The 106,844-nt window shown below is 38.3% G+C and overlaps 9 protein-coding genes and 1 pseudogene across 9 annotated transcripts; 2 read left to right on the top strand and 8 right to left on the bottom strand.

Annotated features, from left to right (window-relative positions):
- Positions 1 to 626: 626 nt before the first annotated feature.
- Positions 627 to 9,243, bottom strand: LOC129098646 (myc-associated zinc finger protein). The gene is made up of 8 exons (XM_054607715.1): positions 8,183 to 9,243; positions 7,078 to 7,228; positions 6,320 to 6,708; positions 5,292 to 5,542; positions 4,369 to 4,432; positions 3,157 to 3,328; positions 1,908 to 2,304; positions 627 to 1,435 (listed from the first exon to the last, which is right to left on the bottom strand). The coding sequence occupies exons 1-7, from the start codon at positions 8,213 to 8,215 to the stop codon at positions 1,997 to 1,999; spliced, it is 1,368 nt and encodes a 455-aa protein (XP_054463690.1). The 5' UTR covers positions 8,216 to 9,243; the 3' UTR covers positions 627 to 1,435; positions 1,908 to 1,996.
- A 1,651-nt stretch (positions 9,244 to 10,894) lies between these two features.
- cdipt (CDP-diacylglycerol--inositol 3-phosphatidyltransferase (phosphatidylinositol synthase)) lies at positions 10,895 to 15,088 on the bottom strand. The gene is made up of 6 exons (XM_054607811.1): positions 14,918 to 15,088; positions 13,994 to 14,128; positions 13,719 to 13,872; positions 12,969 to 13,050; positions 12,811 to 12,892; positions 10,895 to 12,395 (listed from the first exon to the last, which is right to left on the bottom strand). Exons 1-6 carry the CDS (start codon positions 14,958 to 14,960, stop codon positions 12,253 to 12,255), a joined length of 639 nt encoding a protein of 212 aa, XP_054463786.1. The 5' UTR covers positions 14,961 to 15,088; the 3' UTR covers positions 10,895 to 12,252.
- Positions 15,089 to 19,864: 4,776 nt separating this feature from the next.
- On the bottom strand, positions 19,865 to 42,785 carry LOC129098112 (serine/threonine-protein kinase TAO2-like). Its single transcript, XM_054607083.1, is given in 22 exon segments — positions 19,865 to 20,906; positions 20,908 to 21,161; positions 21,163 to 21,831; positions 22,570 to 22,752; positions 23,870 to 24,082; positions 24,995 to 25,234; positions 26,080 to 26,283; positions 26,409 to 26,537; positions 27,045 to 27,281; positions 27,594 to 27,722; positions 27,873 to 28,082; positions 28,614 to 28,784; positions 28,870 to 28,951; positions 30,366 to 30,459; positions 30,563 to 30,654; positions 31,364 to 31,477; positions 32,332 to 32,428; positions 32,526 to 32,571; positions 33,373 to 33,474; positions 33,855 to 33,926; positions 36,837 to 36,977; positions 42,308 to 42,785. Coding segments are annotated over 21 exon segments (3,534 nt in total). The 5' UTR covers positions 36,969 to 36,977; positions 42,308 to 42,785; the 3' UTR covers positions 19,865 to 20,842.
- A 113-nt stretch (positions 42,786 to 42,898) lies between these two features.
- LOC129099116 (heat shock 70 kDa protein 1-like) lies at positions 42,899 to 45,637 on the bottom strand. The gene is given in 3 exon segments (XM_054608283.1): positions 42,899 to 44,123; positions 44,126 to 45,082; positions 45,500 to 45,637. Coding segments are annotated over 2 exon segments (1,917 nt in total). The 5' UTR covers positions 45,060 to 45,082; positions 45,500 to 45,637; the 3' UTR covers positions 42,899 to 43,140.
- Positions 45,638 to 47,413: 1,776 nt separating this feature from the next.
- On the bottom strand, positions 47,414 to 50,248 carry LOC129099117 (heat shock 70 kDa protein 1-like). Its single transcript, XM_054608284.1, has one exon. The coding sequence runs from the start codon at positions 50,223 to 50,225 to the stop codon at positions 48,306 to 48,308; it is 1,920 nt and encodes a 639-aa protein (XP_054464259.1). The 5' UTR covers positions 50,226 to 50,248; the 3' UTR covers positions 47,414 to 48,305.
- A 4,192-nt stretch (positions 50,249 to 54,440) lies between these two features.
- LOC129098298 (trypsin I-P1-like) lies at positions 54,441 to 60,413 on the top strand. The gene is made up of 6 exons (XM_054607289.1): positions 54,441 to 54,489; positions 55,787 to 55,807; positions 55,929 to 56,103; positions 57,049 to 57,317; positions 59,110 to 59,249; positions 60,092 to 60,413. Exons 1-6 carry the CDS (start codon positions 54,441 to 54,443, stop codon positions 60,374 to 60,376), a joined length of 939 nt encoding a protein of 312 aa, XP_054463264.1. The 3' UTR covers positions 60,377 to 60,413.
- A 2,468-nt stretch (positions 60,414 to 62,881) lies between these two features.
- On the top strand, positions 62,882 to 69,361 carry jmjd8 (jumonji domain containing 8). The gene is made up of 9 exons (XM_054607921.1): positions 62,882 to 63,086; positions 64,025 to 64,120; positions 64,522 to 64,570; positions 65,727 to 65,823; positions 65,981 to 66,049; positions 66,851 to 66,970; positions 67,923 to 67,990; positions 68,093 to 68,227; positions 69,017 to 69,361. Exons 1-9 carry the CDS (start codon positions 62,986 to 62,988, stop codon positions 69,095 to 69,097), a joined length of 816 nt encoding a protein of 271 aa, XP_054463896.1. The 5' UTR covers positions 62,882 to 62,985; the 3' UTR covers positions 69,098 to 69,361.
- A 2,368-nt stretch (positions 69,362 to 71,729) lies between these two features.
- Positions 71,730 to 75,752, bottom strand: LOC129098841 (E3 ubiquitin-protein ligase CHIP-like; annotated as a pseudogene).
- A 2,027-nt stretch (positions 75,753 to 77,779) lies between these two features.
- On the bottom strand, positions 77,780 to 95,755 carry LOC129098481 (calpain-15-like). The gene is given in 16 exon segments (XM_054607499.1): positions 77,780 to 79,176; positions 79,912 to 80,090; positions 80,486 to 80,631; positions 81,452 to 81,672; positions 82,489 to 82,650; positions 83,396 to 83,548; positions 84,261 to 84,386; positions 84,464 to 84,687; positions 85,795 to 85,978; positions 86,708 to 86,916; positions 88,277 to 88,817; positions 88,819 to 89,044; positions 89,047 to 89,321; positions 92,118 to 92,317; positions 94,473 to 94,615; positions 95,581 to 95,755. Coding segments are annotated over 14 exon segments (2,988 nt in total). The 5' UTR covers positions 92,282 to 92,317; positions 94,473 to 94,615; positions 95,581 to 95,755; the 3' UTR covers positions 77,780 to 78,998.
- Positions 95,756 to 96,612: 857 nt separating this feature from the next.
- Positions 96,613 to 104,375, bottom strand: amdhd2 (amidohydrolase domain containing 2). Its single transcript, XM_054607545.1, has 12 exons — positions 104,074 to 104,375; positions 102,644 to 102,781; positions 102,038 to 102,174; positions 101,819 to 101,958; positions 101,466 to 101,520; positions 100,940 to 101,152; positions 100,724 to 100,812; positions 99,989 to 100,133; positions 99,801 to 99,908; positions 98,883 to 98,951; positions 98,373 to 98,474; positions 96,613 to 98,285 (listed from the first exon to the last, which is right to left on the bottom strand). Exons 2-12 carry the CDS (start codon positions 102,724 to 102,726, stop codon positions 98,206 to 98,208), a joined length of 1,221 nt encoding a protein of 406 aa, XP_054463520.1. The 5' UTR covers positions 102,727 to 102,781; positions 104,074 to 104,375; the 3' UTR covers positions 96,613 to 98,205.
- Between the last annotated feature and the right edge of the window lie 2,469 nt (positions 104,376 to 106,844).

The raw sequence follows: 106,844 nt of genomic DNA, 5'->3' as shown, positions 1-106,844 counted from the left end.
CGTTCACTGCAGGACTTTACCTGTAACATAGTATTTTTACAGTGTAGTACAAGTACTTTTACTGAAATAACATTTTCAATGCAGGACTTACTGTTAAAAGTTTAAGTCCTGCATTAAAAATGTTATTTCAGTAAAAGTACTTATACTACACTGTCAAAATACTATGTTACAAGTATAAGTCCTGCATTAAAAATGTTACCTTAGTACAATTACAAATACTACACCATAAAAAGTACTTGCGTTAATACTACTGTAAAAATACTCTGATAAAAGTCCTGCATTGACAATGTTATTCTAGTAGAAGTACTAGCGTTAATACTACACTGTAAAAATACTTTTACAAGTTAATGAACTGCATTGAAAATGTTACTTCAGGGCAAATACTATTACCACACTGTAAAACTACTTCAGGTACTGACTATCCTGTAGTATTGCCTGTATTCTTTTGTGTAAAAAAAATCTGAATTTGTAAAGTATTTAAAGCTGTCAGATAAATGTAGAAGTAGAAATACAAAGTAGCATGAAAAGAAGACTCTTTCGTACAGTACCTGAGTAAATGTACTGAGTATCGATCCACCATTTAGATCATTACATCTTAGAATCCACACGTGTATTTCACTGTTTTCTTTAATACAGTAGTAACGAGGCTATGCATCAAAGTACAATCAATATGCACGGCCACAGAAAGTGTGTCACCAAGGGAGCTACAAATTACATGTTTTCAAATATTACAAATCAGCATCCAGAGACAGAGCGAAGACCATATGAAGCAGAGAAGTTATGCACATTCAATGTTCATTTAATGGGGGGGGGGGGGGAGAGATACACAAACATCTAGTAGTTTGCCTTCATCAGCTCTATAAAAAGTGTATTTACATGATGTCCCATCTGAAACAGTCGATCCCGTGTCCCGGTAGGTTTCCCTGCTCTGATAATCTGACAAAAGGCAAACTGGAGACTGTTTAGTAATAAATTAAAGAGATAAGTAAATGTTATCTTTAGATAAACGTCCCCATTATAAACAAACACTGATATCATGGAATATAAATTATCTAAAAACACTTTACAAAATCATGACAGAATGTGCGAGTCAGTCAACGATTAAAACAACGAGATGATGGCAAATAGAAACAGCTAATCGCTAAGCAACATGAATAAAAATACACATAATATCTTCTTAATGAATGAGCAGAGGTTTCATTATTGTCTTGTCCACTGTCTCTTTCCTTGCTTTGTCTCTTCTGGTCTTCAAACACTCTGTACAGTTTTGTAAAGTGTGTCTGAGTGTTGGTGAGAGCTCAGCTGTTTCACACCGCTGACGGAGGTAAAAGTACGAAAAGGCTGCCGTCCTCATGAAACTATGACAACGCTGAGGAGGAGAGAAGATCTTCAGCTTCTCTCAGAGTCCAGTTCTGACAGGCTGTTGAGAAAACATCTGGAAAGTGAAAACAAAATACATGTAAATAAAACACACATTATCTTCATGAGGAGTCGACCAGGCCGAGGCCCAGGCTCAGGCCCAGGGGCCCATAGTGTCAGGGGCCCATCTGGCCTTTACCTGCAAAATGTCAACTCAACGAGATCACTGTAAAGAGACATAAAACAACTACAAAGAGACACAAAATTACTGAAAAAGACATAAACGAACTACAAAAAACCCCACAAAGAGACAAAAAGACTACAAAGAGACTTCACTAGTCAAACGACATCACTAGACTTGAGTGACATCACGTGAGTCAAATGACATTGCTTGAGTCAAACGACATCACTTGACTCAAACGTCATCACTTGAGTCAAATGACATCACTTGACTCAAGTGACGTCAGGACATTTGTCACACAGCTCCATCTGGAGACAGTGAACGCTTCATAAAACAGTGAATGTTTACAGACTAAAGATTCACACACCTGGCTGTAGTTGTCTCTCCTCCTCCATCGCCTCCATCGCCTCCACCCCCACCTCATCCCCGTCCCGCCCCCGTCGCCCTCCCAGCGTGCTAGCTGTGGGGCGGGGGGGCGATGCCGGAGCAGTCAGTTACTAGCAGTCCCACCGCGCTGGCACTGGACACGGTGACGGCCACGCCGGTGGCCCCCGTGGCGTCGGGGACGGGGTCACCCTGGTTGGCGTGGGTGCCCATGTGACCCTGGAGCTGCGTGGCCGTCTTACACTGCACGCCGCACAGCTGGCAGAGCAGCACCCCACCGGCCCCCGTCCCCCGAAGCCCCCTCGCGCCCCCGCTCTCCTTCCACTCCTGACCGTGGTGCTTCTGAGCGTGGACTCTTAGGTAGGTGAGCGTGGTGAAGCCTGGAAAAACAACAACTTCCTGTTTGTTATTTAGTCTCTTCTGCTACAGAGATAACATGAGGAAGTTATTATTCTGTCATAGTTTTCACATGCTGTTATTGTACTTCATGGTGAGAAAGTACATTTACTCAAGTACTTAGAGTGACAGTGAGGAACTTTTAACTGGTTCTAAACCAGTCTCAGCTTAATCCTGATCCTCTATAAGACCTCCGTCAGTAAACGAGACCATCAGAGAGAAGAATGTCTGTTTCTATAAAGTTATTCTTAAAGCTCGTCATCGGAGCCACCTACACTAAACACCTACACTAAACAACACTAAATTAAAGTTCCTCACAGTAACTGTAAATTTTACTATATATATTATATATATACACACACTACTTCTCACTACATTTTCTCACTGATTACTTTATAGATTCATATATTAATGCAAAACATAAACAAATAATGTTATGTTATTGTAGTGTAAATCTGAAATTATGAGTACTTTGAAAGTAGGACTTTTAACATGTAACAGAGTATTTCTATACTGTGGTATTACTACTTTTACTTAAGTAAATGATCTGAGTACTTAGTGTGCTGGTAGGTAAACTTGATCAGAATTACTTTTTTAACACTTTTTTCGATCACTGTCTTTGTTTGAAGTATTTAAAATGTATTCACTGATCAAATAGTGCAGAAGATTTTATCTATATACATGTTGTTTATTGACCAAAAGCACCAAAAAGGAAGCTCTTGTAGCTACTTCACAATAAAAGTATCTTGTTGTTTCCCGAGTTGAAGACTTTTAATGTGAAGCAGCAGTGATTTAGTTAAAAACTAAACTTCCGGTGGCGTTTCCCGGTGACTTACTGCGGTTGCAGAGGTGACAGGCGTGGTGCTGCGACTGGTTGTGGACCCTCATGTGGTCGGTGATGTAGGCGGCGGACAGCAGCTTCCCACAGATGTGACACGGAACCTTCTCCTCATGGCGGATCAGGTGAGCGCGGAGACGATCCCGCGTGGCGAACGCCGACGTGCACGTCTGATGGGGAAAAAGTGCAGGGATACGTGAAGAAAGAACAAATAAAATCTAACATTGTGTAACATTCAATTGTATTTATTGTCAATTATAGATCAAATAAGCAGAAAATGAGGTCTGTTTTTGATAAAAACCACAAATATTAGAGGATCAATTCTTCAATTTATAGAATAAATAAATATCAGTATATAAATATATCTCACAGTACAGATCGTTATATGACCAAACCAAAAAGTTAAGTTTTGTAAACACAAAAAAGTTTCTGTCAAAAAGCGGCAAGAAGAACAATTACAAATCAATGTATACCATGTTAGGAATGTTATAGGTAAAAAATAAATAGATTACAGAGCTGATGAAGAAGGGTAATATTCAGAGAAAATAATCAGGATTTTAAATTTAATTCTGAGATTAAACACAGCAATATGTCTTCACTGTCTGGATGCTGATGATAAAATGGTGATTCTGGGCTAAAACCACCAGCATGTCTTTGTTCATAAACAGATTGAAAAATATATATTGATGAGGTCATCCACTGCAGACATAATAAACTGCGTGTGAAGTGATGTGATGAGGTTGATCCAACTTTACAAAGTGAAGACATATGGTTGATTGACCAAAACTAAAAACACAATTTCCGAGTTTGAACTCGTAAATTTGTGATTTTATAATATCAGAGAATATTGAGTTTTTTCTCGTAAATTTAAAGCTTGTATTCCAGTTATACATTTCCATTTCCATGGCGTCCAAGGAGATAATTCTTATATACATCAAACAAACAATTTAAAATATGTTTGTCTTAATTTCCACTTAAACACTTCAATCCGTTGTATTTTACTTTTATTTGTTACCCACAGGACTTTCTTTTGTTTACATCAACGCAGCTTCACATCAATGTGTATTATGTGAAGCATTGAAGTTTCAAGTTATATTTTCATCAAATCACCACTATCATCATCATCATCATCATCCAGTGTTTCGTGCTCTATATGATTCACAAACCCATATTGGTTGAACTCCAGTAAACAGACAGATGAAGACGTTACCGTGCACTTGAACGGTCTCTCTGTAGAGTGCACCTGTCGGACGTGGCTGTTGAGGTGGTCCGGTCTGAAAACAACAAACAAACACCCGTCATTAAAAGAAAAACACGATGTGTTTTACCTCCAAACCAGAATAAAGACTCTGTGTCTGAATGTAGAAAGTGTCTTTGACTAATAGACACTATTTAGTTTAATAGATGGAGAACAAAAACAATGTTAAACTGTTCAACTGAACTGTTTCAGTGTCAAGATTTTCACAATAAAAGCACCCTGGAACAAGCTCGAATTAGCGACATGAAGGTCCATTCATTCATTCATGTGCAATATCAGTATAATATCAGTGTACGTATGAGCAATATAAACACTTTATATTTCCTACAGTATATGTACAATAATGTGTATCCAACCTCTCAATCTAATTATATTGTATTTACAGCTTTTGTTGTTTTATACACCTTATTTAATATACCTTTACTGTTTGATTATATGTTGTACTTGTTTTGTTTTCAACTGATGTCTCTTGTTGCACTTTCCTGCAAATTTCCCCGTTGAGGGTCTAATAAGGGATTATCTTATTTTATCTTAACAGGCAACGTGTTCTCTTCTGTCAAGCTCTTCTTTAAACTTCACAATAGAAATAGAAGGTTAGTCTAGGATTAAACTGTCTAATCACAGTTTAAACATCTTCAATCAATATTTAGAACTCAAAAATTACTATTTCAACATCAAGTTCAACAGGATTCTCATAAAAAAAACTATTTCACATGTAAATAAAACATCTGGTGTCTGAATCAAACTGTTTTTATCTGTTTGAATAGTTATTATTTAAGGAAAAACATCAACGTTTTAGCTTAAAGCCACTATGTGTAGTGTGGACAAGACCTGTCCTACGTTATAAAAAGGTCCCTAAAGGTGTCATCTTGTACCGGGAGAAGGCCTTGGCGCAGTGCGGACAGACGTAGGGTTTCTCCACGCCACCCTGGTGCGAGCGGACGTGGTAGCTCATGCGGTCTTTCCTCTTGAAGCGCTGCTGGCAGATGGGGCAGGAGTACGGCTTCTCGTCCGAGTGGGACAGACGGTGGCGGTTCAGGTGGTAAACGTCTCTGAAGGCCTTCCCACAGGCCTCGCACGCGTGGTTCTTCCTCACCTGGTTGGTGTTTGGGTGGGGGTTCGGATTCTGTGGAAAGTGGAAGCAGAGACGTTAAGAAGCTCCATCACTATTTATAAAAAATGTACAGGATGTCTGGCAGATAGCAGAGCAACGGATCATAAAACTAACAGATCAGATCCGCACAAAAGAAATAAGTTAGTAAATATAACTTTTAGAAATCTCTTAGCATGTTTTTTTTGCCGCTGATACTAATTATTGATCATTGATGATCCATATTGTCAGATACAGATCCCTTTGTTATTTGATTATAGCAGCTGGTCTAGAAGGATCCATAATATTTATTTATATTTGTTATCGTCCCAAAACGTTGAAGTCCGCAAACCGTTCTGAAGTCCGTGAACCATCAAAAATACTAAATGTTATACTTTTACTTTGTTATAGTAATTTATAGTGGGTTTTTTTCTTCATAAAAACATACAATTCAAATGATTAGGAAATAAAAGATTGTGTTTTTATTGATTAAAACTAGTCTTTAGTAGTTTTAATGATGTATTATAATCTGTTTAGAGCGAGTGTTAGGAAATCAAGGGAAAGCTTCCCTCCATCTCAACTTTAAAACTGAGAGTCAATGCTATTTTAATGTTGTTGTTTTTTAAATTCTGGTAACTTGTTCTGAATGTTTATGATTTAGATGCTGCTTATTCTCAAGGATGAAAAGTCACATGATATATACACACACACACACACATATGATTTCTAGTAAGAAAAATAAAAGATGAATAAAACCCTGAATGGTCCTTTAATCCCTCTCTAACATATAAAAAGGTCTCCAGGAGAACCCACCTGCTCCATGGAGCCCACCACCACAACAGCTGCCTGGATTGGTTGAGGCAGTGCGGCCATGGTTACAGTTGCCGGGGCGATGGACACAGAGACCTGCTGGCTCTCCTGGTTGGCGTGCTGCTGACCGTGCTGGGGGAGGGTCTCCTGTGTGGGGGGAGGAGGTGGAGGAGGAGGAGGAGGCATAGCGAGGTGGAGGAGCGACAGAGGCACCGTCTGCTTCTCCACCCGTCCACCTTTACCTCCGTCCTCCTTCTCCCGGGCCGCCCGGTCCTTCATCTTGATGCCCGTGTGCACCGACTGGTGGCGCCGCAGGTTGTAGCTGTTCTTGAACTCCTTGTTGCAGGTGGCACAGATGTGGGCCGGCCGGCCGGGTTTGGTGAGCGGTTTGACTGAAGGACAGAGAAGACGGTCCGAACGTCAGAACCAGAGTCTCACTCTAACTTCTACACCAGTTTAGAGATTTAATGTTATGAGACCTCATGCAGCATTAAATACCGGAGAAAACACACTTTTATATTATTTTTTTACATAGTTGTGTACATAATAGTCCTTTTTTCTTTGAGAAAAAAATCATTTTATGTGTTCACAAACTGCAGTTCAGATTCTGAGGTTTAAATTAATAACCAATAATCATCTTCATTGTTTTTTTAAGTTTCTAAAACGTCATCATCACCAGGTTGATCTAGTTGTATCATGTGATCAGCATCTCTCTCTCTCTCTGTTTCCTGTCTGGACCTAATCAATAATCCCCCCCTCACCAGGAAGTGGCTCCTCGCTGAGGGCGGCAGTGTCAACGGTGGACGGCGGTGTGCCGATCTGCTCGGCTGGAGGACTCTGAGCCGATCCGCTGAGCTCCGGGAGCAGATCGGACTGAAGAGGCGTCTCAGTCTGACTCTGAGCCGACGGAGTCTGGAGGTCAAACAGGAAATACACAAATACATCGTTTTTAATACACATTAAAAGGTACACGCCATGTTTTTATGTCTGCTGATCAACTTATTGATCCATCAGGATTATTAGAAACACTGTTAGTTAATTATTACAAATGAGCTCCAGCTGAACTACAAAAGTCAAATCCTGCTTTATCATTAATACATGAGTAGTGACAGAGTATTTTTATACTGTGTTATTAGAACCTTTACTGTACCAGAGTATTTCTATAGTGTGGCATTAGTACTTTTACTGTACCAGAGTATTTCTATAGTGTGGCATTAGTACTTTTACTCTACCAGAGTATTTCTATAGTGTGGCATTAGTACTTTTACTGTACCAGAGTATTTCTAGTGTGGCATTAGTACTTTTACTGTACCAGAGTATTTCTATAGTGTGGCATTAGTACTTTTACTCTACCAGAGTATTTCTATAGTGTGGCATTAGTACTTTTACTGTACCAGAGTATGTCTATAGTGTGGCATCAGTACTTTTACTGTACCAGAGTATTTTTATACTGTGTTATTAGAACCTTTACTGTACCAGAGTATTTCTATAGTGTGGCATTAGTACTTTTACTGTACCAGAGTATTTCTATAGTGTGGCATCAGTACTTTTACTGTGACAGAGTATTTTTATACTGTGTTATTAGAACCTTTACTGTACCAGAGTATTTCTATAGTGTGGCGTTAGTACTTTTACTGTACCAGAGTATTTTAACAGTTTAGTACTTTCAGATGGGGAACATGTGGAGGGGAGGAGGTGACACCAGTTCCATCCTGACCCCTCTGTGACCCCCCCTCCCTCTTAAGCCCCATGCAGAAATGTCAAACACCCCCACCCTCCTCTCCTCTTCCTCCTCCTCTTTTCTCCTCCCAAATAAAAAAAACCTCCCCAAACAACAAAGCAGCTAGAGCATCAATTAAGACTCACCTGAAAGAGGAAATTACTCCAGGAGGTGTCCATCTTGAACCCTCTGACAGCCGAGGACCAGCAGCAGCTAGCGGCCCGAAGAGGGGAGGGAGGAGGGGGACGGAGCCGAGGAGGGACCGCTATGAAAACAAAACCTGAGGCCTGTGTCTCCTCTTCACCTGTCCGGGTTTGATGACACCGGACGACAGCTAGCTCTCACGGCTAATGAGTGCTGCGGCTGCTATCAGTGATGAAATCATACCCCGTTGGCGGTAAACATTTTGTAAACGCGCCAAAAAATGGTTGATATCATGCTTGCTTTAATGGTGTTTTATATATATAAGTTGCTTATGTCTACATTAGTTAAAATGTGGTGAATTGCATGCAAAAAAAAATAGAGATTATTTGTAGCTCCTGCAAGAAAAAAAAAAAAAAAAAAAGGCCGCAGCGTTGGAGTCCCAAAGCCTCGGTGTTGCGTACAGCTCGTCCCCAGACTAGAGGGCTCCCGGTCGGCCGCGGTCCATGACTCCGCCTCGGTGTTTCGATCGACGGGAGGACATCTTTCTCTTTTTTTAAAAAAAAAAAAAGCCTCTCTCTCCCTCTCCCTCTCTCGCCCTCCCTCCCTCTCTGTCTTTCTTCCTTTTCTTTTTTTATGTCTCTCCTTCACCCCCTCTGTCCCTCTCCGCTTTAAAGGGAAAGTATTTAATGCACGCGCCCACCCTCCTCGCGGACCCCGTCTCGTCTCGTCTCGTGCAGTCCCTCCCGCCGCCGCCGCTGCTTCACGGTCGGCCGACAAAAAATGAAATCCGACATTTCAGAAGAATCCGCTCGAGACGTTAATGTCCTCTTCCTCGGGTCTTAATTAAAAAACAAACGGTGCTCGTTAAACTTAATGAAGCACGCGGCCGGTCCGCGTGGCCTCTGCTGGAGGAGACGGTGTTAAAACAACGCGTTACCGACACAGCATCTTAAAGGTAACGAGGCACGCAAACGCAACATCTGGATTCTGTCCCTTCTTTGAGATGCTCAACACTTCATTCAAAAAATGACAAATTGAACGTATTCTAGCCTCAAAATCATTAAAATAACCACAACAAGCAAGGTCAATGTTTGTCTTCCATTTAATAAGAAGCACTCTTTAATTTGGCATGCTTAAAATAAACCAAAAAGTATTGTATTGATGAAAAATTATAACTTTTAAACTTTTTTTTCTCACTTTAGTAGGGAAAAATAGTGGGGAATACAGCATTTGCACACTTTGCAAATGCTGTGTTCTTCCTTCTCGAGTGGGTTAAACCATATATATATTGAAAGTGTACTTTTTTTCTCACAAAAGTACACTTTCAAACTGCTGTAGTCTAACCTGATGTCCCTTCTCCAGTGGATAATACCAAACTGTTTAAAAAAAAAAATCAAGAATGTCATGCATGCTTGCTTTAAATTCATTATAATAACCATAATAAGAAAGGCCAATTATTTTCTTCCATTCAATAAGAAGCACTCTTTAATTCGGCATGCTTAAAATAAACCTAAAAGTATTGTATTAATGAAATATTATAACTTTTGAACTTTTTCCCCCCACTTTAGTAGGGAAAAATAGTGGGGAATACAGCATTTGCACACTTTGCAAATTCAGTAAGATGCATTGGTGAATTCAGAATGCCTTAAATACACCAAGCAGTATTGTGTTAGTAAAATTGTTCATTTTTTAAACATTTTTTCTCACAAAAGTACACTTTCAAACTGCTGTAGTCTAACCTGATGTCCCTTCTCCAGTGGATAATACCAAACTGTTTAAAAAAAAAAAAAAATCAAGAATGTCATGCATGCTTGCTTTAAATTCATTATAATAACCATAATAAGAAAGGCCAATTATTTTCTTCCATTCAATAAGAAGCACTCTTTAATTCGGCATGCTTAAAATAAACCTAAAAGTATTGTATTAATGAAATATTATAACTTTTGAACTTTTTTTTCCCCACTAAAGAACACTTTGCAAACGCTGTATTCTTCCTTCTCGAGTGGGTTAAACCAGACTCCATAATATTTTTTCTTGCTTTAAATTTATTATAATAACCATATAAGCAAGGCCAATGATTTTTGTCTATTCAGTAAGATGCATTGGTGAATTCAGAATGCCTTAAATACACCAAGCAGTATTGTTTGTAAAATTGTTCATTTTTTAAATATTTTTTCTCACAAAAGTACACTTTCAAACTGCTGTAGTCTAACCTGATGTCCCTTCTCCAGTGGATAATACCAAACTCTGTTTAAAAAAAAAATAAAATCAAGAATGTCACACATGCTTGTTTTAAATTCATTATAATAACCATAATAAGCATGGTTAATTGTTTTCTTCCATTCAATAAGAAGCACTCATTAATTCGGCATGCCTCCATTACAAACAAATGTAAACTTTTGACAAGTTTTTCCTCAAAAAATACAGTGTGCAACTGCTGTATTCTAACCCAAAGTCCCTTCTCAAGTGGGTTACACCAAACTCAATTATAAGAAAGCACAAATTGCATGTAGGCTTGCTTTAAATGCATTATAACAATCATAATAAGCCGACAAAATATATGTTTTTCCATTCAGGAAGGGGCACTCATAAATTCTGCATGCCTTAAATACACCAAAAAGTGTTGTATTACTTTACTCCACTTGACTGGCATTCAAGGCTTTCATTTTGGAAAATAGAATGAAGCTTCATCTACATATGAATGATGAAAATGAAAAATAAGTCAGGTATTCATGGTCTTTATTTTCACAGTAAAACTCAAACCACCTGCACTCCAAACCAGATAACCATCATTATCTTAATAACCTCACTTGATATCTTTTAAATCTTGTAATATAATAATAAACTTGGCTTTGCTGCACTCGCTTGATATACATTTCTATTTTTACTATATTATTATAATACATTCTGGGAAATGAGTTCCATCGAAAAACACATTTATATTCCAAATCTTTTAAACACGTTCTGCATTAAAACACACACACGGTCAGTGACGTGAAAATGTACAAAGCGTAATACTTGGTGCTCTTTTCTGATTCTAAGTCAAAAGGAAACACGTCTCTTCTACCACATTAAAATAACTAACATTATAAATGTCAAATAAGCACAAACGTCTCTCTAGTGCGACCATCACCGATTAATCCACAGCAATAAATTATCAAGAATCTCCAGAAATTAATACGGGTTTGTTTTAAAAGTTTCCTCTTTAACAACAACTGGACGTTGTCTGGATCAAGTGAACGAAACCTTCAGTTTGGTCTGTTTTACATTTCAGGGACATCATTTCATCCTCATAAATACATTAAAAAAAAACAGTAATAAAAACAAAATAAATGAAGAATTAAGGTTAATTTTACAGCTGCCATTTTCTTCTTCTTTATTAAATGTTTAACCGTCAAACTAGTGGCCTTAAAGCCTTTTTTTGATGAATCGTTTAATCATTTAGTCCATAAAACCTCAGAAAATAATAAAAGATAAATGTTTTTTTTTAAAGTAGTTTCTGTCATACTGGTTGTTCAGGTTTTAAATATTCCAAATAATCATTAATAGTTTGATCTCACGATTTGTTTAATTTAACAAACTTAAATACATTTGATAGTCGTGTTAGTCTGATTGTCTCTTTCCTGACCGTCACTGTGGATTGAGTTCATATTAAACAACTTCTTGGTTTTTAGAATTTAAAAAGGATGAAAATGCAAAATGCTAACAGATCTGCTGAGGCGTTCAAAGACATCATGGAAACAACAGGTTTGTATCATCAAGTTGTTTAAGAGTTGTTATGTTTATTAAAGGTGAAGATGTAAGTTCATATCTTGATATATAAATCTCCGTGTTTGACACTTTTGATTGTGTTTGGTTTGTAAAGTATAATAATAATATTAATCCACTAGATGTTTCTTCTGATGTTGAGATATTTGGTCATAAAACTCTGAAGTCGTTTTGTTTCTTGTCCTGTTTAAGTTCACAAGTCGACCCTTCAGACAACGAAAAATAAATTAAAACATGGTGGGTTTTCTGCTGAAGCTTTCATTCACTCCTCCATCTCTCACCCCCCCCCCCCCCCATCTCTCTCTCACTGCGTCTTGGTGTTCTTCTCTCTCTCGGCGGCGTCCATGGCGGCCATGTTCTTGGAGGCGGTGACCAGGTGAACCAGACTGATGGCCGTCTTTAGCAGACAGATCGTCCCACAGAGTCCCTGCAGCCAGTAGAGCCAAGCTGCAGTACACAGAGAACAAGACAGAGTACACACAGAGTACACACAGAGTACACAGCAGGTCAACACAGGGGAGTGGAGGAGGTATCCAGGTCCTTCACTGCAGTAAAAGAGTATAAATACTCTGGTACAATAAAAGCACTAATACCATACTGTACAAATAATTTGACAAAGTAAAGTACAAATACCACACAGTATAAATACTCTTGTCACAGTAAAAGTACTAATACCACACTGTAAAAATATTCCATTACAAGTAAAAAATACTCTGGAACAGTAAAAGTACTATTACCAAACTGTAAAAAGTTGTCAGATAAATGTAGTGGAGTAGTGGTATAAATACTACAGTACTGACAGTCACTCAGAGTACAGCTCTGGGTGTCACATGACTCATGAGACGTTGGAGGAACTTCCTACCTGCAGGTTCTTGGATGTGATGGAGGATGAAGAGGAGGCAGAAGAAGAGCTCGTTACCGGCACACATCACGAACAGCACCGGCTGCCGAACACAAACACACAGTCAACAACTGAGACACAGTACAGTGTGTGTGTGTGTGTGTGTGTGTACTCCTCACCTTGGAAGTGTAGTAGATTCGGAGGACAGGGTTACCGGAGAGGTCGATGCTCTTGTGGCTGGCAGATCCAGTCATTGTTGAGCTGAGAAAACAAGAAATAAATAAATATTATCTTATAGATTTAACTATGATGTGTGTTTGACCAGGCGTCAATGTTTCATGTGTTATAGCTGCATTCTCTCTAATGTCCATCAGGGGGCGACTCTTCTGGTTGTATAGAAGTCAATGAGAAAATGACTACTTCTCTCTTGATTTATTCCCTCAGTAAACATGTCAAGATGGCGACGGACAAAATGCTGAACTTAAAGCTTCAAAACGTCCCCAGACCAATGAGAGTCGTCATGACATCTACGTCCACTTCTTATAAACAGTCTGCAGCTCTACTGAATAGTTGGACGCTTCATTCATAACATTAACATTTGAATTCGATAGCAACATTCAGAATAAAGACAGTTAAGATCAGGCTACACTAATGTCATTAGTATTATAATATTAGTAGAATTGGAATCTTTAGTATTGTTTCTGATTCAGGGCATTGAATCAACATCTATTGTTTAAAATTTCACAAAATATTTTTATCTAACAAAGTATTTCGCTTCAATCCATATTTGAAGTGTTTCATCCTGATTCATTTCATCTGTTACTCCGGTTCTTCGTCTTCGGAGCAGAAAGTAAAACTGCGTCGCTCCCAACGAGACGTTTAAAGACATGCAGAGAAACAGGTTTTCTCTCTGTGATGTCATGACGTACCTGTGCAGGTGCAGCCAGTGGCTGGCAATGTCCACACACATGCTGAGCTGGAACAGGAAGGTGTATGACGGGTAGAGCAGAGACAGGTTGACCAGCAGACACATGGTGGCACAGCGGTCCGTCAGCATGTCCATCATCGCCCCGAACTTAGTGGCTGAAAAAAAAAAAATATATAAAATATTAAATACAGAAAGTTAGAAGAATATCGTTTATTATCAGCAGTGATTAGTGGGGAATGAGAAACACTTTAATTACATCTTTATATATATTCTTACACTGATTGAGCGCCCGAGCAGCGTGGCCGTCGAAGGCGTCCAGCAGACCGCTGAGCAGGTAGCAGAAGACGGCGGTCCATGGACAGCAGGGCATCAGAGCGAAGGAGAGGAGGGCCAACAGGATACGGGCGTAACCTGAGGGTACAAGTACACGGTACTACATCAAGATATACTATATACTTCATACTACTACCACCACACTACATCTCAGAGGTAAATATTGTACTTTTTACTGTACTACATCTCAGAGGTAGATATTGTACTTTTAACTGTACTACATCTCAGAGGTAGATATTGTACTTTTTACTGTACTACATCTCAGAGGTAGATATTGTACTTTTAACTGTACTACATCTCAGAGGTAGATATTGTACTTTTTACTACATCTCAAAGGTAGATATTGTACTTTTTACTACATCTCAAAGGTAGATATTGTACTTTTTACTGTACTACATCTCAGAGGTAGATATTGTACTTTTTACTGTACTACATCTCAGAGGTAGATATTGTACTTTTAACTGTACTACATCTCAGAGGTAGATATTGTACTTTTTACTACATCTCAAAGGTAGATATTGTACTTTTTACTACATCTCAAAGGTAGATATTGTACTTTTTACTGTACTACATCTCAGAGGTAGATATTGTACTTTTTACTACATCTCAAAGGTAGATATTGTACTTTTTACTGTACTACATCTCAAAGGTAAATATTGTACTTTTTACTGTACTACATCTCAGAGGTAGATATTGTACTTTTTACTAAACTATCACCAGGTATCCACTTTAGCATTTTTTCTAAAACAGGTACTTTTTCGTCTGGAGTTTGGTGTGACTCTGCTCCCAACAGAATCCACTGTGTGGAGGCTAATGCTAATGCTAAGCTAGCTACGCTGCGTGCCTGTTAGAGGCGATGAAGCTCACCGATCAGATTGGGAACGAAGTAGAAGATGTTGTCCTCCGCCATGTTGAGGGTAGCTTTGTGTTGTAACGCGTGTTTGAAAGACAAACTGAACCAAAGCGACAGATGTTTGTTGAGAGATGACTTCCTCACAGAAAGACAAATGTCAAGTTTACGTTTCCGGACAACGAGAACACAACATCCGCTGCGTTTTCAAAATAAAGGCGGCGTATTGACGAATTTATTGTTACAGAATTTAGACCTCAAATAAAATGATTTGTGCTCTAATAAAGACAATTAAAAGTGTTTTAAATGGTTTTGTATTCCATTTTGACATTAATAAACATTAATAATGATCGATTAGTAGATGAGTTTAACCTATTTTATTCAATTATAATTTGAGTAACTTCTGAAGCCTGTGTGACAAGCTTATAAAATATGTTGGTTTGTTGTTTGTTGTTTTGTTTTCTGTGTTGTTGTTTGTTCATTGTTAATACAGAAAAGAAATAGTGACTGCAAACATAAACTTCCTTCACTGCTGTTTTCATTCATTCATTCATTCATTCATTCATTCATTCTCGTTGTCCTTTTACTTTGAACGACAGAATCTCTATTTCCGGTTCCAGTAACCACCTCGCGTCACCGGTTGGTTGGGTGTGACGTAGCCAACGGCGTGCAGAGTGCAGCGCGCGCCTCCCCTTTAATAACATCCTCCTGAAACAAACAGTCTGAAAAGCTATTTTTAGGTTTTCCTCCAGGAAGAAAAAATAAAAGACGAAAATAACTTATTTTATTTTATTATGAACAATAGGTGATCTGAATATTAAAGTAACAATCTCAGATTTTATTTGTATATATATATATATATGAATTAATTGTATATATAATGAATTTCCATTTATCCATGAATGTTTAAATCATGTATCATTTTAAAATCATAAAATGTATCCACATACATACATTCATATACACACTATGTAATATATATAATTTATTTTTGATTTGATTTAGTTAGAAACATAACATTATTATCCTCGCAGGGTCCTCCATGTTTGTAAAATACATTTAATTAATTTATTCAAATGATTTGATGTTATAAGAAAAGTGAAAACATTATCTACAATATCATTTAATGATGATAAACTGTTACTAACCGTGGGGCTACTTTCTTTTTGCCAATTTAGGAAAAATGTATATATGTCATGTTCATGGATAAATGGAAATACATTTAAAATAAGTGGTGGTATTATTTTTTTCCCCTCATTTGTACAAATTTTTTATCCTTTAAACTTGGATTCAGACTCAACGTGTGTTTTTCTCAAACTTATTTCAGCCCCCGTTAATAAAAGCCGACATGAAAACAATAAAAACAAACACTTCTGTTTTTGTTCATTTATTTCTCCAAAAATTATTACGTTTCTGTACAACTCGTCTCTCATCTCTCCTGCAAACATTTAGAACCTGAACGTTTTAAACTCGACCTTCTGTAAAAACTGATTTAATCCATCCATCACACATCTACACAACCTCTCATCATCATCATCACTATCATCATCATCATCATCATCCTCTTCTTCATCCTTTATGTCAGTATCAACCTGCTGGCCACAAACAAATACAACGGTACAGTCGGGTGTATCTTTGTTATGCAGGGAGGAAAGTGTTTCCTGCTTTAAACATTTCAAACTGCACCAAGAAACATTTTGGACCAAGAAACTCTCCATCAAAGCAATGCATTTTGGGAAATTTCCTAATTTTGCCATCTAGTCATCAACTAAAACAGTTTTTTTGTTCGATTGTTGTTTTTCTTCCGAATGACATTTGCTTTAATGCTTCAGCTTTCTAATGTCAAACTGCCCCTAAATGCACCACAGAGGACAGTTTACGCTCCTAACAGCGACACCAAATCAAAACGGCAACTAAATCAGAGCGGAAATATTTAGCTCATCATAACTTAAATCAACTGACAAGTTAACCATCAATTAAAAAATTGAAATACAATTTCAGAAGTTCTCACATGTGAGAAGCTCAAACCCGTTTTTTTGGGAAATAAATGATAAATCAATAATTTAATTATTTCAGCTCTTACACAAAAGTATGAGAAAATAATCTGCACATCAATGAAAACAAACATAAGATGCTGCTTTGATCTGATAAACGTCTGACGAAGAACAAGAAAATTTCCCAAAACGTTCCCTAAATGTTGAAGACATGAAAACAGAAATCCTGATGTCAGTGAACTGCTCACAATAAAAAATAAGAGCAGCTTTAATTGGCAAAACAACGACGCCTCCGGAATGATCTGCACTGAAACTCTTTACAAATGAATACATTTACAAAAAAAAATAAAGTTGGCAAAATGAAATCTCACAAATGTGTTTTTTTGTGTTTTTGAGGGAGAAGTTGATCGACCAGCAGAACGATCGTCTCCGTCCTCACAGAGACGTTTGTCTTTAGTGTCCTTGAGGGATTAAACGTCCAGCAGGACATTTAAAGAAACATTTTCCAGCTTCCACTCAGTTTTCTGTCTCGTTCTGATTCTTAAAACATCGGCACAAATACACGGGAAACAAACAGAAGTGTTCAAGCTAAATCAGAACTCTGCATAAAAGACATTTGTATTTTTTAAATCCACCTAAACATTCTTTTACTTCTTATCAGTGCAAACGAGGTAGAAGACGAGACGACGGCGGGCAGCTTCAGATCTGAGATCAGCCTCCTGCAGGAAGTTGTCTACCTTTTTCACACTGTGCAAAAACAAATGTTTGTTTATAGGAAAAGTTCTGCTCATAAAGATCCACAAAGTGTTCAGTATCATAAATAATCAGACAAGTAGCCACGAAAATTAATATTAAAATAAAAATACCTTAATAATGCGTTACCTTAACTCATTATCCTGAAATAGTATTTTCATAATAAAAATTTGTATTTATACATTTTTTTATCTGAATAAAATAAAAACATGAATAAAAAAAAGATGTTTTTAAGTAAAGTGGAATTAAATACAAATCGTAAAATACTTTGAAGGGCAAAATATATCTTATTGTAATGATGAAATAACCATTATAATGAAGTGAGTTTTAGAAAGAAAATATAAATTGCTGGTTATTTTTATAGTTTACATTCATTTAAATATTTATATCCTAAAGTCAAATAATGAAATGATTATCGGAACAATATTCAGATAAAGAAATGTGCAGAGTTAAAGCAATTTTCTGTACAAATTGTTGGTTCAATTATAGGTTTTACACAACTAATATCCGTCTAAGTATAAGTCTATTTAAATGTTTTAATAGTGAACACTTTGTGGCTCCATATTTTGCAGGTTAGAGTTTTTTTTCCCACATGGCGACTGAAGAAATAAAAAACAGGAAAAAAAACATGGCACCAAACTGTGACAGAATCTGGAAAATATTATAATTAATATTCAGCTCGACTGTGTGGACGCTCCACATAATACTGGCTCAATTTTTTTAAAATAAAATAAAGTCAATGGCAGGCCCAGAACTAGTAGCCCTCCAGAGGAATGCTGGGAAATGTAGTCCTCCTCATAAACAAACATGTTTGTCTTATTTTTTTATAGCTCTATCACAGTAACATTGCTCTTATTCCCCCACCTAGTGGTCAAAAATGGCAATTACATTTAAAAAAAAAAAAAAAAAAAATCGGCATACGACATAAATATTCCAGCTGCAGTAGAGGTAATAATAATGACAGCAACTATGCTTCTAGAATCATTATTATTATTATTAATATTTCTCTAACACAGTCTCCGTTAGTGCTCTATGTACACCGGTAAGTACAACGCAAGTCAAAGTGTTTGGACAGCGAACAATCGTCAGAATTTACAGGTTTCTCACATTTATATAAATAGATAGTGTGCATGTTATTCATACAAATGTCTGTACACAAACGTCCATGCAGCGCTGCTCGTCTGTGAACGCAACATGTACATCGTATCTACAGATGAAGACTGTGAGGAAGAGGAACAACAACAGGCGGAGGTGAGCCGACGCACACACACACACACGTACGTATACATACACACACACACACGTACGTATACATACACACACACACATATGTACGTATACATACATACACACACAAACTTTCAGCATAGGTCACACAGATTTAGCGCTCAGCTCTTAAATTCTCTCCCTTTAAAAAGGAGCAGTCCGACATTTTGAGACGTTTTCTTATTTGCAGTTTAAAGTCGAGTCAGACGAGATCTAAGGAATTAAAACCTTCAACGATTAGTCGACTAATCGATTAGTGTATCGACAGAAAAATAATCAGCATCTATTTTAATAATGGATTCATTGTTTAACATGTTATTTCTTTATTTCCTGTTTTCTCCGTTTTCTATCACATCAAAGTGAAAGTCTTTAAAGATTCAATTTTAAGAAAACAGACATTTATTACAATTTTTTGACAATTAATAAATGATTGATTTGGAGAATAATCGGTTTCTGTTTTCTAAGATATCAAAGTAAAAGTCTTCTGGTTTTGGACATCTAAAGTTTCAACTTGGACTTTGAAAAACTGGGACGAAAAATTACTATTTTCTCACGTTTTATCGACCAAATGTTGAATTTGGAGAATAATCGGTTTATTTTCTCTGAGTTCAGAACAGAAATGTGGAAGTAGAAGGAAAAGAAAACTTAAAAGATTCAGTCTGAAATGTTTTTTATATATCGTTTGTACCACAATGTGTATTAGAGAATGAGTACATGTACACAAAAGATGTACTTCTGTGGTTCTAAGAAGAGATTGTGGAGAAACTCTCTCTCTAAAGATTAAAAAACATCCATATGAGACCAAACAAACTGTGATAAAACGGCTCAATTCAACTATTTCAGATTGAATGAAAAAACTTTTAAAATATAAAAAATATTACATTTTATACTATAGAAGTTGTTTAATAAAACATCTTTTTCGGTTTTTTTCTAATAAAAACGTGTAAAAAATACCCCAAAAAACAAACAAAAAAAATAATAATTTGGAAAGTTTAGGAACCAATGATGTGCATAAAAAAGCTGGACTTTTATTATTCATTTTCTGTTTTATGCTTTTGTGTCTTAAATGTGATTTATAAACAAACATTCCTTGTCTTGTTATTTTAACCATTAACTGTTTGTATTTCTCAGAAAATGTCAATATCAGAATACAAAAACTATACTTTAGGAGGATTTTAGCGCTCAAACTTTTCAAACTGATTTTTATGGGGACGACAGGACAGTATTTTTTATTCTCAGCACACATTGGAGTGAAGCTTTAATGTCTATATTAGTTGTTTTTAAGAGAACTCGTCACCTTCATCCTCTAATTAAAGCAGCACAACGAGCTCAGATGTGAATAAATGTCGGACTGTCCCTTTAAGAGGACTTTAAAGGGGTGGTGGAGTCAATCGGGTCAAAAGAGGTGGCAGTGTTTGTTCAGTTGTCATTTACAGAATCGTGTTTATCACTACAAAAGAAAAAGAAATGAACGTATTAAACAGTTACAGATAAAAAAAAAAAGAACTGGGTTTACAGCTGACTGTTATTTACATAGTTTACAGTGGGTCTTTGAAAGCACCGCGCGCCGAGTGGAAGTTAAACCCTCGACTTTCTGCAGCAGATCAATGATGTTTGTTTCTGTGTTCGTCAGATCTGATGTTTTGTTTCCTCACTGTTCCTGTGATCTTAATACTAGTGTGTTTTTTTCTTTTGTGACTTAATAATAATAATAATAATAATAATAAAAAAAATGGCTTCCACTCTTTCTTTTGGAGCGCCAGGAACATTTTAGAGTCCCTGAACACTTGGAGAAGACGCTCAAATCTACATTTAAAATGTTTTTTGTTTTTTTTTACTTTTCCTCTTAAAAACAAACTAAGAACTTTAATTATCTCTCTGACGGGCTTCGTCCTGCTTCTCCACAAGAAACAGATCTCAGGTCAGATCTCAAGAGTAAGAGAGGTGCGATCCATTGGAGATGTGTGAGGTGACCGACGTGCTCCGGCTCAGCCCCCGTCGCTCCCCCCGCCTCCCCCGGCCCTCCGGAGGCCGTCCTCCTCAGAGGCTGGGGGCTGTTCCTGAGGGCCATGAGGCCGGGGCCCCTGATGCTCAGACCGCCGCCGCCGTAGCCTCCCTGAGACGAGGAGGAGGAGGAGGAGGAGGGCGGCGAGGAGGAGGAGAGGGAGATGGGGGGAGGCGGGGGCGGGGGAGGCAGGAGAGCCAGGGACTGGGAGGAGGCATGCGTGGCGAGGTGGTGGTGGTGGTGATGGAGCTGGGAGTGGTGGGGGTAGTGGCCTCCCCCTCCTCCCCCCACCCACCCACTCCCTGGAGCGGTCGCGGTCCCGGCTGTCGTGGCTCTCGCGGTACAGCTGTGGAGTGCTCTGGTGATGCTGGTAGTGCTGGGGGAGGTAGTGCTGCTGCTGCTGCTGCTGCTGATGCTGCTGCTGCTGCTGCTGCTGATGCTGCTGCTGCTGGTGCTGGTGGTGGTGATGGTGGTGATGGTGGGAGGAGGAGTGGGAGGAGGAGGACGGGTGGCCCCTGCTGCTCTTGTGCAGCTCGCTGTCCCTGCCGAGGCCGTGGGAGGAGGTGATGGACTCGGCTCGGATGAAGCTTCCTCCTCCTCCACCTCCTCCACCTCCTCCGTGGTTCTGGCTGCGCCACGACGGCGTGGTCACCGAGTTCTGCACGCTGTGGCTCCAGTGGCTGCCGGAGCGTGGGACGGGCCTCGAGGGCCATCCGGCAGATCCCGAGGACGGGCTGGGGGTTGGGTATCCCTGGTTGAAGGCCTCGGCCGGGATGCCGCTCAGAGCCATGTTGCTGAAGCCCAGACGCATGCTCTCCGAGTCGAAGGCCTCGATCTCGTGGGCCTGGCGCTCCAGGAGAGTCCGGATCCGCTCCGAACGCTCGTTCTGCAGGGACAGCATCTCCTCCTCGATCTGACCACGATGACAACAACACCGGTACTGAGTTAGTGACGCCGTCAAGAACAACAACAAAAACCCAACTACAGAAATATCAGTCTGAGGATTTTCTTCTCTATTAATAATAACAATGATAACCAAAAGATCTACTAACTACAACAAGAAACATCTCCAACTAGAACCATTAGTCTGATGATTATCTTATCTGATAACAACAACAAACATATTCAGAAATATCAGTCTGAAGATTTTCTTATCTAATAATAACGATAACATCCAACAACAACAACAACAACAACAACAACAACAACAAACATCTCCAACTAGAACCATTAGTCTGATGATTATCTTATCTGATAACAACAACAAACATATTCAGAAATATCAGTCTGAAGATTTTCTTATCTAATAATAACGATAACATCCAACAACAACAACAACAACAACAACAAACATCTACAGCTGGAACCATCAGTCTGATGATTATCTAATCTGATAACAACAAAAACATCTACAGAAATATGAGTCTGATGATCTGATAATAAACTGAATAATAAATTTTGTTTGTTTTTAACTGTTTTACTGATAAATCAAAGTATTTTCACTATTTTCCCCATTTTAGAGAGAAACTAATCAGCAGATTATTTGATAAAGACAATAATCGTTGGTCACAGACGGAGATGCACCGATCAGAATTTAATCAATAACTATGAACTTTGCTCTCTACAGAAGTCCCGTGTCTGTGTTTCTCACCCGTTGCTCCAGCAGCGCCCGGCGGATGGACACCCTCTGCTCCAGGTCCTTCACCTCCCTCTCGTGCTGTGTGTCCGTGTGGATCTTGATCTTGCTCTGATAAGCGTTCAGCAGCTCCAGCTCCTGCTGCAGCTGCATCCTCAGAACCTGGTACTCCGCCTCCTGGGTCTCATCCAGACGCAGCTGTGGGAACCAACGAAGAAGAAGAGCATCAGGATCAGAGGAAGCACAGTGATGAAGATGAAGATGATGATGATGATGATGGCAAGAAAATATGTTCATGTAGGCTTATTAATCGGATTTTCTAATTTTTCTTCAATAAATAGAAAGATTATTTATTTGATCTATGAAGTGTTTTAAATGTAATCCTGTAAAATGTAGTGTTGGTGATAAACTTGAATAAATCCAGTAGTTTGAAGGAGATGTTTTCACATTAATATAAAATAGATATTAGAGCTGAATTATGAATTAACTTCCTAACACTAGCTATAATACATCATTAAAACTAACAATGACTACATTTGTTTTAATCCATAAAAATACAATCTTTTATTTCCTTATCATTTGAATTGTGTGTTTTTATGAAGAAAAAAAAACAAACACCATGAATTACTATAACAAAGTAAAAGTATAATATTTATTATTTTTGAGGGTTTACTGATTTCAGAGCGTTGAAATAATTTTGGGGACGTTGACAATAAATAAATATTCTGGATCCTTGTAGATCAGCTGCATTTATCAAACAACAATATGGATCACTAATGATGAATAATTAGTATGGGGGGGGGGGGGGGGAAATTGCTCCCTTTTTGATTTTTTATAAATTAACAATTAATCATTATGTCTAGATTAATATCAGAAAAATAGCAAATTACCTAAAGTTCAACTTGACGTCTTTAAATGTCCGACAGACGGTCCAAAAAGGACCAAAGATGTTCCGTTTAGGATTATAGAAATCAGAGAAAAGCAGCGAAATGCACTCAAATGTAGGAAGTTGGAACTAGAAAATATGTGGATTTTTTTTTACTTGACGAATGATTTAAAACAATAAAAGAATCAAAATGGCTGTCATTTACTTATCTGTGGATAGATTAATCAGTATCTAAGTATCTAATAAATCATTTTTTTATGATTTTGTACAGCAGTTACAGCACAAAGTAGGAAACCATGAATGAATAAGTTAACTGAAGCTGGTTATTGTTTCTGTTTTATGACATAAAGCTGGTTATTGTCTCTTAATGACATAAATGGGTTTGTGTCGAGGTGCAGAAGGTGCGCGGGGTTTCCTTGCCTTACTCACAGCCTGTGTGGACAGCATGTCGTTGATGGAGTGGTCGTACTGCTCAGCCAGGATGGCCAGCTTACGCGTCTGCTCCTCCTTGAGGCGTTTGAGGACGGCCTTGTGGTCGGATTTGGGAGTGCTCTCCAGCAGGTGGTTCCTCAGGGCTTTGTACTGACGGGTCTGGATCTTACAGGTCTCCTGGAACTGACGCTTGATCTGCAGCTCTTTGGACTGAGACGAGGTTTTAAATCACAATCAGTGAGGGATTTTTATATATTTGATTTATTGATTTGATCTAAATTAAATCAACATACTGAAGTTTTAAAAAGGATAAATTTACAATCTGAGAGCTGAAGTTAATAATTAACCCTCTGAACCCCAAAATCCCACCGACGGGATTAAAAAGTATGTTTTCTTCAAACTATCGGCAAAACTACAACGTTCATCACAGACAGAAGCAGAAGAAATGTCATTATTGTTAGATTTTCAACTTTCCGACTGTCCTTGAACACATCATGCGTGACGAAAACTTAAATTGTGATATTTTAACAAAAACATTTTATTCTACATGTGTCATTTAAGCCAGGGGCCCTCAAATCTAAAAATCCCCCAAATAAACCATTTCCTTTAAACAGATTCTGTAAAAAACATTAAATTCTGAGCTCCTCAGAGAAACTATGAAGCCATGATTGATTCATCTGAGACCAACAGTCATGTGACAAAAAATCTGTGAAACTTTGACTGAACTTCAGCTGCTGAAGAGAGAGAGGAGAGGCTGTAAAATGTAAATAGATCATTTTATAAAACACATAGAGCCTCTATGTTTTCCCAACTTTGGTAACAAGTTGGATATATAGATCATATTGTTTTCCATTTTTTGTAAAAAATAAAGCATCAAAGAAATATAACTTTTTTTTATGACTGATGTCATAATAACTGTGTTATTCTGCTCTAAAGGCATGTTTGATTTCTCTCTACTTCTAGTCATGATTGTTCTGTTTCCGAAGAGGAGCAGGACTTTTATTTTGAAATAATAATCAAGAGTAAAATGAGAGAATAAAACGCCCTTAAATGCCCTTTGGGACTCAGAGGGTTAAATCACCAAACAGTCCAGCACCCTTTTCCTCAGGTCCTCCTGCTCACCTTGAGGCTCTTGGGCTGCTGCCGGACCTCTATGGTGTGTTTCTGCCTCAGTTCCTGCTCGCGGCGCTTGTTGTACTCCATCTGGTTGGTGAGCTCGGTCTGGTGCTGCGTTCGGATCAGGTCTGCCCGGGTCCGCTGCACCGAGCCCAGCTGCCTGAACTCCAGCTCCTGGGTGGACTCGTGGTGCCGCAGCAGCATGGCGCACTCCAGGTCCTTCTGGGTCTGCTTCTTGTTCAGGTCCTGGTGGGAGGACCAGCAGAAACACGGGAGGGAGGAGAGAAGAAGAAGTGTTAGAAGAACAGAGAAAACATCCAATTTAAAGAATTTGAAGTCTATTTAACAAGATGTAAACGTACCAAGCAATCACAAGTTGCTCGTTTCTAGATGAATAAAATCTGATTAAATAAGCGTGTTGTTGACGTCCACTCAGATTTATTCTCAAGTCAAATTAAAGTAAATTTCCTTGTTTTTCTATAGAATAATTTAGCCAGTTAGGGTCTGATTTTAGGGCGATAATTCAATGTGAAATGTATTATCTTTCAAAGGAAACATATTGTGATGAAATCATACATTTGATATTGTAGTACACAATTATGTCGTCCTAATTGATAATATCAAGCACATTACATACAATTTCTCAAACAATCTTGATTATTTTGCAATAAAGTTCTTAATTAAATGAGAAAAATACTCTTCATACTTAAGCTTAAAATTGTGATATTTCATCAAAAACATTTAATTCTACATGTCTCATTTAAAATCCAGATTCTGTAGAAAACACAAAATTCTGAGCTACTCAGATCAATACATAAAGCAGGTGGAGCTTCCATTTTTTTTCAAACTACATGCTGGATATAAAGATTAAATTGTTTTTCATTTTTGTAAAATAAATTATCAAAGAAAATAAACTTACAATTTTTTCTTTTAATGATTTATGTCATTATAACTGTTTTATTCTGCACTAAAGACATGTTTGAGTTCTCTACTTCTAGTCATGTATGTTCGGTTGTCCATTGAGGAGCAGGACTTTTATTTTGAAGTGAAAAACAAGAACACAGAGAGAAAAATGGAAGCGATAAATGTACCTCCCTCAGCAGGTCCTGCTCCAGGTTGTGTCGAGCCAGCAGCATCTTCCTCTTGTACTGGCGACACTGCAGCTCGTAGTACTGCCTCTGCCTCCGCAGCAGGCTGGCCTCCTCCTCCGCCTGCATCTGCTGCAGACACTCCTTCTGACGGATCAACCACTCCTGCTTCTCCCGCTTTGGAGTTGACTGGTTTTCGCTCAGCTCCTGTTCAGAGGAAAGATTGTTCTTATTCTATGGTTTCTGGGTTCTGCATTTGTTCTGGTCCAGAAGAAGCAGTGAGTTCTAGACCTGTGAGTATTTAATCATGTGACTGTGTGTGTCGCTCTGACCTCTTTCAGCTGGTCTTTGCGTTGGCGGTACTGGCGTTTCTGTGACTCCAGTAAACTGGTCAGCTCTTTCTTCTGCTGGCCCAGTATGTGCTGCTGGAACTTCTTCTCTTCTGCCAGAGCTGCTTTCACCTGCAGGACAAAAACAAGAGGCTGAGGTCAGGTCTTTCTACATGAAAGTGATGATTTGATTATGATGCGTTCAGGCTCTGTTCAGTGAAAATGAGTATTGGGTGAAGGTAAATCATAATGTTATCATGATGTGTTCTATGTAATCTGGTAAAATGTAGTGTTGGTGATAAAGTTGAATAAATCAAGTAGTCTGAAGGAGATGTTTTCACTTTAATATAAAATAGATATTAGAGATGAATTATGAGCTGTTTAACTTCCTAGCACTAAGCAGATTATAATACATTTTGTTTTAATTTTATTTCCTCATCGTTTGAATTGTGTTCCTTTATGATAATAACTATTGATGACTATAACAAAGTAAAAGGAAATAGTTAATGATGATAATAAATATTTTTATTCATTAGCTTTAGGTGTATTAGAAATATTTTGGTAAATAATCATGATTTTTCCCATCCTGATATCAAAAACCCCAAATCGTCTCCGGCTACACGGCGCCCCTGACGTCACCTCTTTCTCCAGGATGGCCTGGTGCTTCTTGGACAGCTTGTCGGCCTCGGTGGAGAAGCTGTTCCTCTGGTTCTCCAGCTCTTTGTCCAGCTTCAGCTGGTGCTCGTCCATCTCCGCCTTCAGCTTGTTCTCCAGCCCCATCAGCTGCTTCTGGTGCTGCCGCCGCATCCGTTTGTAGCCGGACATCTGCTCTCGCAGCGCCGAGCCCTGCTCGTGTTCCTGGATCTGACGGGTTACCTGGAGGAGGAGACGAGGAGGAGATGAAGGGGTTAAACACGGATGTTTGAGGCTTCATCTAACAGATTTTTAAAAAGGTCTGGTTGTCCAAATGACCAGACGAACCCACTGAACCATTCATAGTTGTATTTGATGAGAATCTTCTTCATTCATTTGACTTCTTCCATAAAACAAAAGAATCTAATCCTTCGTTAAAAACACAACAAAGCCAAAAATTGGGTTCTCTGGGTCGACTGCACACAACACTACTACGCCTCAATGAGGAGGAGGAGGAGGAGGAGGAGGAGGAGGAGGAGGAGGAGGAAGACTTACCAAGGAGGCGGTTCTGATGGTGGCAAAGTGGTCTCGGTTGCGGTAATAAGCTCGACGGCGTCCAGCTGAGGGAGCCTGAGGTTGGTCCATCTCTGGCTGGTAGGGGTCATCATAGATGTTATCCTGACCCTGAGGAGGAGGAGGAGGTAGTAGAGTTCTTAAAATTCACTGGAACCAAACGTCATATTATTCTACAAATGATGAGGAGCACGAAGCAGAAGGACAGATATCAGGTTCTTAAGGTTATGTAGAGACGTATTAGTTTTAGTTTTTTCTTACCATGGGTCGGTGGATGATGGAGCTGTTGGAGGTGACGGTGTGCTCGCCCTCCTGCATCATGGCCATCTCGTTGCTGCTGTCGTCGGAGGCATCGGCCAGACTGTTGACCGAGCTGCTGTGGGAACTGGCCGAGATGGACATACTGGGAACCGACTGGGAGCTCTCCATGCTGTTGACTGTTCCTGTCCTCAGCAGGTACTGCTCCACCTCCTGACACAGACAGACAGAGAGACAGACGTTTCTTTAAGTAAAAGTTTTTCTTTTTGTCTGCATGCATACATTGTTTTATTAGTGTGTGGTTTAATTTTCAGAGTAAAATCATCCTCTATTGTACAAGCTGAAAATGCAAAAACGTGTTTTAGCCGTTTGATGTTCAGATATAAAATAAAATGGAAAAGCTGCATTGTATTTCACTTCTTTCTCCTGTTGAACTCCAACATTAGGGACGGGTACCATAAGGATTTTATTAATATATGTACTCTTATCGATTTTGCTCATCAGTTTCAGTTAAATATCAATACTCTTATCTGTTCTTTCTGATTCTTTTGTGAGAAAAAATAATTAAGAAAAGTAAATGTAAACAAAAGCACTTTCTTGAGCAACACAATAAGTTCCAAACTCATGCGTCTTTATTTTATACTTCCTCTCTTTGTGCTCTTTCCTTCTTATTCCTCCCCCCTCCCTTCCGCCATCCTCCCTTCCTCCCATACACTAGGACTTCCTCTAACCCATCTTCCTCACCTCCTCGTCGTCCCCTCCCTCGGACACAGGGCCGTTCTGCTGGGTCTCCTGGAAGAGGATCTTCTTCATCTTGCGGTACTGCAGGTTGTCGAGCTCCCTCACTGCGTCTTTAGTCCGAGCGATCAGGTCCATGACCACCGTCAGCGGACGCTCGCGGCACAGGAAGCGATGCTGCAGAGGGAAGGATGGAGACGAGACAATGAGTGATGAAGAGGAGGGTCTATGTTTGGGGAGATGAAGATGGACCTGTTCTCACATTCAGCAGCACATCAGAGGTAGGCCGGTCCTGGGGAATCTTCTGCAGGCAGGAGTCCACAAAGTTGCGGAAGGAATCAGACCTGCAGAGATTTGTCATTAGTCATTTATTAATAATTACTTGCTGGAGAAGAGGAGAACATTCGAGTAAAGAATGAATATACTGCAAACTATATTCAAGTGTCATTAATTGTCATTATGCAACACAGGGATGCACAAAGACATGCATTAGTAGCTCATTTAATACACAAGAAAAACATGAAAAAAAATTTGAATCAGGAGGAATGTAAACCGCAGCAACAAAACAATTCTCCGAGCAGATAATATGGGCAACATCTTAACATTATAAATTCTACAGAGAAACACTGCCAATCAACTATGACTTTGATCCATCAGTATCAGCAAAATGAAATATTGACCAGTAATGAATGCTTCCTCCGACAAGAAGACGTGTGTGAACACGAGACTGAGCTGCAAAAACAAATTTGTCTGTAGTGTGGAGGGTTTTAAGATAATGAGCCAGATATCATTCCTTCAGCAGTACAAATTGAATAAACCGTCTGAGAGAGTTAAGAAAAAACAGCTTCTCCTCCAGTTTTTTGATGTGTGGCATGTTTTTACATGTAACCGTAATTGAAGCAGTTTTTTTATTTTGCCTGGTGAATGTGAACATTTTGAAAAGCATTTTATTTGATATGTCTGCATCTGCCAGTGGTCATAATAAAATGTATTAGGGCTACAATGAACCAAAATTTTCATGATCGATCTATCTACAGATTATTTTCTAGATTAAACAGTTTGGTCTATAAAATGTCAGAAAATAGTGCTAAATGGTACTTAGACTTGTATTTATACAGCAGAACAAAATAAGAATTGATAAGAAAGGAAAGGCGTTCGGTTTGTGTACATCGGTCTCCTCAAACATGCAAACGTACGCTCCGTAGGTTTGATAACGCCGCTGAACACGCCGCTCGCTAATCACGCCGCTCGCTAATCACTCCAAAAACCTCTGCATGTTGTTAGTAGTAGAATTATAAAATGCTGAATATAACTGAACAACATCTGCTAGTAAAGACAACAAAGTCAGCAATGCCTGTAATCAGTTATCAATGTTGACTCAACCTGGTAGTCGATCGATTATCAGGGCTGATGTTTGTTTTCTTCTGGTGGCAAAACGAATCAGAGAAGGAAACGTCATGACTGATGAGACACAATCCAGTAGAGAACGTTTGTGTCTACGTCATTGTTTTTAAAGATCTATATTTGTCCACACTACGAGGTAACCCCAGGGTTTTCAAACTAAAACGTCTTCAGCATCGTTTTCAAATGTTTCTGTTTCGGGGCTCTAAAAACTCCGGAGTAGTTTGAACGCTAGATGTAAACGCAGCAAAAGATATTAGTTTTAAAACAAATAGTTATCAGTGTGGATGAAGCCTGAGACTTAATCTTGAGTTAAAGATCAGGCTGATATCAGAGGAGACAGAGAAACGGTCTCACCAGTGGTTGGATGTAAGGATGGGGCTTTCATTCTGAGCGATGTGATATAAGGCACTCATAGCGTTCATGTTGAACAGAGGAGGCTTCCTCTCCGCTGTGGAAAAAACAAAAACAGCACAAAGTCAAGATAAATAACTTCACATCTGGATTCATCTGCTCGTCTTTCGGACTAAAAGGAGTCGTCCTGCAGGTTTTACCTAGCTCTATGGAGGTGATGCCCAGCGACCAGACGTCCACCTTTCCGTCATACTGACCCTCGTCCATCGCCAAGATCACCTCTGGAGCCATCCTGAAGAAAAAAACACAACAAACAGCTAAGAATCTGATGGTGAAGAGGAGATTCATCTGCTCTCTTTACTTTGACCTGATCTGCAGAAAAAAACTCTTCAAAAACAGATCAGTTTCTCTTTGTTCGATAGGAATTAGTGTCAAAATGTTGAAACATGACAGCTGCACATCTGTCAAGAACATCACTAGGGATTTTGTGAATATTCAAACTTTACATGGAAATCAACTATAAAACATTTATGACAGCCAGAAGCTGTAAGAAACGGCATTATCCTCAGATGTTCATCTTCAGAGGGTCCTTGAACACATCATGTGTGAGGAAGGCTTTTGTCAGAAAACACAACAGAAACTTAGCTTAAATAGTCATGACATTGTGAATACAGCTGAGCAAATAGCCCTTTTATTTACATTTTATTCCTGTTAAATTCCTGGACGAGTTCTTCATGAGTCACTTAGACACAAAAACATGGATGAATAGGGTCCATGTTGAAAAAAACACAATGTGAACCCTTAACTTTGACCGTTTACATCCCTAGAAATGACACCTGATTTGTTTAGGAAACTTAAGAAATTATCCTTTTAAGAAGTTAGGATTTAAAGACTAACTGGATAACACATCTTCACATTTGAACATGGTGTTTTTTCTGTTTTTTTCCATCTTACTGAGTAAATGTAGTTTAAGTTTTTAAGTAGAAGAAGACCACTCTCACCAGTAAGGAGTCCCCACGAAGGAGTTGGCCGGAGCAACAATGGAAGCAGAACCGAAGTCCCCCAGTTTGACCTGACCCGGCTCCGTCAGCAGGATGTTTCCTGCTTTCACGTCCCTGCAGACCAGAATCTCACGTTAGCGTCAACAGATTCTACATGTAGCATCTTTAAATAATAAATATACAGATATTAAAATTAACCGGGAATGCTAGTGGTTCCGTATAATAATATAGTGAAACATCATTATACATCAGAGTGTATTGAAGAGGCTGTTAATCAGTTTGTTAGTAGTCATTAACACTAGGGTTTCAAAATAAGAGCCTCAACTACACCTACATTGTTTGGTTTATAACCTGACGTGAATTTTGTCCTTTGCTCAGTCTGATTAAGACTCTCAGTACAAAAATACCTGGTTTTTCCAGAAACATTCTTTGATTAATATTTTTCACTGTAAAGCCCACTCGAGTTAGATACATTTTTTTTTTCTTTTACTAACCAGGGACAGCGCACATAAATCAACAATTTAGCCTCCCCCTCAATGTAAATGTGCCAGAGTTAGCTAGAGAGCTAATTTTCGTCTGTAGTCCCTAGGCAGGATATTACAAAATGTAATGTATTACTGTAGTTATTAACTGGATACATTCTTTGATGTTGTATATAATATTTAGTTTGATTGATTGCAGCTGAACTTGTCTTTGTATTTACTAATGATTTCTATATCATTTATTTATTTGTTGAGGAGTTTGAAGATTTCTCTGTGTTCAAAAGTTACATTTTTTTTATTAGAAATGATTGAATTATGTTTGTTTTTTATCAGAAAAGAATCAGTAGATGGTAAAACTTAACATGTGACACTTTTTACCCAATAAACAGTTTAACGGGACGTGTGGCAGCACATTGTAGTAAAAACTAAATCAATAAGTAATATTCCAGCATGTGAGGAGCAAACAGTGAAAAAAAGCTCTGTTACCTGTGAATCATGTTGTGAGAGTGAAGATAGGCTAATCCCTGCAGTGCACCATGGGTAATAGCAGCTATTTCTATTTCCTGGAGCGGCTTTTTGTGAACTGGGAGGAAGAGAGGACACAAAGAGTCACAAAAACAAAAAACACAAGAGAGAAATAAATAATTATGTTTTAAAATCTGATGAAGAGTCAAACTGACCTTCCAGGAGGTCTGAGGCCGAGCCGAGGCAGTACTCCATCACCAGCTGAAACAAAAACATTATTTATATTTACATCACTGCAGGAAACAATAAACAACACAGACGTAAACACTGAAGGTAGAAGTACTCAGATCTTTTAAAGGATCCCGTTACAGGTAAGTAATTAAGACCTGAATTCAAAATCCTACATATCACAAGATACTTAAAGTACCAAAGTACAAGTATGCAGAATAATATATATTATATGATAATTATTGATGCATCAATGAGTTTATCACTTTGAGTTGCAGCTGATAAAGGTGGGGCTCATTTTAATGATTTTACATACTGCTGGCAGTTTAATCTATAATTATCTGAACCCCAATACCAGCCGGAAGGATTGAAAATAATGTTTTCTTTAAACAATTGCCAAAACTACACCGTTTATCACAGCCAGAAGCCCTAAAAATGCATCATTATCGTCAGATTTTTATCTTTCTGATTGGTCCCTGAACACATCATGTGAGAGGAACACTAAAAAAAGCAGCCGAAACGAAGCTTAACACTTTGATATTTTATCCAAAACATCGCCACAAAAAAACAAACGTTTGCTTTAACCAGATTCTGTAAAAAAACATTAAATTCTGAGCTCCTCAGTGAAACTTTTTTTTTTTTTTTTTTTTAAAATCAGTGAAAGTTTACTAAAATTCAGGAGCAAAAAGCCCCCCGAAACTGATTGGGATTCAGAGGGTTGAACCGCACGTGTGAAGGAGAGTTTTGAAGTTTGTTCCAGATCTTTTTGCATCTAAAAATGAACCTCATTAAAAAAGTAAATGTAGGCTCATTAAACATTAAAGGTGTACTTACCCATGCCGTGTGCTCCTTCAGGTAACAGCCCCGGTACTCGATGGTGTTCGGGTGGCGAAGTTTCTGCAGGAACTTCACCTCTTTGATGATGTCCTGCCATTTCTGCACATTAACAATAAACACATGGAAAATTATAATTAACAAAGAAATGTTTTAACTCAAACATCTTTCTTTGTGAAAAAACTGCATCAAGAAGGAAATGATTTGTGTTGACAGAGAAAAGGATGATGTTACATAGAACAATATCACATTATGAACTCATATTTATCCACAATTCAGGGTTAATAATTGTAGAATAAAATAACAATATGGCGGTAGACATTTTTTTGTTTACTAAAAGATTTCATTAGTAGATTTTCAACATTTCATTGTCTAACTGAGAAAATTCAAATGAATTTAAGTGAGTAAAGAAAGAGCATGAAGAGGGACTTTAAAATCTAAAAGTAAATAACGCATTTCTATATTTCTTTCCGGTGTTTTACCTCGTTTGTCTGCTTGCCGCTATACGACATTTTCTTGATGGCCACCACCTCATTGTTGCGAACATCTCGGGCCTGTCGGACAACAGAAACACAGTTCATCAAAACGTCAAACACTCAAGTTACTCAGAGGAAACCGGTTTCACAGGTTAATAGATGACGTGTTTTAACTTGTATTTATTAAGGTAAACACACTCAAATAATTCTACACAACAGTCTGACCTGCTGGAGTTACGTTTAAAACGCATATAGTTTAAAACGCATAAAACGTGCTCAATGCACCTCCATTGAGCACATTACATAAAGAAACTTCTACATCTACTAAGTGCGAGTTTTAATGAGAATTGTGTTTCTACATGTAATGATCTGCTCTGATCCAACGATGTCATTGTGTTTCATTTATTTTTTTGTCAACAGTAGTACCCTCATTAAGCAACTGATAGAAAATCTTTCATTTGTTTAATTTTGTATGATTACTGCTGTGGATAAACTACTCTGTGTGAAAGCATTAAGCATTTATTTGACCAGAGTAAAGAGTGCAGATTAATTTAAAGCCCATTTGGTAGTGCCAAAAGATGGCTCTGACATGTTCTGAGAGCAGAGAACAAAAGATGCACTGCCTCGTCCATTTATCAACATTTATTTATTTCCGGGTGAGATACTCGTATTTCCTCAGATCTATTCTTAGAGCTTAATACTCCAAAATGGGCTAAATCCCCAGTGAAGATGCTGCCGTCAGACACCAGACGACGTCACGCTGACCTGAGGTGACACCTACAACATGACGTCGTACTGTAAACAAACAAAGGATGCCGGTCATTTAAGGTCAGCTTTCCACTCTGACACAAAACGAGTGTTCACACAGTCTGAGCTCTGAGGAAATACAGTGTGATATATATATATATATATATATATATATATATATATATATATATATATATATATATAAATAAACACAAACACAGTATAAAGTAGAGATGCTCCCTGAATCCTGGATCTAAATGAGTAAAACCTGGAGTACTGATGCGGACACACACTGACTTCGGCTCAGTACAGTGAGACACATGTCAGAGAGAACACAAAGATCCAACGTGAGGCTATATTTTCCTCCAGTAGACGCTGAGAACTCTCGTTGTCTCAAACTCAATAAAACCCTCACAAGTTAAGGGAGGAAACAGCAGCAGTTTATCACAACATCTGGACAACAAGCACAACATCAATCTGCACAAATGATCAGTTTTCTACTGTTCGGAGATCAGCCGTCCATCCTCGTCCACAGCAGGTAACGTTAGTTTGATCAGAACAACAGGATCATCAATGAAAGATAATCACTGAGATAATTGATTAGCTGAGAATGTGTTTTAAAGATTTTAGAACTTCTTGTGTTGCTGCTCAAGAAAAACTAAATGTTTATATACAAGAATAATAAAGTAATGTTGATTATTTTTTTAATTCATTGTCTGTTTTTCTTATGAAATAATCAGAAAGAACTGAAAAGAGTATCAATAAGAGTACTAGTATCAATAAAATCCATCACTAGTATAAAGCAGAACCACTTTGTTAAATAGATGCACATCTCATCTCTAGTGGTAGACATTCAGAGAGAACACTGTGGAGGTGTGAGTCTACCTCACAGCCTGCAGAGGACATTTTACAGGTACAATGACACACACACACGCACGCACGCGGTTAGGGCATTTTTAGATTCAGTTTCCTTATTAATGATTAAAAGCAGATTAGGCAGAATTTCTGTCTTTTTTAGAAACTGCTCAGTCTGCATTTCTTATAAAGGAAACGCTTGAAAATTTAGATGGAGATCTAAACAACGTTTTAGTAAAATAAATAACCACTATAGACGACTAAAAGGAAATCATTTAGCGTTTTTCATCTTTCCGACGGTCCTTGAACACATCATACGTGACGAAAAAAGCATCCAAAATGAATCAGGTTTAATTCTACCGGCCTTATTTATAATTTATAATTCATCTGAGACCAACAGTCATGCGACAAAAAATCTGTGAAACTTTGAACTTTAGGCTGCTGAACACAGAGCAGAGAGGAGAGGAGAGGCTGTAAATAGAGGATGTAAAAATGTAAATAGATCAATACATAAAGCACGTAGTCCACTGATCAGTTCCATCATCTTCTCTTCTTCACATTGGATCAGAGAGATTATGCAAGCGAAGGTAAGATATTCTATTCAATCTATTCTTAGATTCTGTGCACTTTGGCTGCCTTTTCTTGACATTTATTGAGAAAATGCACCCACTTCACACAGCGACCAGCCAGCTGAGAAAGTGAGCACAACACTAATGAATGTCTGAAAATGTCCTCTGTCCTCTCTGTTAGTGTGGCTGCTCACAACAGCTATAAATACTTTTAGAAACACAATGTCAGTGAGGAAACGGTCCACCGTGTCCAATTGTCAGTGAAGAGGCTGTAAAGAGACCATAGACTGTATCAAAGAAGTGGACGTAGTCATGGTAATGTCTCTCATTGGTTTGTGGACTGATGTTATGAAGCCTCGAGTTCGGCAATTTCACTGTAGCCATCTTGTTTTTTGGTAGCCGATAAACAGAAGTGACCATATTAGGACTGAGGAGGAGTGACGTAGAGACGACGTATACGTCTCTGGTGTCAACCTGTCAATCAGTGTGTAGCCCCGCCCTAAAGCATACACTGCTTTATGGTCTATTTGACTCCAAATGGACCATAATTTACTAAATGAACATCATGCTGTATCGAAGAAGACTTGAAACTAGAGATTGAGACAAAAAATGTATGTTTACAATGTTTACTGAGGGAATAAATCAAGAGAGAAGTAGAGTCATTTTCTCATAGACTTCTATACAACCAGAGGAGTCGCCCCCTGATGGACAGTAGAGAAAATGCAGCTTTAGGACATGAAGCATTGGCTTCACCCTGCAGCACTGGGAGGTTTTTGCCAGAATGTGAGCAAAACAAACACAGAAGGACTTGACTCACAAAGTAAACGGCTCCGAAGCTGCCATGGCCGATCTCACGGAGGTCCGCGAACAGCTTCTCCGGATCGTCTTTGCAGAAAAGGTCTGCCACCTCGGGATCTTTCAGGTTGCCCGCCCGTGCACTCGAGGGCATGGCCAGGGCCTGTAGAGACAGGAAACACGTTAGGTTAAAGGTCAAAACAAGGAGACACCATCCAGACCTCAGTATGAAATATGACAAATAACATTTAGACAGTTTTTTATGTTTATAGAAAGCAAAGAGTACAAACACAACATTTTCTTCTTCCCTGGTTCAATATTTTTCATAGGAACTGAAACAATAAATTAGCGCCATCAAGGCTCTCGAAAAGTTATATTTGCCCCCTTTTTTTCTTTTGTGCTGATCCGATTCGTGATCCGATCTAAACCGTGAGTTTCATAATCCGTTGCACCACCACAAACGATAGAAAAAAACAAAACATCTATCAACTCATAATTAATGTAATTTCTTTGGCTTCTGCTGGACAAACAAAATTAAAATTATGAAGACATCACATCTAGAAATATTTGCATTATTTATTTCTGTGTTTACAGATTTTTCTGATGTAAACAAAGCTTCCATAACACCATATAAATATTATTAGTTTTGTATTAATGTACTGACAGACCTTCAGTGATTATAAGGCCTGTGTTTAGATTTTTTTTAACTGAAGGAGCAACCCTTTGGTTTAAATTTGGATCCTGGACCGTGTGTCCATGTTGTTTTCTGAACTGATGTGAAGCGTCTGTTTTTTCCACTTCAGTCGGGCAGAAACCATCTAATTAATGTGTTAAACATGCTGGAAAATGCATTCTTGTACTCCAGAAAGTGACCCACTTGCGAATTCCCCTCGTGTGCACCAAAAACGGAGACTTTATCAGCTTCCCTGATGTTCACAATCTGTGATGTGTGTCTCAAAAACAAAACCTGTAATATTTCAGGAATTTCAGTCTCTGAGTCGGAGCATTCTTTATCTCCAACAGTTGATCAATCTGGGACAGAAACCAGCCGACAAGTTGAGACACGAAGTCGAAGCTGGATGATCAACTGTGAAGGTGAGAGCTAACAAACAGAAAGTGTGATGGAGGAGATAGAATACTGAGGAAGAGCACGACACAAACAGCAGAGAGGCAGTGCTGATGTGGGGAGACAAAATGGCAGCTGTTTTTTTTTTTTTTACAAAGTGCACTTCAACATGAATGGATTTTAATTATTTAACGGTTTAGTTTGGGCTGAAATGTGTTCCAACATAAGACGACATCACAGTCTAAGTTTAGGATTCATTAACTTACTAGTGACATTAAGTGTCTCTCTTTGTGTCATAAAGATGTGCAATATACAAGAATGATTTGTAATTGTTTTAGACAATAATGTCTTTAATGTACTGAGATTAAGATCTACAAACAAACATAGAAGTTTGTTTCTGGAGCAAAACAAAATCCCCCAAAATGCTGAACAATTAATTGAAATTATATCTGCTATTAAATAATCAAATGGTGCAAATGATGTTAAAATAAAATTCAAGAGACATTCTGATAAGAACGAGCTGTGGTCTCAAAAAATATAATAATAATAATTACTTCAAAATTAAAAAGTGGCTATTGTTATTCCCCAGAGGCCAAATCAATTACTACTAAATCAAAGTCATAATAACCCCCTACCAGTGGGTCAAAAAGACAAAAATAATCTTTATATAAATGTAATTCCATGCATGTAGAGATCATAGAGCAGCATAAAGCCTGACTGACTGCACCCCAGTTCTTCACCATCCGACTCAATTCAAAGATCGGTATAAATAAATCAACGAAGAAGAGCTGAGCTTCCAATCAAAACCATCTGACTGAATTGGCCCCCTGAATGTAATCTCAGCCCAACACTGAGCCGGGGTTATTGACGGATGCAGCATCACGTTATAACGGGGGTTAATGGAGCAGAGTGTCAGCTGGAGCCCCGAGGAGAACCGCCGACATAACCGGGACATAACCTGGCAGCGCTGCCAGGCTTGTTATTTTTAAAGCTGTGCTGCTGTTTAAATGCATGAGTTAATCCATGTTGGGAGACAGAGCCCCCCCCCTCCTGACCCAACATTTCTTCAAAACGCAGTGAACCGAGGTTTTAGTATATATTATGTGGCACTCAGTGGTTCTGATGGTGTCCAATCCAAGCGAGGAAGCAGACGCCTGCAGCTACTGTCAACAATCGGGAGGTTAAACAACCAAATCTGAAAAACGTGTACAACGGAAATGTAGAGAGGAAGAACAGAAATGTTTTCCAAATAAGAAGTAGACACCAAGCATCCTAATTAATAACGTCTAAACTGTGGTTCTGATTCTGGTCATTCTCCTTTTACTTTTTTTTTCTATCATTCCACACTTTTACAATTAAAAAGGTAGCACGCCATGAACTTAGTTGTGGTCTTCAAATGGAGTCTTGTTAACATTAACCCTCTGAAGCCAAACACCCACCGGCAGGATTGGAAAGCATGTTTCCTTTCCAGAAGTTGTAAAAAAGGTAATTATTGTCAGATGTTCATCTCTACGACGTTCCTTGAACACATCATGTGTGATGATAGCTTCCATTAGTAAAAGAAGCATAAAATTGTGATATTTCATCAAAAACATTTTGTTCTAAATGTCTCGTTTAAAATCTCGCCCCAAATAAACCGTTAACTTTAACCAGATTCTGTAAAAAGCAATACATTTTGAGCTCCACAGTGAAACTATGAAACCATGATTGATTCATCGGAGACCAACAGTCAAATTACAAAAAAATCTGTGAAACTTTAGGCTGCTGAACACAGAGCAGAGAGGAGAGGCTGTAACAATTGAAATAGTTCAATAGAAAACGTAGAGTCACCATTTTTTTTCTTCTAACATTGGTTATACTTGTGACACCTGGAACAATGTTTGGATATATAGATTCCATTGTTTTACAATTTTTGTTAAATAAATTATAAAATAAATTCAACTTTTGTTTTTTCTTTATCATGATTTATGTCATAACTGTGTTATTCTACACTAAATACATGTTTGAGTTCTCTCTACTTCAAGTCAGAAGAGAGTAAAATGTGACAGGAGCAAATAAATGCCACAAACTGCTTAAGGTTCAGAGGGTTAAGAGTCCCAATGTTCTGGTTCATGACTAAGTGGAAATTTTCTAAAAACACGTGTTCATGGGTTAGGACTTTAAAAAAAAGCCCAGAGGTTCGTCACTATTATCATCCATCGTCTTCCTCAGCTTCATGTTGAGGTGGGAAAAATACACCATATCATTTACCATTTTTGAAAATGGGGAGACGTCTTGTGGTTTCTATTTTTGTCATTTTCCAAGGAACAAGGCTGCCAACACACGTTTATTCTATAAAAATGGAGAAAGGAAAACGGGAAACATAACGACTGACTTGAAATCTGGTGTGTCGTGGTGCCGAATGACCAAGATCACATGGTTGAACTCAAACCCCTGACTTGGAAAAAATTTGGCATTACAGAAGCTCCTTGTTGTAAATGTGAGTGTTACATTAACACAAAGTTGGTATAAAAGCATTTCAGCAACAATAACCAACAGCTGCACAAAGTACAGTACAGTCATTTTTCCCATATTAAAAAAATGGTATAAGTATTAATGATTTTCATTACAGTACTACTGCAAATTGCCAAAAGCTAAACATGGCTAACATTTAAGTTTGTTGTAGTTAAAGCTTAACATTAAACTCTAGGATTAAAATCCTCCCTGACAACATGCACCATCATATAGAATCTACACTTTGTTTATTTGTTAGGTTGATATTTTATTAAAAAGTCTTATCAGACACTGATTAACGTTGATGAGATCAAAAGATGCCTTTTTTTTTAATGTTAAACTTACTGGGTTTTTCCAAAGTGGTGATCGACAGACCTGCAGATAGACTGCTTTTTTTGGCTAAATTCTCACTGAATTGTGATTCTTAAGGGCAGCTGTGGAAAGTAACGCAGTACATTTACTCAACTCCTGTAGTTTAGTAAAGATTTGAGGTACTTGTACTTGAGTTTTTTCTTCTTCTACACCTCTATATCACAAAGGGTAATATTGTACTTTACCTGTAGTAACTTATAAAACTAATTTGCTCATGAACATGTAAAGACACTTCATGATTCGTGTTTCAGAAAATATGTAAAGATTTACTGCTTTTCCCTCATTATGAAGTAAATCATGTAAATGTATTAGTAATCATTTTGAGGTTTGCAGAGAAACATTGTGAATGTGGGCTTTGGGAAATTGTTACCTGCTTTCTCACTGTTTTTACTACTTTTACAAAACACCATATCTATTGATGTAAAGTTAATAAAAAACATAATTATCTGATTAGACCATAAAGAAAATAATCATAAGAGCATTTTTACTGCGTGGGGTTAGTACTTTTACTTAAGGAACATTTCATTGTAATAGTACTCTTACTTTAAAGACTATTTATACTGCGTGGGGTTAGTACTTTTACTGTAAAGGCTATTTATACTGCGTGGGGTTAGTACTTTTACTGTAAAGACTATTTATACTGCGTGGGGTTAGTACTTTTACTGTAAAGGCTATTTATACTGCGTGGGGTTAGTACTTATATTGTAAAGGCTATTTATACTGCGTGGGGTTAGTACTTTTACTGTAAAGGCTATTTATACTGCGTGGGGTTAGTACTTTTACTGTAAAGGCTATTTATACTGCGTGGGGTTAGTACTTTTACTGTAAAGGCTATTTATACTGCGTGGGGTTAGTACTTATATTGTAAAGGCTATTTATACTGCGTGGGGTTAGTACTTTTACTGTAAAGGCTATTTATACTGCGTGGGGTTAGTACTTTCACTGTAAAGACTATTTATACTGCGTGGGGTTAGTACTTATACTGTAAAGGCTATTTATACTGCGTGGGGTTAGTACTTATACTGTAAAGGCTATTTATACTGTGTGGGGTTAGTACTTATACTGTAAAGGCTATTTATACTGCGTGGGGTTAGTACTTTTACTGTAAAGGCTATTTATACTGCGTGGGGTTAGTACTTTTACTGTAAAGACTATTTATACTGCGTGGGGTTAGTACTTTTACTGTAAAGACTATTTATACTGCGTGGGGTTAGTACTTTTACTGAAGGAACATTTCATTGTAAAACACTATTTTTCCTGCGTGGGGTTGTTGTCTTTACTGTGATAAAGGATCTGAATACTTCCTCCACCTCGCGGATAAACAGCGTTTACTGCGGCTCACGTTAGATAACCATAAACCTGCATTTAAAAACCAAACCCACCTAAACGAACTGTGTTGACGTTTAGCTGCAACACATATAAACTATTTCTCATTTGACTGAAGGCCAAAACAGAAATCAAAGACCTCTGGGCGTCCACGGACCGAAGTTTGAAACCCCCTGGAATGGGGCTAGCTAGGTTAGCTTAGCATAGCGGAGCTAGCTGGATGTAGCATCACTTACCGCGGCTTATTGTGGTTCCTCTCCGGAACGAAAAACAACTGTTAGCAGCCAAGCTACCGAGCCTCTCTCCTCATAGCCCGGGGCTCCTCTCTCTGTGGATGATCAACACGACATTTGGCCCATTCCCACAGTGAAATCAATTGACTGATCACCAAACTGCACCGCTGGTTTCACTGGTTCAGACAGAAGCTCTCCAGTTGTCCTCTCTCCCGTTCCTAGCCTTAGCTAATTGGCTAGCTTAGCTCCGATAGCTTGCAAGCTAACGTTACCATTAGCTGTCCTCCGGGGTGTGGCTGATGTGTCTCCGAGACGCCCCACATCCGAGCATACTGTCGCGTTACACCTGACCTCTTTTTAGAAAATATACCCTTAAAACCCGACTTAAAATCCGCGCCCCATCCCGAGGTTGGGCTGGTTTCTTTCACCGTTTTTTGTTCTTTGCTAAATACAAGATGGCACAGACTGGTGGGGCGGGACTCAAGCGGTGACCGGAAGCTGGTGTGTTCTATTTCCTGTGATGTTTCCGCTTCACAATAAAGGGCATAAATAAACCGACCTAGATAACATTTATGATCTAGTACAAAGGCTCGAAGGTTTTATTCAGTACTTTTTTTTTTGTTTACATTACATTTCTCTCAATAATGAAGCTATGAACCAGAACAATGAAATTAAGATTACAGTAAAAAATTATATTTAGAAAAATACATTAAGACTCAAAAAGAATCTTCAACACAGTGGTCATAATTTATACAAACACATGAACATGAGATATGAAGCTCCAGTCTACTTTCAATCAGTCCCAGTGATAAAAGAGTCAACATGGAGGGTCCATCTTAGTCCACCTCCTCAATGGTGGGCCCCTGGGAGCCAGCTCGTGCCTGCTCTCCACAGCTGCCTGCAGCTCTTCCTCCCTGGTACAACTTGCTGATGATGGGGTTACACACTTTCTCCAGCTCCTCCTGCTTGTGTTGGTACTCATCTTTATCAGCCAGCTGGTTGTTTTCCAGCCAGGCGATGGTCTCCTCACACTTCTCCGTCAGCTTCTTCTCGTCCTCTGCGCTCATTTTGCCCCTCAGCTTCTCGTCCTGCATGCTGCTCTTCACGTTGAAGGCGTAGGACTCCAGGGAGTTCTTGGCAGAGATCCTGTCCCTCTGAAGGTCGTCCTCGGCTTTGTATTTGTCGGCGTCCTGCACCATCCTCTCGATCTCTTCTTTGCTCAGTCGGCCCTTGTCGTTGGTGATGGTGATCTTGTTCTCTTTGCCGGTGCTCTTGTCCACCGCCGCCACGTTCAGGATGCCGTTGGCGTCCACGTCGAAGGTGACCTCGATCTGCGGGACCCCTCGTGGAGCTGGCGGGATTCCCGTTAGAGCAAACTTGCCCAGCAGGTTGTTGTCCTTGGTCAGGGCTCGCTCCCCTTCGTAGACCTGGATGAGGACGCCGGGCTGGTTGTCAGCGTAGGTGGTGAAGACCTGGGTTTGTTTGGTGGGGATGGTGGTGTTGCGTTTAATCAGAGACGTCATGACTCCTCCGGCCGTCTCGATGCCCAGGGACAGAGGCGCCACGTCCAGCAGCAGCAGGTCCTGGACGTTGCCCGAGGTGTCGCCCATGAGAATGGCGGCCTGGACGGCGGCGCCATAAGCCACCGCCTCGTCGGGGTTGATGCTCTTGTTCAGCTCCCTGCCGTTGAAGAAATCCTGCAGGAGCTTCTGGATTCTGGGGATGCGGGTGGAGCCTCCAACCAGGACGATGTCTTGGATCTGAGCCTTGTCCATTTTGGCGTCCCTCAGGGCCTTCTCCACGGGCTCCAGAGTTCCCTGAACAGGTCGGAGCACAGCTCCTCAAAGCGAGCCCTGGTGACGGAGGTGTAGAAGTCGACGCCCTCAAACAGAGAATCGATCTCGATGCTGGCCTGGGAGCTGGAGGACAGGGTCCTCTTGGCCCTCTCACAAGCTGTGCGCAGCCTCCTCAAGGCCCTCTTGTTCTGGCTGATGTCCTTCTTGTGTTTCCTCTTGAACTCCTCCACAAAGTGGTTCACCATGCGGTTGTCAAAGTCCTCTCCACCCAGGTGAGTGTCTCCGGCCGTGGCTTTGACTTCAAAGATGCCGTCTTCGATGGTCAGGATGGACACGTCAAAGGTGCCTCCGCCCAGGTCAAAGATCAGGACGTTACGTTCTCCCGACTTGCCTTTGTCCAGACCGTACGCGATGGCGGCCGCCGTCGGCTCGTTGATGATCCTCAGAACGTTCAGTCCCGCGATGACGCCGGCGTCTTTAGTTGCCTGTCTCTGGGAGTCGTTGAAGTACGCCGGGACGGTGACCACCGCGTTGGACACCTTTTGGCCGAGGTAGGCCTCAGAGATCTCCTTCATCTTGGCCAGGACCATGGAGGAGATCTCCTCGGGGTAGAAGGTTTTGTTCTCCCCTTTGTGCTCCACCTGAATCTTGGGTTTCCCTCCGTCTCCGACCACCTTGAAGGGCCAGTGCTTCATGTCCGCCTGCACCACCAAATCGTCAATCTTCCTCCCAATCAGTCTCTTGGCGTCGAACACGGTGTTGCTGGGGTTCAAGGCCACCTGGTTCTTGGCTGCGTCCCCGATGAGCCTCTCGGTGTCAGTGAACGCCACGTAGCTGGGGGTGGTCCTGTTGCCCTGGTCGTTGGCGATGATTTCTACTTTTCCGTGCTGGAAAACACCCACGCAGGAGTAGGTGGTGCCCAGGTCGATGCCGATGGCTACACCTTTAGCTGCAGACATCCTGGTTGTTTTTAATGTGTGTCCTAAAGATGCAGAGACAAAAATAAGAATAGTAAATACCTACATTATTATTACATTATGAATGAATCAATAAAGTCTTTCCCATCCTTAAATATCTATATACTACTTTATTCTGAATCACTGAAAATGTTAACTTAAAAATATTATGGCATATATCTCATTGCCAAACAATTGGGTAATTATTTTAATGTTGAAATTACAAGGATATATTCATGATTTTGTATAAATAACTCAACTTATTTGAATTGACTGTACATTAATGGAATATCAATTCAGCCTAAATTTGACATTTATTCAGAATTAGTCTTTGTTTAACCTAAAATACTTATAGCAGTATTGAAATATTACTGCAACAAAAAATGTATCACAAAACTGCTCTTGAAAAATCGCTTAAATACAACGCCTATAATCGTACTTACTGTCGTTAGAAGATGAGAATGTAGAGAGGAGAGAAGAAGAAGAGGTTTCTGCTCCGCTGTGTCGTTGCTCTCGTCGGTGTTCGTTTAGTCTCGATGCCGGTGACTTCCACCGCCGTTAGTTTATACTTTCCTCGCTGTCTTCTGGTCTCTTCTCGAGCTTTCCACTGGTGTTCTAGACCAATCACAGCTCGGAGCGGCTGTTCGACGTGATGACGCACCCCGGAAACATGGGACTAGAAATTTCTACAAGCTTCTGGTCGAAAAATGAATACAAGTATAATAACATATTATATAACAGTGGGACTTTTCCAGTTGTAATACTTTATATTCATTTTACTGATTTAACTCACATACTTTTAGATCTAGTATTTCTTTTCAGCAGTAGTATTTTTACTCTTGCTTTTATTCTGATGGTGTTTTGATTCACTTTTTCTGTTTAAGTTAAATTATTTTACAATATTCATCTTACTCTTATTGCTATTCCTTTTTTGCACTGGTGTCAGTATTGCTTCTTATACACTTAATACTTATTACTCTAATGTTTACATATGTTTTCATCATCTCATCTAATTTAAATCCTTTTTTTATGTTTTTGCACAGTAAACTTACAACATCTCTCAAATCATATTAATACTCATGTATTTAAAAAGAACTTTGTATACAGTCTGTCAGTGACTTTGTTTTAGCTCTGAACGATGTTTTAATTATTTAATAATGAACCAAATCAATATTTAAACTTCATACCATTATATTCTATAAACAATGCATTTGTGTGATCCCAGCCTTATTACAATTAGATATAGCTTGAAAATGCTCTTAAATTTAGTATTTAGTAGAATATCTCCTAAATGTTGTACTTTAACGAGAATATACTGTTAAATTTAGTAAAATATCCCCTAAAATCAGTAGAATATACTGTTAAATTAAGTTTTATTAATAGAATATACTGTTAAATTCAGTAGAATACATTTAAATTTGGTACATTTAGTAGAATACACTCTTGAATTTAGTACATTTAGTAAAATATACTCTTAAATTGAGTAGAATGAATTTCAATCCTGAAACTCTCCGTGCTATCGTCAACATTTGTACCATCAATTACTTTACGTTGAAATTATTTTTGTACATTAAATGCGACGCCACGAGTCCTTTTAGTCATCTGGTTTACACTAAAAAACTTTATCTGAAGGATCATTTTCAATGCAGTACCTTTTACTCGTGGGAGTATTTTAACTGTGTGGTATTAGTAGTTTTACTGCAGTAAGGGATCTGAATACTAGAATCCAGTCCAGGTTATAGAGTCTAAATAGTACTCAGCAGCCTTTAGCCTCGTTTGAAGCTCCAGTTAGGGAGAAACGCTGTTCATCCACAGAAGTTGGTTAAATTGTCATAAAGTTTGGTTCAGACATTCTCGTTCCTCTCAGGATGAGTCCTGATAACGTTATTGATCCTCTGATTTTAATCTAACTTCCACTTGTCAAAAACATCAATAGAATAAACCTCTAAAACTAAATTAAATCAGCTTCTGCTGTGTCTTTAAGCAACATGCTAACCTGCTAACATTAGCAGTAACAGGACTGTTTGAAAAGTGCAGTATGAATGAAGCTTATTATCATAATAATTATTGTTTATTTACTTTGTTGTGGAGAGTTAGATGAGAGGATCAATATCGATCTCATGTCGGTGTGTTCAGTAAGTGATTAGCTTAGCTTAGCATAAAGGCTGAAAGCAGGTGGAAACTGTTAGCTTGGCCTCCAAAGTTGAAAAATACAACAACAAACACGTCTAAATCTCACTGATTAACACGTCTTGTTTGTTGTATCTGGACACAAACAGTTATTAAAATAACAAATACTTTTTGTGTTTTGTGTGACATCACTTTCTGTTTCGACTCTGTTCCACCAGCTTCTGTGACTCAATAAGACTTTTAACTGAGTTATATTCCATTTTTACACCAGCAGTGGAGGAATGTAATTCATGAAGTTAACCATCATATCTCATCTGTAAACAACATATTTTCACACACTCTTGTAAAGGATTGAACTTTAATAACTACTGCTACTTTTGTCAAACTTTCTGTGGGTGAAAATATTTGTTTTACAAAGTTCTTCACTCAAGACCTTTTAGGAGGCAGTAACTTGAGCTTCCTATAATATTTTTTAAATATTATTACCAGTGCATGAATATAACTTTCATTAGCTTTAAAACAATATATTTAAACATCATTGTTCTAATGAAATAAAATAAATAATAAAACAATTTCCCTCATTATAAACAAAGCTCTATTTTCTTATTAGAAACATTGTATTTTGTAATTTAATGTCTGGATTATTCAATTATTTTAAATTAATTAAGCTAAAAACCATACAAATGAATCCAAAATAATTATAAAAAGTTTATATATATATATTTTTCCCACTTTTTTTTAATCCAACAACAAAACAGAAAATATCAGGAGAGCAACATACAAATACTGTCATATTAAACAATGTTCTTGTAGTGTTGTCACAGCATGAACACAAATATCCTTAACAAAGACCAAAAATCAATAACAAAAAACATTCAAATAAAATACATAATTTTTTACTATCAATTTATGTTTCATCTTTATTGCAATGCCCAGCAAGGCAGAGATGAGTAATATATTATAAGATGGCACTTATTAACCAAAAGTTTAGAATCTTAGCAGCGTTAACACAGTGATGATAATTTATACAAACACATGAACATGAGGTATAAAGCTCCAGTCGTCTTTCAATCAGTCCCAGTGATAACAGTGATAAAGAGTCCACATGGAGGGTCCATCTTAGTCCACCTCCTCAATGGTGGGCCCCTGGGAGCCGGCTCGTGCCTGCTCTCCACAGCTGCCTGCAGCTCTTCCTCCCTGATACAACTTGCTGATGATGGGGTTACACACGTTCTCCAGCTCCTCCTGCTTGTGTTGGTACTCATCTTTATCAGCCAGCTGGTTGTTTTCCAGCCAGGCGATGGTCTCCTCACACTTCTCCGTCAGCTTCTTCTCGTCCTCGGCGCTCATTTTGCCCCTCAGCTTCTCGTCCTGCATGCTGCTCTTCACGTTGAAGGCGTAGGACTCCAGGGAGTTCTTGGCAGAGATCCTGTCCCTCTGAAGGTCGTCCTCAGCTTTGTATTTGTCGGCGTCCTGCACCATCCTCTCGATCTCTTCTTTGCTCAGTCGGCCCTTGTCGTTGGTGATGGTGATCTTGTTCTCTTTGCCGGTGCTCTTGTCCACCGCCGCCACGTTCAGGATGCCGTTGGCGTCCACGTCGAAGGTGACCTCGATCTGCGGGACCCCTCGTGGAGCCGGCGGGATTCCCGTTAGATCAAACTTGCCCAGCAGGTTGTTGTCCTTGGTCAGGGCTCGCTCCCCTTCGTAGACCTGGATGAGGACGCCGGGCTGGTTGTCAGCGTAGGTGGTGAAGACCTGGGTTTGTTTGGTGGGGATGGTGGTGTTGCGTTTAATCAGAGACGTCATGACTCCTCCGACCGTCTCGATGCCCAGGGACAGAGGCGCCACATCCAGCAGCAGCAGGTCCTGGACGTTGCCCGAGGTGTCGCCCATGAGAATGGCGGCCTGGACGGCGGCGCCGTAAGCCACCGCCTCGTCGGGGTTGATGCTCTTGTTCAGCTCCCTGCCGTTGAAGAAATCCTGCAGGAGCTTCTGGATTCTGGGGATGCGGGTGGAGCCTCCAACCAGGACGATGTCTTGGATCTGAGCCTTGTCCATTTTGGCGTCCCTCAGGGCCTTCTCCACGGGCTCCAGAGTTCCCCTGAACAGGTCGGAGCACAGCTCCTCAAAGCGAGCCCTGGTGACGGAGGTGTAGAAGTCGACGCCCTCAAACAGAGAATCGATCTCGATGCTGGCCTGGGAGCTGGAGGACAGGGTCCTCTTGGCCCTCTCACAAGCTGTGCGCAGCCTCCTCAAGGCCCTCTTGTTCTGGCTGATGTCCTTCTTGTGTTTCCTCTTGAACTCCTCCACAAAGTGGTTCACCATGCGGTTGTCAAAGTCCTCTCCACCCAGGTGAGTGTCTCCGGCCGTGGCTTTGACTTCAAAGATGCCGTCTTCGATGGTCAGGATGGACACGTCAAAGGTGCCTCCGCCCAGGTCAAAGATCAGGACGTTACGTTCTCCCGACTTGCCTTTGTCCAGACCGTACGCGATGGCGGCCGCCGTCGGCTCGTTGATGATCCTCAGAACGTTCAGTCCCGCGATGACGCCGGCGTCTTTAGTTGCCTGTCTCTGGGAGTCGTTGAAGTACGCCGGGACTGTGACCACCGCGTTGGACACCTTTTGGCCGAGGTAGGCCTCAGAGATCTCCTTCATCTTGGCCAGGACCATGGAGGAGATCTCCTCGGGGTAGAAGGTTTTGTTCTCCCCTTTGTGCTCCACCTGAATCTTGGGCTTCCCTCCGTCTCCGACCACCTTGAAGGGCCAGTGCTTCATGTCCGCCTGCACCACCAAATCGTCAATCTTCCTCCAAATCAGTCTCTTGGCGTCGAACACGGTGTTGCTGGGGTTCAAGGCCACCTGGTTCTTGGCTGCGTCCCCGATGAGCCTCTCGGTGTCAGTGAACGCCACGTAGCTGGGGGTGGTCCTGTTGCCCTGGTCGTTGGCGATGATTTCTACTTTTCCGTGCTGGAAAACACCCACGCAGGAGTAGGTGGTGCCCAGGTCGATGCCGATGGCTACACCTTTAGCTGCAGACATCCTGGTTGTTTTTATTGTGTGTCCTAAAGATGCAGAGACAAAAATAAGAATAGTAAATACCTACATCATTATTACATTATGAATGAATCAATAAAGTCTTTCCCATCCTTAAATATCTATATACTACTTTATTGTTGTGTTATTTTTGTGGTACGGTCAAATTAATAAAAAATGTATCTGAATCACTGAAAATGTTAACTTAAAAATATTATGGCATATATCTCATTGCCAAACAATTGGGTAATTATTTTAATGTTGAAATTACAAGGATATATTCATGATTTTGTATAAATAACTCAACTTATTTGAATTGACTGTACATTAATGGAATATCAATTCAGCCTAAATTTGACATTTATTCAGAATTAGTCTTTGTTTAACCTAAAATACTTATAGCAGTATTGAAATATTACTGCAACAAAAAATGTATCACAAAACTGCTCTTAAAAAATCGCCTAAATACAACGCCTATAATCGTACTTACTGTCGTTAGAAGATGAGAATGTAGAGAGGAGAGAAGAAGAAGAGGTTTCTGCTCCGCTGTGTCGTTGCTCTCGTCGGTGTTCGTTTAGTCTCGATGCCGGTGACCAGGCCCGCCGACAGGGGGGGACAAACGGGTACGTTGTCCCGGGCCCTGGACTGGCCCTGGAATGGGGGGGGCCCATAACTGGACCCCCATGAAGTTGGGATTAATTATTGTATGTATACTTCAAAATGTGTTGATTTAGAGAAGAAAAGTGCTTTATTTGCATTCAATTAATGACTCCTAGATTGTTTGCCTTCATTGCCCTTGAAAAAACGGCCAATAACCCCCTATCACCCCTATGCCAAAATGGTTTGGTCTTTGGAGAAGAAAAAAGACGACATCATTCCATTAGTGGTCAGTGCGCGAGTTGATTCAACATGCACAAGTCAGGAGCCCTGAAAAAAAAAGAAAGGCGAAAAAGAGAGGAAGAAGCCGAAAGCCTGAGGGGATCTCTTTATAAATATTTCAGAAAAGACTCAGGTGATGCTGCAGGTACCAGTAAGCAGCTGTGCAGCACAGCCAGGTAAGACACGGCCAACTTTTTCCAGCCCCGTCGTCAAGTAACACAGGCACAGGCGGCGTGTCAAACATATTAGCGCAGCACCACATGAGCAAGTCACACGGAGATCAATATCAGACAGACAGGGGGCATTGAATAATTTGATAACCACAACGGCTTTATTACACTGTGTTTCATACGCCTATATCTAATTGAATCTTAGAATATGCACATTACCCCGCAAATAGGCCCATGTCCAAATCAAATGTTTCAGGAAGGCACGCGCTGCGCACTCCAATCAGGCTGAATTGATTTGAGAATCATTCCCAGTCAGCTGAATTACAGCCAGTGTAACGCGGCTCATGGTTTAAAATAAGCCAGTGGCATGGCAACATGTGAAATTGCCATTTAGATAGAGTTGGATGTAACGAATGGGTTATAAACGTGACGTTTTGGGGTAGCCTGTAACTTAGTTTCTGATTGCCGTTAACTTGAAACTCGCCAGATGAATGGGCTCCGCCTTGTTCCCCAAACATTCTCTGGAAGTTCAGCGGACATAAACGCGGGTCTGGCGATAAATAAAAGTACCCTTGACATGATTCCCCTTGGTCAAGTGAAAAATGGTCGATGAAATGTGCAGTTAATGAGCTCTAAGTGAATACAATAGCGTGAGTTTTATTGTGGTATGATTCTGAAAGCCATAACTTCACTCAGTCCATATCCATAGCCTATCCAATTAAAGTTGTAAATAATCCTTTTGGTTTATCCGTAATAAATGGGCTTGTCATCCCGACGTCATGTGTTTGGGAGCTGCACAAGGGAATTCTGTGGTTGTGTTTCGGCGTTTGACAATTTTGGGAACAAAAAAAAAAAACCTTAGATTTTTAAACTTTTGTAGTCTTTGGGATAGAGTTAGCCAAGTTGATCAGTCTATTCTTTTCTGTGTTAAATCGTCAAATTAAGGGGTTTTCAATTTGTTCTTTTTTAAATGGTTCATTTTGACCCCTGTTAATTTAGATATAGCCCTTTTTATCGAAATATGTTCACCTTTATAGGAGAGGCTAGAGAGGATGAGAGAGAAGAAGAACAGGCTACCAAACAGGATGAGAGAGAAGAAGAACAGGCTACCAAACAGGATGAGAGAGAGGAAGAACAGGCTACCAAACAGGATGAGAGAGAGGAAGAACAGGCTACCAGTGAGATAGAGGTGTGTGTGGTTTTTTTTTGGGGGGGGGGCCCATTGAGAGAATTTTGTCCCGGGCCCAGCCAAACCTGTCAGCGGCCCTGCCGGTGACTTCCACCGCCGTTAGTTTATACTTTCCTCGCTGTCTTCTGGTCTCTTCTCGAGCTTTCCACTGGTGTTCTAGACCAATCACAGCTCGGAGCGGCTGTTCGACGTGATGACGCACCCCGGAAACATGGGACTAGAAATTTCTACAAGCTTCTAGTCGCTCTGAGAAAAATCAAAATACAGTCTTTTTAAAATAACAAGTACAAATACAGCGGGACCTACAGAGTGTATATAGGAAGAAACGAGTTAACAAATATTTAAACACAAACAAATAAATCACACTTTACACAAATCAATCAAAAATAAATTATTGTTTGCATGCATGGTACTCCTAAACTACTACCTAAATGTACAATCCGTGCCCGACTAACATGATTTCTTAAATGCCGATTTTTTTGAAAAGATGTTAAAGATTCGTTCACACCAGTAAAATGTGTTTCACAAGACTGTTCATTAATCAGACGAACAAAAAAAACTAGAATTAAGTTCTTTTCAGTTTATGTCTTGGCAAAAGTTTGTTTTTAGTGTGGTAAAACACCCCGGCAGCATTTTATCCAACAATTAATTGAAAATATAAAAACTGTCTGTACAGGAAAAAAGCTACTGGATATTAAAAGTATTGAATCTATCATTATGTCATTCTTAATATTACCACCAGATGACGCCAAAGGAAGACATTTTCATATCCATGAACAATAACAGAATAAGAGAATTCAAATGAGACTGTAACACAATAAACATTATATTATATGTCTTATTTTCTATAGTTGTACCAAGAATCATGAGTTATAAAGTCGTGAGGAGCTCAGCTGTGTGTGTCTACATATAAAAAGAATATCTGAGCAACACATATCAACCATGCAAATCTATTAACACACATAAAGTGTTTTTACAAATATTTGTATCGCTATTTTCAGAAGTGTCAGAGTTTCCAAGGCACAATAATACAACGTAGAATATGTAGATGTGTAGGTTTTTTTAAGATCTCAAGTGATGAACCCATGCATAAGTACTTATACTTTGGGTATTTTAAGTATACTTTGATGTAAATACTTTTGAACTTTTACTTACTAACTTACTTGCGTACTTACTTGCATTCTTACGTACTTACTTGCGTACTTAGGTACTTACTTACGTACTTACTTGCGTACTTACTTACTTACGTACTTACTTACTTACTTACTTACTTGTGTACTTACTGGCGTATTTACTCGTGTACTTACTTGCGTACTTACTTACTTGCGTACTTACTGGCGTACTTACTCGTGTACTTACTTACTTACTTGCGTACTTACTTACTTGAGTACTTACGTACTTACTTACATACTTACTTGCGTACTTACTTGCGTACTTTCGTACTTACTTGTGTACTTACGTACTTACTTGCATACTTACTTGCGTACTTACTTACTTACTTACTTGCATACTTACTTACTTGCGTACTCACTCGCGTACTTACTTGCGTACTTACTTGCGTACTTACTTGCGTACTTACTTGCGTACTTACTTACTTGCATACTCAATTACTCGCATACTAAGTATGTAAGTACTTGCTTGCTTGCTTACTTACTTACTCGCTACCATCAAATCAACTCAATCAGACAATAGTTTCAGTTTACTCAATCAGTTTCAATACAATGAATAAAAGCATTAATAAAAAAGCGTGTAGTTAATCACAATTAAACGCCCGGGGCCCCATTAAAACGTGCGTTTGTGGCCCTGCGGGCTGCTGAGTCTGGTTCCTTTTGTTTGTGCAGACGGCCGTGTCTTTGGAATGTGAGGTGTTGCCCTTAGACATGACAGCAGCACAAAGTACCTGAAGAGGAGTCACACCTTTCTGTTTTCACCTTTGTGAAGAGTTTCACTGACGACAGGACACAGTCAGAAAAGAATAACAGGATGGAGCTGAAGCTGGTCGTTTGTGGCTTCGTGCTGCTGGTTTTAACAGGTGAGTGCTTTTAAAAAAACGTCTCCGTTCTAATCTATATTTATGAAGAGAGGAAGTAGAATACTGACTGTTTGTTCATGTTAATACTTAAATATATCTTTATGTACTGGAGCTTTTTCCTTTCCGGTTCATTTAACCGGCCGTTCATAAAACAGTAAAACTGGTTTACATTTAAAGTAAAAAGCTCAGTTTTTTAAAATATAAAACACTCTACCTGTTCCCACAGTTGAAATGAGATTAAGGAGTTGATAGAGAGGTCACATAAAGAAAATGTTTCACTGGACATGAAAATCCAGAACAGCCGGTTTGACTCCAGTCGATTGTTTTCACCTAAGGAGACGTTGGTCGTGACGGCGGTTTGAGTCCTATTTGGTAACCAAATGAATCTCTTGTGAATAATATTTAAGTGACATTAACAAATCAGAACTGAATTAAATAATACATTTAAAAAAGAGAAGGTAGAGCAAACTACAGATAAAATATTCATAGTTAAATATTTTAAATTCTCTGTAATTAAGTGAAAGGGGACAGTGGTGTGAATTAATTACTGTATGAAGTACAAATTAAGAGGTACGGTACTTTTTATGAGTATTTCTCATTTATCAGTTAGTTTACAAATCAAGATTTTACACAAAATGTTCAGCTTATAAAATATGATGCACAGTTATAGATACTAAAGTCTGATGTTCCCTGTTGACATATAGCAGTATATTGTTAATTATATAGATATTATTATATGGCAGTATTCTCAGCTCCATACAGTAAAAGTAAAGTAGTATTCTCAGCTCCATTCATCAAAAGTACAGCAGTATTCTAAGCTCCATGCAGTAAAAGTACAAAAGTATTCTCAGCTCCATTCAATAAAAGTACAGCAGTATTCTCAGATTCTCAGTAATAATAACTAATCTGAAACATGACAAGGTTTAATCTTCTGTTTGAGTTTTATAATCTTCGTATACATTTTTTAACATATTTATCTGTAAAGTAACTAAATCTTATGAATAAATGCAGCGTAGAGAAGTAAAATGTAGAATATCACTGTACTTCAACACTGTGAAACTTCAACGGGGAAGTAAGATCTATCAAACCTCATAACACATTCATTCTTTAACCTCCTGCTCTAGTTTTCCCAGAAATCACAGCACGTTAAACATTTTTTGGTTTCATTCTACAAATACCAACCTCACCCAGTGACCCGAACGAGGATCAACCAGTTGGTCTGGTTTCTATCAAAACAGTAACACCAACGTGTCGGACTGTTACAAATACTGATGTTTTTATTCTTTGTCTCCAGCAGGAAGCAATGCACAGTCAGATGGTGAGTTATGTTCTCGTACTTTTTTATTTTAAAACTCTCAACATTGTGTCAGTAATAATTCTTCATTAAATGTTGTACAAACTATACTGTGAAACCTCACCACTGAGGTGAACTTTAACCTTTTCTCCTGCAGTTTGTGGCTTGGCGCCCCTCAACACCCGGATCGTCGGAGGTGAGAGCGCCTCAGCCGGCACGTGGCCGTGGCAGGCCAGCCTGCACAACACGAACGGACACTTCTGCGGCGGCTCCCTGGTCAACAGCCAATGGGTGCTGACCGCCGCGCACTGTTTCTCCAGGTGAGCTCTGTCACATGACGCACTGTTTACCCAGGTGAGCTCCGTCACATGACGCACTGTTTACCCAGGTGAGCTCCGTCACATGACTCCACTCCCTCACCTGTCCAAACAGCAGCCGGCAGGTAAATCAGCGTAAAGAGGGAGCGGCAAACATTCATTATGTTCTTCTTTATTTAACAGACAAAGACAACTAAACAGCTTGTTCCATATTTATTTTAAGTTCTGTACTTAAGTACAAAATATTCATACTTTACTTCTAATGACATTTTATACTTCTACTAACTCCACTAAAGCTAATGGGTAAATATTGTAGTTTTTACTGTAGTACTTCTCAGAGGTAAATATAGTAGGTACTTTTTACTGTACTACATCTCAGAGGTAAATATTGTACTTTTTACTGTACTACATCTCAGAGGTAAATATTTTACTTTTTACTGTACTACATCTCAGAGGTAGATATTTTACTTTTTACTGTACTACATCTCAGAGGTAAATATTTTACTTTTTACTGTACTACATCTCAGAGGTAAATATTTTACTTTTTACTGTACTACATCTCAGAGGTAAATATAATACTTTTGATGGTTAAAGTTACAGTGTGGTATTAGTACTTTTACTGTTACTGTTACAGTATTTGTACAGTGTGGTATTAGTACTTTTACTGTTACAGAGTATTTGTACAGTGTGGTATTAGTACTTTTACTGTTACTGTTACAGTATTTGTACAGTGTGGTATTAGTACTTTTACTGTTACTGTTACAGTATTTGTACAGTGTGGTATTAGTACTTTTACTGTTACTGTTACAGTATTTGTACAGTGTGGTATTAGTACTTTTACTGTTACTGTTACAGTATTTGTACAGTGTGGTATTAGTACTTTTACTGTTACAGAGTATTTGTACTGTGCCTGAGTATATTTAAACATGGCTTCTCTTCGTTCCTCAGCACCAGTACTTTCGGTCTCACCGTGTACCTCGGACGGGACACCCAGCAGCTCCTGAACTTGAACGAGCAGTCCCGGTCCGTGACTCGGGTCATCAGACATCCGGACTACAACTCCCTGAACAGCGACAACGACATGGCCCTGCTGCTTCTGTCCTCACTCGTTGACTTCACCGACTACATCAGACCGGTGTGTCTGGCGTCCAACGAGAGCGTGTTCACAGCCGGGACGTCCAGCTGGGTCACCGGATGGGGAACCATTGGAAGTGACGGTGAGAGTTGAAGAGTTTATCCTAAAAGTATGAACAATGTTAATAATGGACGTTTGTGTGTGTGTGTATATATATACACATACACATACACATGTATGTATGTATGTATGTATGTATGTATGTATGTATGTATGTATGTATGTATGTATGTTTATATGTGTATGTATGTATGTATGTATGTATGTATGTATGTATGTATGTATGTATGTATGTATGTATGTATGTATATATGTATGTGTATGTTTATATGTGTATGTATGTATGTATGTATGTATACATACATACATACATACATACATACATACATACACAAGTATGTAGTATATTTTTTGCCAATACTTTTGTACTTTTTCTTATTTGGAATGCAAAACTTTTTACAGAGTATTTCTACACTGTGGTATTAGTACTTTTATTGAAAAAAAACTCAATACTTCTTCTATATCTAGATATACTGGTTGTGTTTTTAGTTAATCAAGTTTCAACGTCTGCAGGCTTCTTGTACCTTTAAGATAAGATAAGATAAGATAATCCTTTATTAGTCCCGCAGCGGGGAAATTTGCAGTTTTTGACTTTGTTAATATAAACTAAATATAATATATATATAATAATAATAATAAAATAGCAGCTCATCTTTTATGTTTTGATGACTCAGGAGAAATTCATGCCCGTCAGATACTGTCTCACCAGTAAAGAACAATGGATCTTAGCTGAAGGAACCAGTCTAAAAAGAGGCTTTCAAACCTGTTGCTCTTCAGGCCACGCCCCCTCCACCAGTCCGTGATGTCACAACAGGTGTTTTCCATCAGCTGCTAAACCTGCCTTCACAAAAGTAGTTACACAAATTGAAGTCGTCCTGTCATAGTTTCATAAGAGCTTAAAGGCAAACAACAAACCCTCCCAGTGTTCTCAGATCCGCTCAGAGATGAGTCATGCTGCTAAAACGAACACAAACACTAGTTTTTGAGCCTCCAGTTTGGCGATTTCGCTGGAATTACGGCCGCCGCCATGTTGGTTTCTTTTGCAACCAGTGAACAGGAAGTGACCATATTTGGACTGAGGAGGAGTGACGTAGAGACGCCTTACATGGTTTAGTGCCATAACTACATAACACAAGTTACGTTAATAAATCAACGTGGACTTCTCGTTTCGTGATCTCCTGGAGGAAATACAGTTTTTGTTTATTTATGCTTATCCGCTTTTCCTATTTCAAAAAAAGTAGATATTATTTCTTCAGTGTGGTCTCCATGGTGACGTAGCTCTGACAGCGTGACGGAGTAGCAGCAGGGGGCGGGGCTTAGCCGAGGGCCCTAAAACAGCTGGTTACTTTTAGTTTTTATCAAAGTAAGTAAGTAAGTAAAGTGTATTTATACAGTGCTTTTTACAGACTGGAGTCACAAAGGGCTTAACAGCAGCGGAGTTGCAGAAAATCAATAAAAACAAAACATAAAACATGAAAGCATATTAAGAAAGGTGCAAAAGACAGTAAACACACAATAAAATTAAAAGCAGACCTGGAGCATGAATTTTATCCAAATATATATATTTTTTAAATGGTACGTATTAAGCTGATATTTAAACGAAATAACAGAGGGAAGAAATAGTGACTGTTGGGGACTATTTTCTGGTGAGTATTTATGTGGGATTCAGAATAAACAGTGTGATGATGATGATGATGATGATGATGATGCTGATGATGCTGCTGCTGCTGATGATGATGCTGATGATGCTGATGATGATGATGATGATGATGATGATGATGCTGATGAAGAGCACGTTGTCTCTCTGTCTCCAGAGCCCCTCCCGTTCCCTCAGCGGCTGCAGGAAGTCACGGTCCCCCTCGTGTCCAACAGTCAGTGTGACGCCGCCTATGGCATCATCACAGATAACATGATCTGTGCCGGCCTGGACGAGGGCGGCAAGGACTCCTGTCAGGTGAGTCTGCTCCTTCACCTGAGGACACGTTGAGGGCTGGAGATGTACCTTTACTTACTCTACAGATTCAGAGTATCAGTCAACTAATAAATGATGATGTATTATTACAGATTAAACTACAAGGAATATATAGAAATACATTTAAATGAGCTCCACCTTTAAAGTGATGACCACATTAATGCATCAATAATAATAATAATAATAATGCTATAATACTATAGAAATAATTCTGCATCATGAATACTTTTACTTTTGATACTTTTATGTAAATTTCAATGCGTAAAGAGTATTACGTTAGTATGGTATAGCTACTTTAACTGAAGTAAAAAACACATTTGCTGCCAATGTTTGTGCACATTTTACTAGAGTAGGAGTACTAACGTATTGGCATCAACATATACTTAAAGTAACAAACGTAAAAGTACTCATTATGCAAAAGTACAGTAGACTTTTTGTACTGCTGGTAGTTTAATCTTTAATAATACATCATCATTTAGTAGTGGATTGTTTTTCGTTTTAAAAATCTGCAAAATGACTAAAGGTATTAAATACATTTAGTACAGTAAAAAGTACAATATTTACCTCTGAGATGTCAAGTAAAAAGTACAATATTTACCTCTGAGATGTAGTACAGTAAAAAGTACAATATTTACATCTGAGATGTAGTACAGAAAAAAACTCCTGGACTTGGAAATTATATTTTGGTGATTTAAAAAAAAATGTTTACAGATAAACTATTGTATCTACTGATTAAGAGAATAGTGTGCATAATACTCTTCCCTGAGCAGAGGTATTTCTTGTGTATTTTCTGGTGTATTAACCCACCTGTGTGCTGCGTTCAGGGAGACTCCGGCGGCCCGTTGGTGAGTAAGAACGGGTCCGTGTGGGTCCAGGCCGGCGTGGTGAGCTTCGGTCGGGGCTGCGCTCTGGCAGACTTCCCCGGAGTCTACGCCCGGGTCTCCAAGTACCAGAGCTGGATCAAGAGCACGGTCACCGGGGCCCAGCCGGGCTTCGTCGCCTTCGAGGGCGACGGGTCCACATCCGGGACCCCCGGGCTGGTCTCCCTCTCGGCCCCACTCCTACTGTCCCTCCTACCCGTCCTCTTCTCCCTGTTGGTGCTCTCATAGTGAAGATTAAAGATCTAGTAAAGTGTCAGAACCGAATCAGAACCATCCATCCATCTTCCGTAACCGCTTATCCAGTTAAGGGTCGCGGGGGTGCTGGAGCCGATCCCAGCTGTCAATGGGCGAAGGCAGGGTACACCCTGGACAGGTCGCCAGCCTATCACAGGGCAGAACCGCTGCCTTTAAAACAAACATCATTGTCTGTTGATTATTTCCTGATGAATTAAATAATTATTTTGTCTTTAAATTTAAAAATACTTTATCTTAATAGAGTTTTAGCTCGGAGCATCTCTTGTATCTCTTCTGCTACAACTTGTTTGCACTATAATAAAAACTATATCATTTTATAACTTATGCATTACCAGAAGATGTCTGTTATATTTTTAGCTGGTTCTTCAATCACTGATTAAGAAATTGAAATTCATCAGACTGAAACACTTAATAATTAATCAATAATTAATCAATACTGACTTTCAATAATGCATAAATTATTATAAATTAATATATAATGAAAGCAAAAAAGTAAATTAAAAGATAATTTAATTGAATATATCTCTTTGTTCTTTATTTAAATGATGAACTAATGATTACGTTTTAAAATTAAGTTGGAAAAAATAAATATCCTAAAAGTTTTTAAAATTAAACTAATTTAACAAATTCACAAATCAATTTAAAAGAAGAATCTTTAACATAAAGTTTTCGAAATTAATATGTTGAGTTATTAAACAGACACATTAGTAAATAAATAAAATAAATCTATGTTTTATCTTTAAACATTTAATTATTAATTTGTCATTTAAATAAAGATTCAGGAAATGAATAATTGATTACATTTCTTATTTAATTAAAGCTTTATTAACATGGCTATAAAATAATTAAACCTCCAGACTCATATTTAAATCTACTAAAGAAATTAAAGTGAACAGATTAGATGATCAAATATTAGGATTATAATCCGGTTTTGTTTAAATCTTTTTACCTGATTTATTTCTGTAAAACTGAATTTTATATGTTTATGACATTAAACTTTTGCACTGACGGTGAATTTTACAAGTAGAAGAACTCCTGTGATGAAGAGTGACAATGAAGATGTGTATATTTGTGTTTTTATTCACTTTATTACCTCTTTAATCTATTAATTATTAATTACTAATGCCTTGCTTTGTTTTGCACTGAGCAGCTGCAACTGTGGTTCTTGTAAAGCATCAAATACATGAAGTTTACATAATATATACATTAATTAACAGTTACATATTTTACATTTAGTCAAATACTTGTTGCAGTTCATTGTGACGCTAGACAATATAACAACAACTGAGCTGTACCACAAATATTTTAAATACATTTGAACTGTTTGTCTGTTTTATGTGGAATAAAATATTTGTTCTTAACATTTGGAGAATTTATTTTTATTTTCACTTCCTGTGAAGCGACTAAAAAGGAAAATGACTGAGACTACAGAGATGAAACATTCAAATAATTTACTGAAGTAGAAGTACTAATACTACACAGTGTAAATACTCCACTACAAGTAGAAGTCCTGCATTTAAAATATCACATAATCCAATATTTATTATAGTACTGTATTAAAGTGGAATTTTGACATACGTGTACTGTCCTTGAATATTTACATTTTCTACTTCTACTGCATTTTAGAGAGAAGTATTGTACTTTACACTACTGTTAATGTATCTGACAGCTTTTACTAGTATGAAAAAAGTGTATTATTAGCTCCAATAATACTTTAAATATGTTAATTTAACATTCAATCAGTTGTAGTATTCCAATAATATGCAACACTCTGGTTTTGCATAAATAGTACTTTAATATATATTTTATTGATTTCAGTTTTCTGCTTATATGTATGTACTTTTACTTATGTAAGAATTTAAATATTTATATAAATTAAAGGAATTTTACCTTTAATGTAGTATATTTGTCAGAGTATTCTTTTATTGTGGTATTATACTTTTACTCAAGTAAAACATGTCAGTACTTCTTCCACAACTAGTATCAAGTATACATATTATGAATATATTCATAGTTTTATAGGTATAATAGTACATACAAGATATTAGATACAGGATATATATATATAATAATATATACAATTATTACATGTTGTATATGCCCATGCTATAGACTACATATACACATTTAAATATGACATATTACACAGAATAATACAATACTTGATAGAATACACTGTAACATAATAGTGTTTGATTGAAAATAAATTAAAATGATTAGAATAATAAAAAAAGTTAAACTTTATGTTTTGAAGATGGAACCACGTTGTACATCAAAGTCATCAAAATTGTTGAGAATTAGCTTCCTGCTAATCAATTAAATGATGAATCGTCTCATCTGTAAAGTTTAACATTAACACTTTATTCTGTAAAGTACAAGTACCTCAAAACTGTACTAAGAGTTATACAGTGTAGTTCATAGTTCCCACGCAACTTGAACGCAGCACGCAGTCAGATTAATGTGGGGGCTTCTGATTGGCTATCCGGCCGGAAGCGAAATGACGGTTCGTTTTCCGGGATAATGAGAGACGTGATGTTCTCCTGCTCTAAGTTAAATACACGTTTTCATCAATAGAGTTTTGAATGGAATATAAAACGTGTGTGTTAACGACATGGAGGCAGTTTGTTCTGATATATTTCATCGGAGTGAAGGCAGCGGAGCCGTCCGGTGACGGAGGCGGCTGGTGAGTCCACAAACCCGGGTCAACACTACACCCACACACGTGTATTATTATTATTATTATTATTATTGTACGTTGTTATGAATCGTACCACTAGCTTGGCCGCAACACCTGCTACTCGAACTGAGCTTCACACCAAACTCCGTTTAATATTCTGTCACTTTAACGTTTGCCTTCATATCCAGCAGCTGTTTGAAAGAGGTGAAGGCAACAAGATGTAAACAATCTGCTGAAGAGGAATGAATGATTATTTATCTATAACTAATCATTCATTCCTCTTAACCTGACTCTAAAATAAACGAAAAGTTAAATGATGTTTTGAACAGATTTCATTACCAGTGTTCCTCTGAGCTCAAACATCCACAGTGTTTGCTTCATGGAGCCCAGTATCACTGTCTTATGTATATTTATTTATATGTTAATACACACACACACACACACACACACACACACACACACACACACACACATACATATATATACAGTGCCAGTCAAAAGTTTGGACACACCTTCTCATTCAATGGTGTTTCTTTATTTTTATTTTTATTTTTTTCTACATTGTAGATTAATATTGAAGACATCCAAACTATGAAGGAACACATATGGAATTATGTGGCAAACAAACAAATGCTCAACAAACCAGAATATGTTTTAGATTTTAGATTCTTCAAAGTAGTTGAATGAGAAGGTGTGTCCAAACTTTTGACTGGTACTGTGTACTGTGTATATATATATATATATATATATATATATATATATACATACATACACACACACACACACACACACACACACACACACACACACACATATTTTGTTTTTTATAAAATAATTATATAAAAGATAAATAATTCCTAATTATATTTTATATATAAAATGTATTTTTTTTGCACAAGGTATTGATGTTTTGTTCTGATGTCCGTCTCTGCCTCTGTGTTCAGGTCATTAGACTCAGATTATAGATTACAGGATGAAGGTCTCTGTAACATCGATGTGTTGGACAGATCCTCGCTCTCACATCAACAGTTCATTGAAAGGTACGAATAAGATGATTTATCCCCAAATAAATCCTTTAAATGCCACATAATTATATCATAATATCAGGTACTTTTGTGTATTTGCAAGGTCACAAAGGGCAGCAGTACATCAAGTGATGTACAGTTTTTACATATATTTGATTTGTCGATTTCTGGATTTTCTAGTCCTTCTAAGCTAAAACTAATATCACCATGACAACCACCCTAAACACACAAACCTAGAAACACAACAGAAGCATCCTAACCATTAGTTAATATGTGGATTCAATGTTGGGTCTCTAATAGAGAAAAAAATATTTTAAATGCAAAGTTTACATTTTCAGATAAGAGAGTCCAACAGTATTTTTTTCTAACATTTCTTATCTCACATGTTTTCTGCTGATCAAACATTATTTCTTCAGGTATGCATACAGCAGACCGGTGATCCTCAGAGGTCTGACTGATAACACGGTGAGTTTAACGAACACTTTATCGTTCATGTTGGCTGCAGAGTGACGCATGTTACTGGTTCAAACTTGAACAGTTTGTCATGTAGTTGCATTTGTGTGGTAAATGTTTTAACTGTTTGTTTTAAGTGAAGAAATTCACTCTGACTATTTGATTCATACTCAACCACATTTATATTCATATAAAATTAGACTTAAATGGTGCAATGAAAATATAATAAATATTTAAAAGAAAATAAATGTGGAAATATAAAGAAGAATAAAGGAAAATAATAAATAAGTAAATAAAAAAATAGGGAATATACATAGTTAGTTCTATTTTATATATATATATATATATATATATATATATATATATATATATATATATATATATATTATATATTATTTCTTCAGGTATGCATACATATATATATATATATATATACTTATATATTATATCTGTATATGTTTTGTATACAAGTTACTCTATTTTTCTGTATATTTATTTTTATTAATTTTGATATAATATCTTTTATTACATTTGTATGCCTTTTAATATTTCCTTATTCTTTCCCCTGCTGCTATTTCCACATTTTTTAAATTTACTTATTTATTCTTTTATTTTTCTTTACATTTCTACGTATGCACTTCAAATCACTTAGCTGATTTAAAAAAATGTGTTACAGGATGGATTTTTTTCTTAAAGGCATCCAGCATGCAGAGATTGAAGAACTATTCAGATAATTTACTTCAGTAAAGTTTACTTAGGTATTACTAGAAAACTGTACTTAAAGTATCAAAAGTAAAAGTAATCATTATGCAGAACGAGATATCATGGAAAATCTTAATCTAACAAATTTAGTGGAGTAAAAATATTTACCTCTGAGATGTAGTGGATTAGAGGTATAAAGTATCAGTAGAAGTATAAAGCGCAGTACTGCATGTTCTTACTGTAGAGTCTAAAGTATCAGGTCAGTTTTATTGTTTTGTCTCCAGCAGATCGTCTTTAAAATGAAACTAAAGAACCAAAATTCCTTCACTTTTCATCTCAAATTAAATCTGAAAGTCGGAACTTAAACCTCATTGTTTCATCTGGAAGTGTTCTCACATTCACACTGTTGATTTACAGTAAAACACTGGAGTGAAACAAATATATAAATACATTCATTGTGTTTCAGAGATTCCGGTCGTTGTGCTCGAGGTCCAGTTTATTAGAAGAATATGGAGAGCTGAGAGTTCGGCTCAGCACAGCCAACACTTACTCCTACAGGAAAGGTTCCACTCTCTTTACTCTTATTGATTTATCTATTTATCGATTGATTGATTGATTGATTGATTGATTGATTGATTGATTGATTGATTGATTGATTGATTGATTGATTGATTGATGGTTTAAACGGCTGAAACACTCACTGTGGTCCCTTTGCTCCAGTGGACGTCCCTCTGCAGGAGTACGTGGACGTTTTGCTGAGGCCTCAGTCTGCAGACGTCCTCGGCAGCGGTGAGTTCAAAGACATCTCCTCCTGCAGCGAGGTGGAGGAGACCAGTTTTAAACGACATAATGTAGAATAAAATAAAAGTTCAATGAGGTTTTGTATTGAATTCAACCCAGTGTTCAGTCACTGGAGCCAAATCTCAACAACAAAGGTTTAAATCCTGATTTATTATATTTTTGTGTCTCTAAAGCCGACTGAAAACTGATGTGTGTTTTTACACACATCAGTTTTTAAATGAAGATCTGAATGATTTTAAAGTTCAGAGACTCACCATTAATGAAGATCGTCTTAGAGTTTCTCCTGAAGGTGGTCGTTTGTTCTTAAACAAATCTCATGTGCAGATCAACCAACAATATGTGATGGTCTGTCTCTTAATACTTTCCTGACTTCCTGTCTGTGGCTCTCAGCTCAAAGCTCATTGGTTAACTGTTTAGTTAATTTATATATACTAAAATCACAAAAAAGCCTTGAAGAGCTTAACAATCAAACAAAACGGGTCTTCTCTCCTCAAACCTTTTTCTAAGAAAAGAAAAAGTAAACTTTAAGTCTTTTACACACATAAGTTTTCAGTCGGTCTTAAAGAGCCAAAATATTATAAATCAGGATGTAAACCTGTTTGTTATTTATTTATTATTATATAATTACATATATATAATAAATAAATAAGAATAAAAAAATATATATATTACATTACATTACAGTCATTTGGCAGACGCTTTTATCCAAAGCGATATATATATATATATATATATATATAGTTTCATCATTAATCTCCTAAACAGCTGCTCTGTTTCTGTCTCCTGCAGAAACTCTGTATTTCTTCGGAGACAATAACTTCACTGAGTGGCAGCGTTTGTTCGATCAGTACAAGTCTCCGCCGTACGTCCTGCCTCGGACCAGCGGAGCGTACAGCTTCGGGATCGCAGGTTAGAGAGCTCAAACCTCTGATGTCTGTGACGTCCAAACACTGATATCTGAAACAGATAAATAAAGATATTATTCTTTACTTCTGTGCTTCTAAACATTTCTACTTCTCTGGGGACATTTGTATCTTTTTAATGTTTAATAATAAATATTGTTTTTAATGCACGTAACCTAAAATCTGAAGTTGAACCTCATCTCTTATATTAAGTCAATAATAAACTGTTGAGCCAAAACACAGACACTCAGAGCCTGAAAGACAAAGATGTCCCATTAAAACCATTAAATAATAAGTTGTATTATATCAGGCTTTTAATCTACTTTTTAATATTTTCCACAATATTGAGACATTTTCTCATGTTTGTCCTAAACAAGCTATTTCTCAAACATAAATAGATATGTATACAAATCATTGTTGTTGCTAATAATTTACAGATAATGATACATGTTTTGTGTTTAAATTTTTTTTTTATAAACAACAGTGGCTTTATATAATCAAACTGATATTTAAAAGGTTTCAAATTCTGAAAAATAATGAATATTTGGTTGTAATGATCAGGACTAGCTGATTAAAAGATTTAACTCAGTGTAAGTGAAACATTAATATTTAATAATTTTATGGCAGTTTTATGACATAAGAAAATCAGAGAAACCTCTTCAGGATTACATCTTTTAAATCAACATTTCTTTTGTTTATGTTCGAAAAATGTATTCTTTCAATTAATAAATAGCCTTATTTTCATTTATTTTATATTTATGTAAAGCATTCTGAATGTCCTTGTTGTTCTTTATTAATAAACTCACCTAGTAGGATTTTTTTAATGAAAAGTTTCTTAGTTTTCTTAGAGTTTTATTTCAGCGACTGTTTTGCTTTCTGCGACTCGAATGCATCAGATATGAAAATGATTTATCACCTGAGGTCAGCTGTAAACCTTCAGGTCCGTGTTTGGTCTCCAGGTCCTGGAACCGGAGTCCCGTTTCACTGGCACGGTCCGGGATTCTCTGAGGTCATCTACGGGAGAAAGGTGAAGATAAATACCGGATTCTTCAGTTTCCTTCATGTAACGTTGATTTATATTGTTATTAATGAGTTCAGAATATTAAATTGCTTGTTTGTGATCTCACAGCGGTGGTTCCTCTACCCGCCGGACAAGGGGCCTCACTTCCACCCGAACCGCACCACCCTGTCCTGGGTGACGGAGATCTACCCTCAGCTACCGGAGGAAGAGGCTCCGCTGGAGTGCACCATCTCACCTGGAGAGGTAAACACGTTGGGTTTTATTAAAGGTACTGCTGGTTTATTAGTAGTATTTGTTTAAGTACACAGAGAAAATAAAGTTCAAAGATCCATCAAAAAGGTTTCCTGAAGAGAAGAAGAAGAAGAAGAAGAAGACTACAAACATTAGTTAACATTGACGTAAACACTGCAGCATTTAAAATAATTATGAAACTTAAAAACTGGCTCTTTAAATGTTTTTATGAGGCAGGAAATTAACTCAACACGTCCTCAAAAAAACACATACAGTTTATATATTTACTGATATATATATACTGATACTGATAAAAACAGACATTTATGTTTGATGCATTTTTGGTTTTAAAGAGGAACATTTTAAGGGTTTAAATGTGTATATGTGTGTATATATATATATGTATATATGTGTGTGTGTGTGTGTGTGTGTGTGTGTGTGTGTGTGTGTGTGTTTTTTTTATATATATATTTTCTTCTTTTCTTTTTTTTTTTCTTGTACCTTTAACCCTTAAAATGTTCCTCTTTAAAACCAAAAATGCATCAAACATAAATGTCTGCTTTCATCAGAAGAAGAAGAGGAAGAGACTTTTTTATAATAATAATAAATAATAATAGTGAATCTGAACAATGAGTTCTGAAACAACACTTTTAAATCAACACTTTTACATCACATTTTTCATTTCATCACTAAATCTCAGTTTCTCTGCTCGCTGCTTTGTTTTGACTCATATTTTCATAATTAACACAAAAATCATTAAAACTCACGTCTCCGTCTGTCAAAATGTGGTTTCTCCATCAGGTGCTGTATTTCCCCGACCGCTGGTGGCACGCCACCCTCAACCTGGACACCAGCGTCTTCATCTCCACCTTCCTCGGCTGAGCTTCTTCATCAGCTCGCCACTGTTTTTGATTTTATATCATAGTGCAGATCAGAGGAAGGAGAAACTCTCTCACTAAAAGTCTCTATTTGATTTTTAGTCTACATCACCACAGTTACATTCCAGCTTCACAAAGCAAAGATTCCATTTTTAAACCACGTTTTCTAATTATAAAACAATAAAAATGTGTATTTAATGAACAAAGGAGTAAAAGAGACATTTGGTCCAGTCTTTGGAGGAATAAAAATGTCTGCTGTTAAAATGTTGTCAGATTGTTTCTGTGGTTCTTTTAACAGATGAAGTTTTAAGATTTCACTGCAACAACATCGTGTTTCTGGTTTCCATCAGTCTAATAACATAACAGTTATTATAGAACATCAGGTAGTTAACACAAAGTCCAGCTGAGGACATGATGGATCACTGAACAGGTCGACTCGGTCCACCAGGCTCAGGCCCAAAAATGTCAGCCCCCCCCAAGAGTCATAAAAAGACCACAAAGAGACACATAAAGACTACAAAGAGACACATAAAGACTACAAAGAGACACAAAAGACTACAAAGAGGCACATAAAGACTACAGAGGCATAAACAACAGAAACAGAAAGCTACTAAAAAACCCTCTTCTGTAGGTGGAGAGAACGTTTTACGTCTTTGTTCAGAGGACCGTTGTCTGATAAACCTCCATTAACTGATTTAATATCTTTAGTTCTGAAGGTATTTAGTCATAAACTAAAGTGTTGGACACGTTTACATGTTGACCTGATGAGTAGTCAGAGGATCAATAAAGTTATTACAGTTTACTGAGGGGAACATAATGTATATTTCAGCTAAACAAAGATAAAAGCTACACATTTAGCACTAAAAATAAACTTTTCTAAACTGTCTTCAATCACAGAAGGAGATGAGACTTAAACTGAGATGTACAAAACATGAAACATTTATTTCATCACAACATTTAAACATGTTTGTGCAGCTGGTTGATCGTTCAAAGACGTGTTGAGCTGTAAGAAGTCTCACTACTACTGAAGACTAGAAACAGAAACGTAGTAAGAAGTAAATCTGATCCTTTCAGTACATTTAAATTATCTGACTTTAATTTGAAGCTGGATTATAATCGTCACATTAAAACAGAAAGGATGACCAGCAACATGCAGCTGTTTGAGACATGATGTCACATGATCTTTGTGTTCATACACAGAAATACCAACAATTAAAAAACAACTTCACCATCAACAAGGGGAAAAAAAGAGCAAAAACAAGTAAAAATGTATTTCATGCAGAGACAAACTCATAAAACGCAAAAATAATCTGAAAACACAATTTCTTAATTTACTGATTCAATATTTACAACAAAAACTGGTCTTTCCACCGACTGATGAGTTTCTCTCAACGACTACACCTCTCTCTCTCTCTTTCAGCGACAGCGCTACAATCTCCCCTCTTTTAGTTTGCCAGCAAACGCAACACTCTTCCTTTCATTTGTAATCTGATTACTTTAATCTGAGTCAGTTTCTTACTCCATGAACTGATAATCAATACTGACCTATACAGGAGGATTGAAAATGAAACGACTCTGATCTTTACAGACTGAGATTGAGCGTCTCATCTGATTAAACAAAGCTCACACAAACAGGTAGTAAACTGGTCTGACTAGTCCCAGTAAACAGGAGCAAACTGGAACCAACATGAGACAGAAACACAGAGAGGCTGTCCAACTATCAAAGTTCAGATTTCTGTCGTTGCTCCGACAATAAAACAGTTTTTTTTACTTCAGACTAAACTGAAATCTAATTAAATTAATATGTTTTTGTTAATTAATTGATCTACAGGATTCTTATTTTAAAATCAAACATTTGTTTTCCTTCTTTTGTTCCTTCTCTGTGCTTTAATATGCATTAATAATTTCAGTTTAACAGCATTTCATGACATCACTTCTAGTCTCATTAGCAAAGTTTAACTTTTAAAACTTTAAATACTTATAAAGTCACAGATTACGGATTTTGTTTTAATGGACGAGGAGATTATTGTGAGTATTTGTTTGAGAACTTGAAACCTGATCCAGTTATATTATATATTGTCTAATATATGATAATCATAACGACCAAATATTTATATTTTTCAGGATTTTAACCATTTAAAATGAAAATTTGTTTACACTGTTGTTTTTATGAAAAAAAGTACAAATTATTTCATATAATCTGGTTTAAAATATTTAAAAAGTAGTTTAGAAGTCAGAGCTCCAGATTAAAGCCTGGTATAATGGAATGTATGAGTGGTTTTAATGGGATTCAATGGGACATATTTGTCTAAGTGTCTGTATTTTATTTACACAGTTTATTATAGACTTCTAAAAGAAAAAACGAAAAAGAAACTACTTAGACACTTACATTAATACAAAATTAAAAATGTAAAGCCAAAAATGTCCCTAATGATAGAAAAGAGTTAAATAACTTGAAGTTTTAAAAATGTGTATTTAAGTATCCAGAGTTCTTAAAATATAAATGAACTTTGTGCTCTTAAACTTAAAGTGCTTTTTCGTCATAATCTGTTTCAGAAAATACGTCTAAAGTGCATTAAATTATATTTATTAAATAAAATAAAAATTATATTATATTATATTATATAAATGTTTGCTGTTTGGACTGAATCAGTTGGACTTCATGAAAACGTTTTTTTGCACAATTTAACTTTTAAGTCAAATGTTAAATGCAGTCTTTTACTGGTAACAGAGTGTTTTTATGCTGTAGTATTTCTACTTCCGAGTTCTTGTGAGAACGTTCCTGTTGAAGGTTTAACAGACAGCGACCTCTAGTGACGCATCTTTAAACTTTATTTGGCTTTTTCTTGATTTTAGAACTTTGATTTGTTGGTTTTACATTCACTTTATAAATTCTATCTTCAACTCATTCTTCCTGTAAAATCACTTTATAACTTTAGTTTTTATAGAAAAATAAAGTGTGTTTGTTACTTTGATGATTTCTAAACGACACAGATCATCAAACTGGAACAAGGCGATAAAGTTTGATCTTTTCTTAAATTTAAATGGACAGCCCATCTGAATCAGTTCTGAATCGGTTCTGAATCAGTTCTGAATCGGTTCTGAATCGATTCTGAATCAGTTCTGAATCGGTTCTGAATCGGTTCCTGTGCTCTGATTGGTCAGTAGTCCTCCACCCATCCGTTCTCCAGAATAAAAGCATCAATGACTTCCTTCATGGCGAGGTTTGGGATGAGCTGATCCTGGGTCAGAGGTGAACGGGTCACCGGGTCAAAATGGCCGACTCGCTGCAAGTAGAGTAGAGTATTTATACAGCGGGGTATTAGTACTTTTACAGATTTTTTTTACAGTATGCAATAGTACTTTTACTTGAACTACAGTATTTATACAGTAAAGTATTCATATTTTTTTCTGTAACAGTGTGTATTTGTACTTTAAGGCAAAAGAGTATTTTTAAAGAGAAGTATTCATACTTATAGGAATAATGAATAATTATACTTATACTTATATTGTACAAGAGTATTTTTACAGAGTAGTATTGGTACTTTTAATTGAACAAGAGTATTTCTTACAGTGTGGTATCAGTACCTTTACTTGTACCACAGTATTTCCACAGAGTAGTATCAGTACTTTTACTTGTAGTAGAGTATTTTCACAGAGTAGTATTGGTACTTTTACCTGTACCACAGTATTTTCACAGAGTAGTATATCAGTACTTTTACCTGAACCACAGTATTTTCACAGAGTAGTATCACTATTTTTACCTGAACCACAGTATTTCCACAGAGTAGTATCACTACTTTTACTTGTAGTAGAGTATTTTCACAGAGTAGTATCTGAGTATTTTTACCTGTACAACAGTATTTTTACAGAGTAGTATCAGTACTTGTACCTGCAGGTGCTCTTCGATGTCCTTCCTGTCGTAGGTGACTCCACTCGGAGTGATGCACGGCTCTCTCATCAGCTCAAAGCTGATCTTCCCACACAGGAAGTCAGGGATCTCTCTCTTCTAAAACAAACAAAATTATTTTACTTTAAACCTCTTAAGAGATGACATTATGTCTGTAACATCAACATCATCAATACATTTGATTATTTTCATCTCGATCATGTGACCTCATCATCACTGACCTTCCTCTTCTCGTCTACCTGACAGAACAGCTCCTCCATGTCGGACAGATACTTGTCCTGAAGAGAAACACACCTTATAGAGGTTAGAAATAATCAGACGACAACAACAGGTTATTACTGGATATATGTTATTAAATAGGGATACTACTACAGTAATTAGGAAATGAGAAGAATCAATATATATATTCAGAATAATCATAATATCTTCACTAACACGCTGACAACTTTAATTCAAGAGAGTTTTAAGTACGGAGCAGGAGTATTCTTCTGGTTCTTTAAAGTGAATCCAATGCTTCATGTGTTAAAGCTGCATTCTCTCTACTGACCATCAGGCGGCGACTCCTCTGGTTGTATAGAAGTCTATGAGAAAATGACTCTACTTCTCTCTTGATTTATTCCCTCAGTAAACATTGTAAACATGAGTTTATGGTCTCAATCTCTAGTTTCAAGTCTTCTTCAATACAGCATGATGTTCATTTAGTAAATTATGGTCCATTTAGAGTCGAATAGACCGTAAAGCAGGGTATGCTTTAGGGCGGGGCTGCACACTGATTGACAGGTCGACACCAGAGAAGTATCTCTACGTCACTCCTCCTCAGTCCAAATATGGTCACTTCCTGTTCACTGGAAAGGGGAAAAAACAACATGGTGCCTCCTGATGGACAGTAGAGAGAATGCAGCTTTAAGACATGAAGCACTGGCTTCACTTTGCAGAACCTTTGGTTTCCTACTGTGTTTTTATGAACAACATCATGGTATTAAACCTACATGTTTGGTGTGGTTCTCGTTTGGATGGTTCTGAATTCTGCCGTCGTCTGACTTGTCCTCTTGTTTCTGTCTGCAGCCCTCCAGCTCTCTGCAGATTAAACCAGACAAACTTCACTTTCACAGGATCCAGTTATATTTCAGACGTGTATTCTTCGTCATGGACGGACTGGACCTGCCTCTTTTTCTCGGCGAGGATGAGTTTGGTGAGGTAAGCGTGCAGCTCGCTCTCCTGGTTGATCCTCCTCTCCTCCATGTTGTTCCAACGTTTCTTCTTGGCGATCCGCAGAGCGCTGGGGATGTCGTCTCCAAAGTTCAGACGCTGCTCCTTGGCTAGGTTATAAGCTGTGAAACAAACGTAACGATACACCTCTCTCACTGTGTGTTAACTATAACTACACCAGTAACTCAGAGGTGGAGAATCCGTCGTACCTCTCTGCAGGTTGCCGATGGCCTCGTCGTAGCTCTCCATCTCCAGGTGACACTGACCCATGAAGAAGTGAGCTTTGACCGACTGGCCGTCGAGCTCCAGAGCGTGTCTGCAGTCGGACAGAGCTTTGTCGTACTGCTGCAGCTTCACGTAGCACAGCGCTCTGTTGGTGTAGTACGCCGGGACGGACGGAATGTGGGTCTGAAACAATAACACACTGAGTCAACCTTCTGCTCTTCACATTCTCAACTTGACAGGATCCATCAAATACAGACTTATGATGCGATGTTTTGTACCGTATCATATAGTATTGTATGGAATAGTATTGAATCTTGAAGGATGAAATCGTATCAAATTGAAAAGTAACAAATTGTATTGTGACGTATGGTATTGAATCGCAATGTAACGCTCCATGTTGTATCGTATCATATCGTGTTGTATCGTAACATATCATGTTGTATCGTAATGTATCGTGTTGTATCGTAAGGTATCGAAACATATTGTGTTGTATCGCAACGTATCGTGTTGTATCGTAACATATCGTGCTGTATGGTTTTGTATCATAAAATATGTTAACATATCGTGTTGTATCGTAATGTATCGTAATGTATCGTATTGTATTGTGTTGTATCGTTTTGTATCGTAATGTATCGCAATGTATCGTAACGTATTGTATCGTAACATATAGTGTTGTATCGTAACATCATGTTGTATCGTAACGTATTGTATTGTAACGTATTGTATCGTAACGTATTGTATCGTAACGTATTGTATCGTAACGTATTGTATCGTAACAGATCATGTTGTATCGAAACGTATCGTGTTGTATCGTAACATCGTGTTGTATCGTAACATCGTGTTGTATCGTAACTTGTTGTATTGCAATGTGTTGTATCGAATTGTGTTGTATTGTATCGTAACGTATAGTTGCTTAACGTTTAGTTGCATATCGTATCGTAACCTATGGTAACATATCGTAACGTATTGCATTATAATAGATATCTTTAGGAGAAACCCTTGGTTGTTTAATGTATTCAGGCTGTTTAAAAAGTGAAGTAGAACCCAGTTATTTAAACACTATAACATATTATAGTATATATTATATAACACTGTTCCTGGTTTCCTCTTACGATGGCTCTGCTGTAGCAGGAAGCGGCCTCCAGGTACTTGCGGCTCAAGAACAGGCGGTTGCCCTGCTCTTTCAGCTCCTGAGCCGACACCGAGGCGCTTTTCTCCGGGCTTTCTGACATTCTGTCCACCAGGCTCGCTGCGCCGCCGGCAGCCGCCCCTTCAGTCTGCTTCCCAATCCTGACGCTCGGATCCAAACGGACCAGGACGGAAAACTGAGACAGGAAGAGCACAGACAGAGACATTAAGGCTGTGATAGATGTTATTTAAGGCCAAGGTGTTCAACAACCGCTCCAGGTTGTTTCTGGAAATCTCTGGAAATATTTATACTTGTACTGACTTCTTTGTATATGTTTTGAAAAAGTAATTACATTTATTTAAATTAATAAAATAAAAAAAGCCTGTTCTCCATTTAAATTAAGCCATGTATCAAGTCTGTTAAACTCTTTCCATGTTTAATGTGGGTTAGCTAAAAAGTATATAAGAAAACTGCAGCTAGTTTAGTTTAAACTTAAACAAAGACAATCTTTTAGAAGATTAATAAAGCATTAAATAACCTTGCTCCTCCTACATCAGACATCTTTATTTGTTTATGCTCCAGCCGGATTAATAAGGTCCTCCAACACTTTTCTTTTACATGTTCCTTCTGTTTTTATGCCCCTAAACTGTGGAACCATCTGCCTCTGGATGCTAGAATAAAAACCTCTTTCTATATTTTTAAAATTAAATGAAAGAGCTATCTTTTTAATCTGGGTTTTATTTTTGGAATAATGTTACAGCCATTGTTTTATATGCTTTAATCACTGTTCATTGCTGGTGTTTATTTTATTTTATTTATTGAATGTCTTTTACATTTTATTGATGTAATTTTAGGTCTTGCAAAAAGTCCATTTACTGTTGTTAATTGACAGAATTTAAATTATGATTTTTTCTTTATAAAAATAAACAGTATTTCTGAGTGGCCTTGTTATTCATTTCAAGGTAATTTATTGAGGTAATTAAGAGCTGCAGGTGAGGGAGTGTTTTGGGGAGGTGGAGGTGGATCAGGAGGAGGGGGGCTGTAATACTACTGCCTCATCAGGGCCGTGAGGTTGGGGTGTATTTAATGATACTGTCCAACAGGAAACCCCGCATGTCTCTTGCTGATTGAGTTATTGAACATTAAACACCTTAAAACAGATGTTTCTGGCGTTACTGCGTGTCCTCTCCTCTCATTTACATGATGACACGTTATTGATTGTTCTCATACATCACTGCTGACATTACAAACATCCTGACTTACAACATTTCAGCTACATTTAAGATGCTGTTTTGAGTGAATCGTTGCTAAACTTAGCTAATGTTAGCTAGCATCACCTGTGTGACGTCTAGCTGAAGCTAACAAACCTTCATCAATCAATTATTTAACAGATACATAATCAAAACATCCCACTGACATACCTGTGTAGCTGCTGTCTCACCGCTCTGACTGAGCTGACGGTGTAATCAAATCAAAAACGTTATTAATTAGCTATTTCTTGTGATGCAGCTAGGTGGCTAGCTACCTAGCTACCAGTTGTCTTGCCAACAGATGTTTTGGTTGGGTCTGTGACGTCAAACGCGTCATCGGAGGACACGCCCAACGTCAACAATGAAAATCTTAAGTTTTTAGTTGATAGTTTTTATTGTGGGAAAAAAGACGTTTTCAAAATAATAGATTCATTATTATTAAATAAATTATATATATATATTAAAAAAAACCAAGTGTGGACACACCTTCTCATTCAACTACTTTGAAGAATATAAAATAAGATAAAATAAGATAATCCTTATTACATTACATTACATTACATTACAGTCATTTAGCAGACGCTTTTATCCAAAGCGACTTACAGGAAGTATTAGTCCCGCAGCAGGGGAATTTACAGGATTACAGCAGCATAGGTTATAGTGCAAACATAAATATAAAACATATTCTGGTTTGTTGAGCATTTGTTTGTTTACCACATAATTCCATATGTGTTCCTTCATAGTTTGGATGTCTTCATTATTAATCTACAATGAGAAGGTGTGTCCAAACTTTTGACTGGTACTGTACATGCATAAATATAACTCAATAAGTCAAAGATAAAGATCTAAACATGTTTTAATTGACGAAGCATCATAACAGGTTTCAAACATTTGCATAGTTTATATATTCTTTATAACAATAATGGTGTTTTGCATTAACAAACACAAAATATTTTTGCTCCACAAAAACATCTCTATTTAAAGTAAAACATCAGAATCCAGCATAGTTTAAAGTTCATAAAGTGCTAATGCTTCATACAGCCAGTCCCCTCGCTTGAACTTTATTTAAATATTCTACATTTAGTATCAAGATTCATAAATAAACACCATGATTGTTAACGACGATTAAAATAGCTTCCAATTACGCATTGAAGGGGAAAGTTAAAGAAAATAAAGCTTACACAAATCTGAACCTGTGTTTTAAAGAGCCTTTGACTTCTCTGTGAGAATATAGTCCAGATTTGACCAGTCTTAATGAAGTGTTTTTTGATCTGGACCTGGTCCAATGTGGTCTAGATGTGAAAAAAGCAGTATAATCTCCCTTATTTCATTTTTAAAAAATAATAAAGTTTTCACAAATCTGAACCTGTGTTTTAAAGAGTCTCTGGCATATCTGGGTTCATCTAACCTAGATTTGACCAGTCTAAGTATAGGATTTTCTATCTGGACCTGGTCGAAGTGGTCTAGATGTAAAAAAAACAGTGACATCTCCCTTTTTATGCATTTTCACAAATATTAAGTTTTCACAAATCTGAAATTGTATTTTAAAGATTCTCTAGTTACCCTGTGATAATCTGATCCAGATTTGACCAGGTAAGTATTGTGTTTTTTGAAGAATAAAGGTTCCAAAAATTTCAAAGTGGGTTTTTATAGATAGCTTTACCTTAAATGTCTAACAAACTTTTGCAACAAAAAACAGCGAATCGGTCGGATCTGCAGCTCGTTTCCCTTAACTTTCCCCTTAACTTTCCCCTTAACTCCTGAATGGGAAGCTGTGAATTGGAAGCCGACTTCCGCGTCGTCGTTTTGTTATTACTGTGAATATTCTTGGCAGCCAGTTCAAACACAACTAACTAACGTTAATAACTTCTACTTGTCTATCACCAGAGCATTTAAGACAGTTTGGACCTGAAGACGAGCTGTGATCTGAAATGTGAAATATAAAGTGCATAACATGTTCACCGAACATTCTGTTTCTACAAATCTTTGCGGAGGAATGTGTTAACTTCTGTTGGAGCTCTGACTCTGAGCTGAAACACTACTCAGTTCACTAAACATGATGTCTCATTTCAAAATAGTCCAACATTTAAGAAAAAAACAAGTGTTTTCTTCCACAAACTCCTGAACAGTTGAGATGTTGAGATCTCAGGTGTGGTATGTGAAACAGATCTGTGGTTCTGGGTCAGAGGGGTCGAGGCTGATGCAGACCAGAGGTCTCCGGGCTCAGAGCCGGACTGTGTTTTGCCTTCGAGGGACTCCAGTTCCCAAGAGAAGCCTGGACGGCCTTCCGGTGAGCCAGCCGGTGAGTGATGGAGAAACCGGCGTTTCCCTCCAGCTGAGACAATACCACCAGCACCTGTCTGAGAGGGAAAGTTTCATTAAAGAGTACTGCAATAAGAGCATAAAAAAACACAATATTCATGTAGTTTATCAGATTATTTTTCATATTAAGGTCAAGCACGTTTTTAGCAGCATTTTGCATTAAATGTAAAATATGTTTGATGTTATTATTCATCACTGTCTTAGACGGGAATGAGAACCAATCAGATCCTTGCAAATGCAAAATTCATGGTGGACTTTGTAGCCTGAACGCCGTATTTCTATCGTTTAACTAATTACTTGTCTCAACAGAAGGTAAAACAGTAACTGTAACTGTGTGTGTATATATATATATATATATATATATATATATATATATATATATATACACACACATATATATCCATATATCCATATATATATATATATATATATATATATATATATATATATATACATATATATATATATATACATATACACACATGTTCTTGTGCTGTACCTGTGCAGTGGTTGGACGGACGTGCATACTTTGCATTGAAAATATTATTTTAAAAAAACTTCAGTAAATCATATTTGCATAAATAAATATTTGCCAACTTAAGAGGCAGCAGCTATTTACTGATTAAATATCGTATCTTTCTTGGTCTCTTTTTGTCCGACCGAACATAAAGAATCACACAGATTTGGTTGATATTATTAAACATGAAAACATGATCTAGTCTTTTTGTTTTGTCCTCTCTTGTCTTAATTCATGTGTCCTCAGTAATGTGAACCTGTGCAGAGGAGGGATGCTGTCGACAGTCTTCAGGCTGCAGCGCGTCGACACCACGTTGAAGCTGTCGCTGCAGTCACATGACACGTGGAGGTGATGACGTGGGTGTCTGTTCTCCACCATGACGATGAGCCCCGCCCAGCCGTGGGTCAGGTAGTAACAGGTCATCCCCTCTCTGCCCTAAAGGAGGGAGGAAGTACAATTTACTGCAATAAAAGTACTACTGCCACACTGTGAAAATAAAAATGTTTTACTATTATAACTGATGTTTCTGGATTAATATTACTGCTGCATTAATGTGTATGTTGCATGTTTTTAACTAGTTTATTCTACATCAATGCATCATATTCTATAAAAGCATCAGATGAACAGCCTGTTTTCAGCTTTGTGACGGTGCATTTTCCAGCTGATCCAAGAGGCTTTTTAAAGAGTTTGTTTATCTGAAGAAGTAAGAGGATAAAGGAAAACTTCTTCCAAACGGCATCTTTACTATGGATTCACCAACTAAACACCATCACCTGGTAAACAATACTTGGTCACATATTGCAGACTGAGGAAGACGGAGTGGATGTTACCTCGTGTCTCTCTCCTTTGGTCTCCATCAGCTGGATGACGGCATCGGCGATGGTGGTGTTGGAGGCTGTGACCTGCTCCACCATCACCAGTCTGGAGCTGTAGACCGCCAGCATGTAACCGGGCTCCTCTGAGCGGCCGCCGCTCGCTGAATGGACACAACGGAGGATTATTAACAGATTTAAATGTCCTTCAAACTTTACAATAAAAGCCCATCTGAAGGAATACGCACATTATCACGACCATTGTAGGTAAAAAAAATAAAATATATATATGGAGCAGGGGAGGGATGTAAATATTGAGAGAAAAGAGTTTAAAATAAAGTAACTTTACATGAAAAACAACCTCAGAAATTTACGAGAAAAAACTTGCAAATCATAAATTTGGAAGTTATTCTTTATATGTTCCCTGTGAAAGGAAACTAAACTATATATATATTAATAATATTTATTTTACATACAGCACACTTTATATTAAATAAGGAGCAATAAAATGTATTTCAGAAAAGATAAAAAAAAACTACAAAAATACAGATGCAAAAAAGGGAACATTAAAAACAACAGAAATTATTAAAAAATTTGACTAAAGATTTTTTTTATATATAATTCCAAAAATGTCTAAATAAAAAAAACAAATTATAACAAAAAAATGAATGGTAAAGAAACGGTAATTAATACAGTTTTTTAAGGTAAAGATGGTGACGACCAAAAACCAAATTGGCAAAGACAAAAACCAAGATGGTGATGGACAAAAAACATTATCGGTATTATTAGTATTGATTACTAATGAAAAGTTAATTATGAGGCGACTGCATTCATTTTATTTACACATTGCTGTTGGAGAGTTTAGTTTAATTTAAGAAGTAAAGGTCAGTAAAATAACCTGTTTTTTGCAGTTAGTTGAACTGGTTCCACTGCATATTTAGACTATAAAAACAGGTGAATATTGGTGGATGTCTGCGCTCTTACTCGTCCCCTGGGCGGTGGCGCTGTGCCAGTGGTTGAAGGCGCAGCAGAGCACGGCGTATTCTCCCGGCTCCAGCATCACGTCGCAGCTCACAAACCTCCTCACCGAGCGCCGGCTGTGAGCCAGCAGACGGCCGAGCGCCGGCGTCCCCGAGCTGTCGAAGGAGACCCGGAACAACAACACGCACAGATCCAACAGGTGGCTCTCCGCCGTGTCCCACCGCCTGAGGACGCAGGAGACAAGTTTAGTTTATGCAGCCATCTTTAATAGTCTTTCTTACCTCATGGCATTATGGTTGACTCATTTATTTAATTTATTTTTATTTGGTAGGGACATTGAACATTAATAAAACATCACTATCATTATGTGTATTCCTTTACAGATGTTACAAAGTCACCCTAAAATCAGAATATAAGATTAAAATGACAAAGTTATGTATTATTTACCCTTTACAAACATGCAGAAACAATAAAAGAAGAGAGAATATTAATATAATATATTCATACTCTATTTAGCTTGGAAGCTCAGTATTTAAAATGTGAGGACCAATATGTTCAACGTTGAATCAAATGTGACTCTTATTGTGTGTTCAAACCAAACCCAGAGCAAACCTTTTCGTCCACCGGAATTGTATACAAAGTTAATGCAAAGATGCAAATTTGAGTATTTTGTGTTGAAATTTTTAAACTTGACAATAGATTTGCGTGATGTTATGTCTACTAAAGTCTTTCAGGGTTGAGATGCCAAAGCGAGGAGACAGAAAGGAGGCTAAACTCTGCAACTTTATTCTTATTAATAGGAAGAAAGTTTGCAGATATCCAGGACTTTAAATTCTGGATTTCTGGTAGGAGAAGTTATTTTAAGAATATAAATAAAAAGTATTCCAACTCTCCTATGAGAAGCAATGTCAGACATAAATTACTAATCCTTGCAAAGTATTTTGTCCTGGAGGGATCTTCAGCCAGACTTTCCTGCAGTGATTGTCTTCTTTCATTCTTTAATAAGTAACAGTGAGAAGGTTTTTTCAGCGTTGTCGTACCGGCTGCCCTGCTGGAACAAAGCCAGCTCCATGGCCGTTCTCTCCATCACTGTGAGGGACGCCACCGTCACCGGGACGTCGGCTCCTCGGGGGAAAACACCCGGCGCTCGGACCTCCTGCCAGTCTGAATGAATCTTACAGATATCCACGGAGTCAAAGTACCTGATGGGGTCAAACACACACTCAGAGACATTAGTGAACGCATCAACACATATTTATTCTTTCATTAATTAAATAATCTAGCAGCAACCTATGGTTCTTTAAAGTAAAGTCATGTGTTGAAGCTGCATTCTCTCTCCTGTCCATTAGGGGGCGACTCCTCTGGTTGTATAGAAGTCTATGAGAAAATGACTCTACTTCTCTCTTGATTTATTCCCTCAGTAAACATTGTAAACATGACTTTATGGTCTCAACATCTAGTTTCAAGTCTTCTTCAATACAGCATGATGTTCATTTAGTAAATTATGGCCCATTTAGAGTCAATGGACCATAAAGCAGGGTATGCTTTAGGGCTGGGCTACACACTGACAGGTCGACACCATGGCTTTGTCTGGAGTTATCCTTGTTTTTGTCCAACAAATATAACCCTTTCAGTGTGTTTTCCTTCCTGTAAATTTATTGTAAAACTTTGGTCTGTTAATGTCTTATTAAGCATTTGGTTCACTTGGCTCCATCTTCTGGTGTCCCTTCTGGTTTCTAATAAACAAGATGGTGATGACCAATAAACAAGATGTTGAAGACCAAAAACCACAAAGAAAAACCAAGATGGCGACTGCAAAAATGCTAACTCCAAGCTTCAAAACGCCAGTCCACAAACCAATAGGTGACATCACTGACTACATCAGTGAATGTAAACAAGTGTAGTAGATCACACCGTTCTAAAGTGCAGCCTTGACTCCTGATCTACCTGATGAAATCCCAGAAGTCCATCCAGAACAGGCCGTCCTCGGCTCGCTGGGCGCACAACCCCCTCTTCAGGTGTGGAGGCCAGTTGGGCCAGTCGTCGGCCCAGGGTCCAGTCCAGGAGAATCGACCCCACGGGTTCCTCAGCTGCAGTAACCTTAAAAAAAACAAAGGAAGCAGAAATGAGACGGCCTAAAACAATTAAATCTCAAAATGATGCATTAACAAGCCTGAATAGACTGAAGGTGTACAACTGTTTCCAATAAGTTGTGTTTTACAGAATGCATTAGATTCCACTCTTTAAAAAAAATCTAAATTTAGTAGAAATATATTCAGATTTCGTGAAGCGACTCTTTATCTAATGCCATTTATATTTCTGCAAATATGAAAAAGCTAAAATCATGTTTCTTTTTCCACCATGGTCTTTCTTTTGAATAGCGTGACTTTAGTAAATCCAGAAAAATACATATTCAACCTCTGTTAGAATGTCTCAACCAGGCAAACACCCGCTGAAATGAAACTGTGACTCCACTCTGTAGATCTAAATTTGAGAGAAATAGTGCACTTGTGATGACATATAGCCAAGTTTGGATATCTGTATCTGGAGAGGAAAAGTCAGATTGTTCCATTCTTACTCGAAGTGCAGCTTTAAAAAGTTTGTGTTATCTTGAGGGATGGAAAGCAGAATCATTTACAATTAATACAATTTTTTTACAGCAGAATCTATCCCTATCTTTGGCTTTATATTGGTACAATGGTAACAAACTGGATATAAAAAGGTGACACTCCAAAGATTTGAGACGTGGGGTGCAGTGTCACTTTATCTACCTGTACATTTCCTTGGAGACAAAACAGACTTGAGTCCTCACCTGTGAGCGTCTACATCCCTCACATCCAGGACAGAGTAAGCGTGTCGTGGACGTAAACCCAGGGACTCGTACTCCGCGTCATCCACCTTCATGTTTCCACCTCCACAAGACGCCCCCATCAGGAAACTAGCAGCACAAAAAAATAAAGCGTTAGGACTCATTTTTAGCAGAAAATGAAGAACGATCCTCCTCCCGACACTCACCCTGCTTCCTTGGAGCTCAGCATCTTGGCCCAGATGAGGTCGGTGTCGATGGGTTCCTCCTTTGGGTTGGTGGCACTGACCTGGAGGGCCAGTGACTCGCAGGGCGCCCCCGTCAGCGTGGAGAGGCCCTCGATGGCACGACCGGCCTGCAAAGCAAAGTAGGAGCCGTGGAGCTTGGCCAGCGCCTTTTCAATCAGAGCCACCCAGAGCTGCTTCCTCTGGGCCTGGAGAGGGAAGAGGAAGGAATTCATTTCCTCCTGTACAACAGGTTAAAAATCACTTCTAATGATGAGCAGAGGAACAGCAATGCTGCACACTCAGAGATTAAAGAGCAGTATTTCCCCATCACTATGTTGTTGGTTCCCCCGCCCCGCCAGAGCAACAAGCAATGATTTTATCCGTTTGTTTTTTAGAACATCATTGAATCCGGAAATCCAAAAACCAAGATGGTAAGGTAAAGAAAACAATATGGCGACTCCCCAAAACCGTGAAGGTTGACGGACCAAAACCATAAAGAGGAAGAGCCAAAAGCTGGATGGCGATGGCCAAAACCAAGATGGTGACAGACGAAAACCAAGATGGCACCAGACAAAAAAGATTGATAGCAGAGACAAAAACCAAGATGGCAACGGATGAAAACCAAGATGTTGACTGACGAAAACCAAGGTGGCAAGGACAAAAACTACGATGGTGATGGACAAAAACCAATGGTGACGACCAAAAACTATGATAGCAAAGACAAAAACCATAATGGCGACGGACAAAAACCAAAATGGCAAAGACAAAAATTACAATGGTGACAGATGAAAACCAAGATTGTGATTGACTAAAACCAAGATGTTGAAGGACAAAAAAAAACAAGGACAAAGACTAAAACCACGATGCCAATGGATGAAAAGCAAGATAGTTTCAGCCAAAACCAAGCTGGTGATGGTTAAAAACGAAGATGACGACTGCCCAAAACTAAGATTGGGACGGCCCAAACCATGATGGCGACGGCCTAACCCCATAAAGGCAAAGACGAAAACCAAGATGGTGACGGACAAAGACCAAGAGAATGACGGCTGAAATACAAAATGCCAAAACGATGACTTCAAACCAAAAGGTGACCTCATAAAGATTCACACACATTGTGGGACTTCAACAAGTGTTGAATTTAGTTTAAAATCTAAAAAGCTGACTGAGCTTATGAAACCCATCACAGGGACACAAGCTGAACTCCACCTTGTAATGAACCAACGGGGGCCTTAAATAAAGCTTGCGTTACATATTTACTCCCGATTGCTACGAGAAAATGTATGTATGTGAGCGTTCAGAATCAAACGTCTCACCTGAGAGAAGAGGAGGTGTCCGTTGTCGTCACACGGCAGCATGTCGTCCACCAGCACCGTGGTCCATCGGCCGTCTTTGCACAGACGCACCTGATAGGCTCCTTCTGCACACAGCGAGCGCGTCACCATCACCTTCTCCACCAGCTCGGGACGTTCGGCCAGAACAGCCAGGGCACTCAGGAACCTGTTCTCCGAAACATTCATCATACACAGAATAACTGGATCCATCCGGAGTTTAAAGGAACACAGGTACAAACCTCTCAGGGTCACCTGTTCAGTGCACTTTATCTCTGTGAATGAAGTATTAAAGTAATACAGATTATTATTTCACACTGTATTAATCATCTTATCTTCTGAATATTAAACAGAGGTGGAAGAAGTGTTTAGATCCCTTAAATAAGTAAACCTTGTTTTACTATAAAGTAAAGATATTTGTTAATATGTACATATGTTTAAATACTAATGTTACAAGTTTAAGTCCTGCATTCAAAGTAAAAGTATTTTAAGATGTTTTTATCTTATTGTATACATTTTTATATTCTTATGTTTTTACTTATACTTACACATTTTTTTATCTTATACATTTTTATTTTATACATTTTATTTTAAACATTTTTTATTATCTTATATGTTTTTATATATGTAACAGGTTTTGTCAAGTAGGCCTATGATCTTTGCTTATTTTTTTAAGTATTGGTAACTGTCTGCAGGTATATCCTTCAAATAATTAACTATTCTATTAATGGAAAAGAAGAACTATTTGAAAAGTATGATCGTGAACATACAAACTTGGAAAGTTAGTGGAGTTGATTAGTTATGTATCGTTTGTGTTTCTTGAAAATCTAATAAGGAAAGTATACAAAAAGGAATATTTGTTTGTGCCACATCTGTCTTTCCTGTAGCCCGGGCTCACCAGCAGTTACCCAGAAGTCCCTGCAGGATGTCTGACGGCCGGAGCGTGCGGAAAACGGACCACTTCACGGCGCGGTCTCTGGAGTTGCAGCAGTTGATTTCCTGCGGACGAAACCACTTCCTGACGCGATGTTGGACGCTGTCGTCCGACGGGAAGCCCACGGACTTCGGACCTGGAGGGAAGCTGTCGTCCACAAACGTCACGGTGTTCTGGGAACGTGCCAATCAAATCACAGGAACAACCTCAGGTGAGTTCAGGGAAAGTTTCATCATTTTAATTAATTTAGAGGATTTTTGATTATGTGTATGGTTTTATCATGGGTTGTTTTAAGTTGCTTTTTAAAACAAAATCTTTTGAAAGATTGTATTAGAAAAGCAAATCATGATTTTATGTTTACTCTTCTGTTTATAACTTGGTATTTGTTTGTTTTATCTTTTCCAGACTACTGATAAAAATAGACTTTTATTTTCCTGGTTGAATACAAATAAAAAGAACAAATAATGTAGTAGGATACTGTGTTTCTAGAAGATGCTTCTGGAACAGAGGTTTACTGTGAGTGGATGAGAAGTTCACTGTATGATATGGATTGTAATTTACTTAAAGTTATGAGTTTAGCTTTGATTATCTCAGATGCTTCTGATTCGAAAAGTCATGGGTTTTTTATACTGTACGGTTAACTATCATGGAGCTAAAATTATATTTTTGTCACGTCTTCTCTCACAGTGACTTGAAAGCTCCATCATCTGGTGTTCTGTTTTAATTTAAAGAGCAGCTCCAGACATCTTTAAAGACATAAAAGCACGACTACAGCTTCAAACAACACCATTGAGTTTGATGACGAAACAAAATACTTTTCCAATATTTTTTTTACTGTTTTTACATTTCAATATAAATATATAATAATGCGAGATATTGTTTTTATTTGTGTCATTTAAAAAAAAAATACATATTTAACATTTCCTTTGACATCGATGCTTCTTGATTGTTGTGCATTTGATACGAGCCGATTAGATTTGTGATTAACTTGAAACTTTAAATACTGTTTAAAAACGTCTTAAAATTGCATCATCTCCTTCTTCATCACAAAAAAACAACTATGAACTATGAATATCCAAGTATTGTTTAACTGCGGGACACGAGATGTCTCCTGCTTTACTATGAGGTCCATAGAGAGGAGAAGTCCCGTTCCTGGACCTTATTTTATGAAAAGCTATGTACAATAGTCAACAAGAGAGAGAAATATATTTTTGATCTTGTTTGAATTGTGCCATGAATTACACATATGATGTTGGAACATTTAAAAGATAATTTTGCACGTCAAGAAAGTAGCTTTTTTTGTAACACAGTGAACTTAAAGGTGCTGTAGTGTATTTTATCCTATTCTGCTATACTTTGTTCAGACTGAAGGCTGAGAGCCTCAGTCCATGCTGAATCTCTGTATGGGCTCCATTCTGTGCAGAATGACTTCAGATGCATTGATTCAATAAAGAAATTGTTGAAACTGCATCAACGGACCAGGACATCTTCCTTTATCATTTGATATCAAATTATATACTACAGTGCACAAACCTCTCTGCAGAAGCTGACGATGTTCTCCCACAGCTGCTTGGCCTCTCCCTCGTCACTTTGTCGCAGCTCCTCCACCAGCATGCTCTCCTTCCTCTTCGTGGCCGCCGCCAGCTGCAGCTGGGTGGCGTGTCGCTGCGGCGTGTGGCAGGCGAGGCAGTGTTTGGCTTTGACCCTGTTGATGAGGGTGCAGGCTGGACACGCCCACTCCTCTGAGCTGGTAACGGCGGCGACGACGCACGGTGGGAACGATGCGGAGGCATCCGGAGCAGGAGACAGCGGCGACATCTCCTCCTTGAGGATGCTGAGCCGTCTGCCGGGCGGAAGCTCTGGTTGGGCGGCGAGAAGTGAAACGGCGAGCGTTGATGGAGAAGCACTCAAGGTGGGAGTTTGACTGAGGCAACCTTCTGGAGGAGGCACCTCTCTGCGGCTGCAGGGGAGAGGATTGTGATGACCTGAGGAGAGGAGCAATGAGGAGTTTGTGTGTGGATGAGAAGCTTCCACCGGTAAACTCTCTCCTCCGGTGGTTATGGACAAGGACAGCCCCCGCTGCAGGCTCAGGCTGTCCTACTCCGGTTTGTTCCTCCGGTATGAACAGAGCATCGGCGGGGATCAGGGGAAGGGACAGTTTGCGTGGTCCGCCACAAGCCGAGCAGGACATGGAGGTCGGGGTGTTCTGCAGCGTGCACCTCAAACACTCCCAAACCAGGCTCTTAATGACGGCGTCCTCTGGCCTCAGGGGTCCGGAGCAGCTGCTGGAGCGCCGAGGGGGGGCCGTTCTTCAGACGAGCCCCCCCGGGGTCGGTCCAGAGCGCCGGAGTAGCCGCACAGCGAGCAGGCCGTGCGGTCGGCGGGGTTGGACAGCGTGCAGTGCGGACAGGACCAGCGTCTGTCCTCCCTGCCGGTCCCCTGCCACGTCCACCGGGCCTCTGGTCTTCGTCGGGGGGCTTCACAGATGGAGCAGCGAGGGGCGCCGGCTGCGTTCAGGAACGTACAGCAGACACAAGCCCACTGGGTCCTCTGAAGGGGCATCGAGCCCGAGGAGAAACTGGATGGAGAACACAACACCTCAGTCAGAGTATTTATACATCATATAGTACAGTGGTTACCAACCTTTTACTTTGAAGTCCCCCTATCATCAAAAAGCTGAGCCCACCCTCCCTTAAAATAAAATAATCACAACTCCTTAAAACTCCTTTACTTTTGAATAAAGTGATTCATCAGATTAAATGAGTAAGTCTGTTTTTATTAAATAAACTTTCTTTTATGACTAGAACTCTCCAGATTTGTCAGCATAAATAAAGTTATTTTACAAGAGTCGACAACAACACTATGCATTCGCCACTGGAATCTAAGTCTACACATAATATAATGCTGATACTGATCTTTATATGACACTGTGCACAAATACCAGGTTTTAACAGAAAGTGTCAAATATATATTTTTTATGGTTTTCTATAAAGACTTTTGTACAAATGATCCATTACTTGTATTATTATGATTTTAGTTTTAGACGTGGAAATCTAAATTTAAAAACCTCCGAGCAGATAAACCCTGTGGTCTAGGAAGTTATGGACATTACGGTCAAACTCATTGTTTTAATAACGACCACAAATATCTGATGATAGCAGGTATAATGTGAAAAATATGAGAGCTGTCTTCAGCTGAACTCTGGTTTTATGTAACTGTAAAATCTCGAGAGGGAGAAAAGGAAGAGAAGAGCGGAAAGATCCAAATATAAATGGATATTAACATTTTCTGTACCATGTGGTGGCTTGGAGGAGAAAATTTAAATGCATGAAAATGGAAATGATACAAGAAGCTGCTCTACAGTAACATAAACGGTTTCTCACAGACTGATATATAATATATTATTTATGTGTTTTACTTCACTACCACTAAGATCAGTCTACAGAGTGTTCGAACACTGAATTTGGTAGAAACACATCTTAGATTTGAGTTCCTGGTTGTTCTCAGGCTGTGAAACAGATCCAGATTATCTGTGTGGAGTTCAGACTGGACCTCTGGGACGTCTGTGTGGAGGCCTGGCCCACATTTTAGTTTCTTTGGCATCGAGCTGGAAAACCTTCCAGCTCAGTTCGACCTGAGCGGGTTCCTGAAGATTCAGGTGTTTTTTTTGATGCAGGAAGCTAGTTCTTCTAAAGATTGGTGGATATTAATGAATGTTTTTACAGACTTCCTACAAAATACACTAATAAAACCTACTCAAAGTTTAACTAATAACTGAAGAGAGTCTCCAAGTTTTATGTATTTAATTTAATGTTGAATAATAAATAAAGCTGTTTTTAAACGTTAATTCCGAACTTAAAAGGTAAGAAAGAAAATGAATGAAAGAGAAATACTTTTTTACTTTTGCTACAGAATTTGTATTAGTATTTTACTTTTGTTTATTTATCTTTCTCACTTTATTTTATAAGATAATAAGTGAAATCACATAAAATATTATATAAGTGTTGTTGAAATTTCCTTTTTTTAATTTTAGTTGAATTCTTTATTGTATTTATTTACCTTACTCTTAATTCTATTCTATTTTGCATTGGTGTCAGAATTACTTCTTTTAAACGTAACATTTGTTATTCTATTGTTTATATATATTTACATTTTTATTCTATTGTTTTTTGCTATTCTTCTGTTAATAATCTCCTTCAGTATTAATAAAGTTAAATCTAATCTCATTTTATTTTATGTCACTGTTTCATCTCAGTGCATCAAACGTAATGATTCTAAATCTCTTCCAGACTCTGGTCTCCGGTCCGGTCTTCGGGGATTCCCCCGGTGGCGTTACGTTTCCTGTCAGAGTAACTGGACTCTTGATGGAGGCTGTGACCGTGTGGCAGCAGAGGAGACTTTATAAACACAGCACATTAGACAGAGACGCAGTAATAATTCATAAGAGGGAGGCTGAGGTTTACTTTATATCCAACGATTCATGAAATATTCATGGCCACATTCTGGGGTCCTGGATTCCCTCTAAGTGTGGAATATAAATTTTAACATCCACTCCAGCTGTAGGGTTCTGTATGTGACGAGTAATGACAAATAAATCATCATGATCTCTCGTTTATACATGTAGAGTTAACAGACAAACAAGACTGGCTGCCTCATGTGGCCTTCAAACCTGTGATTTGATATTGTTGGTTTGATAAACTTTACAAAGAAACGTTTATTTATTAGTTATTTTGATGGAATTCTGGAGAGAAAGCCAGAATGACTGAATCACAGATCAATAAGGAGACAACCTCTGGTTCTGTAAAGGGAAGTCGAAGCTTCATGTGTTAAAGCTGCATTCTCTCTACTGTCCATCAGGGGGCGACTCCTCTGGTTGTATCGAAGTCTATGAGAAAATGACTCTACTTCTCTCTTGATTTATTCCCTCAGTAAACATTGTAAACATAAGTTTATGGTCTCAATCTCTAGTTTCAAGTCTTCTTCAATACAGCATGATGTTCATTTAGTAAATTATGGTAAATTTAGAGTCAAATAGACCGTAGAGCAGGGTATGCTTTAGCGTTGTCAGATCTGGGAGTTAATCCATGTTTTCATCTTACAACTTTAACTCTTTCACAGTTTGTTTTCACTTCATGTCACTTCTGGATGCAAAAAAACAAGATGGCGACGGCCAAAACCAAACCACAGACGCATAAGACTGATAGTCACGATCTGATGATTATATGATCTGATATATTTGCATATTTTTGATGACGTCAGCTGTAAAAGAGCTTATTGACTCGACCATTCTCAGGTATCTTGTTTCTGATTGGCCCAGAGCCCTTAACTGTTTCTCAGGTATCTTGTTTCTGATTGGTCCAGAGCCGTCTCTTACCTGCGCTCTCGGTGCCGGCCGGGTCGGGGAAGCTGCCGAGGGATGGAGGCGCTCTGGCTGCTCCTCAGACATCCCATAATGGGGGAGGGGGGCAGAGCGGCACCCCGGGGTGCAGCATCATCACCATCAGCCTCTTCAACGAGGGAGGAGGAGGAACCTCCCATGATGCAGCTGGCTCAGCAGGAGGAAGAGGAGGCTCCCTGAAGTAAGAGAAGGAAGAGGGAGAGTCTGAGAAAATATAAAAAAAAATTCTAACAAAAATCCCAATTCTTATCGGATTCCAGCTTCTCAATTTATGAAAAGTTTATGCTTTTCTTTTCTCTTATATAATATTGAACTTAATATCTTTGGGTTTTTGATTGTTAGTCAGATAAAGCAAGTAGTTAGATTTTGTTTTTGTGTGCTGTTAGAAACTTTTATGAGTCTTTTTCACTAGTTTCTAGTTTCCAGCAGAGACCAGTCCACCGTGGACAGACTCAGATCCAGTAGAGACCAGTCCACAGTGGACAGACCCAGATCCGGCTTCACTGCAACCTTTGACCTGCAGTCGGAGCTCCGGAGGGAGGAGGAGAGCTCAGCTCCCAGCAGCATCAGCGTCTCCTCCTCCTCCAGGAGCAGAGCTTCTCCTCTCTGGGAGCCAACACCACGCTGCTGGAGACCCAGACCATATTGCTGGACCCGCTGAAGGGAAGGGAGGCACAGGAGAACCAGAACCAGGACTGAGTGTGGCAGACTGTCAGACCCTGCTGCAGTAAAATGAGAGGTTTTCTAAAGGGAGTCTGGTGCTACAGAAACACTACCACTTTAGTCCACAGGGACCGCCACAATCAACACTAAATGAAAGTTCCTTGTAGTCACTTTAACAAATGGAAGACAAACATATTGAGGCCACACAATGTTAGATATTTTCATATATCATTTTAAAAAGAGGCTACATGGTGGTGTAGTGGTTAGCACTGTCGCCTCACAGCAAGAGGGGCCCGGGTTCAATTCCTGGGCTGGACAACCTTCTGTGTGGAGTTTGCATGTTCTCCCTGTGTCAGCGTGGGTTCTCTCCGGGTTCTCCGGCTTCCTCCCACAGTCCAAAGACATGCAGCTTAGGTGCATTGAAGACTCTAAATTGCCCGTAGGTGTGAATGTGAGTGTGAATGGTTGTCTGTCTATATATGTCAGCCCTGCGACAGACTGGCGACCTGTCCAGGGTGAACCCTGCCTTCGCCCATTGACAGCTGAGATCGGCTCCAGCACCCCTGCGACCCTTAACTGGATAAGCAGGTTACGGAAGATGGATGGATTTTAAAAAGAAAGCCTTTGTTTTTAGATAAAATATCATGTGTATCTTCTTCAAAGTTGATATTGAAACTTCATTCTGCTTCTCAACTGCTGTTCCAAAAATTAACTTGAACTTTTCACTTTCAACTTTTAAGACAGAAAAGTCTCAGAAACAAATAAAAAATCTACATCTCCATGACAACTAGGCAAAAATGATCTGCTGAAAAAAGATCATGTGGTGCAACTGAGAGCTCCAGAAGAGCTACAAAATGGATCCAGAGGTGAGATTGTTCTGCCAACTGCTGTTTCCAAGGTCAAGAACCAACAAATTGTTTTCCTTAATTCATACAATAAATATGTGACATCACACAGTATCAGTGATAAATGATATATTATCTATCATAACTCCACATTCACAACATGATAACACCATATCATTTTGATTTAATAATAAAGGGAATTTAAAAATGTATATTTTACTAAACCTTTGGGCCCTACAGACCTGAAACTGAGGTTTTATTTTGATTTGTTTAATATTGCATCACATTTATACTTAATCAGTATCAGGGGGGACAAATTAGCACCAGTGTCCAGCAGAGAAACACTTAATTAAAGCTCCATTAGAGAGGGACTGTCACTTCAGAGTGTTGTCCTTGGACAAGGACTTTAAATCCGTCTGAGAACCTAAGGAGCTGCAGCTTCAGATGAGAGCAATGAAGACACACTGATCAGAAGACACATGTCCTACATCAAAGAAACACTTTTTGTGTCGTTATTAAATCACATCTCAAAGAATTGGTTCCTTCTTTGTCTTTTATCTGTCTCCGAATTACAAAATAACAATTGATGCTTCAAAAAAACTAATTTAAAGAGTTCAAACTGAATAAATACTACTGTGTGTGGTTTGAAAAATGCATTTAAAGTGAATTCCTCTGTGCATCAATGCAGGTGCTTCCCTGCTGATAGAGAAGTTAACATAGACTTTAGGTAACCTGGTGCACCTGCAGTACAGCTGGTGGCTGAATGAGACACTGCACAGAGGGCACTGAGACAAACAGCAGCCTGGAGGACAGTTGGACTCACCTGGCTTCAGACGGGACACGCTGGACTCAGGTGAGGAGATGAATGTTGCCTCCAGCTGTCTGAGATCTCCATGCATTCCTCTTTAATTTAAGCCCCGATGTGCACAGTCACCACCGCTCTCTCCTCTCACCATCACTGTCAAGCTGCAGGGAATACAAGACACTTCCTGTCACATCATTCAAAATAAAACTACATTTAACCAACGTGGGTTGCAGCACTTTAGTTTTCCACAAACTTCCAGACAAAAAATGATGAACTAAAAAATGTAAAATATATACAAGTAAATACTCAGTCAATTTAAAAAACAACTTATTTTTTAACCACATATGTCAAACAATTTCTTGTTCCAGCTTCTCAAGTGTGAAGATTTGCAGTTTTGAATTGTCATATCTGATAGTTAATTAAATATCTTTGAGTTTGACAAAACAAGCAAACTGTAAACATCACAATGGGCTCTAAGAAATTATGAATGGCATCTTTTCACAATTTTTCACATTTTATAGACTTAATTAATCGAGACAATATGGAGATTAATTAAAAATGTTATTTATCTTAAATTGCAGCCCTAAAGCAGTTTGTACCCAAACTTGTAGCACTTTAGAGTATTTCAAACCTATTACATGTATTTTATATTAATTACACATTTAATTATTTGATTTTATTAATAAATAAATTCTTCTATAATCCACTGTCTGCACAAATTAGTGCTTCAAAATAAAATAAAGGAAACTGTAGTTGATTGGATATTTCAGTTTTTAATCTTGTTGGAATTTGACCCCAATTGTTTTCCTTGTACTATCAAACAAGAAGAAAAATGTGGAATTACAATTACCATGACTGTAGTACAGAGACAAGGGACCCAACTACTAGGATTATTCTAATGGATTAGTTTTTCTTTTTTTTCTATATATAGTCAACCTTAATTGTTCCCAAGGAAATGCATTCATGATTAGTTAGTATTATACTCTTTTGAAAAGGAAAAACTACAATCTGGGGTAAATGGATACTATTTATAATCCTTCCCTTCCCTTCTTCTCTGCACTGACATCCTTTGCTCTTTTATTCTGAAGGTGGTTCCCCGCTGTTTCCAGTCCTAACCGTGGCTTACTGTTACTCCAGCTCCTCTCGGACGATCTTCTTTCTCTCTAGGGACATTTCCAGGACAGGACACCGGGCTGCAGCCGGGACATATCGACCGCTTATCCGGTCAAAATGAATATCTTCTTCCCCCATTATGGCCCTGGATGATGCAAAGTTAACACCGAAACATGTCGGTTCAGTCCTTTTTCCCCACCAGACTCCATTATAAACATAGCAGTCTGTGGCTTGACTTATAAGCATGTGCACTAGTTGTAAAACATGCTTTTAAGTTGTTAATTGTACTGTCACTGCTGCTTTATTTGGCAAAAAGATAATACACTAAACTCCATTATATATCTAGTTATTGTTATTTTAAATAATATAATAAGTAGCACTTTAATTCCAGAAAAAAACTGTACATTTCTAGGTTTTTATTTGTTTTTAAAGTCGTTTTAACATTATCACTGTACAATTCTGTTATAAAACTCAAACCTGGTAACGGAAAAAATAAGTAACATTAACAGCTAAAATTCAAGGTTAGCTGATAAAATGTAACCCAAGTTTCGTTGGCATTAATTTGGCATACATTGCTCAATTATTCCATATATTATCTACTTAGCTTAGCATTGTGGAGGTTGTTTATTAAGCTTGAGGGCCAATTATTTAAGTGTTTTTTATTTGAAATAAGTGCTCCTTCGGTCCTCACACGTGGTGAAGAAGTCCTTTCAATGGCACCCCGGAAGTAGAGGTGACGGCCGAACCAATCAGATTAGATTATCTATTAATGTAGTTAAATACTCGTTAAAAATGCATATCAGCAATCTGAAAAAGGATAATATTCAGTTTTGTAAAGTAACTGTACATTTACTCAGGTACTTTTATTGTACAATTCGTCCTTCAGTACTTATTTTAAAGTTTACTTTACTACACTTCGAAGGAAGTAATGTACTTTTTACTTCACTGTATCTATTTGACATCTTTAATTACTTTTCAGATTCAATTTTTTTATAAAAAACAAAGTTTAATTCATTTTCTAATTCAATTTATTTTGTATAGCCCAAAATCACAGATTACAAATTTGCCTCAGAGGGTTTTACAATCTGTACCCATGCGACATCCTCTGTCCTGGAACCCTCACATCGGCACAGGAAAAACTCCCCTTAAAAAACCCTAACTAAAGTGTCTCCATTTTGTGGTCAATTAACTTCACTGAAGCGGTAAAACTATCGGGCCAATAAAAGCAGCAGGAATACGTCAGTAGTGGAAAGTACAATGTCAGAGGGAAATATTTAACCTTTTACTCAAATTATGATTTTGTATTAAAAAATGAAGACATTTACCCAGTGGTTTCCAACCTTTCTGGGTTGTGTTTGCTTACAAAAAAGTTCAGTTTCACCTGTCTATCAGCAGTCAAATAATAGAGTCCCCTATTATATATAATTTAAAGTATATATAAACAGGATAAATCATGCAAAAACTCTTCTACAGACAACAAAAATCCAGCTAAACATCACATAGTAGAGCAAAAGCAAACAGCAACATTCACTGAAAGTTGATTTATGCAGTTTAATATCAAAATGTTTCCCTTTAAATCACATCTGCGTAAAATGTGATTAAATGCATTTAATCATTCGTAAAACCCCATAGTATGTCAGAAATACTCCTCAAATTTACTAACACTGATAAGAGTACTATGACTCAGGGTTTGTTTGCTGATGTTTGATTTAGAGATAATTTAATTATAAAAGTAAAGTACTGGCTAGAAGAAAATTCAGTCCAACAAAACCTGTGAGGCTCTAAAGATCAATAAACCCTAAAAAAAACAGCATTTCTCGATGGATGAAATATGGCGAGACAATTTAGATATTCTTCAATCTAGAGGTTTTGAGGAAAGGTCAAGTTTTTATCTGAATTTAAAAACGATAGTTCTCTGTACGGTGGCCTTTGCAGGACATTTGAAGCCCCATTTGGACTGGATCCATGTCTCTATAGGAGGTGGGCTGACTTCAATATCTAAGATCAGTTGCGATAACTTGATATTAACTACCACACTGTCTGACCGATGAGGAATTATGATGTTATCCAATCGTTTTTTAAAATAACAAAGACTCCAGGTTTCTGCTCATGGTTCCAGAAACCAAGATGGCGACGGCCAAAAACCAAGAATGCAACGGTCAAAAAAACCAAGATGGTGACGGCCAATGAGTGAAGTCTCGACTGCTCCATCCACATCTTATATTCAGTCTATGGACACAATAAATGTCTATAGATAAATGAAATGAAGGAAATTCATCAAATGTGAGCTTCATGTATTTAACTCTCATGACTCTTTCTTATTGTAAAAGCAGCCTTATCAAAAGTTTTAGTGGAAGTAATATCAATAAGTAATATTTAAACAAACTCAGTTGTACACGAGTACTTCAGTCATCAGTCTAAGTTGTACTTTCAACCTAAACTACATATTCAAAAGTACAACTGGTGAAGTGTCAGTCATTTGATTTCATCCATCCTGTTTGAAATAAAGAGAAGCTGAAGATAAAGTTCAGTGTTTTCTGATGAACTAAAACATTCAACAGATTTGTGGTTCTGTGTTTTACAGCTTCCCCTGAAGGCACCGTGGGTTCCAGCGGTTTCCATCTGCAGGCTTCTTTTTCTATGGTGCTGTTCTCCAGACCTCCTCTCCAGAAATGTAGGTGGCTTTGATGTTTAGGGCGTCATCGAGCAAAATGAGGTCTGTGAACACAGACACGTTATTAAATAATTAATCTTTCTGTTTATACGCTACAGAGATGGAGATTATTTTGTGCAGTGAATCCTAACCTGCGTCTGATCCGTAGTCCAGGTTTCCCTTCTTGTCAACGATACCAAGAAGCTGAGCCGGATGGAGAGAAGCAGCTTCAAGAGCTTCCTCTACGCTGCAGCCTGCTCAGATAATTTTTTTTAAAAATAACTAAAATCCCATTATTTAGTGGGAAAAGTACCTGCAGGATTTGTGTGTTTTTGAATACTTAAGAATAATGTGTTTACTGAGAGAAAGAGATCGCCTCCAAACATTTTTTTATAGTTATCATTTTAAAATCCAGAATAACCCACTGGGAGCATCCTGTTTATCTAAATCCATAAACATTTTACAACAAAATTTGTCTTTGAGAAGCTCTGTGTTGTTACGGAAAACAACACAACACAAAGGATAAAAAAAAGTACTATAATTGTTTGCATATCATTTATTTCCAACATTTTTAAACTGCGTTGTTTGGCTGCAGAGCAATCACGATGTAACATGTTTATATTTAAATCGTAAAACCAAGAAACCAAATCGCACAAACTCACCTGCAGCATGTTTAAAGTGGCGCACACACATGTCCATCGTGGCTATGCTGCCGCTGAGCGTCGTAGTGCCTAAAACACAGAAAGAGTTCACAAAAGTTATGAATCAGCAGTTATATTGATATATATTCCTTCTAGCATAACTACTATAATAGATTAAATGAAATGATTCAATCTTCCCCTCAGTGTTACAGGACAGAATCATGTTGAACTTGATGTTGAATGAGTTTCATTATTGTAAATATTTATTGAAGGGGTTGAAACTGTGATTAGTTCAGTTGATATTCTAATAGTGCTAACCCTAGAATAACCTTCTATTTCTATTGTTAAGTCTGAAGAAGAACTTTGACAAAGCAACACATTGACGACCTGAGAGAGACAAAAATAACTACAAGAAGACACAAAAATTACTACAAGAAGAAACAAAACGACCACAAAGAGCAACTACAAAGAGACACAAGATGACCATAAAAATACAACAAAGAGACACAAAATTAGAACAAAGACAATAAATGAAACAGCAACGAAAAGACTCACTAAGACCACAGAGAGAGAAAGCAACAAAAAGAGTCTATAATATATAAAGTTTGTCTCGTAGTCCAACCATGACAGGAACTCTTTAAATCTAAGCTTCCAGTTTCTTAACCAACAACTGCCGATTCCTTCTCTTCTTGTTCAACTGTTGCTCAGAGGATCTTTGTCTCCTTCAATTGAACCATTGAACCTAATTTAGTTCTCTTTCTATTAAACTTAATAACCTCTATTAATAAAGACACTTTCTGTCCTTTCACACATCTGACTGGACACAGCGAAGCTCAGTGGAAGCAGATTTGTATCTTTTTAACGGCAGTGTACGTTTATGTTACCTCTATTAATCCATCATAATTAAATATAGATATGTTTGTCTATTTTTAAACTGACCTGCCACGTAGGCGTGAAGACCCTGGATCTCAATGACCTGCTGACCCAGAGTGTGATGACCAGGAGGGAGACCCATCGCTGTGATGGCATCCGTCACCAGAACCAAACCTGAGGGAACAAATAAAGGTGAGGACAGGAAGAAACATCAGCACTTTGTTCTTCCACTCACAACAACAATGACCTCTGACCTGAGGGGTGAGCTCTGTGGGCGATGCGCAGGGCGGCAGGGTTGGTGTGGATCCCGTCGGCTATCATTCCGTAGTAGATGGTCCGTCCGGCAGGAATCTGGTCGCTGGTCAGCAGACCCACGATACCCGGGTCCCGATGGTGGAACTAGACCGCAGACCAGACCACAAAAGAAGAAGAAGAAGTCATTAAGTAATAATTAATGAGGTTGAACCAGAAGTGAAACTACAACAACTTCAGGAAGACAAGGAGGGCAGACGATGTACAGGAATTATTCACGACTTTTACTGCAGTAAAAGTACTGAGAGCAAACTATTAGAATACTGTCTTACAGTTAAAGTACTATTAGCACATTTTATAAATACTCCGTTACACTAAAAGTACTAATTCCACACTGTAAAAATACCCTGTTACAGTAAAAGTACTAATCCCACACTGTAAAATGAGTCTGTGACAGTACAAGTACTAATACCACACTTTTAAATGAATTTATTTCAGTATAAGTACTAATACCACACTTTAAAATGAATTTATTACAGTAAAAGTACTAATACCACATTTTAAAATGAATCTATCATAGTAAAAGTACTAATACCACACTGAAAATGACTCTGTTCAGGTAAAAGTACGAATACCACATTGTTTAAATACTCTGGTACAGTAGAATTACTAATACCACAGTGTATTAAATAAATCAATTTAAATATAAATCTGGAGGAGGACCAGGTGTGACTCACAGGCAGCATGGCGTTGAACAGGTGAGTGATGAAGGAGGCTCCGTGATGGACGGCGTCCTCGGCCTGGGACAGGTTAGCCACCGAGTGACCTGAAGATGAAACACAGCGGCCCCATTAACAAGGGTCAGAGGTCATCACACATAAACACTACCTTTTTAAGGAGTTAAACCCCCCCCCAGAGAGCATCCTGATTGGGCTCGTTGACCTGACGCTCACCTAAAGACACGGTGATGCCCCTCTGGCAGAGCTCCCTCACCACCGATTGGCTGCCGGCCAGCTCCGGAGCCAGCGTCACCATGGCAACATTGTCCAGGCTGCCGTAGGCCTCCATCAGGTCCTCCATCCCTCCGGACTGGAAGGTCCGCAGGAACCGCTCCGGGTGAGCTCCTTTCTTCTCGGCGCTGATGAACGGGCCCTCCAGATGGAAACCTGCAGAGGGAAATATATTTTTTAAATATACAAAGAATATAATATTTAAAAGAATAAGTCAGCTGATTTTGTGTGTGAATCACAGCCTGATGGAGCTCCATTAAAACACATCAGTGAGCCTCACTGTTGTTCCTTCATGCCCATTAAAACTCTCTAGTTTATTCTCATTTAATCCCACATACAAATACTCACTAGAGCACCACATGTGGATTCATCCACCGCTGAAAATAGTCCCAAAACAAATGCACTGTTTCCTACTTTTTGTTTGATTAAAGACTATAATGACCAGCTGTTTTAGGAGATAAAATCTTACCAAGAACTCCAGCTCCTTCCTGTCCTCCATCGTGAACTTTGACCTGAGGAAGAACCTGAAACACACATTTTGTTCTCATTACTTATTTTGTAATTAGAAAAAAAGAATTACAGACCTTAATGTGAAGCAGTTTTAGCTCACAAATATGAAGAAATAATAAAGAAAATAATTTGATGGATAAATTAGAACAAAAAAAGAAAAAATATGTGAATAAAACACAATTATGTAAAATAATTAGAAGTAGAGTTTGTGGGGTTTAAGATCACAGTTATAAAATGTTACGAAAGATTTTAATGAGTTTATGTACGTATTTTGTTCGTGGAGTCAGGAACAATAAAGTTAAAATAGTTGACCTTGTGGTAGACTTCAGGAGGAGACGTGACCAGCGTGGGACAGAAAGATGTCACTCCGTGCTGAAGGATCTTTTTGGAGACAAAAGAAACTCCACTGCTGACATCCTCCGAGGCACGAGAGAAGTCAATACCGTATCCTCCTACAGACAGAGGACGACGTCAGGGTGACTGTGTGTGTGTTTGTGTTTGTGTGTGTGTGTGCGTGCGTGCGTGTGGTACCATTGATCTGGACGTCTATGAAGCCCGGGGCGATGATGCTGCCTTCACAGTCCACTTGTTGGTCTGCGTATCCTTGTTCATCAAAGAACAACTTCTCTGGATCTAAAATCTTCCCGTCACGCACCCACAGGTCCTCTCTGCGCGCACACACACACACACACACACACACACACACACACACACACACACACACACACACACACACACACACACACACACACACACACACACACACACACACACACACACACACACACACACACTTTTAGGTACTTATACTTGAGTACAACCACTAAATCTCAGGGGTAAATATTGTACTTTTTACTGTACTGCATCTCAGAGGTAAATATTGTACTTTTTACAGTACTACATCTCAGAGGTAAATATTGTACTTCATACTGTACTACATCTCAGAAGTAAATATTCTACTTTTAACTGTACTACATCTAAGAGGTAAATAGTGTATTTTTATTGTACTACATCTCAGGGGTGAATATTGTACTTTTTACTGTACTATATCTCAGAGGTAAATATTGAACTTTTACTGTACCACATGTGAAAGGTTAATCTAGTACTTCTTACTGTACTCAAGAGTGTGTACTGTACCTCTGCAGCCGGTGCTCTCTCAGTATTCTGCAGTGGATGAACTGGGTGATCGGAGCGTCGGACACAGATTTGTTGGACGGCATGTTTGTCTCTCAGCAGACGGGTGGAGATGAACTCCGTCCACTCAGCCTCAGAGGACTGAAAGACACAGCAGAACAAATCAAACGCTCCTCTTTGTTACACAAAAAGAAAGTCACATGAACAAACTCACTTTAAATACTTTGTTGTCATGACACTCAGGATGCAACAAGGAATTATTAGTAGATTAATCAATATCATCAACAGATATTTTGATAATAAATTAACTGTTTAAAAGATTTTTTCAAGCAAAATAAAAAACATTTTAATGTCTCATGTGATATAAACTGCATGTCTTTGGACAAAAATCACATTCGGAAATTTTGATAAGCATTTTTGTTCATCAGAAAAATGTTGGAGGTGGAAGAAGTATTCAGATATTTTACTTCAGTAAAAGTACTTATACTAAAGTGTAGAAAAACTCTGTTAGAAGTAAAAGTTCTACATTCAAAAACGTACTACAGCAAAAGTATCAGCATCAAAATAAAGTACAAAAATCAAAAGTAGTCATTATGCAGAATAATATATATTATTTTATTGTATTATAATTATTGATGCATTTAAGTGTTTATCACTTTAAAGGTGGAGCTAATTATAATGACTTTATATAACCTATAATAATACATCATTATTTATTAGTTCATTAATACTCTGAATCTGTAAAGCTGTCAGATAAATATAGTGTAGTAAAAAGTACAATATCTGCCTTAAGTAAAGTGCAAGTACTTCAAAATTGTGATTAGGAAAATACTTAAAAGGAAATGTACTTGAAAGTGAAACATGTCCATCATTATTTCCTTCAAGTTTTTTTTTGGTCCAAATAGCCAAATATATTCAGTTTAAAGTCTTTAACATTTGTTTTCCAGCAAAATCATAATTCATCATAAATATGAATGCATATTATTCTGAATATAAACACTTTTTCACACAACAGTCTGGGTTATTGTGGAAAACGACACGTGCAAAACATCTCTTTGTAAAGCTACTCAGAGACGTGAGGAGACACTACTAGGACTGGTTTCCTTTATATTTAGGAACCACTGATCAGTGTTTGTGCATGATGCATCAGTATAATTGATATCTGATATCTTATCTGTGGAGGTGCAGCAGCTGACTTTGACCCCTGACCGTCTGTATGCTCTCAATGTTGCAATGACAATATACATTTTAATATATTTTACCGGCGTCTTTCAGGTTTCATTACATATGTACTTTTAGCTGGATGACTTTGGGAAACTATTACTTTCTGCTCATTGCTCTGGTCTGTTATCTGCGTGAAAACACACAAAACCAAACTCCATACAAAAAAACAGTCAATTTAAGGTTTCGTTTCTCTGACCTGCTTTACATACCTTGAGAGGGAAAGACTTAAGTTGTCAAAGTATTAGTAGAATCCAGTTGTCAATTTGGCGTACGCTAAATACACAATATTACACTTATTCCAGTAGAATTTAAACTTGTTCAAGCGTCACCACGTCGCTCTTCTTCCACATAAATACAGCAGCAAACGACATTAAACTCAGCGACCGTACATTCCGTGTTTCCGTTCAGCTATCTTGTCATAGCAGGTAAATAAATAACCAAACTAGTGTTTAGCAGTAGTAAAGCACTAGTCTGGTGCTGGTACCTGCCACAGACGCGTTTTCAGCTGAGTCTGTCGAATAGAAACGGTGGAAACGGATGTCATGTGACGAAGCTGCAGGTCAGCTGATCAAAACAAAACAATCCACCGGCCCTGCAGTTTACTGATGATAAACACTGCACACAACCCAGTTCTGAATCTTTATTTAAGTAGAAGTACAAAGAAAATTATGTTTTATAAATTATAAGAATAAAAAAAATCATACTTCATGCAGTAAAAGTACAGCAGTATTGTCAGTTCCATGCAGTATAAGTACAGTAGTATTGTCAGTTCCATGCAGTAAAATTACAGCAGTATTACATTACATTACATTACAGTCATTTAGCAGACGCTTTTATCCAAAGCGACTTACAATAAGTGTATTCAACATAGGTATTCAAGAGAACTACTAGTCACCAGAAGTCATAAGTGCATCTCCTTTCTTAAACAAGCATCTAAAAGCATAAACCAGAGCAAAAGTACAGTGCAGAAGCAAATTACTACTACTGCTCAATGCAGTTAAAATACTGCAATATTCTCATTTCAATGCAGTAAAACTAAAGTTGTACTCTACGCTCTATCAAGTAAAAGTACAGCAGAAAAAGAAGAAGGAGAAACTAAATACTGATACAATTTGATTATGTGAGTGTGTGTGTGTGTGTGTGTGTGTGTGTGTGTGTGTGTGTGTGTGTGTGTGTGTGTGTGTGTGTATTCAGTACTTAAACCCACAGAGGCAGTAGAGGGAGCTAAAGTACAACATTTAAACATTTGTCATTTCCCCTTAAACACAAACCTCACTTGACTCACTTCTTCCGTTTAACTGACTCTGAGTTCTAGATACTTCTGTTCTGGCATTATGTACTGAAGGACCTGCATAAGTACACAATACTTATTCAGCAGCATCATGTACATATATCTATAACTACCTCATAATTCATATACTAAAGTCAGGAGGGCTTTTTATCTTTATTCTTTATTGTCTGAAGTTATGAAATGTTTAGATGATATCACTCACAGGGTAGTACTTTTACCTTTGTTACTTCAATCACATTAATCTGACATTACTACAATACTTGTACATTTTCAATGCAGGACTTTTACTTGTAGTATTTGTACTTGAATGTACTTGTACTCATGTAGTGTATCTGAAGTTTTAAGACAGTTTAGATGATATCTAAATGTATGTACATGTAATGTATGAGCAGGACGATGAAGTAGAAACTAAACTGTACCAGGCAGTGCAGCACCACCACCCTAACACGCCCCCCCCCCCCCATTCCTGAAAGTCAACAATAAACCACGTTTCCAGTAAGCCGGATACCTCCCCATGTCCTGCTCATCCCCATGGAGACCACTACGAGGGTCCTCCGTCCTCTGGCCAAACCAGGCCACCCATGGGGGGACGGAGGATCTCCATGTGTCCCCCAACGTGGACCAGAGCGTCCACCTCCACCCCCACCACACACTGCAAACGCTCTGGTGTGTCAGACGACTTGCCAGAAGCTCTGTTGAATATTTGAGAACCAGGACGTCCAGATATATTTTACACCCCCCTTCTTTTGTGAGCCGTGACGTCGGTGTTCCCTCTGAGTGACACAGTTGCTTTGTTTCAGAGTTGCCACATCTCATTCACGGGACGCTTAACTCCAGTGTCTGCGTTGAGGCCTTTCAGCATCCTCTGACTCCTTAATCCCGCCATCTGAATGAGCAGACAGTGTTTTTTTGTGTGTGTGCTGGGTTCAGGGGCGGGACTCTGCGTCCGCTTTACGGGAATTGTTGACTTGCTAAAAGTGAGGGAATCCAGTGAGGGGACGACAGCAGCAAGGTCATGGTTAAAGGTCGTCCTGGAAGCTGCAGAAGAAACAAGACGGCAAAGAGTCGAATGACACTAAACGTTACCAGATGTTTTTATGAAATTAAACTGAATATATTTGAGAAGTTAAATAAGATGTTTGAAAATGCTTTGTTTTAAGAGACTTTATATCGCCAAGATTCAGTTTGTTCTGAACACAAAGAAGACACATTTATAATAAATGGTCAGTATCTTATTGTATTTCAATAACCTTATGTTTCTGTTTAGGAAACTCAAATAACTTTTTAAACATCCTGAAAAGTGAATCTCTCTGAATCTCTTTTTTTGCTTTGGTAAATAACTGTAGCGCGTTTTATTATAACCATATTTTATTAAGTAAACTGCGGAATGAAGAGTTCTCTCCTTTTGTTTCCTCTAATGAAAGTGAAAACAGCTTGAAGGTGAAAACAGCAGTGAAACATGATGATTGTTTGAACAACATGTCCAGACATTCTCTGCTTTAAGACACTCTTCTGTTGTATTTAGAAAGTAGAGCTGAGAAAAGTACTTTCACACCTCTGATCACCTGGTTGATCAGAAGAACAAATACTGTCTGAGTTTGTTTTCTGTATGAAACTACCTTTAGAAACAGTGAAGTTCTCAAATTCCACCAGTTACTTTATCTGACTTTATTTTAGATTAACTTAACT

Source organism: Anoplopoma fimbria, chromosome 11 (assembly GCF_027596085.1).
Source record: "Anoplopoma fimbria isolate UVic2021 breed Golden Eagle Sablefish chromosome 11, Afim_UVic_2022, whole genome shotgun sequence".
Lineage (NCBI taxonomy): Eukaryota > Metazoa > Chordata > Actinopteri > Perciformes > Anoplopomatidae > Anoplopoma > Anoplopoma fimbria.
This window is presented reverse-complemented; position numbering and strand designations above follow the sequence as displayed.

Bases quoted from the DNA above. Each gene is read 5' to 3' on its own strand.
- LOC129098646 (XM_054607715.1), bottom strand. From the start codon at position 8,215: ATGGACACCTCCTGGAGTAATTTCCTCTTTCAG. The intron at 7,229-8,182 runs GTGAGTCTTAAT...TTTGACCTCCAG, and splicing joins GGAGTAATTTCCTCTTTCAG to ACTCCGTCGGCTCAGAGTCA. The intron at 5,543-6,319 runs GTGGGTTCTCCT...CACTTTCCACAG, and splicing joins TGGTGGGCTCCATGGAGCAG to AATCCGAACCCCCACCCAAA.
- cdipt (XM_054607811.1), bottom strand. From the start codon at position 14,960: ATGGCGGAGGACAACATCTTCTACTTCGTTCCCAATCTGATCG. The intron at 13,873-13,993 runs GTAAGAATATAT...TTTTTTTTTCAG, and splicing joins TGCTCGGGCGCTCAATCAGT to CCACTAAGTTCGGGGCGATG. The intron at 12,396-12,810 runs GTAGGAAGTTCC...TGTGTACTGCAG, and splicing joins TCACATCCAAGAACCTGCAG to CTTGGCTCTACTGGCTGCAG.
- LOC129099117 (XM_054608284.1), bottom strand. From the start codon at position 50,225: ATGTCTGCAGCTAAAGGTGTAGCCATCGGCATCGACCTGGGCACCACC.
- LOC129098298 (XM_054607289.1), top strand. From the start codon at position 54,441: ATGGAGCTGAAGCTGGTCGTTTGTGGCTTCGTGCTGCTGGTTTTAACA. The intron at 55,808-55,928 runs GTGAGTTATGTT...GAACTTTAACCT, and splicing joins AAGCAATGCACAGTCAGATG to TTTCTCCTGCAGTTTGTGGC. The intron at 59,250-60,091 runs GTGAGTCTGCTC...TGCTGCGTTCAG, and splicing joins GCGGCAAGGACTCCTGTCAG to GGAGACTCCGGCGGCCCGTT.
- jmjd8 (XM_054607921.1), top strand. From the start codon at position 62,986: ATGGAATATAAAACGTGTGTGTTAACGACATGGAGGCAGTTTGTTCTG. The intron at 63,087-64,024 runs GTGAGTCCACAA...CTCTGTGTTCAG, and splicing joins TCCGGTGACGGAGGCGGCTG to GTCATTAGACTCAGATTATA. The intron at 66,971-67,922 runs GTTAGAGAGCTC...TTTGGTCTCCAG, and splicing joins GTACAGCTTCGGGATCGCAG to GTCCTGGAACCGGAGTCCCG.
- amdhd2 (XM_054607545.1), bottom strand. From the start codon at position 102,726: ATGCCGTCCAACAAATCTGTGTCCGACGCTCCGATCACCCAGTTCATC. The intron at 98,952-99,800 runs GTCAGTTTAAAA...TCTGTGTTTTAG, and splicing joins TCTTCACGCCTACGTGGCAG to GCACTACGACGCTCAGCGGC. The intron at 98,286-98,372 runs GTTAGGATTCAC...CTGTGTTCACAG, and splicing joins GGACTACGGATCAGACGCAG to ACCTCATTTTGCTCGATGAC.